The 140095-nt window shown below is 47.1% G+C and overlaps 11 protein-coding genes, 2 long non-coding RNA genes and 1 pseudogene across 15 annotated transcripts in view; 6 read left to right on the forward strand and 8 right to left on the reverse strand.

The window, feature by feature from the left end:
• Window positions 1–20939: 20939 nt before the first annotated feature.
• On the reverse strand, window positions 20940–23137 carry LOC120692690 (peroxidase 5-like). The gene is made up of 3 exons (XM_039976066.1): window positions 22684–23137; window positions 22367–22555; window positions 20940–21935 (listed from the first exon to the last, which is right to left on the reverse strand). The coding sequence occupies exons 1-3, from the start codon at window positions 22900–22902 to the stop codon at window positions 21372–21374; spliced, it is 972 nt and encodes a 323-aa protein (XP_039832000.1). The 5' UTR covers window positions 22903–23137; the 3' UTR covers window positions 20940–21371.
• A 7725-nt stretch (window positions 23138–30862) lies between these two features.
• On the reverse strand, window positions 30863–32643 carry LOC120691988 (protein CURVATURE THYLAKOID 1B, chloroplastic-like). The gene is made up of 6 exons (XM_039975203.1): window positions 32351–32643; window positions 32118–32236; window positions 31905–31991; window positions 31742–31804; window positions 31556–31593; window positions 30863–31119 (listed from the first exon to the last, which is right to left on the reverse strand). Exons 1-6 carry the CDS (start codon window positions 32520–32522, stop codon window positions 31065–31067), a joined length of 534 nt encoding a protein of 177 aa, XP_039831137.1. The 5' UTR covers window positions 32523–32643; the 3' UTR covers window positions 30863–31064.
• A 724-nt stretch (window positions 32644–33367) lies between these two features.
• LOC120691295 (flavanone 3-dioxygenase 2-like) lies at window positions 33368–37561 on the reverse strand. The gene is made up of 3 exons (XM_039974341.1): window positions 37256–37561; window positions 36919–37166; window positions 33368–34240 (listed from the first exon to the last, which is right to left on the reverse strand). Exons 1-3 carry the CDS (start codon window positions 37448–37450, stop codon window positions 33673–33675), a joined length of 1011 nt encoding a protein of 336 aa, XP_039830275.1. The 5' UTR covers window positions 37451–37561; the 3' UTR covers window positions 33368–33672.
• A 6844-nt stretch (window positions 37562–44405) lies between these two features.
• LOC120693180 (MADS-box transcription factor 56-like) lies at window positions 44406–59068 on the reverse strand. 3 transcript variants are annotated; one of them, XM_039976601.1, is made up of 8 exons: window positions 58796–59068; window positions 58435–58668; window positions 46072–46153; window positions 45505–45566; window positions 45319–45418; window positions 45144–45185; window positions 44984–45049; window positions 44406–44841 (listed from the first exon to the last, which is right to left on the reverse strand). In XM_039976601.1, the coding sequence occupies exons 2-8, from the start codon at window positions 58617–58619 to the stop codon at window positions 44671–44673; spliced, it is 708 nt and encodes a 235-aa protein (XP_039832535.1). In that variant the 5' UTR covers window positions 58620–58668; window positions 58796–59068; the 3' UTR covers window positions 44406–44670. The 3 variants fall into 3 exon arrangements, with proteins under 3 accessions (XP_039832535.1, XP_039832536.1, XP_039832534.1); XM_039976602.1 differs by having other exon boundaries at window positions 45008–45049; window positions 58435–58660; window positions 58796–59066; XM_039976600.1 differs by having other exon boundaries at window positions 58435–58660; window positions 58796–59066.
• Window positions 50407–56692, reverse strand: LOC120693181. The gene is made up of 2 exons (XR_005682910.1): window positions 56417–56692; window positions 50407–56334 (listed from the first exon to the last, which is right to left on the reverse strand). It is a non-coding gene; the product is annotated as an uncharacterized LOC120693181 (long non-coding RNA).
• A 12621-nt stretch (window positions 59069–71689) lies between the features above and the next one.
• On the forward strand, window positions 71690–76372 carry LOC120688488 (annotated as a pseudogene).
• A 4966-nt stretch (window positions 76373–81338) lies between these two features.
• On the forward strand, window positions 81339–83751 carry LOC120688489 (SUMO-conjugating enzyme SCE1-like). Its single transcript, XM_039970829.1, has 5 exons — window positions 81339–81549; window positions 81650–81733; window positions 82947–83099; window positions 83175–83288; window positions 83377–83751. The coding sequence occupies exons 1-5, from the start codon at window positions 81481–81483 to the stop codon at window positions 83437–83439; spliced, it is 483 nt and encodes a 160-aa protein (XP_039826763.1). The 5' UTR covers window positions 81339–81480; the 3' UTR covers window positions 83440–83751.
• Window positions 83752–84192: 441 nt separating this feature from the next.
• On the reverse strand, window positions 84193–88698 carry LOC120688487 (putative expansin-A30). The gene is made up of 3 exons (XM_039970828.1): window positions 88520–88698; window positions 87821–88431; window positions 84193–84338 (listed from the first exon to the last, which is right to left on the reverse strand). The coding sequence occupies exons 1-3, from the start codon at window positions 88653–88655 to the stop codon at window positions 84318–84320; spliced, it is 768 nt and encodes a 255-aa protein (XP_039826762.1). The 5' UTR covers window positions 88656–88698; the 3' UTR covers window positions 84193–84317.
• Window positions 88699–89280: 582 nt separating this feature from the next.
• Window positions 89281–91190, reverse strand: LOC120692816. Its single transcript, XM_039976211.1, has 7 exons — window positions 90774–91190; window positions 90619–90640; window positions 90454–90510; window positions 90135–90312; window positions 89909–90033; window positions 89783–89801; window positions 89281–89688 (listed from the first exon to the last, which is right to left on the reverse strand). The coding sequence occupies exons 1-7, from the start codon at window positions 90877–90879 to the stop codon at window positions 89602–89604; spliced, it is 594 nt and encodes a 197-aa protein (XP_039832145.1). The 5' UTR covers window positions 90880–91190; the 3' UTR covers window positions 89281–89601.
• A 9736-nt stretch (window positions 91191–100926) lies between these two features.
• Window positions 100927–102766, forward strand: LOC120693221. Its single transcript, XM_039976633.1, has 3 exons — window positions 100927–101479; window positions 101575–101855; window positions 102434–102766. The coding sequence occupies exons 1-3, from the start codon at window positions 101143–101145 to the stop codon at window positions 102479–102481; spliced, it is 666 nt and encodes a 221-aa protein (XP_039832567.1). The 5' UTR covers window positions 100927–101142; the 3' UTR covers window positions 102482–102766.
• An 11516-nt stretch (window positions 102767–114282) lies between these two features.
• On the forward strand, window positions 114283–119136 carry LOC120689865 (homeobox protein BEL1 homolog). The gene is made up of 5 exons (XM_039972307.1): window positions 114283–114439; window positions 114612–115359; window positions 116159–116559; window positions 117651–117711; window positions 118138–119136. Exons 2-5 carry the CDS (start codon window positions 114706–114708, stop codon window positions 118798–118800), a joined length of 1779 nt encoding a protein of 592 aa, XP_039828241.1. The 5' UTR covers window positions 114283–114439; window positions 114612–114705; the 3' UTR covers window positions 118801–119136.
• Window positions 119137–127131: 7995 nt separating this feature from the next.
• On the forward strand, window positions 127132–129728 carry LOC120687872. Its single transcript, XM_039969951.1, has 2 exons — window positions 127132–129366; window positions 129515–129728. Exons 1-2 carry the CDS (start codon window positions 127858–127860, stop codon window positions 129623–129625), a joined length of 1620 nt encoding a protein of 539 aa, XP_039825885.1. The 5' UTR covers window positions 127132–127857; the 3' UTR covers window positions 129626–129728.
• A 4532-nt stretch (window positions 129729–134260) lies between these two features.
• LOC120691222 overlaps window positions 134261–140095 on the reverse strand; it is a 9063-nt gene continuing 3228 nt past the window's right edge. The window contains exon 2 of the long non-coding RNA XR_005682155.1: window positions 134261–134553. This is a non-coding gene — a long non-coding RNA (uncharacterized LOC120691222). The remainder of the gene's footprint in view (window positions 134554–140095) is intronic.
• Window positions 136777–140095, forward strand: part of LOC120691220 (probable RNA-binding protein 18) — a 3627-nt gene continuing 308 nt past the window's right edge. Inside the window, exons 1-6 of the mRNA XM_039974241.1 lie at window positions 136777–137132; window positions 138966–139106; window positions 139293–139365; window positions 139448–139521; window positions 139620–139746; window positions 139835–140095. The exon at window positions 139835–140095 is cut by the window's right edge and continues 308 nt beyond it. Of these exons, the coding sequence (XP_039830175.1) occupies window positions 139045–139106; window positions 139293–139365; window positions 139448–139521; window positions 139620–139746; window positions 139835–140095 (597 nt within the window). The 5' untranslated portion in view covers window positions 136777–137132; window positions 138966–139044. The remainder of the gene's footprint in view (window positions 137133–138965; window positions 139107–139292; window positions 139366–139447; window positions 139522–139619; window positions 139747–139834) is intronic.

Below are 140095 nucleotides of genomic sequence, written 5' to 3' on the forward strand. Positions count from 1 at the left end.
GGGTCTTGTTATGAAATCTATGACAATATAATCTATTAGAAACATGACAAGCCGTGTTGATTGTCTCGGCCCAAAAACTATCCGAAACATTGTACTCGGAGAGCATTGATCTTGCCATATCAATCAAAGTCTTATTCTTCCTTTCAACAAGACCATTTTGTTCCGGAGTGTACTTGGTTGAGAACTCATGTTTGATGCCTTTTTCATCACACAATTTCTCAACTCTTGTGTTCTTAAACTCACTTCCATTGTCACTCCTCACTTTTTCACCTTGAGTTCAAATTCATTTTCAGCACTTGTTATGAATTTCTTGAATATATCATATGTCTTGGCCTTGCCATAAAGAAAGAAAATCCATGTATATCTTGAATAATCATGCACTAGCACAAGACAATAGCAATTTTCTCCAATACTTCTATATGTTGTAGGACCAAATAAATCCATATGCAATAATTCCAAAAGTCTCTCGGTTGACATAACACTCTTGAATGGATGAGAATTTGCAACTTTCTTTCCGGCTTGACATGCACTACACAACTTATCTTTTTCAAATTTCACATCCTTCAAGCCAACAACTAAATCATGCTTTAAGAGTCAGTTGAGTTGTTTCATGCCAATATGACCAAGTCGTCTATGTCATAACCAACCCAAAGATGATTTAGAGAACAACCAAGTAGACAAATTTGCCTCTCTAGTAGCGAAATCCGTAAGATAAACATTCTCATGTCTAAATCCCGTGAAGATATGATCATTTCCATCCAAACTAGTCACTACAACATCATCCTTAGTGAAGCTACACTTATAACCAAAATCACAAAGTTGAGTGACCGACAAAAGATTGAACTTGAGTGAATCAACTAGCAATACTTCTGAAAGAAAATGATCACTTGAGATAGCAATTGTACCAACTCCTTTGACCTTGCCTCGACTATTGTCACCAAAGATAATATCACTATAACCAACAACATTATCATCAAGGGAGGAAAACATCTTTGAATCAACCACCCAATGTCTTCCTCTGGCCTTGTAATTCACCTACAAAAGAGAAGTAACTCTTTTAGGTACCCAAATTTTCTTGGGTCCTTGGATGTTAGTGACCAAGGTTTTAGGCACCCAAATGGTATTTTTTTTAGCACCATATATAGGTAACCCAACATATTTAGCACAAACACTACCTTTAGAATTCTTCATAAGAATATAACTAGAATCAAAGGATATAGATTTTTTGTTTGAGCAATTCTTCTCAACATGGCCCATATTCTTACATTTCTCACAATATGACCATCCATCTCTCTTCACAAATGTGGTCTTATTAGCATAGAAGGCCTTCTTTCATTTCTTTGGAATATATCCAAGACCTTGCCTATTCAAGGTGAACTTTTGGCTTAACCAAAAATGATTGAATTTTCCTCTACTATCGTAGCACTTGCTTAAATCATTGGTCAAACAAATCACTTCTTCAACTTTTCATTCTCCAAGACAAGTGACTCATCACAAGGAGGCATATCACTTGCGCTACATGAGGGGTTAGTGGAGTTAAATACACAACATGATTTGCAAGTTTCACTACTAGCCCTCATGCTCAACTTAGCCTTGTTCTTGTGATCAAGCAAAGTGTTGTGAGCTTCCTCAAGCTTCTCATGAGTTTCCTTAAGATTCTCATGAGAGGTCTTTAGCCCCTCAAAGAAAGCTTGGAGTGAACCATATTTCAACTCCAAGTCCTTCAACTTTGCCTTTTCCTTGATCACAAGTTCAACTGCATTGTTGAGCATATCTACAAGATCATCATATGAAAATTCTTCAAGTTTGTCATCTTGTAATACCTTTGCACCACCTTTTTCCATAAGACAATGTAGTGTAGAGAAGAGTGATGGAGCATCCTTGATGGCGATCCCAACAACTCCCTTGGATGGCTTGTCATCATCATCATCATCATCTTCATCAGAGCTTGCATCGGAATCCCACTCAACAAAGTAGGCTTGACCATTTCTCTTCTTCTTGATGAACTTGTTCTTCTTCCTCTCATCATTTTTCTTGTCTTTATTGTTCTTGTCATTCTTCTTATTTGGGCAATTTATGATGATATGGCCCAATTCACCATATTGAAAACATGTCTTGTCAACAAAAGAATTTTTCCTTGATGATTGTCCTCTCTTGCCATAGCTCTTCTTGCTCATCATTCTATTGTAACTCTTGACAAAGAGAGCCATCTTTTCATCCGATTCTTCTTCTTGGCAACCACTTTCTTCTTCAATTTTGCTATCTTGAGCCTCGAAATCCACAATCTTCTTTTTCTCATCAATTATTCCACCATGAACTTCATCTTGAGATTTCCTGAATATGTCATGAGTAAGCACTTCTCCCAATATTTGTGTGGGAGTAGCGGTCTTCACATTATTTGACCTCACAAGCAAGGTCACAATAGTGTCATATCTCTCCGGAAAACTTCTAAGGAACTTGTGAGAGAAATCCACATCCGACACCTCAAATCCAAGACCCTTGAGCTCATTCACAATATTATTTAGCTGGTTGAACATCTCGGCTACACTCTCATCCTCCTTCATGGCAAATTCACTAAACTTGCCCTTGAGCACATACAACTCGGCCTCCTTCACACTTGATGTGCCCTCATGAATTTCCATGAGTTTCTTCCATATCTCATTTGCATTGGTGAGATTTTTGACTCTATTGAATTCACTTACATCAAGAGCACTAAAGAGTACATTCACCACTTGATCATTTAGCACTTCATTTTCCTCATCTTGAGCGGTCAAATTCTTTTCATCTAGGATGACATAACCATCATTCACAATCCTCCACAATTTTCTACTCATGGCCTTGAGATGAACTGACATCCTAGTTTTTCAATAATCATAATTGTTTCACTAGTCATTGTTCTATTCCAAGATGGTTAAATCCTCAACTAAGAAGTACTTTGCTTTGATGCCATTTGTAGGATCAAGAACACCGACTAGAGGGGGGTGAATAGGCGGTTTAAAACTAAAACCACAAACACTAGAGAAATTTAATTAGTAAAACAAGAGAGCCCTATGTCGTACTGCTACTACCTCTAGTTTGGGTTTGCAACCTAGGATGACAAGATACAATTCAAGCACTAGTAAAGTAAATTGCTCAAAGTAAATGCAATAAACAAGATAACCAAGAGAGATAACCGAGCTTGACACAAGAATTTTTCCCGTGGTGTCGATGACTTGCCGGTCACCCCTAATCCATGTTGAGGTGGATTCCAAGAATCAACCGCTCCTCTATCAAGAACCCTCTTGATCTTGAGCCGGCTTGAATCAAGAAACTGCTCCACACCTCGATTCCACTAGAATTGCTCTTCACCACTCCGGTGAGATGAGCACAAACCTCTCACAACCAATTTCGGGGCTCCTCAACAATCTCCTTGGAGGTTCTCCACGAAATCCACTCCTCCAAGCCGTCTAGGGAGCGGCAACTCCCAAGAGTAACAAGTCAATGACGCTTGCTTGAAGTTTTCCTAGTGCCACAAAGCTCAAACTCTTGATGTAATGCACTAGGATCCTCTCACACTCTCAAGAATGCAATCTCTAAGCAAGAATGTGTGAGAGAGGGGAAGCTCAGCTCTAATGTATCAAGTATGCAGTCCAAATGGCCAAGAGAGCCTCCACAAGGCCGGCCAAAGGGTATATATAGAGATCCGCTCAAAAACTAGCCGTTACACTCTTTTTTGCGTAATCGCGGACCGTCCGTGGTTCAAAAACCAAACTGTCCGCCCTTAAAAACCAGTGAGTCAGAGTGCAATGATTATGTGTCAGAACTAGTCGTTACAGCCCTGGCGGACCGTCCGCACCCTAGAGGCGGACCGTCTGCGGTTATGAATTCCAACCCACCAGAGACAGAAATCGTCTCTGGATGATTTCTCAACTTACCAGCGGACCGTCCGCGCCTCAGGGGTGGACCGTCCACCGTTATCCCTTAAATTCCACTAGAGACACAAAACATCTCTGGTCACTTTTGTCAAATGGCCGGCGGACCGTTCGCGCCCCAGGGGCGGACCGTCCGCCGTTCAAACCAAAGGCCCAACTAGAGAAACAACCTCTCTGGACAAAATTTTCAAGTCACCTGTGGACCGTTCGCCCCAAAGGGCTGGACCGTCCGCAGTTAAGCAGTTTTTCCCACTAGAGCAAATACTTGTCTCTAGACGATTTCATCAGAGTATGGCGGACCGTCCGCCAGGTTAGGCCGGACCGTCCGCGCCCAGCAGTCAGCTCACAAACTTTTGAAACTAAGTTTCCATTTTTAAAATGAAGTTAGCCCTCATGCATGCATCTAGACATTTTGAGCAAAATGGCACTAGAGACCCGTCAAGCACGAGCGCAAAGACCCCTCTTGATAGTACGACTATCTATCCAACAATTCCAGTCATTTTTCATTCGCTAAACACCTTATTACAGGTAAAATTGCAAAAGCCCTACAATATACCTTTGCCTTGAGCCCGAGCTTTGTACATCAACCCCAAACGTTCCATGATCATCCTTTGAACCTCATTCATTCATGGACTATCCTATGCATATAATCTCAAATGCAATTGTTAGTCCATAACTGTTGTCATTAATTACCAAAACTCGAATTAGGGGCCTAGATGCTTTCAGGAGGGGAGTCGGCAACGGTAGAGGCGGGGAGTCCGGCGGCGGGAGAGGAGAGGAGGGCGACGACGTGGGTGGATGGGGAGGGGACGGATAGAAGACCGGGCAAGAGGGGAGTAGGGGAGGGCGGTGGCAGTAGAGGAGGGGAGGAGGGGACGGTGATGGCAGTAGAGGAGGGGAGGGAAGGGCGGCAGTGTGGGTGGAGGGAAGGGGATGTGGCAGGGAGTGAGAGAGGATCGGGATAGTAAGAAAAATAAGAGGGTGACGGATAGGAGAAAATAGAAATAGAGGATAATTTCATCATTACGAACAGGTGATAGTACCTTTTGAATCCATCGCTGCCGGTCCGTATTACAAGCCTGCAGTGATGTCCACTATCACCGTGTCTGTTCCAAAGTGAACCGATGGTGATAGACTATCACTACCAGTTTGGTTCAAATCAGCGGTGATGAGGTGTTTGCGATGATAGGTTCTATAGTAGTGTAGCTTCTAGAAAGCAGGATGTGACATCCGACCCAATTTGTATATGGTCCAGTAGTGGCCCATGAGTGTTGTGTGCATATATTTAGTATCAGATTGCTAGTTGAGCAAGAGTGGAGCCAACTTATAAGCCTTTGGCTTCCAAGCATAGCACCTTCGGGTTAATCCTTTTATGTGAAACGAGGATGAAAGCGTAAGTGAGGTGTTATGTGTAAGCAGGCTCGCCCCTCGGAAGAGCTGGGCTGTGCGACATTGAGGGCGGGGTGTTGCAAATGGTATTAGAGCCGTCCTTCACGGTTGCGCATATGGGCCAGTCTGTGGGCATATGGCGCAGGGCACGTGTGTGCCCGGTTAGGGATACAAGACATGGCATATGGCATTGGCACTGAACGTATAGGTGTGCGCCAAGGGGGAACGTTCCTGGATATTTGCCCAGTGTGGGTGAGTTGGACCAACGAGGACGTCAGGTTCTTGTTCTTTGAGGGCGGTTGTGACATCTGGCCCAATTTGTATATGGCCCAGTAGTGGTCTATGAGTGCTGTGTGTACATATTTAGTACCACATTACTAGTTGAGCAAGAGTGGAGCCAATTTATAAGTCTTTGGCTTCCAACCATAGCATATTGGAGTTAACCCTTTTACGCGAAGCGGGGATGAAAGCGTAAGTGATGTGCTATGTGTATGCGGGCTCGCCCCTCGGAAGGGCAGGACTGTGCAGCGTTGAGGGCGGGGTGTTACACTCGAAGTGTGGAAAAACTGAGTTTCTATGGAAAGCTTAGTTTTATGAGCTTTTCATAACGTTTGGAGCTCAGAAAGCTACACACATCTTTTAGAAGCAAGTGTTGGATTTTTAGAACTTAAAAGTCCGCAATAGCTTTTTCGAAAAATTCAAAAGCTGCAGCTCAAATGAACAGTCCCAAATAAATAGGTACTCGGGATTATAATATATAGTGGAGATGCACGTACCATAGGCATGTGTTTTAAAAAAATAAACCCTAACCAGAATTTTATATTTATAAAGACCCAAATCGAGCGATAGATCAAATGGAGAAAAGATTGGGAGCTGACAAACCTGGACCGAAATCGAGCGCCGCCGCTAGCCGCGTTCACTGTCCTCGTTGGATTGATTGACTGGGGCATGGTTCGTGTATGCGAGGGCACTCGACTTCGGTCGAGGCCGCGTCAGGGCCTTGATGCGCGCGCCATGCTCCGGCAAACAGAACCGCGACGGCTCCTGGCTGCGGTAGGGCTAGGCGGGATGTTGGTTACGGCGGAGCATCGGCCTTGGACTCCTGCAAACGAGATGGGCGGCAGAAAGGAGATGGATGGGAGTCCGGGCGTGACCTACCGGTGAGCTTGATGGACGACAGCGGTGGCGCAATGGATAGGCGGGGACGTCTCGTGCAGTGCGGGGTCACTGGTGTAGACGATCGCGGCGCCGGCGCGGTGAAGATGTTCCGGCGACGCCAGCGTTCTCCGGATACGGCGGTGTTGTTGTCCTTAGTTTCCTCTTCCCCAGCTCCTGCTCCTCTTTTCTCCTTCTATACTAACTCTCGTTCGGAAGCAAATGGGATGAGGCGGTCTTGGTGGATCTGGTGCATGGTTAATAGGAAGTTTTTTATACTAATTACTAAATAAGAGGACCAGCAATTTAGGAACAAATTAGATTTGGGTGCAACAAAAGGCAAGGCTGATAGTTTGTCCCTTGAGATATGTATTTTTTATTTCACATCCATGCCACATATATAATCATACAATATTTATTTCCTTTGATCAGAGAATACACAATTGATTTTCATCTATAATAGTATCCATAATGTAAATATCTTGAATGGAAAGCTACTTAATTTGATTCCATATATAGTGATTTATATGATCTTCTTCTATAGGAAAGCATCATGTGATTATATCCCTACCGTGCAAAGTTATGTGTATATATTTAGAGAGATGCAAGAAAAATTCCACACTGCTGCCATTCTTTCCTCTCCAGAAAGTCATTAGCTTTTCCGACTCACCATGTCTTCTCCTAAGTCGACTACAAGCCCCACTGTCCAATGGTGCGACTTACCTGTGGATCCAAGCAGCAGCATCATCGGCCATATTGATGTGTTGGACGTACTCAACTTCAGACCCTGGGCATCGATCTGCAAGGAAAGTAATATGCATGCAAAAATTACACAATGAAAGTAATTAATCAATTCTAAGTAAATAAGGAAAGTAAATAGAGAAATTTTAGAAAAAAATTATATACATGCTAAGGTTACACAAGTAAAGTAATTAATCAATTCTAAGTGAATACGGAAAGTAAATAGAGAAATTTTAGGAAAAAATAATATGCATGCTGAGGTTACACAATGAAAGTAATAAGTGGGTACAAATATGGGTAAACAAAAGTGCTTGGTGTAAAAAGTATTAACATTTTGGCAGAAATATTTTAGAAACGTCAAAATCATGAATCTCTACATCATCTGTCAAACCTCTCACGCTGATAAGTGGGGCCTCTGTGAGGAGTAAAGTGGGCCTAATCTCGGTGAAAAAGGGTTGTGATTCTTTGATCCTTTATAGTATATAGATTACATGCGTGGTCCCTCACATGGATCGTGATACGCGTCGTTTCACTATTCCATAGGTCCCTCTGTTAGCAAGGTGAGTTCGCTGCAATCATTCAAGACCAAAGGAACGCAGTTTTTTAATCCTTGAACTATTGGGCAAAAGCAGACCACCTGAATTAGATTTCTATTTCACAAAAACGAAATTGAGGTTTGCGAACAGGTGTAACATGTATGCCTGACTCAACACTGGTGCTCATGTTTTCCGCTATTTAGTCTTTTAGTGGTAACGATGTAATTAAGCACCGATTTTTATTATTTGCTTGCTGTGTCTATTGGATATGATGTACATTCGTACGTTGATATGGGTGAACATGTGAATGTCTATGTCTGTATGCTGTGTTTGAAGAAAATAGAGAAAGAAACAGAGGTTTGCAAAGACAAATGTTTTTTCGCAAAAGCACGTGGTGCCCAGAGCTACTAGGCTCATGTACATGTGGGTGAGTCTATCGCGCCAACCTAGAAGGGATTTAGCGTCAAGTCGATGAGCTTCGCGGTGCACCCAAAGCGCCAGGGACCAGTGGCGGATCTACGGGGTATACCAGTAGCGGCTAAAAATTTTAGTCCCGTCACATCATATATTTGGACACCAATTAAGAATAAATGTAGAGTAATTACAAGATCAATTGCATAATGGGGGCTAATTATTAAGATGAATCCATTAAACCTAATTAGACTATAATTTGATAATGTTGTGCTACAGTAAACATGTGTTAATCATAGACTAATTAGACTTAATGAGTTTGTCTCGACAATTAGCCGTGACTTCTGCAATTAGTTTTGCAATTAACCTTAATTTATAGACTATGATTTGATAATGTTGTGCTACAGTAAAGATGTGCTAATCATAAACTAATTAGACTTAATGAGTTTGTCTCGATAATTAGCTGTGACTTCTGCAATTAGTTTTGCAATTAGCCTTTATTTAACCCACCTAATCGGTGTTAAAAGAGATGACTAAAATAAGTCCCTATGTAAAGAAAGAGGAGCACCATCGATTCCGAAGTCTCATTCGTGCTAGCATGGATGAGGTACATACTATCCAGAAGGTGATCTAGAGCACACCATGATGATCATACTTTCTGAGACTTCGGAATTCCTAACCACCACTCGATTTTTATTTTTTTTTTTGGCGGAACTCGATTTTTATTTCTCTCAGTCGATTTTTTACAGGCAGTGGATCTATCGGCGATCGGTGGCTTTTGTTGCTATGTTTCTTTCTTCCTGGATTTCTTACTGGGCCGTTTCCGTGCTGGTCTGTGATGTTGTTGTCGAATTCAGCCTGCCATCAGCTGGTGCCCCGGCGGCTATCTAGTCACGGACTCACAGGCTGGACGCTGCGCTTTTTTCTTTTTTATATTTAAAAAAATCAAAATTTCAAAAATATATGTCCGTTTTGAAATATTTCAAAACTACCCCCGGTCGCCCCCCATAGGGCGACAGACCCTAAGTGTATTTTTTTTCTTCAAATTTGCAACGAGATCCCTGGCCAAAAAAAAATGCAAGGGGGCCTGTCGCCCCCCCAACGGGCGACAGGGCCTGTCGCCCACCACAGGGGCGACAGGGTCCTCCCCCTCTATATAAGCCATGGCCGACATTCTCTTGTCATTTGAGTCTAAAAATTCAGAAAAAAAAGAGGGGTGAGGAGAAGAAAAGCGGCGAAGTTCTGCCGAATTTCGCACTTGTGATCTACCGGTAACTTCCGTATGAATCTGTTGATATTGTATAACAATTTTATTTAAGGGTTTTTTGGATCCGTACCATTACAATTTTCAAAGTTTGGAGAAACGACATTACTATTTGTCTATTTCGAAACATACCATTACAATTTTTCGCTTCTCGCAAAAATGACACAAAATACGTATGGAGACAACCTGGGCCCAGCTGCATGTGTATATGAATACGTATATTGCAATGAAGGCCCTCTCTCCTATCACTGACTCGCGGGCCCCACATGTCATCTTCTTCTTCCTCCTCTCGCCATCTTTCCATTGCTGAGCGCCCGTTGCCAGCGGTGCCGGCGACGGCGACCCGCGCACCCGAACACCCGCAGCTTGCTAGGCTCGCGGCGGCGCTGTCGCTGCAGGCCACGTGCCCTGCGGGGCTCGCGGCGGTGGCCGTGCGGCGGCCCGCGCGCCCGCGCGCTCGTGGGGTTCGCGGAGGTGGCGGCGGCGCGGCCTACAGGCGGGCTCGTGGCGGCCTTGGCCAGCGGTGCCGGCGGCGGGGCGTGAGCTCGCCGGTGGCCTGCACAGCTCCCGGCGGCCATTGCCAGCGGTGCCGGTGGCGGCGACCCGCGCACCCGCGCGCTCGCGGGGTTCGCGGAGGTGGCGGCGGCGCGGCCTACAGGCAGGCTCGCGGCGGCGGGGCGCGCGCTCGCCGGCGGCTTGCACGCCTCGCGGCGGCGGCGGCGCGGCCTGCAGGCGAGCTCGCGGCGGTGTCCCCGCGGTGCTTTTCTTGATCCAGCCGGGCGTGTCCATCACCTCGCCGGAGTACAGGCACTGCCTGCTGCTCGATCTGGTTCTTGATCACTTCCTGTCCATCAACAAGCACATGCCTAGGGTGCTCGTCAACACGTTCAGAGCCAGAGCCAGACATGCTCCGTGCTGTGGCCGCAGTTCGAGGTCGCCGCCGTCGAGCCCGTGGTGCAGATGGTGCGGCGGAAGAGAGGGGAGCGGAGCTCGACGTGCTGCTGCTCGCCCGCCTGGTCACGTGCTGCTGCTGCTCACCATCGACGGTGGCGGATGCGGCTCAGCAATGGGAAGATAGCAAGAGGAGGAAGAAGATGATGACATGTGGGGCCCACGAGTCAGTGATAGGAGAGAGGCCCTTCATTGCAATATATGTATTCATATACACCTACAGCTAGGCCCAGGTTGTCTCCAAACGTATTCCGTGTCATTTTTGCGAGAAGCGAAAAATTGTAATAGTATGTTTCGAAATAGACGAATCGTAATGGCGTTTCTCCAAACTTTGAAAATTGTAATGGTATGATCCAAAAAAACCCTTTATTTAATTAGCGGATTAGCTGAATTAGATTTGATGCTTTAGAACACTCGTTTAGTATTACAATTTGAGTACTATTACAGACTTGTTTTTAGATTAATTATGCATTAGAATAGAATTATGACAGTACCTTATTGATATTGCAGCATAAGACAATAGAATTATAACAGTACCTATATTTTCACGCATCGATTTGGTATACGATATGTGCATTATTTAAATTATTGTTCGTCATTTGGCGCACCACACTATAGCGCTAATGTCTTCGTCAGGATCAACCTACATTTCGTGGAGCAAGTGTGAAGCCACCGTACCTGAAGGAATTGATGTGCCAATGTGCTTCTGCGGTTCGTTATGCAAGTTCATGCAATCTGAGGTTTTAGGAGATGACTACGCATGAGGTTCTTTATGTGTGAGAACTACGAATATGATCCACCTAAGCAATACGGCAAAGACCGGGCCAAGGTAGTAGGACAACATACGCTATTTTTCTTTGTGACCAAACATTGAGTTATGATTCTAACTTTTGTTGCACAAAGTCTGCTCTGTCTCTTTGTGATTTTATGCAGTGGTTCGACACCGTGCAGTCGCAGCAGGCAAAAGATTTTGTGGAACAACAAGCAAGATGGGCTGTAGAACGTTGGCGCCGAATGAAGCACGAGGAACAGCAAGAGGAGAAGCGCAAGAAAGAGCAAGAAGAGATCTGCAAGAGGATGGAGGAGGTGGATCGTAAGGCGGCGGCCGAACGTGAAGCTGACAGGGAGAGAAAGCGAGAGAGGGCACGCCGTGCGAAGGAAGCCGGCCCCGAAGCAATTAGGAAGGGCAAATATCCTCGGTGCACTCAGTAGAGTAGTACCATATAATCCCGGCATTTTACATTCCATAAGGCATGGTAGGTTTAGATGCAACAAGAAATTACCTTGTCGCGTGCACATGCCACTGCAATTAGTTGTTTATGTTTTCAGTTGAGAGCTTGACTCTGTGTGTTGTAACTTTTACCATTAATTTGCAGTTGTAGCCGGGAATCTATGAAATCTTTGAACTTTTCCTTAATATTTTCGGAGCTTTTCATGTCACTAGAATACTAAAAACCACACATTTAATTAATATAATGATAAGAAATAAGAACTAACAAATGCATTATATAATGTGAACCATCAAGTTTACATCATAATACAACGATAATGAAACACACATCACACATGCAGTGGCATGGCAGAACCCGTTGCAAACTACGGTAAACAGATTGTGGACTAACCTAACATGCCTTAGGTAATTTAAAAAAACACAACAAACACAACGATGCAGCATGTCACTAGCACTAGGGAAGTCCTAGTAACTGTACCCCCACGTAGCAAACTGCGTTGAGCCTTCTCCGCTGTATCCACCTATTGCAGGTGGTGCAGGCGGTGGTGCCGGAGGCGCAGGGCCCTTCTTCTTGTGACTAAGGCAGTTGCAGTAAGGAATAGTGCATGGTTCATCCTGTGAACCGGCAGCATTGCTGGTATCATCATCTTCGTCGACTTTGTTTCCCTCGCTCACTTTCTCATAATGGTTCACTTTGCATTCCAGATCAAAGATCTTTATCTGGAGGTACTCGATGAACTTTTGAAAATGATGTAACCAAACAACCAAAGTAGGTACGCCTCCAGCGATCTAGTCACACTGTACTCGTCGGCATCCGCAGCCAACAGGGCAGGCTACATAAACAATTAATATTAATGATTTCAACTGACAATGCAACATGTGAATTGTAACAATTAAATTTAAATATACAATGAATACGTACTGTAAATTGTAGGAACCAGGTCTTCGAAGGACCTGCTGCTCGCGGGTGCGGGTTGATCGGACCTGCTTCTTCCACGCGGTCAACCAGGGCAAAACGGGCCTCCAGGTCATCCTTCCACGAGGCCGCCACCACACGCGGCCCTACAGCCTCCCCGACGATAGGGAGACCGAGGAGGTAGGCCACATCCTGCAGCGTAGGAGTCATCTCCCCACACGGGAGGTGGAACGTGTGTGTCTCCGGCCTCGCCGTCAGGAGGGGTCGGTCGAGCTGAATAGGCCCACCCTCGACAAGACGGCCCAGAGTCAGTAGACCGGCCTCACGTAACCTGCAATAAACAAAATTGTCGAAACAAAGGAATACCGACGAATACATAAATGATAAACAATAATATTTCATTACATACCTGTCACACCAATCGTGGTGTATAGAGATCGCCTCCCCGGGTGGACGAGGACGTAGCACCTCTAGGGCTCGGTGCTCAACTGCTGCAAAGTAAGACCTGTGGCTCGAGTCGGTAACTGGGTCTAGCAAGGAGTCCGTCTTCATACCTGCATTCAAAAATATATGAGAACACATAGGTACATATATGTTTCATACAAACTGGACGCGTAATATTTATACATTACAGATAGGTTCGATACAAACTTCACGCACGATTATGGCATATTACAGATATGTTTGATACAAACTCCACGCACGATATTTATACATTACAGATATGTTCCAATCAAACTAGACGCACGATTACTACATATTACAGATATGTTCGATACAATTGTGGATCATGACACCGAATGCCTTCCACGAGCAATTCTCGCCGATGGTCGTCTGAACGTAGGAGGTGCTCCATCTCTGGAATTTCCGGAAGGACCGACGTCAGCAGCATCGTGAAGTACATTCTGAGGACACTTCTTGTAGTTGTGACCCAATGCTCCACATTGGCTGCAACGATTTTCTGCCTTGCTTGCTTCGGACTCGTCCATACCATTCCGAATACGACGCGTCTAACGGCGGCCTTTGCCTTTCTTAGTGGCTGGATCAGGAATAAACATCTTATTCTCATTATCCTGAATGAAAGGCCCCACTATTCCAATCCCGTATACCTCATGTCCCCAGGTGGATACAGCTGCTTCCTTGCTGAAGTAAGGTGAAACAAATACTCCTGGCTGCAACCCAGACTCTGCACATGCCGCAATGAGATGCGAGCATGGCAAATGCAATAACTTAGGCTTCATGCAGGTGCAGAAGGCTTTGCCATCTACTGTAATCAAACTCTCCTGTACCACCCTATCTCTACGGATACCACGACCAGTTCTATCCTTGCATAGAACCTCAAATCTATGCTCCATTGTACCTGTCGATATGACGCGGTGCAGTTTGGCCTTTTCAATCTTCTCTTGCATATATTGTGTCACTCTTGTAAAAAACTGAATTTGGGAGTTGCTGATGTTTATGCTTGCAGCCATGTAACGCTCTCTGAAATACTTCATGCACCCATACATGATGAACTCAACAATTCCCACAAGAGCAAAGGCACGACAAGAACGCATAACCATATTGAAACACTCCGCATGGTTCGTTGTCTGAATACCAAACCGTATTCCGTTGGTATCATAAAGGAATGACCATTTCTCCTTAGGTGCACCTCGAATCCAGTGTGAAAATGGCTTCTCCATTGAATCCCTAGCCTCTGCAACCTGACTCGTGCCTGTTCCTGATGCCCTTACCTTCACTAGCTCTGCAGTCAACTGATCAAGCATCTGCCATAATGCATTGAATTTTCTCTGTTGATTTTGGGTGCACAACCTCTTAAACATGTTCTTAAGATCCTTGTTTTTGAAGTGGTCATACAAGTTTGCACCCATATGGCTAATGCACCACCTGTTTTGGACATCGGGCCACTATGGAGCCGTTGTCGCAGTTCCACGTTGCAATTTCAGTATTGATTGCAGCAGGCCTGCATGCCTATCACTAATAAGGCTCACATCTGGACATGTAGCAACAACATGAACCTTCACTCGTTCAAGGAACCAATACCAACTATCTAAGTTCTCAATCTCAACAAATGCAAATGCGAGCTGAACTATTTGGTTGTTGCAATCTACCCCGATTGCGGTGAGTATCTGACATTTATACCTTCCAGTCAGAAATGTGCCATCAATGCAGATCACCGGAAGACAATACTGAAATGCTCTAACACAAGCACCTATGCAAAAGAAGGCTCGTTGCATAATTCTTTGCCCCTTAGTCACGGCTGGTACGAGGTATGTGTCATAAAAGCTTCCAGGATTTCTAGCAGCAACCTGGGATAACATACGAGGTAGGTTATCATATGATGCCTCGTATGTGCCGAACCGCATCTCGAACACCCTTTGTTTAGCCCGTCATGCCTTCAAATAACTAATGGTGTACTGGTAAGTCTGCTCAATGTATCGAACAATCACTTTTGGCTCATAATTTAGGTTGTCCATAATCAACCCATATATTTGCTTTGCAACAATGTCGCATGATATATTGCGATGCGAGGGAAGAATTTCTGACAGCAAACAAGTGTGCTTTGTCACAATGGAACATTTCCAATTCGACTTCCATTTTCCCTTGAATGCATGTACTCGCCATGGGCATCCATCATTCACACATTTCACCCCATATTCTTTACAGCCAGACTTTACGACTCTAAATTCTCGTTTCAATGATATTGCCCATAGTCTCACAGCATCTTTTATGGCTTCAATATTTGGATATGTTGCACCTTGCACTACCTCATTCCCTCTGTACTCCCACTCCTGATTTCGTACGTCTTCTGCGACATGACTGCCAAAATCATGCTCCTTCCACTCTTTTGGCAATGAGTACTGCTCGTCATCAGATGAGCCCTCATATTCTTCCATCTCTATTGTGGTTTGGTCTTCTGCCTCCATCTCGTCCACAATGCTATGTATCCTCTCTCCCTCATCAGCAAGGCTCTGTGGTCCCATGTTTTGGTTCTCTGTCTCTTCTGACTCATTTTGCTCAACATAATTGGTCTCTCTTCGAATACTCGGAGTTGCTTGATCTGCACCATGTTGGAATTCATTTTGTGTCTTCTCCCGGATTTGAACAAGAATGGCCAGAGGCCACCCACGCTCTAGAGCTGCTTGCATGTACTTCTGCCAGTCATCAATGCTGTGTATCATCATCAATTTCCATAAATCACTTTCTACCTCCCAATTAACAAAAGACTGGACGGTGATCACATGTGTCAACGGATCAACACGGAACCCATGCTGCAGCCACTTACATATGGAACCAAAACTCCTTTCCAGAGGTTTATCTATGGCGCTAGATGTGCACTTAAAGGCAGAAAGATCTACTCCATTTGGCCCATACAAAACATTGTAGTCACCATAAAATACTTGAAACTGCATCTTGCTCGACATATCTGTATATCACAGAATACTTATCGAGTTATACTCTTTACTTCACTACCTTATTCAATAATCCGTAAAAACTAAGTATGAAATTCAACTACAATGTATAAGTATTCATAACTACGTGATGACACTCAAATTCTATACTGCATATGCCAAATTCTATTCTAAATCATAATTAATTTATAAACACGTCTCTAATAGTACTGCAATTGTAATAATAAATATGTAGTACAAATTTTCTAAACTAATTTACTACTACGTAACTAAAAACTAAAGTATCATTAAACTCCTACTTAAATGGTTCTACTTTAGCACTAATTAAATTAAATTACTCTACAATACGAATGGAAAAATACATAAACTAAATGTACTAACCTGCAGATCACAAGTGCTGAATCTAGCAGGGCTTCGCCGCTTCACTTCTCCTCACCCCTCTTTTTTTTTCTAGATTTTTGGTGGAATTTTCAAGCTCAAATGAGGAGGGAATGGGGGGTCGAATGCTTATATAGGGGAGGGTACCCCGGTCGTCCGAGGGGGGCGACAGCCCCCCCCCCCTCGCCCGCGGGGGGGGCGACAGGCCCCCCTGCCGCGCCTGTGGGCGGGGCTCAGTGGTCGCCCGAGGGTGGGGCGACAGCCCCCCCTGTCGCCCGTTGGGGGGCGACAGGCCCCCTTGCATTTTTTTTTTGTCAGGGACCTCGTTGCAAATTTGAAGAAAAAAATTACACTTAGTGCCTGTCGCCCTATGGGGGGACGACCGGGGGTAGTTTTGAAATATTTCAAAACAGTTATATATTTTTGAAATTTTGATTTTTTTTTTAATATAAAAAAGAAAAAAGCGCCTGGACGCTGGAGAACGAAAAGGCCGCCAGACCAATAATGTTACGTTCTGGTTGCAACCTGTCCAACTTGGTGGCCCATCAACCTGGAAGCCCATATGCCTTTTGAAAGAAGAGTGCGAAAAATACGCCTACGTCTGGAAGGCCCAGTAATATTCAGTTTGTTCAAGGAGCCCACCCAAATGGTGTAAGCTTGACTGAGAAGATTAGGCCATTTTCGAGCTACGAGCGTGTGCATATTTGCAATGCTGCTTCCCTGGTTCATCTGATCTGTTTTTTAGAACTGTTACTTTCAATAAAATTCATTCAAAAAATTCTGTTTCAAACTCGAAGCACATCTGCTGGTGATTCGAGGTAATTCTTCTTTTGTTACTGAACATTTAGCCCTTTTTATTAAGCACCGTTTGGTCCACGAGCAGTTTTCTGCCAGTTACGTCTTCTCAGAAGAGACACACCTCGATTGGGGAAGGGGGGAAGCAAAAAATAATACAGGTGAATCCTCCAAAGAATACAGAGGTCTTGCACAGCCATTCACGCACATACAGGTTGCAACCAAGCTATGCTAGCTACCTGGTGACAGTTAAAATTGGCACCAACTGGTCTGACCGGTCGAGGTACTGTGGCATGTCCGCCAGTTAGGTCCGACCGGTCTGACCAGTCTAGGTAGAGTCTGAGTACAACTAGGATTTTTCATAGATTTAGATCTGTAAACAGGATTTCTTGCGGGATAAGTCCACCCCACCCTATAAATATAAAGAGTCACGTCCGATTAGGGAATCCAATCGAAAAAACCAATGCAAACTCTACTTTTTATCCTCTTCTCCAAACCCTAGCTTTTCCAACCCTCTCTGCTGTTCTTCCTTCGTCTCCGCGACGTTTGAAGGCGTTCTAGGTGGTCTGCCGATCCTAGAACAACCCTACGTGCGCCTACCCTGACGGGGTCCCTCTCGGGTTCGCGTTCGTCGGCCGTCGCCGATTCTCACCGGTGACCGGTCTGACCGGTTCCTTAGACCGGTCTGACCGCTCCACGCAGGGAGAGCTGCATCGAGCTCTTTCTCGCGCGGCACGATCTAGTGCGTTCGTGTGTTGACCGAGATTTGCGTCAACATACTTTTTGGCGACTCCGCTGGGGAAGAAAGATCTTGGTTAGCAAACCCGATCTAATCTAGCCTAAAGAAAATAGGCTCCAACGCAGAAATCGACAAGGAGAATATCATCCCTTCGACATACTAGCATCTTCCGGAAGACGTCCGTCTGCTACTGGAGGAGCGCAATGAAGAAGATCTACAAGCGGCGCTTGCGAGCATCAAGGTCGATCGACGCGGCAAGGTCACCAAGATCAAAGAGATCGACTTCGCTTCCATCTCCACGGATACATCTACTGAGGTAACACCTGCTGCAACTGCTCCACCTTTTGGTGTTACTATGGAACAAATTCAGAAATTGCTAGTTGAGCGTGATGTTTATTGGGTTAATTGGCTTAGCTCTAAGGAAAGGGAATCGGCTGGTAAGAAACCAGAATCAGCCGATGAACCTCCATCTGTTTCTACTTCTGAATTTGATGTTCATCAACCATCGGCAGCATCTCCTATGAGTCAACCTCAATATGGGATGCCGATGAATTATTTCAGTGGTCAAACTGTTACACCCACATACACTGATCCTATTATGAGTATTCCTGGTTCGGCCAACATTAGCCGAACAAACGAGATTGTTCAGTACACACCACCAGAAATCTCCAGGAATTCAGTGCCACACACCGGTCCTATCTCCGACGAGATGTTCGACCGATATGTGCAGCGTTGGCAAAAACCGGCAGAGACCGGTCAAACCGGTATATCAGTCCGGTCAGACCGGTTCCCCCCCCAACCGGTCCGACCGATCCATCCAGTTAGTTTGTTCTAAACCAGCGTGAGGTATCTACATCCACACAGCTAAATTCTTCGAGTAATTTCGATAAAATGCTTACTGATTATAAGAATGATTTGGCTAATCTGCTTAGAGAAAGTTTTGGAATGGATGTTAGAAGTAAAACCCGCACATACCAAAAGTCGTATCCTACTTCGTTTGATTCGGTTGCATACCCTACTAGTTTTAAGTTGCCTGAGTTTATTAAATAACAATTCAGTGGGGAAGATACTAGGAGTGCTTTTGAGCATATTAGTCAGTATCTTGCCCAATTAGGAGAAGCTGGTTCAATAAACGAGTTGAAAGTGTGTTTATTTTCTTTATCTCTAACTAGAACCGCTTTCTCATGGTTTTCACCTTTGGCACCTAATTCTATTGGCTCATGGGAACAATTAGAGCAGAAGTTCCATGAGTACTTTTTCTGTGGGCATGATGAGCTTAAATTGTCTCACTTGACATCGATTAGACAATCGCGTGATGAATCTATCAATGATTATATAAGACGATTCCGCGATAAAAAAACTGATGCTTTAGTGTGAATATTGCAGAAAAGGATTTAGCTGATTTGGTTTTAAATGGCTTGCGCTCTCATATTAAAGAAAGATTAGAGGGCTATGATTTCTTTACTGTTACTCAGGTGCATCAAAAAGCTTTGGCTGTAGAAAGCCGAAATAAAGAGTCTCAAGAATCTCATAGGCATCATCATTCTAGTGTGCATGCTTTAGAATGCAATTCAAATTGTCCGGACGATGAGTCTAATGATGTGTATGCTGCTGAGTTTGTGTGGCCATCTCAAGCTAAACCATTTAGCTGTTCTGCTCTTAAGCCGATTCAGAAAAATCGGCAAGATGAACGATTTACTTTTGATGTATCTAAGTGCGAGATGATATTTGATGAGTTATATAGGATTGGATATGTCAAGATGTCACATACTCTACCGCCGCTTGAAGAGTTGAAGCGGCGAGCATATTGCAAATTTCATAATACTTTTTCACATGCTACTAATGATTGCAATGTGTTACGTAGACAAATTCAATCGGCCATTAATGCAGGACGATTGGTTATTCCTAATATGCAAGTTGATCAGAATCATTTCCCAGTGCATGTGTTGGAATTGAATAATCCTAAAGTACTAGTTCGGCCGAGTCAAGCCGAATCAACCAAGGGGAAGAATGTAGTTATTGGTAATGAAAGACCTGAAAAAAAGCTGACACAGAAGATCCCTCAAGGCAAAAAACACTCGGGGGGCAAGACAAGAAGAAAAAGGCCGACAACAAGTCGACTGGTCTGACCGGCCACAACGGCGGTCTGACCGGTTCGACCGGTCTGACCGGTCGTGGGACCGGTCGAACCGGTGCGCCCAGTAAATCTGGGAGTTCCTCCAAAATCAAGACAAGGCCGAGTTTTAAGGAACTCTTGGCCAAATATGAGAAGAAAGGGAGTGCTCAGAGATAGAAGGGGCCACCAAGCGAAGTCAAGGATACGGGATCATCGTCAAGACATCAAGAGCAATCGAGTCAAGGTAATTATACTTCATCTAGTGGACCGATTGCTCCATGGTATTACTGATATCTTTACTTTTATACACCTATAGATTATAGTAGGATGCATATGCAATCATATTATATTCAATATCCTCCTACGTATCCAAATCATGCATTACTACAAAGATCGATTGTTGCTAGCAATAATTCGGTCAAGCAAGATGTTGATTGCAGCAAAGAGAATGAGAAGAGCAAGGAGCAAGATTCAAAGTATTTATAGCTGAGGAGGTGTTCCTCAGGCTTGTCTCATACTCAGAAGCGAAGGCTGCAATGTATGCCCAAGAAGGAGGCAATGGAACAATAAGTGGAGGCCGTGCTAAAGACGTCAGCGACAATGAAGAAGGTGTGGCGGCCCAAACAAGTTGTTTCAACATCGACTTGAGCAAAACATGGCCGATAATTATTTATCGGCTTTAGTAAAAAAATGGCCGATGTAGTGTTAATCATCGCCCTTAGACAATTTTGGCTCAGAAGAATGTTTTTTTGGCAAGCAAGCTTTACTAAAAAACATGGGGACATATGTTGACAGCCAAAATTGGCACCAACCGGTCTGACCGAGCGGTCTGACCGGCCAAGGCACTGTGGCCTGTCCGGCAGGGACTGACCAGTCTGACCGGTAGGTCCGACCGATGTGGCCGGTCCAGGTAGAGTCCAAGTACAACTAGGGTTTTTCATAGATTTAGATCTGTAAACAGGATTTTTTACGAGATAAGTCCACCCCACCCTATAAATATAAAGGGTCACGGCCGATTAGCTAATCCAATCGAACAAAATCAATACAAACTCTATTTTTTATCTTCTTCTCCAAACCCTAATTTTTCCAACCCCCTCTGTTGTTCTTCTTTTGTCTCCGCGACGTTTGAAGGTGTTCTAGGTGTCCTGCCGATCCTATAACAACCTTACGTGCGTCTACCCTGACAGGGTCCCTCCCAGGTTCGCGTTTGTCAGCCGTCGCCGATTCTCACCGGCGACCGGTCTGACCGGTTCCTTAGACCGGTCTGACCGCTCCACACAGGGAGAGCTGCATCAAGTTCTTTCTCGCACCGCACGATCTAGTGCGTTCGTGTGTTGACCGAGATTTGCGTCAACACAACCATGTCCGGTCGTCCAAACCAATCAATGAATCTACAATTCCACACGGCCGGAAACGAGCGAGCGATCAGGCGACCCTGCAGATGGCCCTGATCTTGCCGCTGCTGCCGGTGAGCACGCCGACGGAGCCCATCTTCACCATGGCGGCGGCGAAGTCGCTCTGGAACGTGGCCGGGTCGTTGGCGTAGGTGACGACCTGCACGGCGGTGTTCCTGTCGCTGAGCAGCGCCTGGTCCGAGGCGAGCAGGCCGCGGTTGGCCATGACGCCCTTGTAGAAGCCCTCGTCGAAGGCGTTGGGGGAGACGTAGTCCATGGCCACCAGCGGGTCCCCGCCCTGCGGGCACTGCCGCGCCAGCTGCGCCACGTACGCCGGGTCCATGGTCGGGTCCTGCCCCGCCGTGGTGCCCGACTGCGACAGCCGGCTGCTGAAGGAGCTGCAGTGCGAGGACCCGATGGTGTGCGCGCCGGAGAGGACGACCATGTCCCGCTGCGTCAGGCCCTTGGCGCCGAACATCTGCGTCAGCTGCGCCACGTTCGCCGTCGGCGGCGGCAGGTTGCCGTTCGTGTCCGACGCGCGCGACACGGCGCCGTCCCGCCGCCCCGCCGGCACCTGGTACGCGTTCCCGCCGGCCTGCACGGGCAACAATGGCGTACGTGAGTGGGATGAATTCGTGAGGAAGGACGCGGCAATGGCGTGCGTGAGCGTGACGCGGTTGGACCCATGCCCATGCCCATGCGATGCGAGCATCGAGTTCTTTCTGGCGTGCAAGCTGCAGCCTGCGCCCTGCCCATGCGGCATCATTTGGTGGGGGCAATGTGCCTCAGAAAAGCCGGGGACAAGGGTCAGATAACCTTTTTTTTCTACTGATGACTAATCCTGCGTGCTAGCCCAGCCTTGGATTCGGATTTCATATGATCATGTCTGGTTTAAAAAAGCTGGGCGACCAACAGTCCACCGTCCACTGACCGTCGACGACCAAAGGAGACACAATTGAAAAAAAAATAAAGATGCAGCTTTGGAGTGTAAGAGCGAGATTAAATTAGTGGGTTCACTGAGCTCACCAGCGCGACGCTGTCCCTGGCGGCGAAGGCGAGGATGTCCGCGCAGGAGACGACGCCGGGGCAGGCCTTCTCGACGCGCCCCTTAATGGCGTCGATGACGTCGAAGCCCCGCAGGCTGGTGTTGGGCCCGGCGTCCTTCTCCGCCGTGTTGCCGCTGGTCGTGTCGATCAGCACCGACGCGTCGCACCCCTGAGAGCACGCGCGAAATCCGCGACGGTTAGCTCAGTTCATCAGCGGAGCATCCGCAGCAGATGCGGTGCTGTCCCTCCCACTGCATCTCTGCAATCGGAAGAAATATTGGGGATGTGGGCACTGACCCTGACGAAGCAGTCGTGGAAGTGGAGGCGGAGCAGGCCGGCGGCGAGGCCCGGCTTGGCGCCCACCGCCCTGCTCACCTCCTGCTGCACGATGATCTCCGCCGCCGGGCACGAGCTGTCGTAGAAGCCCACCCGCAGCTGCGCGCGGAGCCCCGCCGCCGCCAGCAGCACCGCCACCGCCGCCACCTGCAAGTACAGCGCCACCCTCTGCACCGTCATGGCCGCCGCTATCTCTATCAGCAGCCACTCGTTATCGCCTGCTCTTTATGGCACTAGCCGCTACCTGCGCTTTTATACTCGCACCGCAGCTGGGAGCAGCAGGGAGGGCGCACCAATCAGTAGCTATATGCTTCTTGGTTAAGGAAGGCAAAGGCATTAACAATGTGGGAGCCTAGAAGAGGGTTTTGGGGGCCTCGCCTCGAGCGGGGCGACAGGGCCGGAGCAACAGTAGAGTGTGCCATATGCCGGGCATGTGCAGAGGGGATAGGTTGGTAGAGTGCAGAGCTGTGGCGCCGCCGACTGCCCGCCAATTGGGGCCGGGGGGCGGGCTTTTCTTCCATGATTGGAGGCGATGGAAAGGTGAGAGACAACGAGATCTGCACGGCTCCAATCTGTTTTACCTGGGGTACATGGAGCAGCGGACAGATGGACACGGTAGAGCGCGGAGCTCTGAACCCGCGAGGTGTTTGGCAGGGCCGCCATTTGTGATGAACTCGTGGTCGCAGTCTTGAGTTTTTCTCCGGGCGCTGTTGTCGTGGATCTCCTAGTTGAGTACGTGGTGATACAGGCCGATGTTGACATTGATGGACTGTGATGTTTGGCCTATTTTTACGTCAGGATGTGCTGACACACTGAAGACTGAAGTGTGACTTGTGTCTCGTTCAGTTACTGTTGGTGCGACCTCTAATCTGAATCTGAACTAGTAGTCTTATTGTTCTAATCAAGTGAGGATTATCAATTTATCATCATCATTAGTCTGAATCCAACGAGCTGGTCCAGTTGATCTTATATAAGACGTGGAATGGTCCAGTTAGCACCTTTCCTCTGTTTACGGTTTTGCGATGTGTTTGTTTTCTGAATGGAGCGAAGCATCAGATACTCCAGGAATAGCAAAGCCTCTGATTCCTGGCAACTGTTCTCCTTGCACTGTAGCTGCGAATGCCTCACAGCTTGAAGGTATCCGGGGAGGATAGGACCTCCAGGACATGCATGATTGACCCTCTTGTCCTGGTTCATGAACGCTGGCTTGCTTGCTACTAATCCGAAATGATCTCTCTCACTCTCATGACGCCCACATCCAAAGCAAGATGCTGCCGCTCCCATTGCTCGGAATGGGCAACGGGGCTGGAAAGGCAAGGTTTGGCTGGCAGTTTAAGGTGTGTTTAGTTGGTGAAAAAATTTGGAATTTAACACTGTGGCATATTTCGTTGTTACTTTACAAATAATGTCCAATCATGGACTAATTAGGCTTTAAAGATTCGTCTCGTGGTAATCAGTTAAACTGTGTAATTAATTATTTTATTTAACTGCATTTAATACTTCATGCATGTGTCCAAAGATTCGATGTGACAGATACTGTGTGAATTTTTTTGGAAACTAAATGGTGTCTTATTTCAAAGAAAAGAAGGGTTTGGCTGGCAAGGCGGCGATAAGTCAAGGAAGATTCCTCGCCACATTGCTGCCGAGCTGGAGCTTGTTTTAACCGCTTGGGACGTCCGTGAGTTCAGACTTCAGACTAGCTCCGGAGTGATTTTCGTACACGAAAATCGTCAGGTTTTGTCTGCTGATGCAGAAAGATAGTGCAGTTATCGAGTCAAGTGGGAGTAAACTTTTGCTTCAGAACAGGTGCTGATCCAGGATTAACGGCTAAACTAGCTACTGGCACTGGGTGCCAGGGCTAGTGGCGTCTGAACTCTGAACAGGCTCACTGAAGAACTGAACTGAGATGCAGCTGCAGCTGCACATGGAGATCGTGTTTGGTGGAGCTCAAGCCGTGACAACTGACAAGATCCGCTGGTGCTGCGGACTCCTGTCGTCGTCTGGGGTTTGACCCCTAGGTGAAGGCAGGGGTAAGGGGAATCAATCGTTGCGAGAACATTGATCAGAGGGATCTGATCCATTGCAAATTTGCAATGAACAAGTCGTACTGAGTATTTATAATATGTACTCCAGTCCAGTTACCTACCCTTTGCAATAGAAGAAATCAAGAAATGGCACCACTTGCGGCGCGGCGAATCCACTGTCAGATTCAGCCACACATACAAGCAGCTGCAGCAAAGAGTGCAAGACCCAGAGATCCCTGCCTGGCTGGTCCAAAAGCAGTGTGCAGTGTGAACCGCGCCTGCTCGAATTATTGGCTGCCTAGCTAAGCTTGCAGCCTTGCTGTGTCCATGGGGTCCTGTGACCTTAGATCCATCGCCATCATCCCTCTTTTCTTCTTTCGAACTGATTACCAATAACCTTCTAAAAAAACTCTCCTTCCAGAACACCTCGCAACCTGGCATCGGCTTTGCACGCGGAGGCATCGAAAGCCTCGAGGCCGGGCCCTGGATTACCGGATGGACGGACAGCCTGCTCGCGCGCGCGGCGAACCTCGCACATGGCAAAAGCGCCAAACGCGCGTACGGGTGATCTGGTCCGTCGGCCAAAGCGGCTGCCTGGCTTCCCAGGAGCATCACCGGGTGTCGCTGGCTTTGGGAATCCACTAGGGCTGAGCGCCTATTCTTGTTCACACGGACACGGTTACCCTCCGCCGCCGCCAAACTGTATGCAAATAGTGAGAAGACAGGGAGACATCCGTGTGAAGCGAACGGGCCTAATGTGGGCTTGGGTACGTCCGTTCTTGGCGGTTTTTTATTTTTTATTTTCGTTTTTTACAAAAATATATTTTCGTTTTCGAAATTTACAGAAATATACCCCGGCCGCCCCGCTGCCGGGCGGCCGGGACCTGGTCGCCCCGCAGCGGGGCGGCAGGGGCTTTTATGCAAAAAATTTTGCGAAAATATTTGTGCGTAGGTCCATGAGGGCCGATCGCCCGGCAGCGGGGCGGCCGGCCCTGGCCGCCCGGTTGCAGGGCGACCGGCTCTCCCACCTTTATATAAGGGTTGGCTGGTCCCCCACACCTCATTTGCATCACTAAAATTCCAGAAACCAAGAAAAAAGGAGGGAGGGAGAGAGGCGAAGCCCTGCCGGATTTTCGAGCCGGCGACTGCAGGTAACCAAAATTCTTCTACGCTTTACTAATAGATTATGTTGTAATTATTTTTGTTGAAACAGTAGATTAGCAATCAATTTAATATCATGATTGTGTGTCCAGATATGTCGAGCAAGCTTCTTTTTCAAATTCATTATGGTGACTACTATATTTCTCATGATGCGTATGGAATAGATCTATCAGCTTTTGAACGAAGAGAGTGCGGAATAGATAAACCCTTAGAGATGAGTTTTGGTTCCATACGTAAATGCCTTTACGAGAGAAAATCCACGAACATGACGCATTACCATATTATAACACTCTGCATGGTTGGTTATCTCGATCACATATCGACGACCACCAGTGTCGTGTAGAATTGACCACTTCTCCTTAGGTGCATCCTTAATCCACTGTGTGAAAGGTCCGCCGCTGGAACGTCTCCGGCTAGAGGTTGAGGCCTGTTCCTTTAGTAGCTCGGCGCACATGTTATCTAGCACCTGCCACAATGCACCAAACTTCCGCTGCTGATTCTGAGTGCACAACCTCTTGAACAAATTCATAAGTTCATTATTCTTGAAGCGCTCATAAAAGTTTGCACCCATATGCCTTATGCACCACCTACTCACAACATCTGGCCATAGAGGAGGTTGTTCTCGACTTTCTTCATGTAGTTGCCATATTGCTGCTAGAAGACCTGCATGTCTGTCACTGATGAGGCAAACATCAGGCCTTCCAGCAACAACGTGAATCTTCACACGTTCAAGGAACCAGTACCAGCTCTCTGTGTTCTCATTCTCAACAAAAGAAAAGGCGATGGGAACCACCTGCTTGTTGCAATCAACTCCAATCGCTGTCAGTATTGTCCCCTTATATCTTCCTGTCAAGAATGTGCCGTCAATACATAGAACAGGAAGACAATACATAAATGCCCTCACACATGCACTAAGGCAGAAGAAAGCACGAAGCAGAAACACAGGTCCCTCATATAAACTCGGTACAATGTAGGTATCAGTCGCGCTTCCAAGATTTCTCTGCACAATTGCTGACAGCATGTGAGGCAGATTATCATATGATGCCTCATATGTGCCGAATCTCATCTCAAACACCTTTTGTTTTACCCGCCAAGCCTTTGCATAACTGATTTTGTATTGAAAACGGTTGTCGATGTCCCTAATTATCAATTTTGGCTCATAATCAATTTTGTCCAGAATCACCCCATTCATCTTCTTGGCCACGAAAGTGGATGTGATGTTACGGTGAGTTTACACAACAGCAGTTAATCTACATGTATGTGGTGTAACAATTGAACACTCCCAGTGTGTCTTGTACTTGCCCTTGTAGGCATGTACTCGCCATGTACAATCGCCATTGACACACTTCACCTCATATTCTTTGCTGCTAGACTTCACAACTCTGAATTCCTTCCTCAACGATATAGCTCAAAGCTTCACAGCATCTTTCACAGCTTCAATGCTAGGATACTTTGCCCCCTGCACAACCTCATTCTCTCTGTATCCGTACTCATTACTCCTAATATCCTGTATCACTGGATTTCCAAAACTCTTGTCTCGCCATTCACCTAGCAACGGGTAGTCCTCATCGTCTGATGAGTCCCCACATTCTTCCATCATTCGAGGCTCTTGGTCTTCATTCTGTACAGCTTCCACTATTCTAGGTATCCGCTCCCCCTCATCAGCTAAACCTTGCGGCTCAGGTTGAATGACATGCACGTTCTGATCTTCTTTTTCTCCTACCTGATTAGTTATACCTTGCGGCTCAGGTTCTGTGACATGCATGTTCTGATCTTCATTTTCTTGTTCCACTACTTGGTTCATATGAGATGATGTACTTGTTGACCCGTCACCGAAATGGGCTGTCTTCTGGTGAATCTGAATTAGCATTGCAAGAGGCCACCCGCGGTCAAGAGCTGCTTGCATGTAAGTCCGCCATTCTTCGGTGTTTGCTATAAGCATCAATTCTAGGGGTGGGCATTCGGTTCTTCGGTTCGGTTCGGTTCGGTTCCTCGGTTTTCGAAGAAATTCGGTTCCTAGAAAATAGGAACCGATCGGTTCCAAGAAATTTCAGGAACCGAGTATTTCGGTTCTCGGTTCTTTCGGTTGGGTTTCGGTTCTAACCGAACTAACCGAATTTTTTTACCGAAAGCTAAGATAACAAGAAAAATATACATGTTCTATAGCAAATTTAGACAATACTTCCTCTACTTTAGAGAATAATAATTGAGAAGAGAACAATAACAATATAGTAAGAGAAATACATGGCAATTGAAGTATGATACATCACATGTAAACTAAATATACTCTTACAAAATGCAAAGTTTATGTAATTCGGTTCTTTCGGTTAATTCGGTTACCCGAGGGTAGGAACCGAATTTTTTTCGGTTATTTCGGTTCTTCAATATCTGGAACCGAACAAGGAACCGAATTTTTCGATTCCGGTTATTTTGGTTTCGGTTCGTGTTTTTTCGGTTCGGTTCTTCGGTTTCTGTTAAATTTGCCCACCCCTAATCAACTCCCAGAAATCCCCTTTAGTTCCCCAATTTGTCACAGTCTGAACGGTTAGGAAATGAGTCTTTGGATTCACATTGAATATCTCGTGAAGCCATTTGCGTATGGAACCAAAACTCCTCTCTAAGGTTTTATATATTCCGCACTCTCTTCGTTCAAAAGCTGATAGATCTACTCCATACGCATCATGAGAAATATAGTAGTCACCATAATGAACTTGAAAACGAAGCTTGTCGACATATCTGGACACACAATCATGATATTAAATTGATTACTAATCTACTGTTTCAACAAAAATAATTACAACATAATCTATTAGTAAAGCGTAGAAGAATTTTGGTTACCTGCAGTCGCCGGCTCGAAAATCCGGCAGGGCTTCGCCTCTCTCCCTCCCTCCCTCTTTTTTCTTGGTTTCTGAAATTTTAGTGATGCAAATGAGGGGTGGGGGACCAACTAACCCTTATATAAGGGTGGGAGAGCCGGTCGCCCTGCAGCCGGTCGGCCAGGGCCGGCCGCCCCGCTGCCGGGCGACCGGTCCCCAAGGACCTGCGCACAAATATTTGCGCAAAAGTTTTTGCACAAAAGCCCCTGCCGCCCCGCAGCGGGGCGACTAGGTCCCGGTCGCCCGGCAGCAGGACGGCCGGAGTATATTCCTGTAAATTTCGAAAACGAAAATATATTTTTGTAAAAAACGAAAATAAAAATAAAAAAATAAAAAAACCGCTCCACCTACGTGGGCCAGTTTTATTCGGGCACAACGTGGTTTGGGCCATGGACATCTTTTGGCCCAGATAGGTTGCAGAGGGTATACACCCGAATTGTGAAATGAAAATACATGCCCAAAAATAGCAATGACTGGAACATACCCAAAATAGTAAGGATAGAAGAAAAGAATTAAGAAACATTCGCAAAATAGTAAGGAGAGAAGAAAAGATTTAAGGAAACATGCCCAAAATGAATTATAAAATACTCCCTCCATTCATAGATGATAGTCTTACTTTAAAATCTGAGATTTTCACATTTGATAGTCTTATTTGAACCCATCCATGACTTGCCTCTTGCAACCAAAATCATTGGTTAAATTTGAGACGGCCATTAAGCACTTATACCTGGGAAATAACTATTTTGTACGTGGACCACGAAAGTTACCTCATCAGTACTAGTTTAAGTATTAAAGGTTGCTTGTTTCAAATGAGATAAAATAATAAAAATATGATAGGATAAGTAGGATTGATAAGCAATACGTTTACCTTGGTCATTTTGCCCATCCTAAACAAGATTATCATTTGTGAATGGAGGGACTATAAATGATTTAGTCCGATATTACGAATGATTCATATAGAGCTCCTAAAATTCGTATAGGGTTCCTACACCATCATCATGTCCATAGCCTACTTCGAAATGGCTAAACCTCTAAAACTTGAAAAATTATATGTCGTGATCGTACGCTGTGCGATCGCCATCAGCCAAAGAACACGAAGCAACCTATGAGATTCTAGCTGCACTTGTACAGATTTTAGATTCGACTGTTCTACATGCATGAAAATGGACTTCTTCCTTGACTCGGTAGTGGCATCATTGCTCTCGCTTTTATCCAATCCCCACCGCAGCAGGGGCGAAGCTATATGCACCGCAGTGGGTGCATATGCCCCCCTCCAAATAAATTTTTAATTATACTTTTCTAATATCAGCCCCATATGCACCCCCATCTTCCCAATGCTCTGCACCCCCCTTGATTCAGCCAGCAGATAAAGTAAAGAATAAGAAGTGAACTGATATTTTAGATAGTCTTCTCCATGACATGCTCCATGTTGACTGAAGCTCACATTATTGAATCAACTGATCTTTGTGTAATGTGAGTCTATGACCCCTTTACAACATCACCTAGGTGATCTGACAGAAATCAAAGATAACTTCTTTTGCGTACTCTCTCCGTTCAAAATTGTAAGTCATTCCAACTTTTATTTGGAGAGTCAAACTATCTTTGTATTTGACCAAAATTATAGAAAATGTTATACAATATTATAGCACCAAATAGATATACAATGAAAGTATATTTGATGAAGAAGCTAATTGTATTTATTTGGTATCGTAAATGTTACTCCCTTTGTCCCATTATTAGTCGTTTTGCCTTTTCTAGATACATAGATTTTGCCTCGTACACAATACATATCTAGATGCATATCAAATATTACGCACCTAGAAAAGCTAAGCGACAAATAGTTTGGTACGTAGGGAGTAGTACTTTATTATATAAACTTGATCAAACTTGAAATGTTTTGACTCTCCAAGAAGAAAGTTGGAATGACTTACGACCTTAAAAGGAGGCAGTATATATTAGAGATTTACAGCTGAGATTATTCAGCACCGGCAAATTCAAAGAAGTAAACTTGGCCAACAAGAGAAAGAAAAAGAAGTAAACTTACCAATTAGGAGAAACAAAAGGAAGTAAAATCGACCATTATAGGAGAAAGGAATGACTTAAAAGGATTACATGTTATTTACGATTAACATCCAAATTATTTATCCGTACATTGAGTAAGGATCAAATTAGATGCTATCCAGAAATATATTACAGAGAACAACTGAACAGCAGCAGACTAGTATACATGCCCCTCTCAAGATGAGCTTCCTTAATTTGGATGAGCTTGCATTATATTCTGTTAGCCGCTGATTATATCCTCGTAGAACTCCATGACCTTTGCAAAGAAAGCATCCCTGCAATCCATTTCATTTGTTTGAGCATACTAGGAAGGTTTTCAGTTTAGCGAAACGACTTGTAAGTTAAAGCTGAGCTTTGCTACAGACAGGTTATGCTTTTTTTCGAGAATTCGCAGGAGAGCTGTGTATTATTGTATTGAGAAGAAAATAGAATAGAATTTCTTACAACACGGGCCATAAGGGAGCGTGCACACATCTCAACAAGCAAGAATAAGACTATACAACACTAAATTACAACCGAAGGATATGTTATGCTTGTTTAGCCATTTTATCCCATGGTTGTCATGATTACTCTGGGAGCTGGGAATGTTCAGGATTTGGCTATACATATTGCTTACTGGCGACACATTACTTAGCTGACATGCATGCTCTATCTCGTGCATGTGCGGAATTCAGTAGGCTGGATAAAATAGCTGCTGGACTGTTTCATTACCTGTCAGGCTTGAATAGCAGGTAGCGGTACGCAAACCACTGCATGAGAAAAGGCAGTTCAAAAAAGGTGAAAAATTCATCAGATAAACGATAGTAGTAATGAAAAGGTACGCAAATGAGAAACTCTGAACACTTTAGGCCTCATGCAAAATATCATCTGAAGTTTTGACTCGGATGCGGTCCTTACCCCACTGTATCCAATTCCAACAACCTCCATCAGGCGTGGAACTATGGGGAGCCTGTCAATCGCCTGTATGGTGGCATCAAAGTTACCGTGAGTTAGTTTGGGGTTAATCTAACCGTACAGAAAAGCTTCAGAAACTTCCTTAACAAAAGTGACGGTTCAGTACCGATACTACTCCACCGGCGCTCCACATGACGAGCGTGACAGTGACGGCGAGTGTGGTCATGGCGAACTTGTTCTCGATCCCGTCCCACTGCACGAGCATCGAGCCGGCAAAGACATGGCATCATCAGGTTGCTTCAAGCAGCCGACGAAGTACGAACAACTAGGACGACAGATTGAAACAAAGACGCGTCATGCCGCTCACGTGCATACGCACCTCCTGTTTCAAGGCGTTGAGGAACTCGGTGAGCTCCTCGTTGGCGACCGTCGGCGCCGCCGCCGGCTCCCCGGCGGTCCCCGCGGCCACGGCCACCACGTTCCTCTCCAGCCGCTTGCCTGGAAATCAGAGACGACGCACGCGCCCGGCCCGGACTAACTAGTCAGAAACAGTGCGTGCCACCAAATGCTACTCGCGCGCACGGGCGCCACATCGATCGTTGCCACACTCACAGGATGCGGCGCGGGTCTGTCCCTGCGCCGCGAGACCGAGGCTCGGCAGCGCGGGCAGGTCGAGCCCGACGGAGCGCGCGGCGACGGCCTTGCCATTGCCGCCCTCGCCCTTGCCGATGGCCGGCGCCGCGGGGCTCGCCGCGCCCGTGGCGGCTCGGGCGGTCGGGGCCATGGCGTCGTCGCAAGGAGAGCGCGGCGAGAGCTGCGCTCGAGCTAGCTGACCGGTGCCACTCGGGGCCCGACGTCGCGGCGGTTAAGGCTAAATGGCTAATAACGTGGGGGCGCGGCGGCTGCTGGGGGTCGCGCTGATAAAAAGTGGGGCAGGCGCCAGACGGGGCGCCAGCGCCACACGTTCCCCGGGGAGAACGATAAGGTGGGGTTGGGTGTTTCGTGGCCGTCCGCCGGGGAGGGAATCGAACGGTGCCTCCCGTATGCGGTGCAGGGATCACCGGCGTCCGGATTAGCGAAGCTGCTGATTCGATCGGCCATGGATTAGTGCTCTGTGGGGAACACGACACTTCTTCTTGGGACCGGCCGCCTGCCCGGCACGTGTGGCAGTCTCCGCCGGGCTTCGCCGCCGTGCCGGCGGCCGGTGCCTGACCAATCGCGCGGCCGCCGCGTGTGAAGTCGCTTCTCCTCTAGCGCCTAGGCCCTAGTGGCTGTCGTCGCTGTCGACCTGTCGTCTTTGTCCGCGGCCGCACAGTTGTCGCCGGTGGCAGCAGATGCTCGAGTCGTGCGGCCGTTTTTGTGGTGCGGTGGTGCCGACGGCGGCAACGGAATAACTGGAAAAGAACGCGTGGGCCGCTGATCTGTGCGGGGGAGCGGGAGACTGGGTGGGCTTCTATTGGGCCGTTGTTGGGAGCCCCCTGTATTCTTTGAGCCCAGCCAAAATAGGTCCGAGAAAAAAAAACACGATTTGAATAGGCAGTTGGGCTGGTTCATGCATGTTTGTCGAGAGAAAATAGCTGAAAGTGAAATGTTCTTTTTTTGAGCTGAGAACTTGCCTGGGCAAGCATCTGAAAGTAAAGTTTAAATTTCATGGATTCTGTTCTTCAAAATGGTCCTGGAACGTACATGTATTTGGTAACCGCACATACAGAACTAGTACAAGTATATTCTGTGAATTTTCCTACACTCCTTCAGTCCTTTGGACATTTTAGTATGAACCTTGTCCGAAATCGAGCGATTGTAACTACCAAAACTCCTTTTTTTTTGTAAACCGTTTGCAACGACAAACAGCAGAAAAGTCGACCTTATTTGCAGAACGCTGAAGACGAACAACCAAACTTTTCCGAAGAAGAGGGGCTTCGAGCCGCCGCCGGCTAGGTCCTGAAGAGCTCCAGGCAGTGCTCCTGGTCCAAGTTCCTGCTCCAGAACTTCTTGTAGTACTCGTCGTACGTGTAGCTCCTGTACACGGCGGGGGTCTCGTCGGTGACGAGCTTCCGCGCGGGGCCCAGCACGACGCCGCTGCACGGGCAGAGGAACGACGCCACCGACAGGCGCTCCCGGTCGGAGTTCACGACCGCGCGGTGCCACACGCTCCGGTACTGCCCGTTGCTCAGCGCCTGGAGCTGGTCGCCGATGTTGACGACCAGCGCGCCGGGCCGCGGGTTGACGGCGACCCACCTGCCGGCGTGGAGCACCTGCAGGCCGGCGACGTCCTGGTCCATGAGCAGGATGGTGAGCGCGTTGGGGTCGGTGTGGGCGGGGAGCCCGTAGGTGAGCTCCGGCTCCGGGCACGGCGGGTAGAAGTTGACGGCCATGTGCTGCTCCTGCTCCCCCAGCGTCTGCTCCATGTAGCTCGCCTCCAGGCCCAGGCTCTCCGAGATCGCCGCGTACAGCCTGAACCCCAGCGCCCGGACCTCCCTGCAGTAGCTGCTAATGGTCTCCCTGCACGAACGACAACGCACATCAATGTCGATCAGAAATACAACTCCTACTTCATATATAACTTCTTTATAATTTAATCAAAGAACGTTATTAATATTTAGCAAAGATATATAATTGTCACATTATCATAGTAATCTACTACCAAGAATAGCACGTCACTGATGATTGCATCAATGTCATGACTGTGGCCTGATGCTGATTTGTTGAGAAAAACACTGCTGACTAGCTAGCTGCCAAACCAGCTGAACAAAACGAATAATGTGCCTGTCGAGAGGAGCAGATCGGCAGACACAGCTACATGTCTAGATTCCTCATGTGAACATGACATGTAGTAGCTCTCACGATGTTTCTACACGTGGCTACTATACTTTCTTTGTGTCTGGGCCTCTTTCACCGTGCTGTCCACATCGGCGTGTGAGCTACCTAATAGGCACATGGTGTGGAGTGATCAAATGCAAAAGGCGAAAACACTGGTCAGCCTGATGTGCATCGCCGGGGCCATGGATCACGTTGCTCGGTCGGTCTCGCTAGATAGATAGATATCCTGCTCACCTGCTGATGTGTTAGACCCCATCGTTGCAACCATGTGTGTGAAAGGGAAAGGGATGATCCGTATCTATCCTGACAGGTTTTATTTAGCTGGCTGGTTGTCTACTTGCACTTGAAAGCGGCGCCCTGATTCAGGCGATCAAAAGTTGTTTGTTCCTATGCTGTGCGCCACAACCTGGATGACGGCCTGATCTGCGATGTGTGTGTATAATTATATATCCATCCAGAAAAGAAGGCGTGCGCAATGCCGGGAGTTTCATGAATAGTCTAACACTTAAACCCCAGGAGTTTTATTTTTTTAGATAAGGAAAAACCGGCCTCAACTATCACATCGTGATAGCTTGCAGCCATTCCCCAGGAGTTTCATGAACAGTCTAAGACCTTGTTCCATTACAAAGGATTTATTCAAGGTTAGGAATAATAGGTATAATAAGAAACTCATAATGGGTACAACAAGATACCAGGATTTTTATACCGGAACGGAAACTAATTGTAACAAAATAGACTCAGGTTAGGTGTGAAATTTTTTTTCCGAACAAACAAGAGGTGTGGAATCAATTCCGATCTCTTGCTGAACCTATATTTTACTTCAATTAGTTCCCGATCCGAAATACATTATGAATCTCGATTACTTGTTGCATATATTATGAGTTTCGTGTATTATTTCTAGCTGGGAATGAATCGTATAACCGAACAAGAGCTTTCCTAAACCTCTGGTTTCGCCACCACAAAAGCAAGTTGCATTGATTCATGTCTATGCATTACTCATTCCGTTTTTAAAATATCAGTACTGATGTTCACCACCGGCGACACGGGATACGGGACCTCTCCCGCGACACCACGACAAGGCCACCAACCACCTCCTGGGTTCCTTGCGGTCAACAGAGCCGGAGGTGGAGCCCGACTGCCCAACAACCCCAAGGAAGATGATGGTGAGGGGCAGTTCTGCCGGACTACGGTGTGGTGTGGACGGTGCAGTACGGATCTGCCGTAGGCGGATCCAACAATCTCGGGGCCAGTTGGGATGATCTTGTGTCCGGATCGAGCACCCTCACTCGAAGTTCTAATCACCCGATGTTTAGTCAGGGTGGTAGGGGATGCTCATACTGTATGACATCGGGGATGAGCGGGGTGCCGTCAGTGAAGGCTAGTGAATGGGGGCTGGCTAGGATTGAATGGTTTCGGACAGCGGCACTCACTGTGATGTGGCCAGCATGACTTGAACCTGACACTAGCATTGACAACTTGCAGCATTGCCTGCAGCACGGAGGAGAAAAAAGATATTCCCTCCATCCTAAATTATAAGTCATTCCAAGAATTTTGGAGAATTAAAGTTTCTCAGATTTGATCAAATTTATATAATGATGTCCTCAACCTTTCTATTTCTTCATATAATTTTTTGTTAAAATTAAAATACTTTGACTCTCCAAGATTCTTGGAATGACTTATAATTTGAAACGGAGGGAGTAGCTCATTGTTAATGTGGACTTCTCCACCTCTTGATGCCTTAGAAAACGGTCCGGAGGATGTGTTGTTTCATGTTTGTATCTACCCAAGACTTGGTAGGAACTCCACCGTTCTAAATTGTTTGTCGTTTTGATTTTTCTAGATACATTAATTTTATTATGCACATATATAAGAGCATGATATATATTTAGATACTCATTTATGGGTAATGCACATATATAAGCATTTTTTAGATAATTAATTTTACTATGCACTGTATAAACATTACCTATAAAATTATACATTTAGAAAAGTCATAACAACTAATAATTTATCCTGCAGCTAGTTAATTCTAGTTGGCCAACTGCATTTATGGGTATGTAAGTCTTAATTATTATTTCAAAAGGTATTCTTTCTTAATTCCGTGAGCTACTACAACTGGCCACTGGGCCCACACTCGTCAGCTTCGCTTCATCGTTTCCTTTTCCTGTAATCAAGTGTTTCCTATTTCAGCTACTACGCATTTCAAATGCTCCGTGATGAGCCCCTTTTGCGTTAGCTTTACCTCTGCTCGTTTCAACAAGGACTGCTAGGACCTTTTACAAAAAAGGAAAAGCAAGGACTACTAGGAAGTGATTGAATAGAGTGTGATTAATCAATGAGAGGCAAAACAGTTAACGTACTTGAAGTCGGGCGGGTTGGACGGCCAATCGGGCACGAACTGGTCGAGGGGGTGGCAGTGCAGCCGGAGGTAGTCACGCCAGTTGTGCACCGTCTCCTTGCGCACGTTGAAGCTGGTGGACAGCCGAATCTTCCTGGTGGGGTCGTCGGAGTAGAGCTTGGCCTTCTCCTCCGCGGGCAGCCGGAAGAACTCGCGCGCCACGGCCATCACCTCCGCGATCAGCCCGTCGTCTATCCCGTGGTTCAGGACCTGCAAGCCAAACCTCATGAAACGCACGCTCGACGCTTCGCCGGTGGCGAGGCGATTTTTTATTTTGATTTGTTATATAATCACGGTACCTGGAAGAAGCCGTGCGAGCGGCAGGCGGCGCCGATGGCGGCGACGGCGGCGGCGCGATCGGGGCACGCCAGGTCGACGACGGGGATGGGCGCGCCGGAGACGACCTCGGCGAGGCGCGGGCGCTGCGCCTCCGGCCGGACGTAGTTCCCCGGCATGGTGCGGTGCGCGGCCGTCGAGAGGAGGTGCTCCGCCATGCGCCGCGCCGCGCCGGGCGGCGTGCTCACCGCGAGCCCACGGAGCTCTTGCGTGCGCGCGCGAAGCGGGGTGGAGCCGGCGGGCTGCTCGCCTTCGACATGGCTCTCCTGGAGGCGGGTCGCCACGCGCCTCTTATAGCGGACGAATGCCCTGCGGTGGGGGGCGGGGCCCGGCCGTCAGCCGCGGTGACGAGCGAGGGGACGCTGACCCCAGCGGTCGTTGGTCGGAGGCGTCTCGCGTCATCGCCGTGGCGGCCAGTGACATCACCGCGCCGTGGGCCGTTGCCGTGGCGGGCAAGTGGCCCTCGCCGCTCGCCGGCAGGCGGCAGCTGGGCGGAGCCCCTGCACGCTACTAGTATCTTTGTACCTGCCGAGATCAGTGACCCAGCACCGGCCACCAGCACCATGTGGAGCGTGGACGGTGGCTAACTGGTTGTGGTGCTCCCTTGCCGGATGCCCGGATCGCAGGATCCAAGAGCCAGATGACAGAGTGCCAGAGCAGATGCCTCGGGAGGATGTCTGGTCGTCGACGATCGATGCGGTGGTGGCCGGTTTTGGACAAAGCGTAGTGCAGGAGCTCGAGTCAGATCCACATCCACGTGATGCTCTGCCGTCGAAGTCGTACTGTTACACGGGGCAGGGGCTGCCCGAAGCAGATCTGCATTGCCGGGGAATGGCATGTCTAATTCCGAATTTCGCAGATTTCGACTGGTTGATTTTTGGCTGATTCAATAGTATTATGAGAGAGAATAAACTGAAATAAACCGTAATCAGACAACTCGAATTTGATTTTTAGGTCTCAAAAGACCGAGATCGAAGAACAATGTCTGTGTCATAATCATGTTTCCTCGCTAATTCGATATGTATGTGGAGAGAGTCGAGAAGTATCCGTTGATTCCAATTCCATGCTCTGAAAGTTCAACCAGACCGTAGGTAGAGTTCTGCTATGCTTTTGGAGGACCAAAGGAACATGTTCATCATTTCCCTTTGCACCAGGGAGTAGCAACTCGATCCATGTGGCGAACTACAACCACACAATATGCTCTCTGTTTGATTTCTTTCTTGCCTTTCTGACGCATCGAAACAGATGGATGCAGGCCGGGAGTCGTGATCTGTATTATAGATCAGACATTCAGACACAAGATGATGTCTGGGTGGAATATGGGAGGATAGGAATAAGAAAGACACAAGAGTGCTGGTTAGGATGATGCGGACAGCAGCAACATCAGACCTGATGATGACAAGCTCGCTTTCAACGCTAAGAGTAGAAATGTAGAATGGCGATAGGTAGACCGTGTACGCCAACGAGCATGGATGAGAAAATGAGTATCACAGGAGTGGACAAGACGAACTATTGGCTGTTTAGGTCAAATCAGATGGTTCCTAAGGTGTGACCGAGCAAACTCTATTATAAGTTAGCATTTGCCTTTGGTTTCATATTAAGCGACGATTGGGTGTCCATGTCAACAAATCCGGACACTCATCTCGGAAATTTAGCTCCACTGAAGGCAGGAAGGTAGGAGAGAAAATGTAGGCTATACTCAGATCATCTTCAGCAAATTACTCATACCTCTTTCTAATACTAAATTTTAGTGATTCCAATAGATTACCAATTTTATCCCCGATACCAAAATTTTTTGTGTGATCACCAACACACACCTCCCTCTTGCTCAAATATAGGGGATTCCTCCCTCCACCCTATCCTTTGAGTAATCTGCTGCAATGCTGACTACCAAAAACGTAAAAGATATTATTGGTGATGGAAAGAAAAAATATATAAGATAGGAGAGATAAATAATCTGATGTTCTCTTATTCAGTTATTCCATCTGCACAGGAAAACCCGCATAGCTTTAGCAAGTCCAGTAACATCAAGTGACCTACTATTTTTTTTTAATATACGATGTTTAATAGCTCTTCTTCTAGTAGTGCTCGCAACACATGCAATATATTTAAATGACAAAATAGCCAATCTCGCCCTTCAACTTCTGCGCAAAAGCCAACTTGGTCCCCCAACTCTCGTGAAGTCCAAATTAGTCCCTTAATTTCTATGAACTGGATCAACTTGGTCCCCAAACCGAGCTGGACAGCCACATCAGTGTTCCACGTCGTCCGTCGTGCTCATCTTATTCGTCCTTCCACTGGGTCACGTGCCGCGAGGTGGGCCCACATGCGTCCTGCGCTAGAGAGCAATACACTGGCTCTTAGCTCTCGAGGCCAAGGTTCACCAAACCGGTGGGAACCGGTCCGGTTTGGTCCGGTATCCAACCGGTCAAAATTCAAAATTTATATTTAAATTCAAAAAATGAAAAATTCCCAAAAAAATTCCTAAAAATACTTCAAGGTGCAATGAATCTAATAATGTCAATTTTCTCAAAAATTCGTTCATTTAGTATAGTTTGCGGGGATTTAAAGTTAAATCAAAAAAGAAAAAAAATGGGCTGGCCCATTATAGCCCACCGGTCAAACCGGCCGGTAAACCGGTAAAACCGGCCGGTAAACCGGTTGCACGGGAGCTTTTGAATTTGAATTTGAATTCAAACCGGTCAAACCGACCGGTAAACCGGTAAAACCAGCCGGTAAACCGGTTAAACCGGCCGGTAAACCGGTCGGAACCGGTTGCACGGGATTTTTTGAATTTATTTGAATTTAGATTTGAATTCAACCGGTTTCCACCGGTTACCGGTCAAACCGGTCCGGTAAATCGCTACCGGAGGGCGGCGGTTTGACCGGATCGGTCGGTTCGGTTAACCCTGCTCGAGGCACCTGAAAGGGCTAGAACGCCAATTGCGCTTCTTTGCAGGCGGCTGGGGACCGCGACGGTGCTAGTGGAGTGCATTGAGGAGTGGTGCCACGTGCGTGGCGCGGCGAACGCGACGATGGTGACGACGACGTCCAACAAAGCATGATGCTATTCACGGGCCGGTTCGGGTACGCCGTTTCGGTGGCCGGAGTTCCTGAGCTACCTCATGCACGCCTGGCCATCCCGAGCGGGACTGTGTACTCCAGATCATGCCACCGCTGGCGGCCACGGCCTACGCGCGCTTGCTCCCGCTGCAGGCCTTGGAGTTCCTCCCCGCCGACATGTCGACGCTCCTCGCCCACAAGCTCACGCTGGGCACCAGGACCGTCCCTCCCGCCATCGTTACCGTTCTCAGCATCTGGGACTCCACCAGATCCATCTGTTGACCCCTGCGTTCCCGCCGGCTGTGAGGATTCAGGCGAGGGGGAGAAAGACCTACACCATCTGCGTGACGAGGCGAACTCAACTGAGGTGATGTTCACGAAGAGGGATGGCCAGAGCATGGCCGACGGATCGGCTTTGCTTGTTTCGGTCTGATCTGGCAGAAGGAAGAAGAAGACGAGGAAGGTGGATGACGTGGAACTCCGACGCAGCTGTCCAGCTCGGCTTTGAGACTAAGTTGATTCCGTTCATAAAAGTTGAGGGACTAATTTGGATTTCTCGAAAGTTGGAGGATCAAGTTAACCCGCATGTAAAAGTTGGAGGACACGATTGAGTATTATGCCTAGATAAATACAAGGGAGTACTTAGGTCTTGTTTAGATGCGTAAAAGTGAAGATGTAAAGTATTGTAGCACTTTCGTTTGTATTTAATAATTATTGTTCCGTTATGGGTTAATTAGGTTCAAAAAATTCGTCTCGCAAATTATAGACAAATTATATAATTAGTCATTTTATTTAGCTACATTAATACTTCATGCATATGTTCAAAGATTCGATGTGATGTAAAATTTTGTAAAATTTTAAAATTTTGAAGGGAACTAAACATGGAGTTAACAAAACATAGAAAAAATAAGTATCACGGGCGCGCTCGCCCACGGAGAGCTACGTACAGAGAATCTGTTGAGCGGTATGTCTGACGCCATTCGCGACGCTGCATGTGCGTCTAACGATGACGTGCTGCTGCAACGGCAGCGCAAGATTCGCGCCGGCCGGCCGTGTTTGGTTCGCCGTGTAAAAGTTTTCGCGAAATTTTTTTATCATTAATTTAGATTTAGAGTATTAAATAAAGTCTAATTACAAAACCACATTCACAACCCTCGTATAAAACGTGAGACAAATCTAATGAGGTATTTAACCGCGTGATTAGATAATAGTTAATGTAGCATCACTGTAGCAAATGATCAATTAATTACCATCATTAGATTCGTTTCGAAAAATTATATTCATCCCTAAAAAAATTTTGCAAATAGATTTCATTTAATACTCTATACATGTGAGATTTTCTTCATGAGAAATGTGCGCGTAAAAATTAATGTAAAAACCAAACACAACCTAGTTTAAACATGATGAGTTGTCAGTTGTACACAGCACGCGACAAGAAGAGAGTTCAGCGCATGCGGCCTGAAACCCCATTTCCTTTTGCAGCACAGGACACAAACCTTTGTCATCAGGCGCCCCAGCTTCCTCGATCTCTTGCTGATTCCAAGCGTAAAGTCTGTGCATAGTCCACGGCATGGGCAGCTCGAAATGATGAACCGGCGGCCCTGGTCCAAAGTTAGTCCGTTCGTCCCAACTGTACAGTCTGGTGGTTCTCTCGCTCAAGGGCCCGTCTAGTTCCAAAAATCAAAATTTCAAAAAAATTTCCGGCACCTGCATAGAGACTTAAATCTAGATGAAATAAAAAACGCATTGCGACTGCAGCCTGTAAATCGCGAAACGAATCTAATGAATATAATTAGGCCGTAATCAGACGCTAAATTGCTACATTAATGCTACAGTAAGCAACCTCTAATGGCGAATTGATTAGGTTCATTACATTCGTCTCGCGATTTACAGACGAGTTCTGTAATTTATTTTGTGATTAATTTATATTTAGTACTTCAAACATAAAAAAATGCATTTTCAAAAAAAGAGCGCAACTAAACACGGCCAAGACTTCCAAGTGTACATGAACCTGTCAGCAATCAGAAGCCCCGCGCCGGCGCACCGACCCACGCCGCCGTTCCAGGGACGTTCCGCGACTCTTCCCTCCGGCCCCGTCGGCGTCGCCGCCCCCGACCGCCGGACGCGGAGCCGTAGCTGCCGTTTACCCGTTCCGCGCACGGGCGCTGTCAGTCGCCGCCGGGCGGCGTACGGCGGCGACGCGCGCTGTCGTCCGAGAGAATCCGCCAGTGGATGGGCGGCTCCGGTTGAACGGGTCGCGAGAGGATTCGGGGCAAGTGGGCGGCCGGGGACGCGAGCAGCGGCGGTGGACCGCGTGCCGGCACCACGACGACGACCGGCGACGTCGGCGCTGATGATCTCTTTGGCAGCAGGCAATGTCCGGGAGTGCGAGGGTCCCTGACACGAACGTGTACATGGTCGCTGCCTGTAGCCGTCGCCAATCTCACAGGAAGGCTCCATGGCGATGGAAGTACAGTAAAAACTGCAACTGGAGCCTTGAATTCTAGCGCCGAGTTGACTTAAACTGGACCAGTGGGTATCAGGGAGTCTGGTTCCTGCACATGCTTCTGTTACACGAGATTTTGGCGTGTCGTGACTCGTGAGCGTGGAACGACCTCGATCGCTGGGACACCACTGGTGTCGTCGTCGTCGCGCTATGCGTGCTGGATGTGACAATTCGCCGCGCGAGTCACGCGCTGCTAACGAGTAAACCCGGCCACATGACAAGCAGGATCAACAACTCTGTCAAGATCAACCATGGAGGAGAGGAAAAATCCAAACCACCGGCCAGGCTGTGCTGGAAAAAAACAATGGCGGCGTGGAGTGGGTACCAGGGGCTGTTTGGATGCGGTAGCCACGTCGGTTGTTTCGATGCTAATTAATAATAAAATTAATTATATAATTTGGGCTAATTCATGAGACAATCTACTAAGTTTAATTAATTATAGATTAATTATGTTCAATAGATGTGTCTCGCGAATTAGCTCTAGACTTCTATAATTAGTTTATATTTTTTTGTGGATACTACAATTAGTTTCATGTTCTCCCCAATTGACATCCAAACATCCGATATGATCCAAACAATCCCTCTTTCCTGTGTCAGAGATTTTGACACCGAGGTATCAGGATCGGTTTGTACAGTAATGTGTCATGGAAGTGTCATTAGTATTAAATATGCTGATATGACATAAGAGATAAAAGAGAAATGTCATGAGATGTGGGAGAAGTGTCGTGGTGATGATACTATTTCGGCTCGATTATCTAGTTTACAGTCTTAGTAATTGTACTATAATATTTTCCATTAAGACTGGTCTAATGCAGTGGGCAGTATTTTTAGTGTAGGCGGCTCTGGGCAGCTCCAGCGAGCGGCGCTGGTTCGTCTCGTGCCGCTTGCTTCGAGGACTTGACCTTGACGGAGGGCGAGTCAAACAAAATTAGTGCGACATGATTGAACCTTTTGTATGCATATACATGCTCCTTGCATGATTGCAATTTTTATTTGCCGGGGGCGTCAGCAGTAACACCTCTGCTTGCATCACTTGGGTCCTGTGACTGCGAGAGCCTGATGCGATGCCGTGAGGCTCATCAGACGTCTTCAGATTGTTTTTTTTTTTTGAGAGGATCAGACGTCTTCAGATGTTGCGTTGGGCTCCTGAGTACAGCCTCAGCCTGGGCTAAACCCAACTGAGGCCTTGCTCTCAAGGCCAGATGGAACCATATTCTTCTTCTTCTTCTCTCCGAGCCTATTTTAGCCCATAACTTCTTCTTTCCCCTGTCATTTTGGGCCACACCAAACCCCAGCCACAGCCCACAGCCTCGTTGTCGCCCTCGAGAGAGGACTCCACGCAACCGCTAATAAATATCCCAGTGAAAAAGAAAAAAGGGGTACATGTGTGCGCAATTGCAGCACATCAGCACTAGGACGTGTCGCGCGTCTCGTGAACCCTAGAGACTTCGACAATTTTAAATATAATAAAGGAAGCTAGCAGTGCAGCTTGATGTCGACGACCATGGTCCAGCCAGCCACACGTAAGCACCATGCGTGTGGAATTTCAGATGAAGAGACCACAATCTGGGTAAACGCTGCATGGATTTTCAGGTCTCAGGAGGGTTGTTCCATCCATCCATCTTTGCAATACACATACAGCTTGATTTTTTTAGACAACTTGTAGGGGAAAAAACCTCGGAGTTGATCGATGTGACTGGGGGTGCTTGCAGTGACCTTTGCTTATTCCTATAGGCATGGATGGGCTCAGGAAGAACCACCAGGCGTGGCCGGCAGCTGCGGCATCCGGGCATCGGATGTGTATGTACTTCACCCCGAACCCGAATCCCGGTTGGCGGAGCGCTCCCTGCCGGGTAACCCAATGTAGAGCTCCGTCTCGACGTCCACGTCGTCGTTGCAAGGCGCCGGCAGATTCCGCGGCCACGGGGGAAGGCAGCGGGTCACGGCGGGAGCCACCGGCGGCGGCTGAACGTCGCGTTGCTGCGGCGACAAGAGCACACACGGTGATAAACTCGATAAGCTTATAGTTACCTAGGTACGTGATGGCTGAGATTGGTTTGCTTGCGCATAGGACATAAGATATCAGAAATTAATTTACACTTCGCAAATGTTTTACTGATACCGGTAAGTGCTTGGTTGCAGTCACCTTTTCGCGTAATTCTTTGTTGTCTTTGAGCAGGGTCCTCTCCTGGTAACGGTAGAGGAAAGAAATGACAGGGGGAGTCAGGAAGTGGTTACTGTGTGGAGTAGTAGTTTCAGGATACTCTGGGCCAATGCATTACCTTCTCCTTCAGCTTGGCTATCTGCTGCTCCAGCAGTTGGGTCTGTCACCAGGAAAAAGGTAGGATGCATATCAACTTTAATTTAGAATCGTAAATTCATTATCAAAGTAGGCTTCTCTGCATTTTTAAATAAAAAAGGTAATGAAGGAATTGTATGTAGTACTAGCTAGCTAACCTTCTTTCCTCTAATGACGTGGAGACTCTTCTCCAGTTTGACCTCCAAACTATGCAGTTCTTCAATAGAGCAATCTTCTAAATTTTCACCCAAAAACTTCCTGCGACTCATGTAATGAAAGTGACGCTAAACATTTTGCTGTATGAAGAATATTGTGGATCTTCAGTAGAATGTATGACTTCTTACCTCTTGGACTTTTCAAGGGCTTCAAGTCTATTTGCCAAGCTTAAGGCATCTGCTTTTACTTGCTGCAGTTTAGATCAATGAAGTGTACCATCAGATACATGCTATGAGGAGAGTAAGTCCCCAAATATTTACTGCAAGTCATGTTTTATATATATGAAAAACACTGGACTAGCCTCTAAAATATATTTATCTACATATGTTTCTAAGTGATGCTGTTAATGTACTTCCATGTCTTGGAGGTAATTTATCGGGGAAGAATATTGGCATTTTTTCAGTTAAGTGTGTCAACATCTTTATTGGATACAAAAAGCTCATATAGATTTAATTTCTGCTTATCCGTATTAATTGAAGATGCAGTAGTCAAAGATGGGTTCAGTAAATAAATCAGCCACATGCAAACTAATAGAATCTGAAACGAGCAAATTGAGTACATTCTAAATAAAAAACAACTCAAATAGAAAAGTTAAAAAAATAACCATCTATTGAAATGGGATAGCAGTAGGTGTAACTCGTGCCTTTTCTTGATCAAACCTGGAAGGTCATACATATTATACTGTAGAACTTCACCTGTATATCCTGTTGTTGTATAGCCTTGTTACTGAGATTTTCTCTTGTATATGACTTATAGCGGTCGATTGTTTTCTGGAGGCTGCATATATAATAAGCAACTGTAAGTCAGAAAACAAACTACTTAAAAAAACCTAAACATAATACTTAATTAATTGATAACTGATATTAATTATTCAGTGCCTTATGTCGAGTGACAGAACATGCACATCGAGAAATCATTCAATCAGCAGAGTAGATATCATGAAATGAGCTGAGTAGCTTAATCATCAATTGGCGTAGCTTTTTGGACATATGACACCAACAAAAGATATTAAAAATTTTTAAGATCTGCCTTGAACAGTTGATGCATCTTAGTATTCGTTGGCGAACTCAAAAGCCAAACTCCCATGATATGCTAATACCCAGAATAAACAAGACCATTATGGATTCCGTTTTGACAGTGGATACAATTTAGCAAACAAATGAACCATGTCAACAGTGATATGTTGTTACATTTGTAGTGATAATCAGGAGGAAAAACCTATGAATTTAAATATGTGAGAATATGAACCTTGATACAGTATAACTATCTATTTAGCTGCAAAAAAATTATAAATTATCAAATCATTATTGGATCGGCACCGAAGTTAACCTGAGAAGGAGAAAATAGTGTGATAGTACTGCTTGGTTGGGGTTTAAGGAAAAAAATTGTATGAGCATTGACTGAGGACATTCGACAAGATCTAGTAGAAATATATTGTTTTTGGAGACTGGTAAAGTTAAATAAGAATAATTCTAAGGTCAGTTTGGACGACAAGGCAATCATAATCCTGTTCTGAGAAAATGTCCATTTTTTGTTACACATATACCCTACTGTGCTGATATTCAGTAGAGTAGTGCTAATAAGCTACAGGTTGTTTTCCATTTTGAGTGATTTATTAGTGAGAGCAATCAGGAGTCTGCTTTCTGAAGGATTAACTGAAGAATATTGCTCGTGGATACAAATTGGTAATGGCACAGGTTAAACACATGAAATTGAAGGGTGCAATGACTTGTAATGTTGATGAATGAATCCTTATATTCAAGAATAAGTATCACTTGACAAAATCGCCTTGATGTTTTCAGGGGCAGACAAACTGTTTCTTCTATTCAATTTCCTGTGGCACAATTCAAACGTTCAGAATGCCCCAATTAGAATTCAAAGTTCAGACAATGAATTCTTTTGTTGCTAAAATAATTATAGGTTTGAAAGGAAGAAGTTCAAAGTTATCTTACTATTACTAATTGAAGGCTCCTCTGAAGCTTCCACATGAAGCCACCTAGGATCCTAGGTGGACACTCTAAAAAAAATAGAGAAATCCTATAAATTCTGACAAAAATCAGAAACATCCAATCATCAATCCAACAACTCTAATTATAATAACCACCGGATCTGTTATCTTTTTCTAATAAATTACCCACATCTGCCATTATGAAAATAGACTAAAGTAACCCCCTAAATATGTATCTGAATTACCCATCTCTGCCAATGTTCGACAAGGCGTTGATCCGCGCTCGCCTAGGCGCGCTTATGCGCTAGGCGGCGGGGTACCGCCTCGCCTAGGGGGTAGGCGGTACCCCAGGCGGCGGCGGCTCATCGGCGAGGAAAGGAGGGGGGAAAGGAGGGCCGGCAAGCTGTCCCTGGTGCGCCGCCGTGCAGATCCGCCCAGGAAAGGACGCGTGGGGGATGCGGGAACGACGGGCGTTGGCGAGGGAGGAGAGCTGCGGCTGATGGGGAGGCGATGTCGGGCGGCGGCGGCGGAAGCAGGGGCGAGAGCGGAGGAGACGATGTCGGGGCGGGGGCAGGGGCGAGAGCGGAGGAGACGATGTCCGAGGCTTGTATGTCTTGCGAGACCATCCAATCGAGTTTGTGGAGTGGCCGTTGGTGCTTGTGAGAGGGAGGAGAGGCCTAATCAGCATTAGTATATACAGTCAACTCTGAAGTGGTGCCACGATGAAGAAGACCATAATTGAGAGTGCCACAAAGATACTGTATGACTCGCTTGACAGCAGACAAGTGGGGCTCTCGCGAATCATGCATATGTAGACAGATCTGCTGGACAGCATAGGAAATATCAGGCCGGGTGAATGTGAGGTAATGGAGAGCACCCGCAAGACTCTTGTAATGAGTGGGATCACTGACAGGAGGACCGATATCAGCCGGAACTTTGGCATGAGTGTCAACAGGAGTGCTACATGGTTTGCACTCGCTCATCTCAGCTCGCTCAACAATGTCCAGAATATACTGACGCTGAGATAGGAACAAGCCATCCTGGTGCTGATGCACTGAAATTCCTAAGAAGTGATGAAGAGGGCCCAGATCCTTCATAGAGAATTCCAGTTGTAAAGCATCAATGGTTCGACGGAGAAGTGCACTGGTGGAGGCTGTAAGCACAATATCATCAACGTAAAGTAACAAGTAGACAATATTTTGACCTTGCTTGTAGATGAACAGGGACGTGTCAGACTTGGACTTAGTGAATCCCAAAGTCAACAGATGCGATGCAAAGCGACTGTACTAGCCCTGGGCGCCTATTTCAAGCCATAAAGAGACTTGTTGAGGCGACAGACGAAGTCAGGATGAGTTGAATCCACAAAACTTGATGGCTGGGAGTAGTACACTATCTCAGACAGGGTCCCATGAAGAAAAGCATTCTTGACGTCGAGCCGATGAACAGGCCAATTCTGAGAGAGCCAAAGGGAGTACTATCCGGACTGTGGCGGACTTGACGACAGGACTGAAGGTCTCATCATAATCAACACCTAGTCGTTGGGTGAATCCGTGAAGAACCCAACGGGCCGTGTATCTATCCAGACTACCATCTGCAAGGAACTTATACCGAAAAATCTATTTGCCCGTGACCACATTTGCTCCAAGGGGACGAGCACCAAGTCCCAGGTGTCGTTGGAGAAAAGAGCAGAGTACTCTTCCTCCATGGTGGCGCGCCAGTGTGGATCAGGTAGGGCATTGTGAAAAGTCTTCGGAATTGGAGAGAGCTGCGCACTGCGAAGACCAATGAACGGCTGCCGAAAACAGAGCTTGCTGCGGGTGGTCATGGAATGTTTATTGACCACTGGCGGTATGGGCTTCACGCGGGTAGGAAGGACTGTAGGTGGAGGAGGTGGATTGACCGAGCTAGGGGGGTGGCGGTATGGACTGTAGGAGGACGCGGGTGATCGGACCGTGAATGGCGCGCCGCCGATAAACCTACGATGGAAGCTTGGTTGCAACCACGCGTGGTACGGAGGGCGTCAGGCCGCGCGTGGCGCAGGCGAAGATAACGTCGTCGTGGCCGCACGTGGCATGAGCGGAGGTGATCCCGAGGCCGCGCATGGCACGGGGAGGTTGGCGTTGGCATGCATGGCACTGAAATCGGAGCCATGGCCCCGCATGGCGCGAGCAATGGTGATGACGAACCCGAGCCGGCCGCGGCAGATGCCACGGCTGCGCGGGCAAGGATGTCGTCGTGGGCACCCAGGGGTCAGCCGGAAGCTGATCCGCGGTAGGATGCGGCAAGTAATCCGAGGGTGCGCCGGGGCCACACGAGGACCTAGGCGCTACTGAACCTACAAAGCGAGGGATAGGAAGCCTGATAGGGCAGACCTTTGTCACAAACACAGCACGAAACTGAAATTCATTAGCGTGAGTTGGAGGGGAGTGCCTTGCAAAGGGGAAGGAAGACTCATCAAGACGTGAGATGTGAATTTTGTTAGAATCAAGGTCGAGACACCAGTAACCTTTGTGGTTGGCGGAGTACCCCAGGAAGACGCAACGAGCAGGAGGAGACAACTTGTGGGGTGATGTGGCTGAAAGGTTCGGGTAGCATGCGCAGCCGAAAACTCACAGGTGCGTGTAATCTAGGAGGCTGCCAAGGAGAGCAAGGTGGGGGTGCCGAACGCTAGTGTCTTGGTGGGGAGTCGATCAAGGAGATGGGTAGCGGCATGAAGAGCTTCAACCCAGTACCAAAGTGGGAGGGACGCCTGAAGAAGCAAGCAGCGGATGATGTTATTCGATGAGCGAATTATATGTTCCGCCTTGCCATTTTGAGAGGGAGTGTAGGGGCATGACATTCGTAAGAGGACGCGATGGGTGAGGAAGAAGGTCCGGGTGGATGAGTTGTCAAACTCTTTTCCATTGTCGCACTAGACGCTCTTAACGGTGCAGCCGAACTGGGTGGACATGTAGGAGAAAAAGTTAGCCAAAGTAGTAAAAGTCTCGGATTTGAGGGAAAGTGGGAAAATCCACAAATAATGTGAGCAATCATCTAAAATAACGAGATAATACTTGTAACCAGACACACTAGCAACAGGAGATGTCCACATATCACAATGAATTAAATCTAAATTTTTAAGGGCACGAGACGTAGAACTAGCAAAGGGCAAATGAGTGTGGCGACCCAGCTGACATGCATGACAGACAGACTCGAAAACGCCCCTGTTACATAAGATGCTAGACGAGCTGGCAAGCTTGGAAAGCGCCCCATGACCGGGGTGGCCGAGCCGACGATGCCACAAGTCGGTAGGAGCAGCAGGTGCAGTGGCGACAAAGGCAGAAGATGGTGGCTGGTTAGGCTCCGGAAGGTGCATATAGTAGAGGGGACCCGAGCTATTGCACCTGGCGATCACATTCCTGGAATGAAGTGATTATCAGTGGTGAACTATCTGAAGGAAATAAGGCTCTTAATAATAATAGGGGCAACAAGAATATTATTAAGGTATAAAGGACCGAGCAGAACAGAATGACCAACTGATGAGACTGGGAGAACAGACCCATTGCCAACAACGATAGATGAAGGATAAGATGAACGTGATGGGCGGAACAAGGAAATGTTACCGGTGTCTAGCGTCATGTGATTTGAAGCACCTGAGTCCATGACCCAATCAGTCGTGCCTGGCTGATTGAGAGTCAAGGAGCCGCCCCCAGGACTCCAGGAGAGCGTGGCCGGGGCCGGATGCTGCTGCTGCACTGGAGGCGGAGCAGGTAGCTGCAGCTGCTGTGGAGCAGGTAGCTACATCTGTTGCGAGTGTAGCTGCTGCTGTAGTTGCGTTGGAGGGTTGACGGGGAAGCTGGGGTAGCCGGAGTACATCAGGGGAGCACCGTAGGGAGCAGCAGCAGCAAGGAGTGCCTGCTGTTGGGCGTTGTACCCAGAGGGAGGCACCTGCTGCGGCTGAGATCGCTGCTGCTGGGAGCCGGCTCCACCTTTCTGCTGCTGTCCATTGGGACCAGGCCACATGGTGATGATGCCGGTCAATGGATTGTAGAAGGACGGCCACGGAGTGCCGCCCTTGTTGCCGCCCTTGCGCCGATTCCTGGACTTGCCACTGTTGCCGGAAGGGGCGCCCTGAGCACCGGCGGGAGCAGCCGGCTGAGAGGGAGGCGCAGGTTTAGGCGTCGCGGAGGCTAGTGCCGTGGAGGGTGTGGAGGATGGCCGTGTCTTGGTGATGGTGAGCTCTTCAAGGAGGAGATCATTCCGAACCTCGTCGAACGTGGGGAACGGCCGAGAGCGCTTCAGGAGGGCTGCCATGTGGCTGTACTGCTCGTTGAGGCCACGTAGGATGTTCAGGACAAGGGTCCAGTCTTGGATGACCTCACCAAGGTCACCCAGATCGTCGGCCATGCCCTTCATCTTTCGGCAGTAACCGGTGATGGAAAGATCGCCTTGCTCGAAGAGGCGGAACTCAGCATCGAGGCGAAGAGCCCGGGTCTCGTGGTTCCCCTGGAACTACTGCTCGATGCGCAGCCAGGTGAGCCACGCCGTGTCATCGCGAATGCGGACGGTCTCCATCAGTTCGGCCGACAAGGTGCCAAACAGCCAGGAGCACACAACGGCGTCCATGCGGCGCCATGCCGGGGCAGTGAAGATGTTGTCGAGGAGGACGTGATCGTCAAGAGAGTAGCGCTCTGATGCAAGGAGCATGAGGTCATGCTAGAGATTTTAGTGGGAGGACAAGGGATCCAAAACAACTAGCATGAGGGCATGGATGTTTTGAACCGAGGCCGCCTGGGCGTGGAGGTTGGCAATAGTGGCGGCCTCGAAAAGAGCATCTGGATCGGCGCCGCCGGCATCACGGTCGGCCTTGGGAGGGTTGACAAGGAGCCTGGCGACGGCGGCCGAGCGCTCGGCCTCGAGGGCAGCAGTGTGCTCACGCTCGAGAGCAGCGATGGCCTCCCGGACGCGAGCCGGTGCGTCTGCAGCGGCCTTCTCCGCAGCTTCGGTGGCGGTAGAAAGGGCCTGGCGCTCCTCAGCGGCCTTCTTCTCCGCAGCTTCATGAGCCTCACGATCCTTGGCAGTCTCCGCGTCCTTGGCATGAACGGCGGCAGCAGGATCTAGTGGGTCGGTGGGCTTGGGCGGTGGAGGCGCCATGGCGGCGGCGGCAGGTGGGGTAAGAGGAAGCTAGGTCACATATTGTGACGGTCTATGATACCATGATAGAGAAAATAATCACGCAGAATATGTGGATAGCATTGCAAAAGGGATAGGCAATTACATATATCGGCTAAGCCACGTGACAACCTTCCTAGCTTATAGCAACAGAACGAGGATGGAATCACGGGAAGCTAGGCATGAGGTCCTGAGATCACGGCACAATGGCCTGCCAAGGAGGCGTGTTGGATCCGGAAACTAGCCCCACAGTTAGGAGATGATCGGGTTCACATAAGCTAAAACAGGAATAAACCTATTTCCTAACACATATGAAATAATTTCTTCATTAATAATGAATTAATATAATCATACTTAATTTTTTATATCATTTGTAATATTAGAGTTAACATTTTTAGTCATTTATCATATGGATAGCATTTAAATAGTTTAATTGGTGCACATCATTAAGTAATTAGTGATGGAGATAAATTTAAGATGGTTTCACTAGGTTTTTTTTGCGGATATGGACATGATCCATATTCCACATTTATTTCGAATATGGATATGAAATAGGATAAAAAAATTAAAAATCATATTTGGATACATAAATTATAGTATCCATATTAAAAATAGATACAAATATGAATATCCATATTGGCGTCTTTAGCGACTACGTGTATGGAAAATTCGGATTTGTAGACATCCATATCCATCCCTTGACCAGACAATCTAGTAGGTCCAATGAACCATTAGTGGGTTCAGCAAACCATTAGGTGGGTGCAATGATAGTCCCAAATTCCCAATGGCTAGTTTTATGACACTTGGAACTCAGACTAGTATGACACCATACATTTCAACGAGCGGAGTTTCTCTATAATCCAAGCACGACAAATAATCTTGGATTGGGCTGACATATACCCCATCCGTCAGGCCTTTCTAAGATGTGGTGCTCTAAGGGGTTGTAGCTACACAAAACTTAGGTTCATTGCCAACTATGTGAGATGATAAAATTCGTCCTTGTTTATCTAAATAGCTAGACGAAGATAGGTCTTGCAGGACTCTCTATGCAATGGACAAATGCTTTGGGAGTGACTATTAGAGTATATTTGAGGTATCTCTATAATATGTAAGTTAGGATTGTATCCGGACTCTACCATACCGTAGGAGAGGCTTGCCCTCAAGTCATGTAACCCAATATATACCAGCCTAGAACTCAATGCAATACAATCAATCCACACATTATACACAATCCTATTATTCTACAGTGACAAGAGTGTCATGCGCTAGAGTAGCAAAATATTACACTCGTAGACTTGACCTTGGTAGTAGAGATAGCTTAAGAACTAGCAGAGAGCTATCCAATATCTAGAGAAAGATTTTGCAGCGAATTTGTGTTCTCTCTACCCTTTATATTGTCACTTGTTACACAATTTCCCTTCCATATTATAAGGTTTGTATTACTCAAACCTGGTCATAACTTTGTTGTGATACAGTAGAAATGGTAGAAAAAACTAGCACGTGCTGGTGGCAATTTATTTAAACTGTTAATTGTATTGAGCAAATTAGTTTTGGGAATCTCTAATTTTTCATGCCTCTATTAGCGCATCTTAGAACATCACAGTCCCTAATGCTATATGCTTTCACCTCTATATTAATTATCAAGTAAGGTTTTACTGACCCTTGGCATTCAGACATCCTAAATACTTTTACACTCTATGAAGGCTATGCTAGTTGTAGTGGTGATATAATGTTGTTTCAAATAAGCTTAAGTTACCCTTATATAATATATTTTGATCTGGACACTAACATAGAAGATATATTCCATCTATGATCATCGAGATATCCATGATGTCGTATAGTTGGAGTTCCCAAAAAAAAAAGATGTCGTATAGTTGGAAAATGATACAACATTGTTTTTCTAATTGTGTTGTGAATTTTCATTTATTATGATTGTTTTTTCTAATTGTGTTGTGAATAATTGTGTTGTGATTTTTCTTTTATTATGATTGTTTTTTTCTAATTGTGTTGTGAATTTTCTTTTATTATGAATCTTTATTTTGAAACTCATATAAGAAAATGTAAATGCGCGGATATGAGCATCTCCCTTGAATCTTGAAGCATGTATGCATTATGAATGCAAACGTTTTGCTTAAAATATCTATCACCAAATTATCATGCACGTCAGGTAAAAATTTTGGAATTATCAATAGTACTTCACCTCATACTGCAAAACTCATAGTATTTAAAAACTATGAATGGAACAATAAGTATTCTTGTAAGGAAAATAGTGTTATTATCACATGCTTGATTCAAGCAAAATTTTGCAATTCTCTATTTTCAATATGTTATATTTTGATAGATCAAACATGATTGGATTGTTTTTGACGTGGACATTGTCTAAACGAAAATCTCAACTAGTATACAAGATAGCTCGACCTAAAGAGTAACCTTGCAGACTACATGACTCTAATGATCTATGACTTTAGGCAAACTGTGCTCTTAGACACTTTAGAGTGTGAAGTTTACCACAGAGACACGAATTTTTAGTGTTTGGTGCTAAACACACTCTAGAAATGTAGTCATTTGCTAGAACAAACCAATCTCAACTACCCCCAGACCAGAAGATCACGAAGCCGCAAAATGGAGGTGCCACCAGAGATGCTTAATGCTCTCGAATATAATGTTGGTTTGCTGTGTGGTTAGTGTCCCTTGATGCCGAAATGCAGAAGGTAGAGGATAGACATGGCATGTCACATGTAGGTGCAAGGTCAAAAGAGGTATATAATTCCAGATTTTAATATTCTAATGAGCAAGATTTGTTCTACCTCTGCTCAAAATATAGCTAGTTTTGTCTTTTCAAAGTTTGTCCCTGAATATAGATATTTATGAGCTCCTAGCAATTTTTCAGATTCTTATTAATCATCAAGGAAACGAGGAAACTGAAACAGAACTGGACTTAACAATAATTGACTTGAAAAATTCATATACATAGTTCGATTATCTTTGTAACCTCCAAATCCATCAGTGACAAATAAAAGGAAAGCATGACTGTGGTGATCTGATCTGAAGCAATATATGGTAACTCCAGAAGTGACATATGCTCAGAATATGTACAGTACTGTTTATTGGAGAAAAGCAAAGGAAATAAATGCCCCCGATCATGGTAAAAATAAAAATCTTGAAATGATAGAAAGGGAGTACGTACGCATGCACCAGGTTTTATGTTTTCCCGTGAATGGTACTATTTTTAACTTTTATAAGAACAGATTGCCGGACTGATTTGTGATGTGGAGAAATGTTTTGTGTATTTAAAGTAGGTTGGAACTTGGCTGGGCCATGCGTACCAATTTCAGCATAGCATGAAGATTTACTATTAAATGAAACACCTATCAACCACACCTTGCATAAATAATTTATAGTGTAACCAACCAAATACAGGCCGTGCTCAAAGAGAGATGCAATCCATTCGTAAGGATCTAATTAAACAGGTGATATGCCGTCGTTTCAGATAAAATAAAGCTTCTATGAGGTCTGTCAGGTTATCATGTTAAGCACAAGACCTTATTAAGCCTAAACAAATGAGGATTAAGATGGAATACTCTCCAGGTTAAAAAGGAGAATCAAATTGAAAACTCGCCAGAAGGGAAGACATTCAGGCCACCTGACCTATTTGTCATGCAATCAAAAGTAGAAATCTTGCTGAAACTACAATATCGCATGTATTTCTTTTACCATCGGATGGATCCAATAAACCCAGACGAAGAAGCGCACGGCACCGATGAAACGAGAAACCCAGACCAAGAAACGGAGTACTACGAACTGTAGCCAACGTCACGGCCGAATGACCGGAAGGCACAAGCCCATACCTCGAATGCAGCTGACGTGATTAGAGAAAACACGAAAGAAAAGTCAATCGGTGTACCACTATTCCAAAAAGAGATTGTTTCCAAAATACAAACCAAGCAATAATGTGAGTCACGTGATAATGTTTCTCGAGTAAAATGCACCGTGGTCACCTGAACTTGCAGCGCTGTGTCAAATAGATCCATGAACTTAGAAACCGGACATCTAGCCCCTCGAGCTTGCGAAACCGTTCACCCTAGGTCCAGCCCGGTTTTGCATGGCACTGTGCGGCCAGGATTGCTACAGTAACCCCGGGATTGCTACAGTACCCTGTTTTGTTTTTTCCTTTTCTAATTTATTTCAGTTGAATCTTTGAAAAATCATAACTCTTCGATACGACATCGTATAAAGATGATTTTTATATGAAAATTATAGCCCTCGACAAGATCTACAACTTTCTAGTTTTGAGTTTTTTCATTTGATGAAGTTAAGTTGCCCAAAAAAATTATACAAAAATACAGCACCATAATAATTACGTACTTCTGCTTGTCGCACTAGAAAATTAATATATTTTTATGTTTGTTGTCAAATAAAGACACTTGTATACTAACATTTTAGTACTCTAAAAGATCTAGATTCTTATAGTTTTAAATTTTTATATTTGAAGTTGTTAAGATGTCGATAAAACAGTATAATACAGCATATTACGTACGCGAAAGACGTTGAGGCTTTATACTATTTTATCCACATCTTAACAACTTTAAATGTAAAAACTCAAAACTACAAAAATCTAGATCGTTAAAAGTATTAAAATTTTGGTATACAAAGTGTCTTCATTTGACAACAAACAAAAAATATATTAATTTTCTAATAATTATGGTGCTGTAATTTTATATAATATTTTTGAGCACCTTAACATCGTCAAATGAAAAAAATTCAAAACTAGAAAGTTGTAGATCTCATCGAGGGCTATAATTTCATATAAAAATCATGTTCATCCGATGTCGTATCGAAGAGTTATGATTTTTCAAAGATTCAGCCGAAATAAATTAGAAAAAGGAAAACAAAACGTGGCAACTGTAGCAAATCCGGGATTACTGTAGCAATCCCGGCCGCAAAATCCCGGCCGCACAGTGCCATACAAGCCATGCAAAACCGGGCTGGACCTGGGATGAACGGATTCGCAAGTTCGAGTGGCTAGATGTCTAGTTTTTAAATTCATGTATCTATTTGACACAGCGCAGCAAGTTCAGATGGCCACGGTGCATTTTAATCATGTTTCTCCGTTTGTAGCCATGGGGCATTCCTTCCACGCGATTACTGAGCACGCCTGCCTCTTTTTCCCACTTACTCTCGCTCCTATTGGCCGGGCATTAATTCTGGAGCAGCCGCATTGCATCAGATTGCCCCCGTGTACGATGTTGTCCTGGTTTCTTCAGACTTTAATCGCTTCCTCCTGCCTGTGTCCAGTCCGATATCGAATGGGAGGAAAGATGGAGATAGGAGGGAGTCTGCAAGTGGTGGGAGACGAGGAGAGCGGGGAGAAGGGAAAAGAGAGAGAGAAAAATATACGGGGTGTTTTAGTTGGTGAAAAAATTTGAGCTTAGCTATTCTAACACATTTTATTATTATTTGACAATTAATATTTAATTATGAATTAATTATTATTATTAAATTTATCTCGTATCAATCAGTTAGATTATGTAATTAATTATTTTTTTCAACTGTATTTAATGCTCATACATGTGTCCGAAAATTCGATGTGATAGATACTGTACAATTTTTTTTGAAACTAACCGCAGCCATAGAAGCAAAAGGGTAAAGAATGCGTGATGCGCGTCGAGGCCGTACAGATATTTTTGGAGAAGGTGGAGCAGCATGCCGCTACAGGAGTTCACGGTCGCGGCTTCCAATAATAGCAACCGCATCGTTTACAGAAGTGCCCCCGTAAGAAATTAAACATCGAATTCCAAAATCACAAGCCGAAAACCCCCCCTCGAAATTCCATCTCGAGTCGAAGCAGCACCGCGACGAGCTAGCAGTCGACGGATGGAACGGGGTTTCTACGGATTCGTCGGTGCAGGAGTATGCAGGAGGGATGGCAGGGGGGCGGGGTGGGGGACGCGGCGCGCACCTGGAGGCGCTGGCGAACTCGTAGAGCTTGCCGCGCGGGGAGAAGACGATGAGGCCGACCTCGGCGTCGCAGAGCACGGAGAGCTCGAACGCCTTCTTGAGCAGCCCGTTGCGGCGCTTGGAGAAGGTCACCTGCCGGCTCGTCGCGTTCTCTATCCGCTTCATCTCCGTCTTCCCCCGCACCATCCTGGCCGGCCGATCCCTCCGCCGCTCCCCGACCAATTAAGCTGCAGCCGAACGCGAACCGGGTCGCCAGCAGCAGCAGTAAGCGGAGGAATTTGAAAACGGAGCTGATCAGAGACCACGAGAGGGGCGAGACCGCGAGACTTTGGCAGATCTCAGAGGGGAAGGACGGTGCTCACCAAAAATGGCAAAGCGAAGGAGGCAGTCGATCGGTCGGCGGTGGTGGGCCGCTCGCTCGCCACGCCGCCCCGGCTTTCCTCTCTAGCGCTTGCCCGCCCGCCCGCGCACGCGTGCGTGAAACTGTAGCCGCGGTAGCCGGTAGGGTTGGGTGGATTTATCGGGGCAGGGTGGGGATGCTGCGTGGCCCGGAGGAGGACGTGGTGGAGGAGGCGGCGGCCGTTTCGTGGTGGACGGGGGCAAGGCGACCGCCAGGCGGGTGGTAAAAAAACGAGGACGCGGGAGAGAGAGAGAGAGAGAGAGAGAGAGAGAGAGGCCAAATACAGAAGGCGATGGCGCGGGGGGATTACCCTCCTGCGCAAAACCGATCGGGGCCCGGCCACGGGGGTCGCCAATCGCCATTGACCGTCGCCGTCGGTGCGTGGAAATTGACGCGCTGGCCCGGGGGCTACCTCTCGACTCGGCTTTCGCTGTCTGCTTGTAGGTAGGATGAAAATGGACGGGAACGGATCGGAAAACCTTCAATTATTTCTGTTTCTATTTTTAATTACGGAAAATGGGAATGGGAATGGAATAGTCGGGGATGAGAGCGGAAACGGGATATAATGATTATGGAAACGGGCGGGAACCGAAAAATTAACCGGAATGCATTATTATTTAATCACCACTCATTTTACATGAATATAACACTAGACACTCCTATACCTAAGCTATTTTTCAAAAATATGATCAATATTTCTTGTTTTCTACGTGAAAAATATATGTATGTATTGATGTTGAGCAATATGTACTGATGTCGATAAACATGAGAGGATATATGGTGTGTCTATTTATTTTTTTCCCGGATTTTATAGATACGAGAAAAATACAAGATTATCTCGGCTAAAAATAGAATCCCGCAAATAAGGACGGAATACACCCTCTTGCGCTTTCCATCTCATTTTTGTATTTTTTCGTAAATACAAAAACAGACGGAATAAATATAGAAATATGAGCGGGACGGGACGGAATTTTTTCCAGTCTGTTTTCATCCTTACTTCTCGCGGCCGCGCCCCAGCATCCGCCCGGGAAGAGAGAGAGAGAGCGATGCCTAGGCGACTGGCTGCCTACGCGGTAAATAATTTGTCCGTTGCCACTATTAACAAATCAATGGCAATCACTTTACCATCAGTTCATCAGTTACTCAGACACTAACCCGTGTACTCCGTGTAGTTACAGAAAGTCCTTTTGAATTTGTCTCATTTTAAATATTTTAAACTTTAACTATAAATAAAAATTTTTAGATTAAGTTTGAAAATATGAAAACGATGTAAGTAGATTCATCTTCAAATATACTTCCTCTATATTGGTAAAGGAAGTCGTTTTGGACAAAATTTAAGTCAAACATTGGAAATATAAATCACCAATAACTTTTAAGTTGTTGAGTTTACAAATGTGAAAATTATATGAATAAATTGGTCTTGTAAAATATTTTCATAAAAATTTACGTATATCACTTTTCTATAAATATTTTTTAAAAAAAATATCGGTCAAAGTTGTGTTTTGGAGACCGTGTCGCTGTCTTAAATGACTTGCTTTACCAATACGGAGGGAGTAGTTTCATAAAATTATATATTGACTATATTTTATAAATTTTTATATAGCAAAAAGATTTGTTAAGGAGTGGCTAACACGTGTTAAGTACTCATACTTTAATCTCTAATGATTTGTTTGATAAAGGAAATGGAGGTATGTTATACATCTTCAAAATCAAGTAAATATTTTTATGAGAATTTGAATACAAGCCACCCATACTAAAGCCTTGTTTAGATGCACCGTGTAAAGTTTTTGAAAGGAAATATTTTCATATTTGAAGTATTAAACATAGACTAATTACAGAACTCGTCTGTAAACTACAAGATGAATTTATTAAGACTAATTAATCTATTATTTGCACATATTTACTGTAGCAATTTTGTGTCTAATCAATGTCCTAATTAGGCTCGTTATATTTGTCTCGTCATTTGCAAGCAAACTATGCAATTAGTATATTATTTCGTCTAGATTTAATACTTCATGCATGTGCCGCACATATTTGATATGATAGTTTTGGAATTTTGAATTTTTCATCTAAACATAACCTAATTTAAATGCTCTTTGCGAGACAGGAAGGAAAATGGTAAACCGCCGAAATGCCGTGTGCCCGTCTCCGTCGCCGTCAACGGTCAACCTATCCGCCTCACTGAACTCCCGGCGACCGCGGACGCACCGTAGCGGCACAAAAAGAACACGCTGACACGTGAGTCCACAATAATCTGGGACCCACTGTCATCCTCTCCTCCCTAATCTAAAATCTGTCCGGGAAAGTGGAGATGCATTATCTAACCTGGGACACGTGCAGCCAGACTTCTACGCCAGCGGACCTTGCTGCAAATCCCAGGAAACGCGGGGCCCGCGGGCGCGTACGAGGGTGGGGGTGCCCTGCGTCTGCCGGCGGAGCCGGTCGGTGTCCCGGGCCCGCCCGTCGTACGGACGAGGCCTCTCCGAGGGCGACACGTCGGCGGGAACGGCGCGCCTCGCCCTTCGTGCCGCGCGCTGGGTGCGGGGCGGGGCCGCGGGGGACGAGGGGGGACCCCGAGCCTTTTCACGTGCCGGCACGGTACGAGGGAGTGACACCTAGCCAATAGAAAATTTTCTATAATTGGTAGTTGTACGCTTGTTCTTATCGGCTGCAGCGTTTTAACGCTCGGTGATGGTGGGTTTTTTTAGAGAGAGGGGATATATGGTTGTGAGGTGGTGGGCCGGTGGTGCAGATTTGGTTTAGTGTAGTATGAAAAGTAGGTTGGTGGGATAATCGTGGTCCACATAGGTTGCGTGTTGGATACGTGTGTTTTTTATTGGACAATCGGTTCTTGGGTTTTATTTTTATAATAGATATTTTTGTATATTTGAAAAAATCGTATACTTTATTTTGCAAGATTATACGTTAATATTACTAAAAGTTATTTTTTTTATTTTAAATGTATTCAAAAATTACGAATCTATATACATATATGTGTTGTATTTCAAAATTGGATATTTACATACAGTACAATTCCAAGTATGTGACATAATATATATCGATCATACGCTGATATGCCCCTCATCAAGAGAATCGGGACGTGTTTGGTCCCTCTCTTAGCTTTGTGTTCTAGGCATTAGATTTTTGCTTGCCCATGGAAATTATGCACTTATTTTTTTCCCCATTTGGTTCCCTTTGTTTGGCACTGCAAATCGAAGCTACAATGATTCCCTTTCACACAGAAGCAATAACAAAACAGTAAAGGTATATAGGTTGCAGCCTGGAGGTTTTAATTGATCTTGATTATTACTCCCTTTATCGCAAACTATTAGTTGTTTTAGCTTTTTTATGTGCATAGTTTTTGTTGTGCATCTAGACATATATTATGTCTAAGTGAATAGTAAAATCTATGTATCTAGGAAAGTCAAAATGATAAATAATTTGAGATGGGGGAATAGTTTCTAACGGGATAATTCTGTTATTTTCTATACTGGACATAGTATCACACTTATATTAGAATAGTTATATATGACTAACAAATTCTAAATGTAAGTTGCTTGGCCAGTACATCATAATAAGGTGCCTCATGTCGTGGCAATAAGCTTCTGCAATGCAACTTGAGGTCTATAGAGGTGCAAGGCATAGCAATTCAGGAAAAAGCCGCACGGTCGTGCTAGCATTGCACTACTTTCATTGTCAAAATCATGTGTACCCGTATCTGAGCTCATTTGCTTTACGATTTAATTACAAACAAGTGGGAACCAAAATGCCAAGCTCAGCTACAAGCATCAGAAAAAGGGCACCTAAGCCATGGCTTGTCGTCATTACATTTCATAAAGTAATGTTTATAAATTCTCTTTAACGTAGCGTCCCTACTTACTTTGTTGGTTTGGGCAAGCTGCCTAATTGTGGAATGGGCTACTTTTGGATTCTAGGGTGATAATAATCGGTAAGCAAAGGAGACAGGAGCTAGTACCCCAAACATAATAGATGACACACTAGCCACAAAAGCAAATGCGGCTAATCCTTAAAATAAAGGCAGACAAAGCAAACCGGCCCCGGCGAGTAAATATTCTGGGACTTTTGCCTCTTCTTAGTGTCTTTGCGTGATGGTAAGCCACTTTGCTACACTGTCTCTGCCAGGGGGTTTTTTACCCTTTGTCACATGCCAACTGTTCTTTTTTTTTCCTCTGTATGTGTGGATGAACAAGCTAGTTTGCATGGTATTGTTCGCAACAGCTTAAAACGTGATAAGCCATATATGTCATTGATGTGCCAACTTAATTACTCTCCACCATGGCTAGCTTCAAAATAAAATTTTACTAGGTTGGGATAGTTTTCGACCGCTGTGAACCTATTAGTGTACTTGGCGTATGATCTTGAGATCCCCGTGCATAAAAATGTACAGATGCGTCACTTGTAAGTTTATATAGGATTCAATTAATATATAATACTAAATTAAAAATATCTGGTCATATGTGTGTTATGCTATAGTAACAGGTCGATTCGTAGTTGACAAACAATGGCGCAACATGTCATCGCTCTTAGTACATAATAATTAAAGTGCTGCTGTTCACCAGATCACTCATAGATCTTTACATCTTTAAGACTAGTAGATACATCCTACTGCCAAATGGTTATAAGATAAATATCACTAACATATAAACTTATAATCATCAAAACCTACTTATGAGTGGTACAAAACGAGACATGAAAGTGGCCACGCACCCAACAACGTACCATCAACCTCACTGCTCCGATCCTAAACATTGCATGTTGGGTTTTCCCGTTGCTAGGTCCTGAGCTTGTGCGTGGGAGCATGTAAAAACGTCTGAGGATATCGTCTTTTGATATATGTACCTGGCATCTTAGAATAGGTATGAGTGGTTTTGTGGTCCACGCAATTATGGTAGCTCTCATTATTTATCAGTAATTAAAGTGTTTTTCCTTGTACCTGTGAGTGGGTAGCACCCTACCTTTTGAAGTATCTGTCGAGGTTTGCTAGATCGGAGGTGAGCAAGTGATTGGTATTTTCGCTGTAACTTGTGGTGGCCTCCCAGTTTGATGGTTTGAACGCAAGCTGAAACTACGCATTTGAGGCGGCTATGCCTAGCTTCAAAAGAAAATTACTAGGTTGGGGATCGTTTCGACCTTTGTCAATCTAGAAGTGTACTTGTTGCATATTTAATATGATCTTGAGATCCCCGTGCATAAAAATATACAGATACATCAATTGTAAATTTATCTAAGGTTATATTAATATACAACAATAAATTAGTAATATCCAGTCGTATGTGTATTATAGTAGAGTAACAGATCGATTCATAGTTATCAAATAATGAACACCATGAGTCGTTACTCCTAGTACAAAATTTAAAAGCGATTGTTCACCAGATCGCGCATTGATTCTGGCACATTTATAAGTAGTAGATCTTAGGCGCCAGATAATTATAAGATAACCGCCATTGACACGTGAGCTCATAGTTATCCATATGACCATAGCTATTTGTCCGCGGGACAACACGGGACATGAAAGTGGCCACAATACTACCATCAACCTCACAGCCCCTAAACGTTGTTGGGTTTTCCGATCCGTTGGCTAGGTTGCTGAGCTTGTGCGTGGGAGCATGTAAAAACCTCTGGGTATATCTTGTTTTGAGATTTGTACCTGGTGAGTGTGAGTGGTTTTGTGGTCCATGCAATTATGGTAAGTCTCGTTGTTTATCCATTAATTAAAGTGTTAGTTTTTTCTTGGGTACCCGACTGAGAGCCCGTTTAGTTTCCAAAAAATTGAGTGCTACAGTAACTAACAACGTTTAACCACTAATTAGGAGTATTAAATGTGGATAACTAACAAAACCCATTCCACAACCCCGGGTGAAATTGCGAGACGAATCTTTTAAGCCTAATTGGACCATGATTGGACAATGTCGTGCTACAGTAACCAACCTCTAATGATAGATTAATTCGTCTTAATAGACTCGTCTCATGATTTACCGTCCATCCATGTAATTAGTTTTATAATTAGTCTATATTTAATACTTCTAATTAGTGATGAAATATTGTCTAGAACTTTTCACCCAAACATTTCTGGGAACTAAACTCCCCCTGAACTGGACAGCTCGTACCTTTTGAAGCCCCTGCCGGGGTACGTGAGCAGTGATTGGTCTTTTCGCTGCTGTAACATGTGGTAACTGCCGCCTGGTGACCCACTTTGATGGTTTGAACGCTAGGAAACTGCTGCATTTTGAGGCGACTGTCTGAGTGACCGTCCTGCTGGCATTGTGCAGCGGTAAAAGGTTAGCCAGCCTATCTTTCTCGGATGGATTCAGCAGGAGTACTAGCTGCTGCAGTAGTTATGAAGAGCAGGGATGGCACTTGGGCTTTCTAGGCTGTGAGAAATTTACGATTTCCATTATTAAAATTGGACTTAGCGGGGATACTATTCCGTAAATTGAGTTTCGCCAGCCCACTATAATGTCTTTTCAACATTTATCAATTTATTTATTTTTTTCACTTATCTTTACGTTTAAACCGTCTAAACTACCTTTGCCCTTTCGATTGAACTGCCGGACTTGATATGAATGAGCCCAACATGACTACCTTTTGTCTTTCTACGTCGCCGCCCCTCCTCTCGCCTTGCTATTGTCGCCATGGCCCGCGGTGGCAGACTGGCAGCAGCCTTGGTCACTGACGTGAACTTGACCGCCCCTCCAGGGGGTTCTCCTTCACGCTGGTGGCGAACGTGTCGTACCGCTAGAATAGCTCCTATTACACTACTACAATAACTATTAACCGAGGCAAACAAAAACAGTTAACTAACACGTTTTTGGCAACCACTTAGAGGTGTTTAGAAAAAATCGTGGTAAATTATTTTTTTGTAAAAGTGTTTGCCAGCCCACCACCACCGCGTCCTTTCTAGTTCCGAGGCAATTTTCCCTCGTGGGTCACTGGTATTTGACCTGTTCGACCACACCATGTGCGCCAGTGCAGCCGCCGCCACTCGTCGTCAGGGAAAGCAACGAATTGAAGTGTGAGGAATGTGAGTACTCTACCCTGCCTGTGATGAGTAAATTGTCAACCGTGCGGTGTGATCGTGCGCTTGATCTTTGGATTGCAGGTACACGGGCGTCGAGTGTCGACGGGGAGCTGCGGTGGAGGTGCTGTGGCCGATGGACCGTGCGGTGGACGGCGGTGAAGGGCAGCCGGGACCGGAGCTCGGACCGGGCGGTAGCTGTGGCGTCCACTCCTGTATCGAGGGCGCAAGCGGCGACGGAAGGCGGGTTTCTTAGTTTGCGCCACAAAATCAAGGAGGCGGACGGCGGTTGAAGACGCCAAGTCGTGGAGGCACGGGCGTCGGTCTCGGGACTGACGGAGGCGACGGGCGTTGATGGCGTCTAGGGCCTCGCTGCGGGCGAGGAGGTGACGGGCGTCGGGCGGCGTCTAGGGCCGTCAGGAGGCCGAGGTGGGAATGGCGTCTAGGGTCACGGCGTGGAGGCGGGAATCTTCCCGCGCGTGAGTTTTTGGCGGTTTTCTCAAAACCGGCCACCTACCCAGGTTTCGCGGACCCTCCAAAACCGTGGACCGGATCTTCGTCGACGTGGCGGCATCGCAGCAAAGACTTCGAGTCGAAGAAAGAAGTTTCGCCGTCGATCGAGGCTGTACAGCGGGGTGCTGCTGACCTGACCGGTCTAACCGGTCCCCTGGACCGGTCTGGCCGCAGCAGCCGGGTATAAATAACCCCCACCAGCCCGTGGCTAGTTGAGTCTCTTGAGCCTTTTATTTTCTCTTCGTTTTTCCTTCTCCCTGCCCCTGCTCTAGGTTAGGGCCAAGGTCTCCAACGCAAAGGGAGGTTAGATTATAGCTAATCTCTTCGATTTTGAGGGTGGATGATGGTGTGGTTGGCTCTAGCCTTTGTATAGGTGAATTCCTCAGTGAATTATGAATGAATTTGTGTTGAGATTCACCCGTGTGTGCTGAGCTTTTCATCCTCCCCTTCCCTTTGTGTTTTGGACTTGATTCTTCCTCCTTTGAGGTGTTTTGTGTTTGGAGGAGTCAAGTTCTTCGATTCGTGATTTGATGGACTCGTTGTGATGATTCTAATCTATCTAGCCTAGTGCCAAACCCGCAGGAATCGCGAGTTCTCACGGATTGAGATTTTTGGGTTCTTGAGAAAACCTCAATTCTCTTTGATCTTCCCGTAATTTCTCACGATCTGTTAATATTTTGTGAAAGATCTTTTGGGGATATGTTCATGGGGTAGATGCGAAGCTATCCTCCAAGTTTCGTTGGATTTGGACTTTGTTTGCTCGAGATTTGACATTTGGAGCTTTGTTGGCGGGCTGTCTGGGAGCGACCGGTCTGAGTAACCGGTCTGACCGGTCTGGAATTTGATTTCTCAGCCCGACCGGTCTGACCGGTCTGTGTAACCGGTCTGACCGGTCTCTGCAGTCCAGTTCTGCGTTTCGACTCGCTTTGCTTCCGCGCTGCAACCTGGGTCTTCTGCTTCGAGATAGCTTGTCCATAGCTATTCTCGTTGACCTAAGTTCGAGGGCTTGCGGTGATTTTGGGACATAGGCCGACCTTTCAGATTTCGGAAGAAATTTTGATCGGCTCCCATTCACCCCCCCTTGGTCGCCAGTTTCGGTCCCTCAATTGGTATCAGAGCTTGGTTGAGGTTTTCAATATCTTAACCGGTTCGAAAACCACTTGGCGACCATGTCGAGTCTTGGTAAGATCCCGGTGTTTTCCGGCGAGGACTATGCCCACAAAATTTGGACGTGTCTTGAGAACTACCACGAGGGTACACCTCAGGTGAAGGCCAGACTGTTCGAGACTCACCGGCGTGAATACGAGAACTTCACACAGGAGCCGGGTGAGAGCATTGACTTGATGTTCATTCGTTTTCAGTCGATTTTGAACAAAATCAATGCGAACAGATCTGCTGGTGCCCTTGAGTACACGGAGCACGAGAAGGCTTTCAAGTTACTTTACGCACTTGACCGCTCTGTGTGGGATCTCAAGGTGAACACGATCATTGAGTCTGCAGGCTATGAGACTCTGATCGTGAACGAGCTTTTCAGCAAGCTCAAGGCCACAGAGGTGGATAACCTGACACGAGCCAATCTCAATGGTGCCCCTCCTTCCAAGAGCATCGCTCTTGTGACTGGCCCAGGTGGTGGATCGAGCTCTAACGCTAACTCTGCTCTTGGCTTTTCTCTTGCCTCTTTGCCTTCTGTTTCAGATGAGCAGCTGGAGACGCTGGGCGACGACGACTTGTGCCTCCTGATTAGCAAGTTCCAGTGCGTCTACCACAACAAAGCAGAGGAAGAAGAACCCCGGGTGCTATAACTGCGGCGATCTGAACCACTTCGTCGCCGATTGCCCCAAGAAGTCCGGCGGTGGCCAGAACAACTCCTTCGACTACTACCGCCACCGCGACGAGGGAGGCTCCAACAAGGAGCGTCGGCGCCACAAGCACCGCAGTCGTGACCGGGGAGGACGCTTCGACAAGGAGTCACTCAAGAAGCGCTTCCAGTACAAGGCCAAGAAGCGGGAGAAGGCCTTCCTGGCGCAGCTCAGCGACCTCGACAAGAGCTCCGACACCGACCGCTCTTCTTCACCGACCTCCGACGACGATGACAAGAAGAAGAAGAAGAAGCGGGACAAGGAAGCCACCGGCTTCATCGGCCTTTGCTTGGCGGCCGGTCGGCGCAAAAGCTTCTGCACCATGGCGGGCGAAGCCGATGGTGCTCGTGCGTCTTCAGGTGGACATGCTACACCGACGCACTCCGGCTCTTCTCCCGGATCCGAGAGCGATTCAGAGGTAAACTCCACGATCGCCCGAATCGAGGTGGTGAGGTTCGGCGGCGGCCGGCTCCGGGCGTGCCAAGCTCCGTGGCGGCAGCCTGATCCTCCGTCCTTCTCATCTCCTCCCCTTCCTCTTTGCCTTTCCTCTCCTTCCACGCTAGCTCCTCGCGGCTCCGTGCGTGGATCTGCGTCGGCCGGCCCTCCACCCCCCCTCATCCGGGCACCACGTGCTCCGAGCTCCGGGCGAGCGGGCGGCTCGGAGGAGCAGGGCGCGGCAGGTGCGGCGTTGTGGGGAAAGGAGCGGACGCCAAATCCATGCCCCGCGTCAGGCTTCCTCTCTCTCCAAGGACACGTGTCACTCGGGGAGCGCCCGATTACTCTCAGCTCTCCCTCTCCACGGTGTATAGTAATAAGAGTATGAGGCCTGTTGGGCTCCGCTCCCTGCAAAATAGTGTGGAGTCGGAGCAGATGGAGCCGGGTTTTATGACTTCACCTGCTCCATCTTTTCTTAGATAAAGCCACTGCTTCATCTTCTCACATGTTATAGTATGAAGCCATTTCACTTTTAGAGTGTTTGGTAGAGCTCTAGCAGAAGCCACCGAGGGAGCTGGAGCTAGAGCCTTGCCACACAGGAATTAGACGTCTAGTTGGCTACCACGTTTTGGTAAACTTATTTTCTAGCTTGCATTGGCAGTTGATTGTTTCATTGTTGTACTCGTTAATTATGTCATCAAATTATTTCGGTGAGAAGATGATAATTGTCAGGTACACCTTAGACAAGCTTTGACATGGATGCTATGCAAATGAACCAAATAGAAAATGCACCACATTTAACCAGTGCGTAGCGTACCATATGCTCGTTAATTAGGAGTCGTTTCCTTACGAGTCTGTACCATTTAGCTGCCAACAAATTCAGATTACATTTGCTCCTAGGAAAGGAGCATGCATCAGTACCTAAAAATAAATATTGTCACTAAATAGAGCTATCAAGCAACTAGTATATCAGCTTACATCTACTCATAGTACACTAATATTGATACCCACGAACCATATGCAAAAAATACATACTCCAGCTCAGGAATAACACAGGCCTTTTAAGGGGTGTAAAAGTGGCCATTGCTGTCATGCCAACCCATGTTTATGGAAACATGATGTGTCCTTGCTGAACCTGCCTTCCGAAACAGGGCCTACAAATTTTTGCCCTTGGCCCCCATTTCATGTCCCTCTCCGTCCCTTCTTCCTTTTTCTTGTGACACGCACGGATGACTATTGTTTGCAGCCTCAGCAAAAAGGAATGGTGCACGATGGCCGTCGGAGCGGCCGAGAGCGGGCATGTGACTGTTAGTCAAATGTGGAGCGCCTCGATTTAGCCATGGAAGCTTTCTGGAAGGAATGGAAAGGTTCCTTGTGGAACTCCTGCTCGGGTTCGTCGTTCCGCCGGCCCACCTCGCCAGAGAAACACCTCCTCACCACGGCAGGAGGAATCTCCGGCGGCAAAAGCTATCATTATCTAGGCGCTTAAAGCGGGAAATACAATTAACTTTAAACGATCATTGTTGCTACACATGTAATCGTCCATGTAATGAGTTAAAATTTACTTTTTACCAGAACGGATTAATGCGGTGCATATGGTTCACAAGCATGATAGTACCATGCTGAATTGACCTGACAAGTGACGGCAGTGATTATCCTGTATTCTAGCTGGAGTTCTTCTCTGTACCAGCAGACAATTCAACCTAGGACAGACTGCGTATCTGTCAAGCTGATAGCTTTGTTTCTGGGCCATATTAATTTTAATATCGCCGTCCATTATTGCATCCTTTCCCTTTCACCGGCCGATAACGTTTGTTTTTACAAAGTACTGTAAAATAGGACACATTTATGCTGTTCTTCAGATTTCCAGCAAAAAGGAATGGTGCACGATGGCCTTTGGCCGTGTTTGGTTAGTTTTCATGAATTTTTTTTTCATCTTTGACCACTAATTTAAAGTATTAAATGAAGTCTAATTACAAAATCACCTCCAGAACCCCCTTAAATCGCGAGACGAATCTAATGAGACATTTGACGCGTGATTTGAGGATAATTACTATAGCATCACTGTAGCAAATCATCAATTAATTACCGTCATTAGATTCGTCTCAAAAAGTTACGCACATCCCTGAAAAGATTTTACAAATAGACTTTATTTAGTACTTCGTGGATGCGACATTCTCTTCTCGAAAAACGTGCGCGAAAAATTTACCGTGTAGCCAAACACGGCCAAAGTAGCTTTCCTTTCCGCAGCTACCAGCGAGCACAGTGCTTTCAGTAAATCAACTCATCTGAATGACTGGCTGCAAACATCAGAGCATCAAACAAACAGGACCGGAGGGATGATGCGGTCACCGTGCTCGGAAGTCGCAGCAAAATAACAGTCCTGCTGCTAGCTTGTAGGTTTGCCTGAACACGGGACTCGGAATCACTGAACTTTGTTCTTTGTGCATGACTGAGTAGGTCGTCCTCCTGCCCCAACCGAAGTGCAGGCAGCAGACCCAGCTGCGAACATTTGCTTGGTTTATGAATACTACTAGTAGTTTCTTACTGCATGCGAAACTCCGACCAGTGCATCTGCGAACGAAGCACAAGTGCCATTGAGCTACCGTATCCGGATAGCTTTCAAGCAGTACTTCGGAAATACTAGAAAAGGGAAAAGGCCCGTCTGTAAGTTCACAGATCTTACCCTACGATTCGCGGCCAATTCCCAGGCCTGAGAAGCAGGCCACGTCGCCAACTTTTCCCGGCCGTCCGATCGGGCGCGCGAGCGGTCCGGATCTCGCGTTTTCCAGCCATTTTTCATAAAACTCCTCGAACTTTCTCGAAATACAACCCGCCGTCCACTCCCCTCTCTCAAATTTGTTTTCGAATAAGCCCCTAAAGTTTTCTGAAATCAACCCGCAGTCCACGCCACACCTTCTGCCGGCCACCGCTGCGCACCCCACGACCCGGCCGCCGCCCGCCGCCGGCCAAACGCCTCGAGGCCTCGCCCGCCCCCAGCCCGAGCTCACTGGAGAGAGAGAGGAGGGACAGCGGGAGCAGAGGAGCGTAGGCCAGCACGGCATCGCGCGTAGCCCTCGGCCGCGGCGAACGGCGCCGCGCGCCCCACAAGCCGAGTCGAGCTGCCGGCGTGCGCCACCTCGGCCGCCGGCGGATCCGCCGCGCCCGCCGCACGCATCCGTGCTCATGGCCGCCGCCACGCCTTCGTGGTCCCGCTCGGGACCGCCGCCGCACTGCGCCCCCGCTCGAGGCCGCCGCCGCGCCCCTGCTCGGCAGAGGCCTCGCCCCCTGCCAGCCAGAGCTCCGGCCGCGCCCAGGGGAGAGAGAGAAGGAGAGGGAGAGAGTGGGGAGGGACTGAGCCAGGAGAGGGCGCACGGCAACACGGCGCCGCGGGCAGCCCTCGCCCGTGCAGGCCGGCCGCCGCGCGCGGCGGCGGCGGCGGCGGGGCCACCTGCGGCTCCACGCCCGCCACCGACCCCCATCTCTCCTGGCCAAACAAATCCCGCGCCTCCCCGGCACCACTCGCCACCACCGCACCGCAGCAGCACAGCACGGCCCCCGCGCCAGAGAAACTATCCACGGCGGGCCCGCGCGCGCAGCGAGCGAGCGAGCGAGCTGCTGCTCCGACGATACGATGATGGCCCTGCAGGTCGCCGGCTGCGCCCTGCCGCCCCTCCTCGCGCGGCGGCGGCGCCGCGCGTTCCGCTCGCCCCGCGCGGTGGCGTCGGACGCCGCGCCGGCGGCGGCGAGGGAGGAGGACGGCAAGGTCGCGCTGGGCGGGTCCGGCGTCGCGGTCACCAAGCTCGGCATCGGGGCCTGGTCCTGGGGCGACACCACCTACTGGAACGAGTTCCAGTGGGAGGGTACGTGCTCTCTCCTCCTCGCCACTTCTTGATTCTCATTCAGGATTAATCTGCAGTCCCATTTCTATTCAGATTGCTAGCCATTTCTGCTCTGTTCCACTCTGTTATAAGATCCCAAGGCGTCAGGTGATATACTCATTCAGGATAAAAGTTGGACCGAGCATTAGTAGATCGATGTTTTCAATTGGTTTATGCCGTCGCCAGGTTCATATGGCATCATCGCTATTCAGAGCTTGACATCGTAATTCTGACATTAGCACCACCATGCATGAACTTCATGAGTCCTTGCCTCTGGGCCAACGAGTCTTGCATCATAATGGGGAAAAGAAACCCCATTCGTTTTTGTCATGGTTGCTACTACTGCCGTGAAATTCGATAAAGATTATGACAGAAAAATAAAAGACCCCTAAAAAAAAAGAAAAATAAAAGAAGTGTGTGTTATTGATGTTAGGATACTGACCAATAACCTCGCTCATAGTTCACTCACTTGGAGGTCAAGAAGTGTGATCCAGGATCCTGTACTTGAATTCCTGATTTCTAGCATATGGTCGCCGTTGGTTGCCCTGAAATTATGGTCATCCTTTTTACATTCACATGAGGTGCCTGTTACTTTGACCATTAGAAACCGTATAAGGCGTTTATCGGATTTTAGCTCTGCAATGAGTCCTATCCAGTATATGCTCTGGGAGACTTTATCTCCACTATCATATATTTTGCCCGGCGCTTTTGCTCTCTGTAACTAACTCTCATATATTTTGCCTCCAACTGTAACCAACCTATATAAAATATCTGACTGAGTCTGAAATGGTTAATGAAATTGACTAACCTTCCACTGTCAGAACTGTTGCACGCCTCTCGTTGTAAAACATGGGAATTGTTATCCTTGGACTTTTTTTTTAACGGCAAACTTCAACACGATGATAAAGTCTCTGAAAAATGGCAGATAGGAAACTGAAGGCAGCAAAAGGAGCATTTGATGCGAGCATCGATTGTGGAATAACTTTCTTTGATACTGCTGAAGTATACGGAGCTGGGGTAAGAACCAAAATGGTTCACGTTTTGTCATCCAACCAGTACATACCCTAAATTTAAACTTTAAACTATATCTGTTCTGAAACCATCTCTTTCCATCAGATTCATTAAGGAAAGGCAACAAAAGGAACAAGTCGAAGTGGCCATCGCAACAAAGTTTGCAGCTCTTCCATGGAGGTTTGGCCGTGGAAGTGTCATCTGTGCACTGAAGGCCTCATTGGATCGCCTTGGCGTGTCTTCAGTTGAGCTCTACCAACTTCATTGGTTGGCTCATCATCCTTTCAATCGACTTTGTTTTCCTCCCCTGTTGACTCCATTGACTAACTTAGCCACTCTTCGCATTTCCTTTTCAGGCCAGGGATATGGGGCAATGAAGGTATCCACAACGAGGCTTACCACATAAATATGTAACCCTCTTTAGGACGTCAATCTCACTGTTCTTACATGGTTTAGGTTACCTGGATGGCCTTGGAGATGCTGTTGAGCAAGGTCTTGTGAAAGCTGTTGGAGTCTCAAACTACAGCGGTTGTTGTCTGACTTTCGTATTTTTATGATACGATTCAACCCGAGCGCCGCTGGCTGCGGTGACGGCCGCACGGTGAGCCGTTATTTTAGTTGGGCGCCGCCGAGGCCTCCGCGTCGCCACTACAGCCTGGCATGCCGACGGCCTCGTAGCCTGAAGGCAGCTAGCACGCTGGATGCCTGTGCTGCCCGCTCCGCCGCGCCGCCGCTGGAGTTCGGCGCTGCCTGCCAAAGAGTACCAGCTACGAACTAAGCAGGGACCGCCTCGCGCGATCAGAGAGGAGATGGGAAACCGCGGCTGCCTGCGGAGCTGTGCGATGCCGCCGTCATTGCTGCCTGTGCACGACGGCCGGCGCTCCGTCGCCCCCAACTGCGTGCATGGGCCTGCGCACTGCTGCCTTGCATTTTATTAAGACCTTTTTCCAACACTCGGCCATCTCCTTCCCTCCATCATGGTTGTGCCATGCCTGGCCGAAGCAGCAGCGAGCAGCGGCCATACCTGGCCCATGGGAGTGACGGGGCTACTCCATGCCCCCTTGATCCCCAACTTCACAGTCTTGACTAAGATTTGTCCATTTTCTGATTCTAACTGCAGCTCACATCAAGCCATAATTGCTGCCTGCAAGGTGCTCGACAAAATGCTCCAGTGACGACATGATGTTTGGAGCTCTGTTGGCAAAGGAGAAATTCTTTGGCAAAGTTGAAGATGTGGCCTATGAACTCGGATCCCAGTACCAGTACAACAGACGCATAATGTCCCAATAATGGTCCTCTTCTCTGCTAGATTGGAACATCAAACCTTGCAGTATCATGTACTCTCCAAGGTATAATGATTAATTGGACTCCTGCAAGTTTTCTATGGCATTTTTGTTGTCAAATATTTGTCGTGTACCGTGCTGCTATTATAAAGGATCACATTATTGTTTGCAATTCTTTGTAATTGTGTCGCATTCGGTTACTTAGAATCATTCTGTATTTCAGCTATTTATGTGGCAAACTAAACTAAGTACATTTTCCAAGGAAAGAACTAAGTTAGGTACTTTTGTTTAGTTGCACTTAGAATCCTTCATATTTCATTCCTCACACTATTTATGATAGTTATTGCGTTATGCACTTTTGTTTAGATGAAGATGCCTTAGTTGGTGTGGACTGCATACTGAACTGTGACATCACCTCAAAGTTACCTTCTAATTCATCAGAAAATTCTTGCCTTGAGCTATCTATTGTAGTAATCAAACCATTCTATATGTGCTTTTCCTTTATATAAGATTTTCTAATATTTGTTTACTTCATGCTGGTAATGATGATAGGGCTCAAAGGATGACCGATTTTCAGTCAATGAAAAATCTTTCAAAGGCAATTGACTTTGCTAAGAGGAATTTGCTCGCTGGAAATAAAATTATACTTGTATGCTGTCAAAATGGTAAGTTAACAGAGTCCACCCCCGCCCCCCTCCCCCAAAAAAAAAGGGTTGTCTCATCTGACTTTCTTGCACTACGGATCAGAATGGCATATGCTTTCTTGCATTTGTTTGTTCAATTAATTGAGCTCTAATTTGTTGTTTTGGTCCCCTTCAGGAGAAGATATAATTATTTGTGTTTCCTTGGCAATAGTGACATTGTTGTTCGATGATAACGGTAAGTCTAACCTTGATTACAAAGATTGCAGCAGATATGATTTTGCTTCTCTTGCAAAAATGGTACAACAAAGATTTTAGTCTCTTGTTAATTTGCATTCATACAAAAAATTATTAATTCCTGCGTATGCAATTTAGTATGTCATGCGTGGTTACATCATGAATTAATTGTTTCTTCCGAGGATGCTTTGACTGTGTCCATTCTTTCATGAAAAGAGACATCGCAAGATTGGAGATGACGAAGAGGCTGGTATATATTCATTTGCAAATTTGCAGTAAATGCACAGCCATCTAGAGGAAACTTGAAACAGGTCTATGATTCATTGCTTGTATGCATGGAGTTTCTATTGGTTTGAACTTTAGAGTTGGTCTTTCACGCCATTTTATGAGATATGGTTATACTGAGAAACAATAGTTCGATCATGAAAGTTCCACTTTGTAAGGTCGATTTCACATTTGAATTTGATGGGTGATGGATACAAGTAGAATATGCCATAAAAATGGCAATGATCAATCATATGTAGATCATGCTATTTATCTTATTAATTATATTGGACGTATGTCACCAAGATATATCGTGGACATATTTGTCAAGATACAAGCATTCAGGAGATATTTCTACAATTGAAATTAGTTTACAAAACTTGATTTGTCTCATTTTCGTATATGGTATCAACATTTTTTCCTTGCAATGAATCCTATCACAAATATAATATTTCTGTATTTCAACCATTTGATCTATTCCATCATACATATGGTTAACATTTCTGAAACACTCTGCTTGAAGTAGGATTTTGTGGTCTACTCTGAATGATGACACCATGAAGAATCATGCTTTGTGAATACTCCTAAATATACCAAGTATGGTTGTAACACCTGAAGTTGCCCTATCAGAAATCATGCAATCAGTAAACATAAAAGATTACAAATGATGAGAGCAGTCTGAAAATCTGAAACAATAAATATTATATGCACGAATTAAAGTTCGCATCAACTACAAACATACGTGCAAAATATAGTCCACATACTGGTCATACGCGGCAATGCCGCGACCATTTCTAGTTGATACTTATGTGCGGAAGAATCACAGGTGCATGGTGCCACCGTGAAAGAAACGACTACAGAAAGAAATGCGTCCCAGAAACCTTTTTTCTTTTTGTTCTTAGTGGAAGGAACGGTGAGCAGAAATTACAGTTATAGCTTCACCGCCCCTATGATGGCGACTTGGAGAAATGAAAACAATGGAGCGTCACTTGAGAGATAGGGATTCACGTACGCACTATCAAAATAGGAGGCAAGGGTTTTGTCCACGCACAATTTTGCTCTTGTGGACAATTTTGCTCTTGCTGTAAGTTTTGTTTCTGTCTAGGCAAATAGTGTTTAGATTTTTATGGGTAAAAATTTTGAAATGGAATCTTGCTATTTCAGATAACTAAATAAAATCTATTTGCAAAACTTTTTGCACTAATGGATTATAAATCGCAAGACGAATCTAATGAGTCTAATTAATTCATGATTAATCCATAATTAGCGGATTGTTACTTTAGTATCACTGTTACAAATCATAAATTAAGTAGGCTAATTAGATTCATCTCACGATTTACAACTTATCCGTGCAAATAGTTTTGTAAATAGTTTTGTAAACACTGCCCGTGCTAGAGATTCCTATCTGTCGCTGACTCGACGTTTACTCGCCGCCACGTCTGCTCAGCTCAGCTCTGCTCCAGCCTGCAACCTCGCTCGTCAGCCCTGTTTGTTTTCATCAGTTTTTTTAGCCCCTTCATATCAAAAGGAATTTTACCATTTAGAAATATTAAATAAAATTTATTTATAAAACTTTTTTGACAGATGGGTGCTAATTTGTGAGACGAATCTAATGAGTCTAATTAATCCATAATTTGCTACAGTGAGCTACAATAACCATCTGCTAAATACGGACTAATATACCTCGTGTCTCGCAATTTAGCCCCAGAGTTCTACAATTAGTTTTATAATTAGATTTTATTTAATATTAATAAATATCAAGATTCTCTTAAATAAAACATAATCTAAAGTTTAGCCTCTAGAACCAAACATACCCGTCGTCTCACCTGTGCTCGTGCCCGCACAGGTTGGCTCCGCTAGAGAGGCCATCGGTGGATTTGTGAATCGTGATGCCCCTGCGGCCCTGCCTCCTCTAGTCTACGGAGTACGGAGGCGGTCTCTTGCAGGCTTCTGCCCGGCGCCCCGGCAAGGCAACGGGTGGCGCGGCCGGGTGGCGCGAGGGGGAGAAGGGCGTTCCTATGTCCGGAAGATCGTTAAGCACCTTGTCGCACAGCCCAACCCGGCCCATCTGCTAAGTAACACACAGCCCATAACGAATAAAGAAACAGCGGGAGAGAGGAGGTGGCATTGCGATGGCCTGAACTGCTGAACAAAAGTAGCACTGCAGCATTCGACTCAGAAGCTAATATCTAATAGACTAGTCTAGTATTTTCTAGTTTTACTTAACTCTTTTAATGGAGTCAACATTATTGACTAATGGAGTCAACATTATTGACAAATGGATTCAACATTCTAAGAAAACTAATTCAACAGTTTGAAAAAATTAATTCAACATTTTTCTAAAAAATGTTGAAACAGTATGTTACAAATGTTAAAAATCATAAATTAAATTGTTGAACTAGTATATTAAAATATTGAACTGTTAGATAAAAGATTAAAAATAGCATATTGGATCTTATTTTCTTGCATTAATTTCAACGAATATTACGGTCCAAACAGATTTTTAATCGGGTGTATGGTTGGAGAGAAAAGATCCATTGAAGTTTCGAATATGTGTAACTTTCCATCCTCTCCCTACACTTGCTGGCATGGCATCCCACCACTGCTAGTCTGTTCCAATCAACACGCCGCTGTGTGCACGGCCCACGCGCCCACGTGCTAGGCTATTCGGATATAATCAGAGCCACTGCACCAATCTCAAACAGTAGAAGATATATGGATTAAAAATCTAGTGGAAGATGGATAGTGGAAGATGGATAGAATTTCTGGGGGAGAAGCGGGCTTATTGGGCCGTGGAGTGTGTTTTTGGGCCGTTGGCCCCTAATTGTTGTTGTCATAGTGACTTCGGCCCACACTAACCTCGGTGACGCAATGAAACAATGATTTCGGTCGCCTACGGTACAAGAGAGTTGTGCTACAGTAATTAAGCAAACAGAACGTCACAGCAAGCCCCTGTCAATTGTCATCGTGATTTTGTACATGCTGATGTCGCAACGAAAGACAACCTATACAAGCCCGGCTCTTGATTGGCGTAGCATCAAGCAAGGAAGTAAAGGTCTCGGCGTTACCCTTGCAGCCATATGCCATGTAGCTCAATCTACCGCTCGCGCTTCGATACATCGAGAGAGATGAATTTGTTTGCTTTCATTCATGCCACCTGCATAGTATTTGTTTGTATATGAACTCGGTTTGATCAAATTAATTATTTCTACGAATTTTCCAAACTCACGTGCTCACAATTTTGACAAGGATTGATCGACATAGTGGCTGTACTAACACAATTTCCCTGACTAGATTTTGGCACTTCCTCCCTTGGATTATATTATTGGTTTGGCTACAACCCAGACATGCCGTGTTTGGTTAGGGTATGTTTTGTTTGTGAAAAAGTTTGGATTTTGGTACTGTAGCACATTTCGTTGTTACTTGACAAATAATGTCCAATCATGGACTGATTAGACTTAAAAGATTCATCTCATGCTAATCAGTTAAACACTTAAACTGTGTAAAAAGTTGTTTTTTTTCAACTGCATTTAATGCTTTATGTATGTGTCCGAAGGTTCGATGTGACGGATACTGTGAAAACTTTTTTGGAAACTAAACGGGGATGGTGGAAAAATTTGGTGAATCTTTTTGCACCTTTCATCACTAATTAGTAGTACTAAATAAAGTCTAATTACAAAACCACCTCCAGAATTTTTGGGTAAATTCATGAGACGAATATAACAAGACCTTTAACCACATGATTAGATGATGGTACCGTAGTATTACTGTAGCAAATCATAAATTAATCAGGTTCATTAGATTCGTCGCGCAAAACTGCACCTATATGTGAAAATATTTTACAAATAAACTTCATTTAATACTCGATGCATGCGAGATTTTATTTTCGCGAAATTTTTTCAGAGGTAACCAAACGCGGCAAAGCATGGGGAAAGAAGGTGATGTCTGGGTTTTGGCTACAACCCAGACATCACACCCTACAAATCACCACCTCAAGCATTCCCGCTGCACACTGTCGTTATCTCGGCCCCTCCGCTTGCTAGCCGCTGCATGTTGCCGTCACCACCGCAAGAGGGATGACCACAAATCCAGACGCCATCGTATCAAATCACCACGCTAGCGTTGAGGGATCCGTCCTGCAAGGTGCCCGGATGAGAGGGAGGGGTGTCCCTGTCGCACTAGAGCAGCAGCCATAAAGGACTTGTCCATAAATTTTCAATAATCATTTTATCTTACTTTTACGAATTTAAATATGTTGACCTAACGAAGACCATGTTCATGGATAACGAAGGCCATAAGGGAATCTTATGTCTGTCTAGAATTTTCCTCTACACATTTCTCTTGTGATTAATTAGGGCCCTGTTTAATTTCTAAAAATTTTCCTAAAGTACTCCTCACATCGAATCTTCGGACACATGCATGGAGCATTAAATACAGTTGAAAAAAATAATTAATTACACAATTCAACTGTAAATGACTTGATAAATCTTTTAAGCCTAATTAGTCCATAATTGGATATTAATTGTCAAATAATAACGAAAGTGCTACAGTACCCAAACCCAAAAATTTTCACAAACTAAACACAACCTAGATCATCAAATTAAAGTTGGCTCACAATTGGGCCTATTTAGTTCCCAACATTTTTCCCGCGTTACAAAAACTTTGAATGTTTGACCACTAATTAGGAGTAGTAAATGTGGATAACTGACAAAACCCATTCCATAATCCCAGACAAAATCACGAGACGAATCTAATGAATCTAATTATCCAATGATTAGATAATGTCGTTCTACAGTAAACAATCTCCAATGATAGATTAATTAGGTTTAATAGATCCGCCTCACGATTTTCCGTCCATCCGTGTAATTAGTTTTATAATTAATCTATATTTAATACTCTTAATTAGTGTTGTAAACACTTCTAAAAAATTTTGTCCAAAATATTTGGCGAACTAAACATGCCCAAGCGTCTAGAATCACTCCAAGAGCAGGAAATTCCGGGCCAATTCTGCTTGCTGCCTGCTTGGATCGAAGAGGGACAAATACGTCTGTGTCCTCCGCAAAAGGCCACCGAATGAGGAACAACACACAAGGAAATGCACGCGAATTTGACGAGAAAAATGCACGCGAATTTTTTTTTTTTTTTTGAGAAACAACGCACGCGAATCTGATGCTCCGTCCGCAAACACTTTTTCAGCTCCTGCCTGCGCTCGCACTGCGTCAGGGACCCTCTGACATGTGGGGCCAGTGACCCGCCTGCAATAATCAGTTGCTACAAGTCAATCGTCAACACCAAGAACATTTAAATAATAAAAAGGATAAAGAAAATAATTGGATGAATTTTTTTTTTGCATAATAAAAGGGGAAGTGAAGAGGCGGTTCGTCGTCCAAGACTCCCAAGTCGCCCCCACCCACACCCAAACCAGAACAAACCCTTGCGAGGGAGCGAGGAGAGCTGCTCGCCGCCGCCGCCACTGCCGCAGCCGCCATGTCGGCAGGGATCGCGCGCGGCCGCCTCGCCGAGGAGCGCAAGGCCTGGCGCAAGAACCACCCCCACGTCCGTGCCTGCCTCTCTGGGGCCCCCTCTCCCCTTCCTACCGCGGCTCGCGCCGCCGCCCCGATTCGAGCCTCGATCTGATCCTCTTCCTGTCTCGCAGGGGTTCGTGGCGAGGCCGGAGACGCTGGCCGACGGGTCGGCGAACCTCATGACCTGGAACTGCACCATCCCCGGCAAGCAGGGGGTAAGACTGACCACAGCGGATCGAGCATCCTCTCCCCCATCCCTATTCCCTACCCCACCTCCCACTCTGTCTACAGTGCTTGCTACAGTATGATTCCGTCCTAGTTCGATTCGATTAGATTTGATCCGGCGCGATTCGCAGGAGGAATAAATTAGGTTGTGTAGGTATTCATGCGAGGACGGCAATTTAGGGAAACGGCTCTGTCCTGTGCGAAATCGCTGTTGGATGGAGTGGTGCTGAGCTGAGATGTGTGCCCCCTTTTTGCAGTTTTGTTTATGATGAATATTATTTTATTTTATGTTGTGAACACATGGTCTGTGGTATTTTATCATTTCTTGATTGTACTGCTTATTGATTTGTTAATTCACTTGCCTTGGATTGTACCAGATTCTTTGTTTTATTGCAATTTATCTAAGACACTTACTAGGACTTTCAGAGGTGTGCTTCGCACATAAGGATAGGCAGCTTTTCTCAAGCTATTTGGCTTAGGCGTTCAAATATTATCCGGTAGTACCAGATTGTAACATTAGAACTGATTCTGCATGGCTAGACATCTGGCAGAGGCAGAGCTGCTCGATGCTTCACCAACATCAACATCAACAAAGCCTTTTAATCCCAAGCAAGTTGGGGTAGGCTAGAGTTGAAACCCAACAAAGACCATTATTCATGGTTTTGGCACGTGAATCGCGGCTCGATGCTTCACCAATGCTGAAAAATTAGAAGACAATGTTGACTATGTTTTCCTTTTCTTCTGGTGTTTACTGACTGTGTTTGCACCAGTATGTTTTAGGTATTAAGATAATGTGCCACCACCGCCGGTATTTCATCACATTAGCATACTGTTTCTTAATGTGTATGTGTTTTTTTTTTTGAAAAACTTGTTGTAGTGTTTAAAAGCTCTGAGAATCTTTCCATATCGTGTTCCTGGCAAAATGTTTGTTTGTTTCTATTTTCTTGCCTGTATGTCCCTAAACTGTTTGAAAACAAGCTTCAAAACATTGATCTACAGTTATTATACTTTGTTAAGTCCTTTTCTTTCGCTGATCACTTCCTGGCATTCTGGAATTTGACCAGGTCCAATGTAAACTTATGTATCCTTGTGCACTCTAACCTCCCATTTCATTTCTATTCTTTTTCCATTGCTTTCCTTTCTGTGATGAGATTTTGTCTCCAGTACTGTTTGGGTTTTAACTAGCATTTCACTTCCATGCAGACTGATTGGGAAGGTGGTTACTACCCTCTTACCCTTCATTTCAGTGAGGACTACCCTAGCAAACCTCCAAAGTGCAAGTTTCCACAGGGTTTTTTCCACCCAAATGTCTATCCTTCAGGGACAGTCTGCCTCTCAATTCTCAACGAGGATAGCGTAAGTTTAGCTGCTCCAGGATTAAACTGCATCTAAGTTTGTTCCAAATTTCCTGTTCTCACTGTATAATTTCAGGGTTGGAGACCTGCTATCACTGTTAAGCAGATTCTAGTTGGAATACAGGACTTGCTCGATCAGCCTAATCCAGCTGATCCTGCTCAAACTGATGGATACCACCTTTTCATCCAGGTAAGAAAGAAACAACGAACAAGATTGTTCTATTCATTATTGTTCTTTTCTCACAAGATTAACCAGTTTTTTCCCACAAATACTTCAGGATCCAACAGAATATAAGAGACGTGTTCGTCTGCAGGCCAAGCAGTATCCTGCTCTGGTGTGAGGATGTTGGATGCTTAAGATCCATGACCCATCCTGCACATCCGCATAGTAGCTGCGACATCTTCAGTTATGCATCTGAATATGGCTTTGACAAGATATAAGTTCTCTGGAGTATTGCCAGTGCAATCTTGAAACTTTTATGATCTGTAGATCGGGCATTGGCTTGAAACAGAATTGTTTCCTTAACTGCTGCAATTGCTGGAGTGAATGACATTTTGGTGACGATCACCATTATCTGTAATCCCACTTCAAGATAATTTGAATCTTTGCGTGCTTATTAAAGAAATCTCTGTGCTTGAGAAATGGTATATACCTTTCGGCGTTTGTGCTCTGTTTGATGTTCCCATTTCCAACATTAGTTCAAGCAGTTCCCTTAACTGATGCTGCCATACGTCCCCGGTTCCATCGAACTTCACCGTTCTTGTTGAAGATTGTCGACTGGACTAAGCTGTGGGACTTACAGGACGACACATTGTTTGTTGGAGTCTGGGATTTCTCACGAGCATGCTGTCGACACATAAATAGATTAAATCGGATTATTCGTTGCTGAGTTCGAGACTGTCTATGATCATTCGATTTTGTTGCAATTTTTGCCTCTAGAAATTTCGGCCATCGTGAGCAATGACTCAGGTCTTGAAATTACCGCAGCCATCAAAAAAAGAATTAAGCAAGGTTTACATCGATAATGGTCGCGTCAAACCCACTGCTCCTCATGGACGGGGGCAACGCTCGACACGTCCCAACTCTGACTGAACTCTGAACTACGGAAATAGAGGAAAACACTGGAACATCATAGCATGGCTGAGCGTTCTCGGCATCACAGCTCCTGCAAACTTCTGCTACGGAATGAGAACGACGCGCTCCTCCGGCCCCTCAGCCTCAGGAGAAGTTGACGCGGGCCTGTGTAACACCCTGGGTGTTAAATCACCTTGTAGTAGGGCTAAGCACACAATTAACTTCATCATTAGCATTGATTAGGCATACATAAAATTACTGATTAAAATTTTTCTAGCATTTTAACCCACATGAAAGTTAAAGTCTATTTAATAAATTTTGGAGTGGGTTCACTGTGCGAGATATTTTGATCTACTCTCTCATCAAAATGCAAAAATATCTCCCTGAACCTCTCTCGATCTTTCTTTCTCTCTCCGTCCAACAGGCGCACAGGCGCCTAGCTGCCTGCTTGCCTGCGCTGCCGCGCATGCGCCCCGCACCGCCCCCGCGCAGCGCCGCCGGGCACGCCTGCTCGCACCGCCGCGTAGCCGCTCGCCACGCTCCAGCGCGCATGCCAGCACAGCCGCGTGCTTGCCGTGCCTGCGACGCGCCGCCATGGGAGCAGAGCTCCGCCCGTCGGTCCGATTCGACGGGACCGAACCCTTGTGGTTCGATTCCTCCGTCGTGGGGCACTACGTCGACCTCTCCGACCACCTGGCCCTCGGCCTCGTCACACAGAGTCGTCCCTCCACCATTGACGCCACCGAGCCGAGCTCGAGCTCCTGTCGCCGGGCCGCCGGCCATCCCCCGCCCGATTCGAGCAAAGGTGAGCCGCTCCCCCTCCTGTGCGCCGCCCCCTGTTCCTGCGCGCCGCCCCGGCCACCACCTCGCCGGCTGGTGCTCCTGAGGGGTGCCCTGCTCTGCGTGTGTATTCGTGGACCGAGTAGATGGGAAGACAAGGAAGTTCGAGGGCTTATTTGCAAACCTTGTGACCCATATGAATAGTAAAAACAGTGTTATCTAGAATAGAAAGGACAACGGGGGCTTAGATGCAAAAGCACCATCCCACGCTGGGCTCTGGCCTGTTGGACCGGCCTGCCTCGTTTCATGGGCCTGGCTGCGCGTTGTTGGGCCTAACTGGGCCAGATCAAGCCCGTGCGCCCTTTATTTTTTTTCTGTTTAAGGCTGATAACTTATAGAATTTGTATTAAATCAAATGAAAATCGTAAAAATGCAAATCAAATTTTGTGGGACTCCATGTAAATATATATATACAGTGAACCCATAAAACACACCACTAAATTAAAACTTATTTAAATTAATAATTAAAACACAGTTTGTTTAATTAAATAAAATAGTTCGTGTGCTTAGAAAATTTTGTGGTATGATATTCATAGCTGTGGTAAAAGTTTAGAATTATTGGTGCATGTATGCATGAGTTCATGATTTAATGTTGATGCTTTAGTGTTTATTCTATTAAAATAATTCTTGTGGATAAAAATTATGCTACTTAGTCCAAATATTATGAAACCAATTGTGTTAGCTTACAGTTATCATTTATACTTTAGATCTGAAACTTGTATAGGTGGAATATAAAGTTTTCATACTATTTTTGATCTATTGCTTGTTTGTTGTCTTATTCTTGTAATTTTTATAATATATAGCAAAAAAAAATGATAAGATATTGGAACCACTTCTGTTGGTTTAGGTTTTCTGTATAGGATTTTTGAAACATGATATCCATGTGCCTCTGGATGATTTACATGCCTCTGGTGAATTAATGTGTTTTGTAGTAATTTATCTTGCTTAAAGTACATCTCATTAATGGTAATTACTTTTGATATAAATCCAACTCTTATAATCTTATTCTGTTGTCCTTTATCATGGAAAAAAAAGGGGAATACATGATTGTTCGGAGTCTGTGAATTTAATCTTACAATTCTTTGTGCACTTAATAATGAGTGTTGCATTCATATCATTAATGCATTGTGCATTTGCATACATGTAGATTTTGGTACATGCGAGCTCGTGACCGTGGAACAGGCGTAACCATGAAGCCCTGCGAGAGCTAGTAAAGCAAGCCCGGGAAGGAATTCGGGAAGACCCGGCCCAATGGTCGGAAGGGCCCAAGGCCTTGCTAGTATTAACACTAACTTAGTGTTACCCTCAGGCAAACCCCGGTGCACATCCTATTATTTGAAATTATGACACCTATATATGTATTTATTACTGGTGCATTACGTTTCAGGAGTTGATTGGAACCCTAGTTGCATGATTCCTAGGTTTCCCTGAATTATACTAGCATGTATAGGACGATAGAAATGCTATGCTTAATACTTCTCGATAGAAGTCGAGTGACTTCCTGTCACTCGCGAGCTATAGGGCAAAAGTCGAGTAATTTCCGGTTACTCGCGAGATTTATAGTTATCTTTATATTCCAGTATATGAGATATGGAATGCAATATGGAATGAATGGAAATTTGAGACCGGACGGGGGAATGATGATGTTTAGGTATGGCAGCAGGACAGGGTTCCTGGTTGTCTTAGCCCCGCCTGTGTCGATCAAGGACCGGTCGTTGTGGCAGTGCTGATCGGGGATTGAACTGTACTAACCTCATGCCGGGAGTAGGAGGTAGTCGAAACCGGTAAGCCGAGTACTGTCTTGCTTCGAAAGTACAGGAACCCGCACCCAACTCCTGGGGCGAGTCGAGTAGTCGCGGAGAATTGGGATGCAGATGTTTACTTTTGGTGGTCTCACGTTGAGCTCGGCTGACCATATGTCGTTGGGCTGGTTCCTGTAGTTCGAGGCGGGGAGGGGAATGGTTGGTTTGTATTGTCCGACGGGGCAAATACGTGCCGTGTTGGTTAGGTCCACCTTGCAAGGTTAAATCGGATCGATTCGCCGTGTCTCGCGGTTATGAGGGCCTTGGTCTCTTTGTCACACCGTAGCAAAAATGTAGAATGTGAGTTAGGTATGTTTATATAAAATATTGATCTCATTGAATTATTTTGCTTGCATCACCATGATTGCTAAAGTAGGTCTATGCAAATATTAGATGAGAGTTAATTTATATAGAACCTGGAGCTAAAATAATGAAAGTAAGGAATTACTTTAGTTGCTTTTTTCTGCAAAATAAACCACCAGCCAAATGCCTTGCATGTCTAGATATGTGGGCTAAGTTATATCCACTGGTCGGGTAAGTCTTGCTGAGTATTAGTTACTCAGGGTTTGTTGTTTACCCTGTTTCAGGTATAAAAGCTAACCAGGATTCACATCAGTGGGCTCGATGTGACGTCCTCACGTGTTCATAGTTATCGTTTTGTTTTATTGGTTCTCAATCAAATTTCCTTCTCTCAGATCATATTCTCTTCCGCTGCTGTCATTTATTTTATGTAAATTCTAAATTTAAAGTTGTTTTGTAAATATTTATGTTATTATCTATTTTGTGAAAATATATTATGCTGGTACCGTCTGTGCTCGCCGTCGCGCGAGACTTCTGGTGTGTTTCGGTCGGCCTGTGGGTTGGAAACAGGCTGTCAGGTTACACTTAATTAAGCTAATGTGCCTGGCTGTCAGGTTACACTTAATTAAGCTAATGCGCCTGATGTGTTTAGATGATGGCCATTACGCTTAATTAAGCCGTTTAACTTGGCGGTTCTGTCACAGCCTGGTACGTGAGCCCGAGGCACCAGTTGGCCGGCGCGACGTTGGCGGCGACGACGGTCTGCCGGGTGGTGTAGGAGGTGACCTTGAAGCTGAGCGCCCGGCCGCCGAGCTGCGCGAACGCCTGGAACGACGCGCCCCAGTTGTGGCTCATGCGCACCCACGCGCCGCCGCGCCCGCTCCTCACGGACACCTCCGCGACGTCGCCGGCGCCGGCCACGTTCATCACGTACGCCAGCAGCCAGTAGGGGTTCCCCTGGAGCGCGAACCGGAGGCCACCGCGCCTCACGCAGGGCACCCGCCGGTACATGACGGGCACGATGCCGGCGCGCCACTGCGCCACCCGCATGAAGGCCGGCTTGGAGAGGTCGAAGTGGGCGCGCGGCGGGTTGCACCAGCCGCCGTTGTTGGAGTCCTGCGCCCAGTTGGGCGGGCACAGGTTGGTCGCCGTCACCGTGATCGCCGGCGAGCCCCGGTAGCACCAGGAGGAGCCCACGCACCGGATCTGGTAGCACGTCCCGCACCCGAACCCGTCCTTGAACAGCGTCGTGCTCAGCGCCGCCGTGTCCGTGACGTACCCCGTCGCGTACAGGTTGCCGTACCCGCACGCCCCACCTGCGGCCAAAACAATCCCGGCACCCGTAAGGAGAATGCCAAAGAGGAAACGACGCCGCGGAACGCATCGTAACAAGCAGCAACGTACCCATGGTCTCGGCGGCGGTCTCGTCGCCGTAGAACGTGGCGTGCGCCGGAGTCCACTGCATCGCCGTGAACCTCGCGTTCGCCGCGCAGGCCAACGCGACGGCGAGGGCCAAGATGGCCGTGGATGGAAAAGCCATGGTTCCGGTTTGTGTTATGCTCGTGCTGTTCTTTCTTCTTACTTGATCAGCTGACCTCTGCAGACAATGCAAGGGCCAAGGTCGAGTGAAGTGTATTTATAGCTTGCGTCGGATCAATCGGACGGAGAGGTTGTTGGTGATGATTGGGACGAACACATCGTTCACGACTTGGCACGACGGCGTGCGCGCACGCCGGCGAGCCCTGCACATTGGTACGGCTTGCAAGACATACGTGCGGGCAAGAAACCGAGCTGTACTCTGCTATTCTATCCCTTTTTTGCCGGTACGGCAGATTGGATATTGGAAGTGTGTCTTCTCATCAAATATTTAAACTTGTTTCGTCCTTTTAGATTGGGGAGAATGTTTTCCCTTGTATTTGGTTGACATTTGGTTCAATTCGGAATCTGTTCTTTTAAGATGCCAGGGACGAATAAAATCCATTTTATCCAAGAAGTATTGGCGAGAATGTGGCGTAGTAATTTAGTTGCAAGACATTATTATATTGAACTAAACTGAATAAGACGGATTCCATCCCAATGCTTTAGTACCAACCGAACATGAAGAATGAAGGTCAATGGTGTGCACCTGCTTCGCATTCGCAGCAGCACTGAAAGGAACTAGGAAAGGCGAGCAATCAAAGCAATTTTTATCGTGGAGAACTGCAAATGCAGTCTCATTGCCTCATCTTATTGCTATGAAGTACCGTATGTGTCAGGAACAGAAAAGACGAGGATCAATGTTCAGAAATCACAACTCAAAAACTCGCTTGGAACACGAAAATCACCCAAACAAACAGGAGACTGAATCCATATCTATTTTGTCTCTCTATTCCTTCTCCTGAAAATTTCATCCTCCTCCTGACAAGATGGTTCGTAGCTACTTATATCCGTATCTGTCTTGAGGCTGCTGCACCTGCTGATGGAAGCGCGACATGTCACTCGCACCTTTACCAGCGTGACATCTCCTGCATCGGAGGTGCAGACATGGTGTTGAACGTGCCGTCCCTCTTGTCCATCTCCACCTTGTGCTGCGTCTGAAGATGAATCGCAATGCCATTATAAAAGACTCCCTTTAAGTGCGAGGGAACGGGATTGCCTGAACTGACATGAAAGTGAATGTGCAATTACCTGCATACACGAGCAGACCCTGCATATAACAAAGAACAGAACCGCACAAGGTCAGCACGACGGTGTCAATCTGGAGACGCAAAGACGGACTAGAAGTTAGGAAAAGTGGCAGAGTGAGAGGCTTACGTCCAGTAGACCAGGTTAGACATGCAGGAGATGACGTGCGCGACGTCGGAGAGCTCGCTGTTGCCGACGATGCAGGCGACGAGGGAGCAGATGCAGGCGAGCTGCTGCAGGAAGAACATGAAGGCCTGCAGCGACGAGGAATTAACAGATGCGATTACCAATCCAGGTGAGGTGATCATCAAACTAATTAGCAGCGCGGCGGCGGATGGAGGCTGGGATCACGCACGATGATGCAGTTGTCGCACTGCGTCGTCTGGATGTTGAACTCGTCCTGCAGCAGGAACCGGGTGGACGCCACCGAGTTGCCGAAGCAGCAGAACACCTCGGTGGCGAGGCAGACTTCGGGGCACTGGCTCTCGCCGCACTTGCCGCTGCACGGCATGTACCCGGCGCAGCACACGTATCTGAAACGGGCGCAGGGAGGACATGGGGAGGGTTAGCAGCTGAACCCTGTTCCGCGAATTGGCTCCACGTCTGCTCCATGACGGAACAAGAAAAAAAAAGGGGGGGGGGGGGGGGGGGGATAGAATAGCAGGTTTTGGTACCTTGACATGTCATTGTAGAGCGCGCGCCTGCGCAGCATGTAGGAAACGCAGGGGCCGCTGGACACGAGGGGGGAAAAACCGAGTCAGAGATGCTGCAAGTTTCAGAGTGCCGAGCAACAAACCAAGAAGCAGGAATTCAGAAAATCGGAAGAAGGGCACACTCACCACCACAGCGACAGGCAGCACCCTGCAGGAGGAAAGGAAGAGAACTCCTCATCAGTTCATCAGTCACATGAAACAGAGCAAGCAGAACAAGATCACGCAAAAAGGAAACCAAGGGGAAAAGAAACAGGTATGATCCGCAGGACGCCGGTACGCACATGGGAGGTCCGCGGCGACGGCGTTGGTGAGGTCGGTGTGCCAGACGTTGCGGTAGCCCTGCCGCAGCTGCATCTTCTCGACCATGGCCTGCGAGTGCCCCGCCATCCCGCCGGCGTGAACGCTCAACTCCGAGCTCGGAAGCTAGCGAGTCACGACCACGACCGCCGCCGCTCAGGATTCAGGAACGGCTGCCCTGCCTAAGGTGCTTTTAATGGGTGCGCGGCCGCTTTCCTCTCGCCGTAACGTCCCGGGCCCGCCTGGCGGTCATTGGAAGCTTCGATCGGTCCAACGCGACGACCCAAGGAAGGAAGACGATGAACGGGATCCGTGACTTGCCTTGTAGTATTGCAGAAGAAGTTAGCAGGAAAATTCCGCGCGATTGCGCGTCCCGGAGCCGGCATCCAACGCAAAGGAAGGGATTTGGTCGTTGCGACTGGCTAGTGGGGGAATAGTGAATACATCTGTTAGAGAATGAAAATTGTAGGGACAAGAATGTAGTGAATGGAACAAATTTTTTCATTGATCTTAAGATCCCTTTATATAGGGAGATTACAACCTAGCTAAGACTAGGCATTTAGAACATCAGTTTCTCTTTCTAATGGCAGCCATAAAACTGATTCATAGCATAGCAATAAACTCAATTTATATCCTTAACCATAGCTGTTACCATGGTCTTAATAGCTGCTTTGATGAGATCGAATAAAGAGCTTTCGTAACACTCCCTCTTTTGATCGAGTCCTCCTTGAGATCAAATGTTCTTTAATTCCTTTGAAAAACCCTGTGGGAAAAAAATAGGAATAATATATCTGGTGATTACTCTACTATAAACCTGAGGGTTTAATGAGTAATTTATGCCTTGATTATCTAAAAAAACCCGTTGATGAAAAAACGAGATATGGCATTTTTTGTGTGTGAGTCATTGTCTTATCCACGTTCCTCCAATAAAAACCCTATGGGGAAAAATTGAGGAACATGTGTATGAATATGCCACTAAAACCTCTTTAAACCCAGTGGGAAAAATAAGGATAAAATTGGTATGGCATATGTTGATTATTGTCTCATTGTAAATTCATATGGGAAAAACCTTGGAAGGAAAACCCATGACAAAGTTTAGAGAACAATAAATATGATCTGAGGATCATAATTGTAATTATATGTCTTTGATACCTCCTCAAAAACCCCTGTGGGGGGAAACGGGAGATATGACATAGGTTATGTCTTTGATATCCCAAACAAAAACCCATGTGGGGAAAACAAGATATATGACATGAACATGTATTGATATTGCCTTATTAAAAACCTTCTATGAGAAACCTATGTGAGGAAAAACTCATAGAGGAAAAGAGTGCAATATGATGTTTTGAACAGGTTATAGTTTCAAGAGGAGTCTCCCCCTGAACCTTGCAAATCTCAAAGTCATCGCATACCAATCTCAACAACATATTGTGATATGTGGAAATTGGTAGGGTCTTTGTGAATAAATCTCGTGGAGTTATCACTTGATTTACTTCGCAAGATGTTTATCTCCTCACTTTTGTGGGAATAAATATTTCTAGAAGGCAATATAGTGATATTGCTCTTATGTAACCTGTTGACATCCAAGCAACACAAGTTGCATTATCTTAAAGATAATGGCTAGTGATTCTATGGAATCAAATGTGGCCATTCGATGAAGTTATATATGTTCATATAATTCTTTAGAATGAGGAGTGGAAGTAGCCATTAGAGCCAAGTTTGATGACTCCTATGAGAACTTTACCACCATAATATCAGTATGTGATATGTCAATATAGGGGATTAAATAGCCAATATCTTGATACCCCACATGATCATATCTTAATTTAGATAATAATAAATCAAGATCCTTTGTGCCTATAGATATCTATGGATATCTACTTTGACTCCCACCTTTCTGTGGTGTAGAAGTAGCACTATTTTGAGCTATAGTAAGTATCTGCAAATGCAATATAAGGCTTGTTGCGATATGCAAGATACATGAGCACTTTGATGGCACTAAGGTTGCAATCCCAAGGGTCATCATGGATAGTGATCCATATTTAGGGATTGAATGACCATATTGTTGGTAGTATGATTGTCCAATATTATTTAGATATTGGTATACAATATCAATGGAATATTGGAAGACTGATGTGTGCTTAAGTTATGGACTCAAGCATAATTTGGTTTTACCCAAATATTTCATCTCAAATCCGTCTTATATGATGACTACCTATTTTGATATGTGCCATAGGAGATGTATAAAATCCAATGGGATTTTACTTTGGTCACTTAGGTGAAATCATCAATATGGGAGACATCCTTCTGTGGAAGGAACTCACCTAGTCAGTTGTACCACAAGCAACTTGACTATCTCAAGTCACGAGTGACTTGATTTATACACAATGATGTTGCGATTTATGTTTCGATTTAGAATACAAAGTCCATTGGGACTTACAATCCAAATCTATCCAAATCAAGTTTGATCTACCAATTATTGATATAGGAACATAATTTCCACACATACCAATGGGTATGTTATGCTAGGTCTCTGCGTGAAACCATGTGCTACAAGCTCTCACTATTTCACCACCTTATGGATTTGTGAATCCATAGTGCTTCCGTTGAGAAAGCATTGTGAGGAGAAACCATTAACAAAGTAAAAATTTCTCACTTTGAGTGAAAGCAATTCTCCTTAATTGCCACCTTTGATTGACCCAATATGATGAGTGTTGGAACACTCTGCCTAGGACTTGTGGTCTGGATCCAGATAAGGTGCGTGGCAATATTGAGGAGCATGTCGACATTTTGTAGTCTTTTGGATGATTGATTCAATGGAACTAATTTTAGCATGTGGAAATATTGACCTTTTTGAACTTCATGTTATTTCCCATAATAACAGAGTTAGGGCGTTCCAATGACCCAGCGCCTATATTTGTGCACAAGTTGTGCTGGGCTTTTGGATGTTAAACATCCATAGGCTTTGGATAGTAAATATCCATATTTTGTCTATCAACATGAGGTTGATATGCATGTATTGTCTTGGATAATTGTCTCCCCCTAATTCGAGAATGCTTGCAAGAAGCCGCATCCCTATGTGGCCATACTTCTCCCCCTCTCATTTAGATTCTGGAGTTGAGTGGTTTTGTTAGGTATCTCCACTCTTTCTAGCACGTTAGATGGGAATCGGATATGGTGACAATTTGATGACAAGTAAATGCATTTGGCAGAGTATTTGCAATGTGTTGCAAATATAAGATATTCTGAACTGTTGGTTCAGATTCTATGGTACGTGGATTTGAGGATCGAATATCAATAGTGTCATTCTCTTTTTGATTCATGGCATTCTATGTGTGGTAAGTATGTTCTCCTAATGCCTGGAATCTTCCTCAAAGGTGTGTTCAACATACGGGCAATGAATGAATCTCCTATTTGAGATCTGAGATATTATTGAATGACGGATAATGATACCTCATGTCGATCTCAAAATGCCCTTTGATGCATGTTGCGGTGGTGATATTAGTACGTGCAAAACGTTACCAATTCGCAGATGGGCAATATTTGGTTGTTGGCCAAATATCCACATACTAACTGCAACGGGGGGGGGGAGCCGTATGATGCAGTTTGATGGATTTGGATTTATGATGCGTTGTGTAAATCCGCATGTCATCAACTTGATGCTGGCAAATTGCAATTCTACTTTGGGTCATCAAACAACAAACTTGATTCTCTTGATGAGAGATTCAGTTTGGCCATTATGTGTATGAACATGAGATACTTAATCACTGCGTTCGGCTGGTCTCCAGCTCTCCAGCGCTACAGTTTTTCCCTCTCACATCACTCCAGCTCCAGCCTCCAGCCACCAGCCAGGTAACAGTGTTTTTCTCTCACACCACTCCAGCCTCCAGCTCCAGCCTGCCGAACGCAGTGAATGATGTAGTCCCTAAAACAAACAGTTCCATGTAAATGGATTAGACCCCGCATCTAGGATCGTTTGCTTCAAATTGATGAATTTGAGCAATGAGTTTGGTAGATTTGTGGTACCTTATGAGTAAGGCGCACTTTTAGGACAATATTGTAGATGCATAAATGTGCATTACATAGTATCTTTATGGTCCATAAGATGGCAAATGGAGTCGCATGTATGTTCTTAAATTTCTTCAAAAAAATTGGTGGCTCACATTGATGTTATGACCAATAGAATTGATAATAATTTTCTCGTCATTTGTACAATGATCATGGCAAATGTGCCAAATCTTGAATGGATCAAGAGAGAAAATTATTTTGTACGCAACATGTATGAGGTACATATTATGGACATCATACTACATGCAGTAGTATGACATTAGGCTAATAATATTTTCAATGGAAATATGAGGACTTTTGTAAGCATTCGCTTGTGAAAGTCAACTTTAAATTGATCCAAAGAACTCGCTTGCCTCCAATGAGTTAGAGGTATAGTTTAGCCAAATGTTGGATTTGGCATTTATGTGTACATGGATTGTACAATCACATTTTTGTTTGAAAAATGTGAGATTTGTCCCACACATTCACTTTGCTAAGTGAAAAAAATGTTTGCATTCATGAGGATTCATAAGTTGTAAGTTGCCATAGATCGAAGATCCTTGATAAATGAATGAGTAAACAATCATTTATGATTTGGGAAAAATTACATCCTTTGTTGAAATACCAATGAGGGACATGCAAAGGGTAGATGGATCTCACTCCTTTGAATACACAGATTTGTAAAAAATCCAAGTATTGGAGTTGCATAAAAATGCAAATAAATACAAGTATGACAATATCTAGAATGGATTGAGCATTTGGTTGGGGGTTGAGGAATAACTGTTGTTATGCCATATGCCCCTAATGATATCGTTGATATCTTAATGCTCATGTTAGGAAAATTAATTCCATCCAATGCGAGGTTGGATATATCCTAAGCTAGATATATTAGCCATGTCCTACATGAGTTTATCATGTATAAATTTACTCAAAGAGTAAATTGTATAGCAGAAGGGCAAAACTTTTGGGGATTCATGTTGTTTTGGGATCTATTCCTATGGGAATAGATGATGTGAAATATTTGCCAAAACATAGGCTCTGTATGCGACAGAATAGCCCCCCAAATTATGCGCTATATATGCTATTTATTTAAGTAAATGGTTACTTAAATAACTTCATATTCAAGATGTGTCTTGAATTGGCATATGCATAATTTTGTGAAGTCAAGATGAGTCTTGAATCACATATAGTGTTTACCTCATATTGGATAGGTGATAGAAAATCACTACTATCATCACTATGTACAATGATTATTGCCAAGATATAGTCTCAATTTGATATTAGCAATTTAACACACAAAATCGCAAACCAAATTGTGACCTTGTAGTAGGGAGCATAATCTGCAAATATGTGTATGTGCAGTAGATGTCATCCCATTACCTTTGTGTTTATGCCAATAATACGAGTTGATCACACTTTGAAGGTGGTCATATGACATCGACCTTATTGGGTGATTAAACTCGGAGGTAGTCACTATTTTTGTAGAAAACACGGTGTAGACCTCAAATCGTGAGACTATTGTTTTGAAAGTCAACATCCAAATGATGTAAACCTTATGCAATTCATATTTAGATTGGATAATCACATGCAGATAGTCACTATGTGATGGACATAGTGTAGATGTTGCAGTAGTATTGTGATACTAACTTGTGTATGACCAATCTCAAAGATGAATTATGGCAAGCACCTGTAGGTGTAGACCTCTTTTGTAGTTCATATTTAAAATTGGGACGCATATATTGAGGATGAAATCCTATGGTGGTACTGTGATACACCATGCGTGTATGACCAATTTTGTAATGAACAAAAGTTGTCACCGTGAAGGTGAAGGTCCTTTGTTCTAAAATTTGATATTGGATACGCACGTTGAAGATAATCACTATGTGTGACATAGTGTAGATCTCGCAGTAGTACTATGGTACTACCTTGTGGTTGGCCAATATACAAAGTTTCAGAACATTATGCACAATGAAGAGGTAATCACGTAAAACATTTGCATGAAATAATTTAAGCACTAGGAATTTAAAATATAAGTAAATGTGCTTAATTAAAAATGCAAATGTAAATTGCATATAATAAATTAAGCACTTTATTAAAGAAATGCAAAACTAAATTGCATGGAAAATAAATTGCATGAAAAATAAAGTGGAATATGTTGTTATTGGGAATGTCATATGACAACACTTTGAACAATATACTCAACACCTTGGTTACATGTTATTGGGAATTACCATGGGCAAACACTTTGAACAATGTAACAAATTCCTTGAAAGATAGGAACTCATATGCACGAATTTACTGTGGTAAACTCATATGATGGAATTTCTGTTGACATGTAGTCACAAAAATATTTATTTACATGAGGTAAATATGGTACATCATTATTATATTTACATGTGGTAAATATATTACTTTGTAGTTATGTTAAAACCTGAGGGTTAAAACATAATTCTGAAATACATTAATAATCTTTTTGGACCATCGTGTAATTCACAGAAAATAATAAAAATTATTGGGCGGTGGGCCGAAACAATTTCGATTTCAGCCCACAGCCGATTTGGGTCCTGAGGGAGCCAGGCGGGGCAATTGGGCCAGCGCGGCCTGTTGGGCCGGCCCATAGCTGCCGCGCCAAGGCCTGATGGCCCGGCCAGGCAAAGGTTAGGGGTCCGAACCCTAACCCCGCCGCCAGCAGCTATGCGCCGCTGCCGCCGTGCCGCCCGCGCACGTCGAGGCGCCGTCGTGCCCGTCCGCTGCCACAGCCGCGCAGAGGCGCCGTCGCTGGCGCTGATGCGCCGCCGTGCCTCCGCCCTGCGGGTCTGGTGCCGCCGTCCGCTGCGCTGAGGCGCTGGCGCCACGGCCGCGCCGGTGTGCCACCACGCGAGCGCGGAGGCGCCGCCGCCGAGGCGCGTCGCGCCGTCCGGATCCGGCCATGGTATGGCCGGATCTCCCCCCTCCGCCCCCTTCTCACCAACTCCGGGCGCGCCTAGCTCTCCCCCTCGCCGGAGCGAGTGGAGCGAGGCTCAGGGCCGCGCAGAGGTTGGAGTGGAGGGGCCATGGCCGGCTCGGCGATGCCGAGCTCATCGACGACCGCCGGTGCCGGAGGTTGAGGCGGTGGCGCGAGTGTCGGCTCGTCGAAGACCACCTGGGCCGCTATGCTTGAGTTCACCCCGCCATTGTAGAATGGGAGCGAACGGCGAGGTTGTCGGCGGTGGCATTGTAAGGGGTTCCCTTGGCAGCACTGCGAGCTGCGGCAACGCCTCCACCGCGACGTCCACGACGACGACGGTGGTGCAGTGGATGACGGAGGCCATCCAGGAGCAGCTGATGAAGTTGACGTCGAAGTTCGAACGAATTTGGTGAGTGCTTCGGCATCTTACTCTTGTTCGTCGGAGTTCTTGTCGTCTTCTTCTACTCAGTTGGCTAGGGCCAGTGCTGATAATGTGTTAGAGAATGAAAATTATAGGGACAAGAATGTAGTGAATGGAGCAAATTTTCTCATTGATCTCAATGTCCCTTTATATAGGGAGATTACAACCTAGCTAAGACTAGGCATTTAGAACATCAGTTTCTCTTTCTAATGGTAGCTATAAAACTGATTCATAGCATAGCAATAAACTCAATTTATATCCTTAACCATGGCTGTTACCATGGTCTTAATAGCTGCTTTGATGAGATCGAATAAAGAGCTTTCGTAACAACATCATCCTCCTGGTTCCAAGTGGCGGTCAATTGTGTAATGGGCCAGCCACTCGCCCAGCGTGTCGCTCACGCATGCTAGTACGTCGACCACTCTTCGCTGCAGGCTGCAGCCGTGGCCCGCCGGCGTTTCGCTTACTCCAGCCGGAGGCCTGGAGGCTGGAGCAAGAAGTCGGAAGTCCGGGATGGAGAATGTTTTTGTTCCCTGGAGATGGGCTCGCAGATAACAGAGTTGTCATGTCTTGTGTTTGGAACTGAACCTGCCAGGGTTTACATCCCTTCGTTTCTACTATGCTAGAAAACTAGACTCCCTTGCAGCAGATTTTTTTTTTCACAAAAAAACACATGTTTTGTTTGGTTCAACAGCCAAAAACCACGTGGGGCCCAAGCGATCCCAGCGCGTAGCTTTGTGACGATTTGTGGCAAAGAAAGCGCATCATGTGATTGTACTACTCTTTATGTGATACATAACCCAAAAGGTGTAGTTTTTGTGATCATTTGGACAAAACTAGGTGCAGATTTGCCCTTTTCCTCTTTACTGAAATCGACATTTTGTGCTGGAATATATAGAGTTGTCATCTTTTTCCCCTAGTAGTAGGGAGATTTGGATGGGCTGAATCTGAAGCTGATCCAAATGGTTGGCGTATGGTCACATTATGGGCCGCATGGGCTGCCTGCCACACACGCTCGCGTTTCTTCGTTACTTGGATTTGCTCCAGCGGTGTAGCTGATGGGCTGAAGAAACCAAAGACGCGTCAGAAACACAGAGCCTCTGTTGTGCTGTGCCGTCTGTTCGTCGCACAAATCGTCTGCAGATTCACCCAAGGCACACGTCAAATCTTTCAAGAAAAAAAAATAATCGAGATCGAAGCTTGTTCATTATCTGGCGCCGTCCTTGTGGGTTTAAAGTACACACGCATTGGACTACAGGAGTAGGCATTATTATATCTGTACCTGGAGTGCATGCACTATTGCACTAAAACACAAGGTGGGATGAGATTCGCTAGCTTATCCGTTAATGCGCCAGCTCCATTCACTGCGTTCGGCTGGTCTTGTAGCCTCCAGCGCTACAGTAATTTGCTCTCACACCACTTCAGCCACCAGTTCCAGCTCCAGCCAGTCCAACAATATTTTTCTCTCACATCATTCCAGCTCCAGCCTGCCGAACGCATTGATTCTAAATTAGAAATGTTCGTTCTTCCTTGTTAAGCCAGCAAGGCCAAATCTCAACTGCTGGCCTAGGAAGCATCTGCCGAGCTGTACGGTGTATCCGAAGACCCGGAGTGAGGTGTACGTACGGACGGGGACGGCCGCCTATCTAGAACCGCACAGCTGAAACTTGAAAACGTCCCAAGCAGCCTTGCTCGAATAGCTGTCAGCCGATGTATATGTATAGTATAATATATATACTCCCTCCGTTGTCTTTTATTTGACATTGTACTTAAGCTTAAATTTGGACTAACCAATGTCATATAAAACAGGAAAGAGGGTATATATGAGTATATAAAAATATAACAGACACTTGCCTCCTGTTTTCCATTGCTCTTCTTCGGATTGGACGTCTCTCTCTCTCTTGCAGCACGACGACGGCGGCTACGCGACCGGTGGGCACCCCCGCGCCGCGCGGTGTCTCTCGCTCGCTCGCCCGCGCGCGCGCGCCATGTGGTCTCGGCCGGAGCCCCGAGCCCCGGCGTCCGGGATGATTGGCTCCGGCCTTGTCGCAGTGCCGGGCCACGTACCACATGGCCGCCGTGTGTCCGCCCGCCATTGCACCGGCCACGGCCAGCTCGTTCGGTTGCCGGCGTCAGGATGTATCATGACGCCAAGAACAATGATACGAAGGGGACAGACAGACAGGGGTGAGAAGTTTCTCTCTTTATTTTTTGATGATGGTGAAGGGCGACGGGAAAAAAAAGGTTGCAGATTGCTCAACCATCGTTCCTGTAAAACCGTTGGGAATCAGGAGACCGCACTCGGCGCTCTGGATACGTGCGGGCGTTTTTTCTCACCTGCCGAAGGTGCAAAAGGTGTGCTGGATGGAGCGGATCCGGGGACCTGGCGACGACGGGAGGCCTGTTTCGCGTGACGAGACGTGAACAGCAGGAGGAATCCTCGTCATCAGGAATTCTTTCAGGATGGCCAGGACTCTGCCTGCGCGTGTTTTCTACCGGACTTGCAGTTACCCACCCCCACCTGGTTACCCGTTTACCCTCCCGTAAACGAGCCGGGCCGAACGCGCACGTGGCGCGCCCTGATAAGCCAGCACGGCGGTTGCTGCGCGCGCGCGGGACAGGTCAAACCAAACCAACCTCACGACGCCCAACCCCGTCGCGCCACGACACGACACGTCCTGACGTCCCCCGGCCTCAACCGCCCGTCGGCCTCTACGCGGCGAAGCAAACGGGACGAGCTAGCTAGCCGCCCCCGTCCGCATCCGACCCGCCTCCTCGTCGTCGTCTTCTTCTTCTTCTTCTTCCCTTAAAAGCCTCCGCCGGCGCCCGACGCCACTGCCTGCCTGATCACAACTCGCGGAGCCGCCCAACCGATCCCCCACGTGGCTGTTAGTTGGCGACCACCAGCGCTGGCCGGCGAGTTGGCCCCGCGGCGGCGATGGCGGAGAAGAAGCTGCTGCTGCTGCCGGTGGCGGCGGCGCACAAGCACGCGGGCGGCGGCGAGCGGGTGTGGGCGCGCCCGTGGCGGTGGGCCAAGACGGCCTTCTTCCTCGCCGCCATGCTCGCCTCGCTCCTGCTCGTCTGCGCGCCGCCGCTGCTCGTCGTGCTCCTCGACCTCGCGCTCCCGCCGGCGCTGCTCTCGGCCGCCCTCCGCGCCGACGGCGGCTACGCCTCCTTCGCCTCGGCGGCCGTGGCCCAGGCGCGGGCCTTCGACTTCCGGTCCTCGCTCGTCGACCTGCCCGCCGTCTCCGCCGCTCGCGCCCTGCTCATCCTCTGTGAGTATCAATCTGTCCGGCGAATCCGTCTCGATCCGTTCCCCGTAGCTTGAGCCCAACTGACCGAGGCGCTCGACGCTCTCTTCTCGTGACAGGCGCGTACGCGGTGTGCGGCGGAGGCGGCGCGTACCTGTGGGTGGTCGTGGCGTGCGCGGCCGGGTCCGTGTCGTACGTGCTGGCCAAGGCCGCCGCCGTGCTCCCCCGCCGCGCCGCGCTGCAGGCGGGGGCCGCGCGCGCCGCCGTGACCGCGGCGGGACCGGAGGCCATGCTCCTGCTCTCGCTGGCGCTCGCCGCCGCGCACGTCGCCGCGGCGTACCGGACCAGCTGCCGCGAGCGCCGGCGCATGCTCGTGTACAGGATCGACGTCGAGGGCGCCGTGAGTACCCAGCCCAACTCATTCCCCACATCTGCCTTCTTGCTGAAAGCCTGAAACGTCTGCGCAACGCAACAGAATCCAAAAAAAAAAAAAAATCTTTTTTACACACAAAAAAGAGGAAAAAAACCTTCAAAAAAAAGAGAGAGAAAATCGCGCGTAGTTGCAGGGCAGGCTCTCGCCGACTTGAGCCCATGACTGGCATAGTGCCATAGTGGACGCCATGATTCCCACGAATAATCCAGGCATTTTGTTGGGTTCATCGACACCAAATCGCCCCTGCTTTCGGTGACAAAGAAAGATTACGAGGATATCAGATTCTCGTGCATCGTCATTAACGCGTCGCGTAGTTTAGGCGAAAAAGGTTAAGACACATTGCTAGTTGCATCCTGCCAGACTAGACACGGATATCTGCTGCATTTGCAAGCATCTTAAACTATGGTTGCTGCCTTATTCTAACCGGGTCATCCAGATAAACGGACCAGACATTTTAATGATGTTTTTAGCAAGCCATTTTTACATAAGGCGAAAGTTAAGACATTTTTTTTTACTGAACTTCCAGTTGATTTACCTATATGCAGGTGAGACTAAAAGGGGGCCACCAGACACCCAAAGGGCTGAAGGCCTGAAGCTGCGTGTAGCGGCTGTCACTCTGCTCTCATCCTCACCATTAGCATCCGCGACATCGACAGACACGTACGTAGGCGCCCGGAAGATTAGTTCGGTTTAGGCCCAAGCAAAATTTTGGTCGAGTTCCTCTTTGTCATGTGTGTACACTAAGATACGTCTGTCGCTCGTGTAATTGCTGTCACTTTGGTAAGTGAACATACTGTAAATACTGAAACAGCCGTGCTTAAGTACCCCCGGCCTCCTGCGACGCAGACGCAGGAAGAGCTGTTGTGTTGTGTTCAACCCCCGGTTTCTTTTTCTGCTTACTACAGTGTCACATATGATTGTTGCAACTGCAGTATCATTGAAAGTAGAAGTTAACCCATTCAGAAGATCTAATGGTCAGAGAACGCAAAAAAAATCAAGGAAAAGAAAAGAAAAAACACATGCTGGAGTGCTGGACTGTTCCATGGTGTACCAACAAGTTCAGAGAAAATTGGTTTCCATTTAGTAAACGCAATTTAAAAAAAATAAAAAAATAAAAAAACACCTGACGGGAAGGAAAGTTCCATGGTGTACCAACCAATTCAGAGAAACTTGGTTTTCGCTGCAGAATTTTCAGGAGAGACACGGCCCGGGTCAATGGCGTTCCACCGCCTTCTCCTAACATTTCAGACCAAGCTAGGTCAGGACAAACAGTGAAAGAGACTGTCTTCAATTTGTTTTGAAACCTGGAATGTCCGGATTCCGGACGCCAGAGAGAAGTCGTAATCTTTCGGAAGGCTAGTGGTCTGTTGAACTTTACAAGTTTCTGGTTTTCAAACGGAGGGATTCAGGGGGGTCAGTTTGGACGCGCCGGTTCACACCGTGGAAGACACCGTTCAGACGGCGGCAGCGAACCGTAAAGTCTGTGTGAATTGCTGCAGGCCGAAGAAACAGGCCTCCGCCCTCCGTTGACGTGAAGAGTCTTCATCACTGGAGAGACGGAGACCACCAGTACCTGCACACCCCGCAATGACCGGGGATTTTTAGGACGTGCTCCCTACAGCTACAGGGCTGCGAAGACAGCGGGGCGAAGAGGAAGTAGCGCTCGTTTGGCAAGCACGTCGCAACTGCTTGTGCTGCGGTTCTGCTAGTTAGCTTTACTTGCTTGCGCCATTAAAAAGTTCAGAATCACAATGGACATGATCCAGCCAGGCCTCAAGGGATTCAGTGGTGGCATGAAACGGGTCACGCAGCTCCCACCCACTGGCAGCTAGCTTGCTTTTCTCCCCCTTTTATTTTATGAGACTGGCCTGGTGGACAGAACAGGAAGTTATTGAACTGTTTGTTAATGGACCCATAAAGAAGGTCGGCCCAAGCCCAACATTCGCTATCAGAAATATTTGGCCCACTACATGAAACATGGATGGTGATGGATGGATCATGGATGAGCACAGTCCCATGCTTCCATGCATCCTCTAGGATTTGCCTTTAAAATGAGAGGGAGCATCCCACTACTTGATGGGGAATGGGGAATGAACACTTTCACATTTTCACAAAAGGCGGATCATTTAGGACCTGTTTACATCTATAGTCAACACCTTAGATTTTATCACGAAAGTTTGAGATAAAAATCGGATTGTAAAAGCTAGGGGTTGTTTTGGATACATGAATTGTGGTGGGCTGGATTCGTGTGCGTTTTGAAGTTAATTGTTGATCTTTGACGCTGTTTGGATCCACCAACTAATTCATTAGCTGATTAGCTGGATTGAACTAGCTAATTGGATACATGTTATTTAGTTTGATAGAAGATGTTTTTGGCTGCTTATTAGCTGTGGTCCCGTTTGGATCCACTCTAGCTAAAATTAGGTACCTGCTAATTACCTGATGGATCCAATCAGACCCTTAGATGTGGAGTAGAACAACTGCATTTGAGGTAAAACCCCACTAAAAGGTTACAACTGCATTTGTCGGCAGTCCGGACTGTTCACAATGCAAATCACCGGTGCGCGCCCAAACGTCCAAGTGGCTGCACGGCGCCCGGTCAATCGATCACAACTGTTCCCTTGCCCTGGAAAAGGTCACAACTGTTCCCTGACAATGAGATCGCCCCGCTCCTCCGCAAGCACGCAGGGTTCCTGAAAGCCGCGTCTCCGATTCCGACCCCGCCGTCACACGCGCGGCCATTAACCAGCCTCGCTCCGGGCCGAGTCCACTTCGGCCGGCCAGCGACACGCGCGCGCGCGTCGCTGAGGGCCGGGGCCGACACGCGGCTGGCCGGGTTCACGACGTCGCTGCGCTCGATCGATCCGGCCGGCGCCGGTTTTACTCGTGATGAACAGCAGGTTTCATCGTATACCTGCTGGGGGCGCACGCGCCCTCCGGCTACAGATACACCTACTACTTACTAGTCGCGCGCCGGTAGCGCAGGGTCCATGGTGATCGCGCACTCTCGCCATCCCCCAGCGCTGTCCTGTCGGGGCTCCCCTCCCCGGTAGCCGTACGACGACCCATGCGCCCGTGCCTTCCTAGCCCGGCCGGCCCATACCGCCACACTTGGGGGCGTTTAGTTTTCAAAAAAAAAATTACGCAGTAACTGTCATATTTAATTTTCGAGCACATACATGGAGCATTAAATATAATTAAAAAAATAACTAATTATATAATCTAACTGATTCCTACGAGATGAATATAATAATGCTAATTAATTCATGATTGGACATTAATGATTGAACATTAATTGTCAAATAACACCGAAATATGATATAGTAGCTAAATCTAAATTTTTTCACCAACTAAACACCCCTTGAGCGCGTGCCTTACATTGAAGCGTACAGGGGGCGGTACCATCGCTGGCCGTCGCCGTCAGGCTTTATGCAGCTCCCGTCGGTTTTCAGCACGAGAAGCATGTGCTCACAATCCCGGCGCGCAGCTGCTGCTGGCCAGGCCAGCCGGCCAGGGGCTCTCTCTGCAAGGCACGCGCGCTGCGCGCCCAGACGGACAGGGTAGCTACTAGCTAATAGTAGCTTGGCTACTTGCGAGGCAAGTGATCGAGCGCCGACCGGCCACCGGCCATCCGCTTCGACAGCCGCGTCCCAACGCCCGCGCGCGCCCCCGCACCTGCTCCCGGCGGGAGGGGACCTGACCTCCCCGCCGTACGTGCGCGCGCGGCTCTGATGTCTGATCGGTGACGGACACGACAGCGTCGCGGCAACGTCGCCGCCGCCGATCGCCGGCGAGCATCAGAGGACGCCGGCCGTGGGCCGTGGCTATCGACGATCATGTCGGTCAGGCGGTCACTGCAGCAGGCGTGGCTCGGCAAGAGGCACACGAACGTGCTGTACTGTGATGCGCTGTGCCTCGTCAACCTTCTCTTTCATTGGCCGCGCGGCCTGCGGTCCGTCTCGGCTACAGTTACGGATCTCCCGAGCTTACAGGAGAGCAGTAATGGCTTCCCTTCAATTCCCTGTCGACGTGGACGCGCGCGCTGCTGCAGCGCAGTTGGCGGGAGACGCCAGACGCCCTTGCTCCATCGCGGAGCTAGCATTACCAACTGTTGCGTGTTGCCTGCCCGTGGACCGGAACTAAGACACGTCGGCCGGCGTAACAACTAGCCAGCAGAGCTAGCTAGGGTTTCATCGTATGTAGACCGGCTAGCTAACATGTGTTGAAAGTTCTGCCGAGGAAACGATCATCAGCACCCTTATTAGCCTAATAATCGAGGTGCGATATCGACTGACTAGCAAGTTGAAATACGATGGGCGACAGCTTCCAATTGGCGGCGTCATGGTCTCGCCATTATTTTTCGGAAGACTTTTCATCCTCTTGCGATCCAACTGCGCCTTGATTGATTATGCTACTTTTTCTAAACATGATGACGCCCTGATTTTTCTCGAAAGACGACCAGTATGGACTGACTAGCTACAAAGGCTCCTCATCAGGCATCAGACATCAAGCAGCATCACCATTTGTGATGTCCCGGATTCCCTTTCGGAGGATCGAAATTCCCCGGACAAAAAGGTCTCCCAGAAAAACAAAATCCCCAGAGACTTGGAGAGGTAAGCAGCACGCTCTTTGATTAAATTTCCCAGCATCAAGCCAACTTCATTAATCGATGTTGAACGGACAGTAACGTGCAGTGTTTATGCCGGCCCTTATCCAGTACTTCTCAGTCTAGAAACTTTAGATTTTTCATTGCAAGATGATGTCAGTTATTCCGTCAGCAGCATGAAGGGATTTTTTTTTAAACGGAGAGAGCTTATATTAAACTAACAAAGCAAGTTTACAATCATGGTCTAAAGCTGCCAACACGCAGGCCGGAACTCCTTTAGAAATAAAAACAGAAAAGAACTCTCTCCTACAAATATCCCAAATTCATGAACCACTCCTTTAGAAATAAAAACAGAAAAGCACTCTGGTTTTCACTCTGAGACTTTGAAACGCTGAAATATTCATGTCGTGGTGTGCAAACCCACAGTCGGGTATCGTAGTGCACCCGCCTAAACCCAGAGGGTGAGTACTCGGGGGTAGCTAGGATTAGTCCAATCTAGATGCAAGAACACGATGAACACAGCAGGTTTAGAGTGATTCGGGTCGCCGGAGCATAATACCCTACATCCACTGTGTGTTATATTACTTGTGCTCTCAAGAGGTTGAGAACGGAATTGCTCGGAGTGAATCTGAGCTTGTGTTGTGTCTGCCTTTCCTGGCCTTGGCTTGGCTTTACGTACTCCTCCCTTTTATATCTCAAGGGAGGAGTGTACATAGCTGTTAGGTCCCCGACAGATGGGCCCAGCGATGTAGTATAAAATAACATACTGTACAGACATTATGGCGTTACAGGCGTCGGAGATCTCATTCCTGGATTTCCTTGCTTTGCCCGTGGGAATCTTCTGTCCGGCCTAGCCATGCCCTGTCTTGTCGAAATGGCGCCAGGACGTAGCTTGCGGCGTAGCTTGCCGTAGCCTACCGCGTAGCTGAACGGGCCGTGTAGCTTGCGGCGTAGGCGGTATGATGAAAGGGTGCCGTGCTGTCGTATCAATTTAATGCGGCAGACGGGCTCTGCGCAGATGCAGCGCATGCGGTTGCACTGTGTACCTCGGTAATATGTGGTCTACAGTGAGGCCTGACAAAAGCTGCCCCGCGTGCCACCGCGGCAGAGCATGCCTCAACCACCCGCATTGAATGCGGTGGGTGGGCGAGTCTTCCAGCGGAAGACTCGCGCCCGCGCCTGCGCCTGCGGGACACGTGGCGCCCCCGGACCCCGCCCCGGCGGTATATTGGTTCTACGCGTGTGGGAGGTCCGGGCGGACGCGGGGAGGTCCCGGACCCATATGGGGGGTCCGAGCCCTCGGCTGTTGGCGCGGAGCTTCCCCTCCTTAGGGACACGTGGCGTCACCGGACCCGTTCCCAGAACGGGGAACGGGTCCGGGGCCGTTGGCCCGGTGAGGTAAGAGCCGGTCCCCTGGGGCCCGGCTGCTCCGCCCCTTAGGGCGTAGTTATGGATGACTACGCGAGTCCTGCCCGTACTGCAGTATGAGTGAGTATCCCTGTTACAGGGTACCGACAATTCACAACATATTTTTTCTTCTTCTATGATGAAACAACTGGTGGATCGGTCTAGCTTGCTTGCATGAGGTGTGAGTTTGTATGTGAGTTCAGATACTACAACTTGTACTTGAAGAGTTGAGGCCTCAAAAAAACTGGTGGATCGGTTTGGAGTAATATCATTTAAAGCTCGTACCGTAGCCAAAGAGCCTGATTCCAGCCAAATAGAACCCTTGTAAAAACTAAGAGAGTTTTGCGGATGCCCACCAAGGCTGCTAGACATTTAGCTTCTTCAGCTGTGTAGTAGAAGCGGTCACTGGACCAACCTGAAAAGATGACTTCACCCAAGTGATTTCTAGCAATAAAGCCCAGACGAGCATGTCGTGTGTTAGGATCGAAACCAGCATCAATGTTGAGTTTTATCATCCCGAGGGAGGGGCGTCCAAGAAGGTTTTTTTCTTAGACATACTTTAGCCATCCAGCTGGAGTAAGGCTGGCTAAAAGTGATAAGGACTTTTACCTTTTATTGAAGTTGATGGAGAAATCACACCTAGGTTCAAGGAAGCAAGGTAGTTTTCTAGAAAGATTACCGAAGCATAGATGGGGCAATCACCTTTCCCGAACACAACATCATTCCTATGGTGCCAGATTCTCCAGAAGAGAAGCATCATTTTACTCTTGTGTCTTTGTCAACTTTGTTGAGTAGCACAATAATCCAATCAGGACCTGTAGCTGAAAGAAGATTGTCAGGGAGTTTCCATGATTGTTGAAGAGCGTGTCTTAATGCAGTGGCTTTTGTTGGCGTGATGACCATGTTTAGATTCCATGCCACAAATCGAGCATGCCGCATTAGAGATTAAATAGTGGCGTAGTCTGTTGGTTTAGACGCTCAGACCATTTTGGGCTAGTTTTCCAAATAAAAAGTTTTTTTGTGGCACTATGGTTTTCCAGACTGCTTCAAAGGATTTTCTGTCCATTGAGGTGCTGCTACCGCCACAATTTTAACGGGAGAGATCCTCCTCTGCAAGTTCCTAAGCACAAGCTGGAAGGCAATATATTTGGACGAAGAGATCAAAGTCATAGCTCATGCATTGCATGGCGAGAGAGTGGAGGTGCTGATCATCTTCTACATTTTTTTTGGAAAAAGGAAAAATTATTGATTTCAAGAAGGGATATCAAGGTGATACAATGACTTGAATCTTTCCCGACCTATGCCAAATGGCACACAGCCTAAAAAAGTCTAAAACACAAATGGACATACTAATGACTGTCAATCCTAAAACTAGACTGATATCCATGTGCTCGGGTAAAAAACTCCTTGGCCACCGGCTCCAAGAACCAAGATGCCGCCACAAGCACCTCCTAGGAAGTAGCCTGTTGAAAGATAGCCCATGTACGGAGTCAGTGTGTCGAGTATATTACCTGTAAAAAAGAAGAGTGTTCTAAAAAATAGTAGTATTTCCGCAGAGCCAAACAGACTAACACAAGCCTGCCGCTTCTACAAGGACTAAAGATTTGTATAATTTTGGTATTCCATTGAGTCAGCTTCCAAACATATTTGAAATATTGTGAGATTTGGAGAGGCCCCATGCTGAGTACACCGTAGCCCAAACCAATGCGTATGCTGATGCTCATGCAGGTTCTTTTATATTTTTTTTATCTAAGAATGATTAAGAATTGAGTTGAGTTGTGAATAGAATATTTTAGGGTCATGATCCATTTTCACTCTGATATGCAGGTATGAATGACGAAGCATGAGCGCATTGCTGTTGCCAGCTCGCGTAACCGCATATGGATGCGAGGGCGTACACTCACATTAACCCACCTGCCAAAACCAATCAGTGTAAACGATATCAAGGTATAATCGACGACGACGACCTTTGCAAGAACCAAAATAGCAACCAACTAGTTTTGGCCGTATACGTCCGGGTGACTAGATCTTCTCATAGATTAATAAGCTCCAAGGTTTCTTAATGCAATCTTCTTCCCTCTCGCCCCAAGGTTGCAAGCAGGTGCAGGTGCAGTGCAGAGTGCAAAACGTCGAGGTTGACGTGTGAAGCCGATGGAAGAATCAGGGTCCGGTACGATGCCAAATCTCGCGTATGATTGGGCAGAGAAGGTGTTCGTGGAATGGACAAGAAGAAGATCGATCTGGTGATGGCTAGGGAAATGTGAACAAAAACTTTGGTGAAAGTGACACGCTATTAGGGTTTGTTTTACCTACATCGAGTAGGTTAATCAATTTATTTGTCCCAGCATGACGACGTTTCTATATAGTACAGAGCGGTCTCTCTGTTTGGAGGTGTTTTTACTGAGTTTTGACGTGGAGGAACTGAGAGGGAGGTTGTTGATATTTTTGTTGACGACGACTGATATGAAAAAAAAACTCTACCCGAGGATGTGAAACGGCCCCACCGTTTTTTCATTAAGAGGAAGCCTAACCGGCTTAACCGGGTAGAGAAACCCCCCGAACTCTGGCCTATGCCCGTGAGGGCTAAGCCTTGCGGCGAGCACAGCGAGGGGATTTTTTCTCTAAACAGCCTGAAATTTGCTTATGATGAGATTCGAACTCAGGACCTGCTGAGAGCGCGACACTACCTGGCCTAGGCTAGCCAACCGGCCGTCCGACCTTTCGCACGACGACTGATATGATAAACCTGTGTTTGATGCTGGCGTGTCCATACATATATGTTATATATAGATAAATATGCAGAAGATGTCATAATCTGCCGTATTAAAAAATTGTGCTGTGTGCTGAGTCGGTTTCCGAAGCGGCTATTGTATGTCGATGTTGGTAAAGCTGGAAGCAGCCTTGCTAAGGAGATCGATCAGAGGTTTCTTTCCCCGCTTTTTCATTTGCTTTCAGCAGCGCCTACATATACTACCGGACGTTTAGATTCATGCATGTCTCCAACATGAATCGCAAAAGTTAAAAAGGACGGGCATATATATACGAACCAGAAAAGCGACTACACACATGCACTACTTTTCATAAAAAATATTTTCTTTATTTCATAATAAATTGGTAGAATATCTGAAGAAAGAATTCAATTTAATCCCATCTGGAGATAGCAATTTTTCTTTCTAATAATCCTATACGAATAGAGTTATTATATCTAATAGCAATATACTAATTTCCTAAATTGGCACTTGGTTTCCAAGGTAATTAGTAAATAAAATTATCTTCTTTTGAGAATATTTCAGGTACACACAATATTTATTCAGATCCTAAATCAATGGGGGTGTAGTTTGATGAACATGAGGAAAATGGATTACTCTAGTTTTGCGCACATGCTAATTTATAATCCCACACAATGCTTGATTCATTTACATTATAAAAATGCTATTTAGGTGGCAATTTTTGACGATTTCAGTGGTTTTTAAAACTTAAAATCATTTACCAAAAAAATCTATAGAATTGAAATAGGATATAGTCATCAGTCATATCTCCAAAACGTCAATGGCTTGTCACATGAAACCATCTAGAACCAGGATAAAAAAAATTATCAACTCATACATAGGCAAGGTTTTGTAGTAACTGAGGGTTAAGAAGAAATGAACAGTTTGTAGTCGATGTCTAAGATTCTATTTGGAGGAGCTAAAGTTAGAAACTAAACTTTAGCACATATTAGCACTCATATATATACTAAAATTTTGAAACCGAAGTTTTTAAATCTTGACTAAAATTTACCCTACCCCTTAGTAGTACTTCCATTTGGATAAGCTTGTGCTAAAGTTTACCAGTTTCACCCATTAACCATTGGATCCAAACAAAACCTAATATCCTATGTGCTAGACTTACCGGCCTAGCTAGTTTACGGGCGACCGTAAGTTCCCGTCCGTACGGTCGATGTTTCGACCGTTTTTTTCTTTTCTTTTTAGTAACTTTTTTTGTCGTTTTGTGATAAAAATTTTTTGGAAAACTATTCAAGAGAAAAAATTGAGGAGGCAAAAAAAATTGACGAGAAAAATTTAAAAGAAAATATTTCAAGAGACAAACAAAAAAACTGACGAGAAAACTTTTACATTCAAAACAAAAAAAGCTTTGATGAATTTTTTTGCATCATTAAAAAATATTCATCCGAAAATCAAAGGAATTCAAAAAAAATTGTTAAATTTTTTTTGCAAAAAAAACTGGATCTGGCGCGGCGGGTGCTGGGGGCGAGCGCTGCGCCTCCCGCCGACCCACCGCCGGCGCCGGGGGCAAGCGCCGGCCCCGCCACGCCTCCCGCTGGCGACGGCGCCGGGCCTCCCGCCGCTGGCCGCCATGGAGAGATTAAGCGGAGGGGAGAGAGGAAGAGGGAGGGGAAGGAAGCCACGCCCGCGGTCGGATCCAGAGAAAGAAAAACGTGAAGGGGAAAGGAGAGGAGTGGGGAGGAGGAGAGATAGTGGGTTTCGTGCATGTGGATAAAAATCGACCGGTGAAGGAAAAGGTTACGATCGACTGTAATCTCAGCATTGGGTAGACTTACGCGGGTTGTAAAATGATTCTTTCCTGTAAAATAAAAATACCTTAGGACATTGGCGCACGCACTCAACCGGATTGAAGAACGAAGCAACAGAGGGGGGAGAAGCCTGATAGTGACGTGGACGCTCCCACACATTGACGTGGGGCCCGGACGGGGCCCGCCGTTGCCTCCAACTGGCCCGTTTTTTAATGGCTGTTAGTTGGCAGCCGTGGACCACGGGCGTCGTACGTGCTCGATCGTCTCCCGGCCCCACCGTCGGCAACCGGAACGCGAGCTCCCTCCCCCGGACTAGGCTTTACATTTTCATTGATAAACACTTTATCAGTCACCACAGGTAACTATAATTGATTAATAATCGCTGATAAATTGTCAATACCAGCTGATAAGGACGTCCGAATTCAAAAAACAATTATCGATCATTTATCAGTGATTATCGACAAAAACTGACGATAAATCAGTGATGTGTGCTGATAAACATGTTTTCAGAGGAAAATAAGAAAACTAGATATTAATATTTTGCACTTGGGGTCCATACAAATATGAGTACATTAATTAAGCGGATACATGATACTCCATGCAAAGTTTCCTACATATCCATACAAATTAATAAAATGAGAGTCCATACAAATATGATTACATTAATTAAGAGGATACATGATACTCCATACAAAGTTTCCTACATATCCATACAAATTCATGATACTATATGTTAGCTTTGTATTTTGGTACTGAACATGCACTTCACCCAGAGTTGGAACCTTGTCTTGAACAGCAAACCTTAAGAAAGAATACAAAGGCTCCACATCGTCCAACACATACTTCATGTTGTTCCACCAGTCAAGACTAGTGAGGATTTGAAATGCGTACTGGCCCATTTCTGATTTGAAATGCCGAGATTCACGAAATTCGGAGGTCACCATCCATTGCATAAATTGATCTTTTTTCCTCATGATGCTTTCTAGGAACATGTAATTTGTACCAAACCTTGTTGCATTCCACTTCACCAATTCACCCCAATAGCTTTTTTCATCATATGGTGCAAAGAGTTGGAGTTGTATAACCAACTGCAGATCCTCTTTGCACTCTCAATACATGCTTTGCCTAATGAGTTTAGATAAAAATATTTTTTTGACTAATTAAATGGAGGCTATTTTGATGGAGTGATACCATTCTAGGTCATGGAGAAGCTCTAGTTTTTTATAAAATTTTTTCGTTCATTTTTTTTAATTTTTTTAAAATTTTGAATTTTGGACTGATTTATTTTGAAAACTCAACTGAAAACCGATTTCAGTCTGTGTCGGTAACAGTAAAAATCACTGATAATGACCGATTTTTAAAACCCTGCCCCGGACTCGCCGCTGACCATTCGTTCGTTGCCACCGGCCCGTGGTGACGGTGCTGTAGCAGCGAGCACGCCCCGGCGCGTCGCGGCAGAAGCGCTCGTGCCGTCGTGCGTGCGAGCGAGCAGTAGCATCAGCCGCCCGGGGGGAATGGGAATCTACCGGAGCCGAGCGGACCCAACCATCGGAAGCGCGACGCCGCAACCACCACCAGCTAGCCACCCCAGCGACCGGTCGAGAACGAGCCCGCCCAGCTCGCCGCGCACGCCATCGAAACGCTGCCCGCGCCGCCTGAATCGGCCGGCCGGCCGGCCGGCGAGCGCACGGACGCCGGCCGGCCGGCCGCTCCCACGGCGGCCACAGCCCTCGGCATGTCCATCTCTCTCGCTGTGTGTAGTGTGACTAGCTAGTGCTAACACTAGAAGGCTAGCGGCTGGTCCGGCTAGTCCGCGCGCGCGGCGCACTAGCGTAGTTGTCCGGGTCTCCAAGTGGGAGGAGCCACCGCATCTCGGAACGCGCCGAGTATATGAGCACCGGGTCCGCCCGCCACTGTCCCACCGGCCTCCCTAGCTCGCGCGGCTCCTCATCACTTCTCGCCTCGCCCGGAAAGCTATGGCCCTGCGCTCTCCCCGGCGCTGAGGTGCGTCGTCGTCCTCGCCAGCGGCCGACGCTGATGCCCGCGTCTCCTTCGCTCCCCTTCCTCTTTAATTTCCTCGTCCTCGTCCCTGCCGGCGCCCTGCTTGTCTCTAGTCTCTGCTGCTACTGCATCTACTGCTTTCTCTCTGAGCTAACAAGCTTCTTTCGATCCCCAGCGTAACGTGGCCGCCGTACGTCAAGCTGCTGCCTACTATACTGCCAGGTGCCAGCCAGTTCGAGCCGCGGGAGCTAGCTAGCTAGCTGTGGAGGATGGCGCACGATCCGAGCCTGGCGTACGCGGACTACTTCGCGGCGGCGGGCGGCGTGGCCACGCTCGTCCCGGAGGTGGACGCGGCGGGGGAGGACGAGGGCCACCTGTACGGCGGCGTGCACGCGCACCACCACGGGCTCGAAATGTTCGGGGCCAGAGGCCTCGTGCCGGGCGCCACGGTGGCGGCCGCGGCGCACGGCAAGGCCGCAGCCGCGCTCGGGGATTTCGGCCTCGGCGCCGAGCACCAGTACCGCCTGCTGGGCCACAGCCAGCAGGCGCCGCTGACGTCCCTGTCGCTGCACGGGTCCGCCGAGGCCGCGTCGCTGGCTCTGCACCACCACCAGCTTGGCGGCGGCGGCGGCGCGCTCAGGCAGCACCAGCCGGCGGCGTGGCCGCAGCAGCCGCAGCAGGGCGGCGCGTGGCACCTGCGCGGCTCCAGGTTCCTGCGCCCGACGCAGCAGCTGCTGCACGAATTCTGCGGCCTCCCCGTGGAGGCCACCAGCGCGGTGGCTTCCAAGCCGCCGGCGAAGCCGGGGAGCGAGGACCGCGCCGGGGAGGGGTCGTCGTCCTCGGCCCCGTCGGCGCAGATCCAGGCCATGGACGCCGCCGAGCTGCAGAGGCTCAAGGCCAAGCTCTACGCCATGCTCCAAGAGGTCACCCTCTCTAATCGCTCACCACGCCTCGATTAACCGTCACACACAGCACAGGTCCACCAGCAGCGGGATCGGGATCAGGATCAGCTCGCGTCTCAGGATCAGCTCGCGTCTCAGGATCAGGAGCCCTTGCATGTCATGTCCTTGGAAATCTAAAAAACTGCAGCCAAGTCAAGTGCGAGTTCAATTATGGCTTGTCTGAAGGGCCCTGGGCGGCTGGGGCAGGCACGGACAGTTGTTGCCATTCTAGGAGGGCCTCAGCCTCACCTCCTGCCTTTGGAAACCTCCAGCCCTCCATCCTTCACCTCGCCGCAGACGTAGCTACGCACCTGTACAAGGCAACCTGTAGCTCCCGCAGATCAGCAGGGCCATGCCATGAGCCCCATCACCGCGCAGCGGCAGCCCAGACCTCTGCAGAGCTACCACTGCTAGTCTGCTCTCTCTCCTCTTACCCTCGGTCTCTTGCCCATCTCTCCTGCTGCTGCATCTTCGTCTTTACTCCTTGCTTGCTGTTCCTGTGTATGCTGCACACCTGTATATGCACAGTGTGATTCATTGGTAGGTGCAGTGCAAGTGCAGTGCAGTTCCATAGGGTGTGCATCACTGCACCAGTCAAAGCCAAGTACATCAGCACCATCAGGCTACCAGCAGGGAGCTACAGTGCCATCAATCCGGGAAGCTGTTGCAGGAGGCTTCTGGCTACTGTTACATTGCCAATTGGCCATCTGCGATCGAGCTTGGGTTACCTGCATGGCGTCTGATTCGGCTGGTGCTAAATTATTTACCGGCGCGGGTGCAGGTGGAGAGGAGGTACCGGAGGTACCGCGAGCAGATGAGGGCGGTGGCGGGGTCCTTCGAGGCGGTGGCCGGGGAGCGGGCGGCGGCGGCGTACACGAGGCTGGCGTCGCGGACGATATCCAAGCACTTCCGGAGCCTGAGGGACGGGGTGGCGGCGCAGCTGCAGGCGGTGCGCCGGGCGCTCGGCGAGAAGGACCCGGACGGCGGCGCCCCGGGGGCGGCCGGGATGGCCAACAAGGGGGAGACGACGCCCAGGCTGCGGGTGCTCGACCAGTGCCTGAGGCAGCACAGGGCGTACCAGGCCGGCGTTCTCGAGAGCCAGCCGTGGAGACCGCAGCGAGGGCTGCCGGAGCGCGCCGTCTCCATCCTCCGGGCCTGGCTGTTCGAACACTTCCTGCATCCGTAATATCATCTACTCTCCAACTCTTGTTAATTATTCCATTTACTTCGCACTGTTAGTTTTTGCATGCTTTTATGTTGGATTGATGCACAACATATACTCCCAAGCAATGCCTAAATGCTGAAAGACTAATGATTAATTTTTCTACTTGAAAAGAAAAACGAACTCAAAAGTTTAAGATTCATATCCTAACAATCTAAGGATAAGAATCATACATGTGCACAATCTACTTGCAAAAAGAATGTTTGCCGAATAAATGACGATGCTCAACAATCTACTTGCAAAAAGACTGTAACGATATTTTGCCTTGTGTTCTGTATCATCCGGCATCTTTCTCGTTCTTTCCGAACCATATTTATTACTCTCTTCCATTGGATTTGGCCAAATGCTAAAGAACCTTTTTTTTTACTGAATTAACACAAACAAATTACCCTCTTTGTACTTCTTGCTACTATAACACTGTTGATAATGTCACATGCTGTGTCCAAAAAGGAAAATATGTGTTATGTTTTGAAGACAGTAGAAGAGGCTAAAACAACAAGTATTGTGAATCGGAGGGCCTAGCTAGTTAGCACTCTATATGTATATGTATATATGCCACTTGCTTATTAAGTGCAATTCCTAGTGAAAAATAAGATGCCACATTGCATGGTTTTGGTGCTTTGGGAGCGCGCAGTCTATAATCTCCATCTATCAATTATATTGGGTGAATCTAATGCGTTTAGGTTCCCTTATCATTGATCAAGAACTTGCTTGTCAAGTAGCACTCGCCAGTTGCCAATGAGTATTGTTCTCTTCTCCGGTACTGTTACAACGTCGAAATCAAATATATACTACAATTGTCTTGTACGAACATTCCATGTAGCACCCATGAATGAACAACTTATAACATCAATACCTTTAACCATCCTAAAACATGTCTACATATGTTACATGCCCATGGACATTTCTTCTTGCATGCATGTTTTCCAGTAGCTATATCTGCAGCACTCCATACCTATATGAGATGTGCATGGAAGACAAATTAACTTTTTTTAATGAAAGATAGACAAATTAACTAACACCCTAGTTGCTTTGCTATCCTCTCATCCAGGTATCCAAGCGACGTGGATAAGCACATCCTGGCGCGGCAGACGGGCCTATCACGCAGCCAAGTACGTACACTGCCCTTACCTCTAGCCTAGCTAACTCAACCACACCACTGATCCATCATCAGCTCCGCTCCAACAAAATCCGTACAGAAATGTTAAGCAATTCCTGTCTGGCAATCAGCTGCCGATCGCGGTCGCCATCTCCAATCGTTTTGCCTTATTTGCATCGTTAAGCTATAGCTAGCTAGCATACTTATTTGCGTAATGCTGGGTGATCGAGCGCCCCCACAAAGCTAAAACCGATTCCACACGCATCGATCGGCGCCGGCCGTGCCCATCTCGATCGGTCGTCGGGTACCACGTCGGAGTCGAGCGTTGTCGGTGTGTCCTCTCGTGCTCGCGTACGTCGCGAGCACGGAGGAATCTTTATCGATCAGCCGCTAACGTCTCGCGCTCGCGCGCCCACCGCGTGCCGCGCGCTGCCCGCAGGTCTCCAACTGGTTCATCAACGCGAGGGTGAGGCTGTGGAAGCCCATGGTGGAGGAGATGTACGCGGAGGAGATGAAGGGCCCGCAGGAGGGCGCCTGCAGCAACGCTAACGCCGCCGCGAACGACAGCAGCAGCGCGAACCCTAGCGGCGGCTACGGCGGCGCCGAGGACGGCGGCGGCGAGCGGAAGCCGACGCGGGCGCAGCTGCAGGTCCACGACGACGCGGGGTCCCTGGCCTCCGTCGTGAGCATCGGCAGCGGCGGCAGGGGCCCGCAGAACATCGACTTCGGCATGATGGACGGCCACCTCGACCTCGGCGCGTACGGCGACGCCGCCCACGCCGCGGGGGCCGGGCACGGCTTCGGCGGCGGCGTGTCCCTGACGCTGGGGCTGCAGCAGCACGCCGGCGACCCGCACGGCGGCGTGAACGTCGCGTTCGCGGCGGCGCAGTCGTCCGCGGCGGCGCATGAGTTCCTGTTCATGGCGGGCGGCGAGCAGCATCAGCAGCAGCAGATGGTCGCGGGCGGCGGCGTCGTCCACGGTCACCAGGGCCAGTTCGGCGCCGGAATGGACGGCGACGACGCCGTGGCCGCCTCGCACTACCACCACCGGGGCATCAGCGCCGCCACGGGGTTCCAGCTCCTCCACGACCTGGCCGGCTGATGGCATGATGATTTGATTAGCACGAGCGGGCTGCGTGCTTTAATTTGCTTTTGGAGGTTCACGCGGTGGTTGACGGGGATGCGCCAACGGCAGCGAACAGCAGCTAGCGGATGGCATTGGGCATGGGGCGCATGGCGCGAGCGCAGCTTGTGCGCCTCTTGTTTTTTTTTGAGATAGTACCACCTTCAATTAAGAAATATAGTTGGTACAAACTCTATCAGAAGGAGCAAGAAGCCGACATACCGTCCTACAGCTTCATAGATCGAACTTCTAGCTAGTCTATGAGCATCAACATTAGAACTCCGACTTTCGTGAACAAATTGAGCGTCCACAAACCGTGCCGCCCCTACCTTGATCTCCATAACGATATGGCCATAAAGTCCCATACCCTGCCCATATATGTTCTTCACCACATTGACACAGTCCGTGGCAATTCTGATCTTCTGCAGGTCCAGATCGCTTGTGAGAGCAAGTCCCTCCCAGCAAGCCATTGCTTCCGCAACCTCCGGCGAGGTAATTCCCTCAACAACCAGAGCTGATGCGCCAAGAAACATCCATGTTTCATCTCTTGCCACCGCGGACCATGGCTGCAATATCTGAATTCTTGGATAGGGCTGCATCAACATTCACCTTCAACACTCCCCGGGGAGGTGGGATCCAGCGCGGCACCAGAGGCCTGATCCTCTCCCCTTGTCTCTGTTTTACCTCCGTAGGAGTAGTTGTTTCCAGGTCTGATAAGAACCGCTCAATAAAATTATGAGTAGATAATGGGATTTAGAACATCTCCTCATGAATGACTTTCCTTCAAGCGTACCAAATCGCCCACATCATGACTGTCAAATGCACAAGGTCTTCATGTCTTAAGTTTGCCACTGCCTCGTGTAGCCATCCCCTAGCATCCTCATGCTGTGCCTGACTTAGAAATTCCAGCACAGGTTCACCTTGCAAAACCCAGACACACTTGGCCATGTTGCACTCCAGCAAGGAGTGGCGTCAGGAATCCGGCCTTCCACATATGGAGCAGTTGCTGTGCTGTGCCATATTTCTATGATAACGGACATCACCGGTCAGGATCGATTGTTTTGCAAGTCTCCACAAAAAGACTCGAACTTTGAAAGGAACTTTGACACTCCATGAATCTGTCCAATCCTTATGTTTTGCTCTCATATCTGACTGACCTGGGTTGTGATCAATCCAATCAGTCCTTTGCTCTCAGTTAGACACCAACATTCGGTACGCAGAACGAACAGAGAAAACTCCTGATTTCCCATAGTGCCAGGCCCAAAAATCCTCCTGTCTTCGAGTGGATAGAGGTATACTCCTGATTACCTCCCAGTCCATCGGTATGAAGTGGAATTTCAGCTTTTCCAGATCCCAAGACAAACTCACTAGATCGATCAACTCACTGACCACTGCCGGCGGTGTACTGCTCAAGCAGCAGATTGGCCTCATGAGGCCATCTCTTGGTAACCAATTTGTTCTCCACACATCTATGTCCTCACCCGTTCCAATTCTTTTGATCAGGCCCTGCTGTAGAACTCCCTTGCCGTCAATGATAGCTCTCCAAACTCTGGATGGAGATGGACCAAGTTCTGCGTCAAGAAAGTCTGCATTAGGGAAGTAAACTGCCTTCAACACCCTCGCGCTGAGCATGACCGGCTCCTGCAAAATGCGCCAGGCCTATCTCACAAATAGTGCAAGGTTGAAAAGCTCAATATCTCTGAATCCCAATCCTCCTATATATTTTGGTTTTGTCATCTCCTCCCATGCTACCCTAGCATGTCTTCCTCTTCCCCTTCTTACTCCCCCACCAGAAGCCTCGCATCAAACTATCGATATGCTGACACAACCCTCTCGGCAATCTGAAGCAAGACATGGAGAAGGTTGGCACCGCTTGTGCCACAGCCTTGATGAGCACTTCCTTTCCACCAGCTGATAGTGTTTGCTCCATTCACCCCTGGACCTTCTTCCAAACTCTATTTTTGAGATACTTGAAAGCTCCATTTGTAGCAGTACCAACATCAGTGGGCATTCCCAAGTACTTCTCACTTAGAGCTTCACTGTGCACATCCAGGGTCTCCATGATTTCCTCTCTGATGCTGCCACTCACCCCCTTGGCGAAGTGTATAGAAGATTTATCCATGTTGATCCTCTGACCCGAGGCCTGGCAGTATGTGTTCAACACATCCGTCACCATCTCCGCACTCTCTCTGTTTGCCTTGAAGAACAGCAGGCTGTCATCCGCGAATAATAAGTGGCTAACCATCGGGGCCGAGGCAGCCACTTTAATCCCACTGAGGCTCGATGACTGAATTTTGGACTTTAACAGGCACGAAAGGCCCTCCGCTGCTAACAAGAACAAGTAAGGCGAGATTGGGTCTCCCAGACGGATTCCCCTTGTCGGAACAAAACTATCCAGACGATCTCCATTGAATAAGACAGAAAAAGACACCGTAGTGACCGGTCTCATAATCATCTCAACCCATATCCGGTGGAAACCCAACTTAATCATTATAGCCTTTAAATAGCTCCATTCCACACGGTCATATGCTTTCCTCATGTCCAGCTTCAGCGCACAAAATCTGTTATCTCTTGCTCTCTTCTTCTTCATAAAATGCATGCACTCATAAGCTATAATTATATTATCTGTGATAAGTCGGCTTGGAACAAAAGCCGACCGTTCCTCAGAAATAATCTCCGGTAGAACAGACTTCATCCTATTCGCCATCACCTTTGAAGCTATCTTGTATATTACATTGCATAGGCTAATAGGGTGAAACTGACCCAGTTCCTCTGGGCTCTCCACCTTTGGTATTAACACAATGCACGTGCAATTAATCAAAGATGGATCATCCTCACCTCGCAAGACGTGAAGTACCACTTCAGTAACCTCGTCACCACAGAGCTCCCAATGACGCTGAAAGAAATGTGTCGGCAAACCGTCAGGCCCCGGTGCTTTAGCAAGAAACATCTGAAACAACGCCCTCTTTATTTCATCTTTATCAAAAGGGGCCACCAAACTCTTATTCATAGCCGCTGTCACCTTGGCTGGAACCGTATCAAGGACCAGGTTCATATTTACCGTCCCCTCTGACGTGTACAGCGTCCTGTAGAAATCCATTGCCATAACTCCCATCTCCATTTGATTATCAGTGAACTGACCATCCTGATTTTTCAGCTTGGAGATGTAATTTCTTCTGCGTCGCTGACTCGCCCTGAGATGAAAGAAGCGAGTATTCCTATCACCTTCCGTCAGCCATGTGATTCTGGAGCGTTGCTTCCACATCATTTCTTCTTTGTGATTCAACTCCATAATCGCTCCACCACTTTAATTTCTGCATGAGAAGGTCCCCCAGCCCACGTGGTGTCTGATCTCATCCTTTCCAGTTCCTCATTCAAAGCCTTAAGCTCGCGGTGAACGTGGCCAAAAGAATGAGCTCCCCATTCGCTCAGACTACCCGCCAAGCGTGCCACTTTTTCATTTAGCTCCTGCAGAGTATGTGCCTTCCCTCCTCTCTGCCACATTTGAGCCAACATAGCAATAAAATCTTCATGAGATTCCCACATCACCTCGTACCTGAAAATCTTCTTCTTTTTCCTTCGCCGATCACTCTCATCCTGCTCCCATCGGAGCAGTATTGGGCCGTGGTCCGACGCTGCTCCAGTAAGATGTGAAACCCTTGCCTTAGAGAAGCGCGAGCACCAATCCGCCGTGGCTAGAGCTCGATCAAGTCGAACTCGGCAGTACGAGCCCCCTGCAACTCTCTTTTCAAAAGTCCAGCTCCTTCCCTCATAACCGAGGTCATGAAAACTACACACGTCCACCACCTCGCGGAAGCCCGCGATCTGTGCGTGGCTACGCTCTTGCACCCCCTGGTGCTCCTCCCTCAGTAACACTTCATTAAAATCACCCATGCACATCCAGGGAAGATGCGATGAGGCTTTGATAAATTTTAGCATATCCCACGTCTTATGGCGCTCGGCGGTTTGAGCATCACCATAAACACATGTCAATCTCCAAGGCTCCTTCCCATACACTGTCACAATTGCATCGATATGATATTGCGAGTACGGTAAAATTTCCACTCTAGTTTTATTATTACAAAAGATACCAAGGCCACCACTGCGACCTGAACTACTGACAGCAAAGGAATTATCATACCCTAGAGTACCTTTTAACAACTCCACCCATGACTTGTGAATCTGAGTTTCTAAAACACATAGCACGGTCGGGGCATACTTCTTCGCAAGATTGAGAAGCTCACCAACTGTCGCGGCATTGCCCAAGCCGCGGCAGTTCCACCTCAAGCAACTCATTGGTCACAGCGGCACTCCGACACGGAGCCCGCCGATGAAGTAGGACAAGTGCCCTCTTTGATCTCCTTCTGCCTCTTCTTATCTGCCGCCATGATCCCACCCTTGTTCCTACTCCCGCAAATCAAGCCGATACTCCGCCAAGGCCGGGAAACTGAGTCAGATCAGTCCCTTGGTCAGCCCGAGCGGAGGACGACTCAATCGGACGCGAGGAGAAGGACTGGTGTTGGTGGAAAACCTTCGTCAGCACAAATCGCCGCCGAAGTCGCCAAGCCCTAGAAACCTAGGTCATCACCACCGCAGGCAACTGCATCTGCGCACCCTTGTCTTGTGCGCCTCTTGTGTGTAAGGGCGCTTTGGATTTTTGTAGGGGTTTAGATTCCTCTCCCTTCAATTCTTGGCAGGGTGTCTCTGTCTGTCCATATGTGTGTATCTGTGTTTCCCTCTAGTGCTAGCTCGGCCATAGCCATTGCTCGCCGCCGCCGCCGTCTTGCGTGCTCCGTTGCACGATGGCGCGATATGCTTGCGGGCGTCCATTGGTTTTCTTGTTTCTGAGACTGGTATATACCTATGTGTTGCTACAGGTAAAACAAATTTATTCATGAGCATCGACATTTGTCATATTAAGTATTTTTAACCACATATAGCAATAGAGGAATACACTGTACAGTAACAGAAGTACAAAGCATGCATAGTCAACAAAAAAAAAGTCTATTGGGCCATTTGGTTGCCGAGCAACCCGATTTTTCAACCAATGAATTCAAGTGACGACATAAGATCTTTTGGTTCTATTTTTTTTGAAAAGGTTAAATTGTACTAAATGGAACTTTTTACCAACAAGTTTGAAAAAAAATCTGGATTTATAAAATTCCTTATTTATAAAAAGAAAAGGATCCAATGCATAGTCCAGTAAAAGGAGCCAGTTATTTCAAAAAAAAAAGTAAAAGGAACCAATCCTTTTAGAAGGAATTAAGGGTATTCTTATCCCTCTACTGGGCACAAGAATAAAAATTGCACAAACAAATAGATGTTTTCTTTCGAAAAAAACATGTTTTCTTTGCACAAACAGGGCGGCAGAGAAAACCAAATTTACTTGTTGACCAGGTGTCCGTCAGATTTTGGTTGAGCAGTTTGGCTCAAAGGAATGATGTTGTTTTTAACAAATTTCCACCAAAACCTTTTTTTCCGAGTCTTTTACGTGTGTACCATCATAAAAGTTCGTGTTTACCTGTATACCACTAAAAAGTTCGAAGACACCTGTGCAACCCACCCCAGCCACCGGGGTGCCCGCCTGTATCCGGGTGTTTACCGGTGGCTTGGGTGCCGCTACATCCAAGTTGGCATTGAGGTTGCGGCCCTCAATGTTGAGGCGGCACTCTCGCGCCCTCTCCACGGAGATGCGGGCGTCCTCACCCGCATGCCTGCGGTTGAGCTCCGCCCGCAGGTCTTCTGTTCGTGCACCCCTCACAGTGGGGGAGCGCACGGATGCCGACGCACCACCCTAGCGCCGGTGATAGGGTACCAGCTCATTGCCAGGAGGAGGTCGTTGCCCAGTCCTTGCAGAACTAAGGGAGGCCTGAGCCAGATGGAGGAGACGGTCAACATCGTCCCTCCACTGCCTCAGGGCGTCTGGCGAGGCTGCAGCAGCCGGAGGGTTGTGAAGCAACTCCCTAGCCGCCGCCAGCGCTCCGCCGCTAGCAGCTTGTGAGGGGGCCCTTGACGGGCGCCCTGACTCTTGCCGACGTGCAACGCGCGCCGCCGCCGACGGTGGCTGCTCCACGGGCACGGTTGCCCCTGGAGCAGGAAGGCGAGAGGCGTGTGGCGCGGATGACGCCACACCCTCCGTCATCACCACGTCGTCCACCCGAACCATGGAGACGAGGAAAAGATGAACTAAAACCAGCTAAATTCCCCTACCTGGCGCGCCAAATGTCGTGGTGTGGCAAACCACTGCCGGGTGGCGGAATGCACCCGCCTAAGCCCAGAGGGTGAGTACTCGGGGGGTTAGCTAGGACTAGTTCGATCTCGCTGGAAGAACACGATGAACACAGCCGGTTTAGAGTGGTTCGGGCCGCCAGAGCGTAATACCCTACGTTCATTGTGTGTTGTATTGCCTTAGTCTCGAGAGAGTCTTGGCGACTCTGGTGCTGAGTCCAGCGTGAGTCTGTGTCCTTTGTGTGTACAGCGAGTGCCTCCCTTTTATATCTCAAGGGAGGCGCGTATATGGCCGTTGGGTCCCCGACAGGTGGGCCCAAATGATGTAGTATAAAATAATGTACTGTTCATACATTATGGCGCTGCAGGCGAAGGAGATCTCATTCCTAGATTTCCTTGCCTGCCCGCGGGAATCCTTCGTCCAGCATACCCATGCGCTGTCTTGCCGAAACGGTGCCAGGCGTAGATTGCGGCGTAGGCGGCATGATGGAAAAGTGTCGTGCCGTCGTATCCATTTAATGCGGCAGACGGGCTCTGCGCGGCTGCGGCGCAGGCGGCTGCACTGTGTACCTCGGTAATACGCGGTCTACAGTAAGACCTGGCAAACGCTACCCCGCGTGCCACGGCGGCAGAGCACGCCTCAACCACCCGCATTGAATGTGGTGGGTGGACGAGTCTTCCAGCGGAAGACCCGCGCCCGTGCCTGCGGACACGTGGCATCTCCGGACCCCCCCCGGTGGTATGTTGGTTCTACACGCGTGGGGGGTCCGGATGGACGCGGGAGGTCCCGGACCCCTATGGGAGGGGTCCGAGCCCTCGGCTGTTGGCTTGGAGCCTCCCCTCCTCAGGGACACGTGGCATCACCGGACCCGTCCCAGAGCGGGGAGCGGGTCTGGGGCCGTTGGCCCGGTGAGGAAAAGGCCTGGCCCGTGGGGCATGGCTGCTCCGCCCCTCATGGCGTAGTTACGGATGACTACGCGAGTTCTGCCTTGCTGCAGTAAGAGTGGGTATCACTGCTACAGAGTACCGACAACATCAACGAAGCAAAAATCCAAAAGCAAATCTGCCCCTCCCTCCTGAGCCGCACAGATTCAACGCTGGGGGAAAACACAAACCAAATTGCTCATGCGAGCTGGGGGCAAACACAAACCAAATTGCTCATGCGAAATTGTACTACAAGAACAAAACAAATCGATGCAAAAGGTATGTATGTACACACAATAATCCACTGCATAACATGACTGCTTTATCTATGTGATCTGCTTCAAAACTGCATGTCTTGTTCTCTCCCCCGGTTCCTTCCTTTTTAATTTCCTGCTGGATACCTCATAATATTAATTTGATTAGAGAACTTGTAGTAATTGAAAAAATACCGTGGCATGAGAGATAAGTTGCCTAAAGACTTGTATTATTCTAGCTAGTTGTTAACACATTGTTGCCTGAATACAGAGTTGCATATTTGAAATATCAGAAGAATTACCTAGATAAATAAATTGTGTTTGCCATTTTCTTAAACACATTATTGCCTGGATAAATGCACCGAGTTGGCTACTAGAAAAGTACTAAAAATGCTTCTAGTAATTGATAAAATTACCACCTAATGCAAAAGTTCTGAAAATGCTTCTACACTCCGCTCCCGCACGTGCCGTCGTGTGCTCACCCGCGCTCCGCCTGCGCTCGCTCTGCCCTACCCCGCCTGAGCTGCTCCGCACGTGCCGCACTGCGCTGCTGGTGCCATGTTGCTATGCCCCCCACCGTTCCGCCCGCATCCACATCCTGGCACCACCGTGGCCTCGTGTGCCGCGTGCGGTAGGGGAGGAAAAAAAACAAGTCGATGCAAAAGGTATGTATGTACCACACGTGGCACCATCCGCGGCTCCATCCCCCACGCTGCCACATTTGCATCCCCAGGCGCTAGAGTGGCCCCGTGCGCCACGGGGCAAGGGAGGGGCGGTGGGGAGAGGAGGGGACGATGCGGTGGTGTGGAGGATGGGAGGAGGCGAGGAGGCTGCGGCTGCGGCTGGGAGAGGAAGGGCTGCCGCGTCCCCACGTCCACGTGAGGGAGGGGGTGAGCGGCGCCACCGCCGTGCATTGGGCCTAGTGTATGGCCAGCCGATAATAGTCATTACCTTTTAACAAATTTCAACTAAAACTCTTTTTTTCCAATCTGATTCTGACTTGCAGCGAAGTTTGAATGATCAAGAGCAATTGATCCTGGTGTGCCACACCACATTACACTTCTTCACTTTGCATGAATGATAAGATGGTGTAGTGATTTGGGTGCACACGAATTAAAGATCATGTCATTTTTCATTAAACCATTAGGAATATCGTGAGCCATCAGGGACTCAGTTTTCTATAATGTCCCTGGGAAGAATGGACTAGATTTTCTTCAAGTATCTAAAAAATCGTTCATGTAAATGTGGGGATTTTGTATTCTAGAGTATTATTTAGAAAAAGTTCTCTCTCTCTCTCTCTCTCTCTCTCTCTCTCTCTCCAACAGTCTGGAGTATGGGCTGGTCAACAGTAACTAGCTCCGGAGAAGGAAGATCGTCCAAGAAAGGTGATGCGGGGCTCCGGTGAAGGATGGAAGATCCAAGAAAGGTGGTGCGTCCATTGACCAGAGAAATCTAGCTATGCATGCAGACATGCTTGGCCTCCGATCCACAACGAACAAAACGACCAGCCACACAATTAATCATCTCGTTATATTAAAGATGAGCACGGTTAGCATTCTAACCTTTTTTAGAAACTAATCCATCTGCCATTGCGATCCGCTAGGCTTGCTTGATCCACCGGGGCATTGGCATGAGGGGAGGAGCTGGAGAGAAGCTCCACCACAAGGAGGCCAATGTCGCGCACGGCGCCGCAGCCGTGTACGGCGGCGCGGGGAAGGGGGCGGCCAAGTCCTCTTTCCTGTATGGCCTCTTCCTCTACGTCGTCCTGCCGGTGCTGGTCCTGTACTTCGTCGTCATCGCCGCGTCGCAGTTCTACAACCCGCGGTGCTCGCCGGAGGGCAACGTGGTCATGGCGGCGGGCCATTTCATGGTGGCCAATAAGCCCAACGTTTCGTCGTTGAACGCTTCTTCGTCCTCAGCTCCTCGTCCTCCACCGGCGGCGGCCAAGGCGGCGAGGGTGGTAACGGCGGAGGAAGCGCCCACCGGGCTGCGCCACATCGTGTTCGGCATCGGCGCGTCGGCGTCGCTGTGGCAGAGCCGGAAGGAGTACATCAAGCTGTGGTGGCGGCCGGGGAGGATGCGCGGGTTCGTGTGGATGGACCGGCCCGTGCAGGAGTTCTACTCCAAGAGCTCCCGCACGGGGCTCCCGGCGATCATGGTGAGCTCGGACACGTCCAAGTTCCCCTACACCCACGGCGCGGGCAGCCGGTCGGCGCTCCGGATCTCGCGCATCGTCTCCGAGACGTTCCGGCTGGGGCTCCCCGGCGTGCGGTGGTTCGTGATGGGCGACGACGACACGGTGTTCCTGCCGGAGAACCTGGTGCACGTGCTGTCGCAGTTCGACCACCGGCAGCCGTACTACATCGGGTCGCCGTCGGAGAGCCACATCCAGAACCTCATCTTCTCGTACGGCATGGCGTTCGGCGGCGGCGGGTTCGCCATCAGCCGCGCGCTGGCGGAGGAGCTGGCCAAGATGCAGGACGGGTGCCTGCACCGGTACCCCGCGCTGTACGGCAGCGACGACCGCATCCACGCGTGCATGTCGGAGCTGGGCGTGCCGCTGACCCGGCACCCGGGGTTCCACCAGTGCGACCTGTGGGGCGACGTGCTGGGGCTGCTGGGCGCGCACCCGGTGGCGCCGCTGGTGACGCTGCACCACCTCGACTTCTTGGAGCCGGTGTTCCCGTCGACGCCGTCGCGGGCCGGGGCGCTGCGGCGGCTGTTCGACGGGCCGGTGCGGCTGGACTCGGCGGCGGTGGCGCAGCAGTCGGTGTGCTACGACCGGGCGCACCAGTGGACGGTGTCCGTGTCGTGGGGGTTCGCGGTGATGGTGGTGCGCGGGGTGCTGTCGCCGCGGGAGATGGAGACGCCGATGCGCAGCTTCCTCAACTGGTACAAGCGCGCCGACTACACGGCCTACTCCTTCAACACGCGGCCGGTGGCGCGGCAGCCGTGCCAGAAGCCGCACGTCTACTACATGCGGGGGAGCCGGATGGAGCGCCGCCGGAACGTGACGGTGACGGAGTACGAGCGCCACCGGGTGAAGCACCCCGCCTGCCGGTGGCGCATCGCCGACCCCGGCGCGCTGCTCGACCACATCGTCGTGCACAAGAAGCCCGACCCCGACCTCTGGAAGAGGGTACGTGCGTTCCTTGCGTATTTATTTATTATTAATTACCTGTCTGAATTTCATTATGATAAATCGATCGTTGATATTGTTTCTTTAAAAAAAAATTACACGATACAACTCAGACACCATATAACCTACATGTGCTGTGTGTGTGCAGTCGCCGAGGAGGAACTGCTGCAGGGTGCTTTCGTCGCCGAAGAAAGGCAAGGACCGGTCGATGACCATCGACGTCGGCGTGTGCAGGGACGGCGAGTTCGCCAAGGTCTAATTGGTTAGGTCAGCAGGGTCATTATGTATGTGTATATATAGTGTGCATAAATATATCACACACGGAATCCTTCTATTATACTATATATTAATTAACACATTATATTGCTGGGATAGATGGGAGCAGTGTCTTGGCCAGCCTAACGCCTAATTTCTTGTGCATCTGGCTTGCTTGATTTTTGCAGTGGTGGTGTGGATTAGGAGAGGAATTAGCAGCGGCACGAGGGGGCCCAGTCGGAGCTCCAGTGTATCCTCCTGCGGGTACACCGGCCAGTCTCGGCGGACCGGGCTCGTCGTCAGGTCCGCATCGCATGATCAAACCGTGTGCGTGCGTGCCGACGGGTGTGACAAGTGCTCGCTCCATTTTGAGTTAGCTAGTAGTAATCGCTATAGTGTAACGACACTCTGGATGATGCTTAACTACTTGTTGAGTACAGTACGTGTGTTTGGTACGTTTGATGTCATCATCTGCCGGGGACGGTTCAGTTGGTGGTTAGCCGCAAACGAAGGATGATCGATCGACCGTGTCAAAAGGAACAAAAACAGAATCTATACAGAGCTTAATTAGACCATATATACACATCTGTCAGAGCTCCTGGGATACACATCTGTATACCAGGATAATGACACTTGTGCTCTCTGTTCTTAGTCTTTGGAGACAATCGACCACCTGCTGGTATGCTACTCGTTCTCTAAGGAGATTTGGTTTCTTCTCCTACGAAAGCTTGGTTGGCATTCGCCGGCTCCTGGGCCCGAGGTGAACAGATTGGTCGACTGGTGGAGTGATGCCAGAAAAAGAATTTGAAAGGATGATAGACAAGGTCACAAGGTTTCGATTGCTTGTTGGTGTTTGACCTGCTGGATACTTTGGAAGGAAAGGAACATCAAGACTTTTGATCGTAATGGCAGAACTTCGGTTCAGGTTGTAGACGTCTTAGCAGATGAGGCTTTGTGCTGGTTTCAGGCAGGCTTCAGACGCCTAGCACCTATTGTGCTCGCCTTAGGTAGGTCGACAAGTGGCGCCCTATTAAAAATGTAACGCTTTAGAGCAAAAAGGGTTTGTTTCATGTCTCTGAAACAAACCCATGTACTTGTATTTCAAACTCTTCTCTTAATGAAAAACGTGCTCAGGCACGGTCGCGAAAAAAAATCTGGAGAGCTCCTTTTGAATAGCGGATGTCGTGATGTAATATCTATTGGGGCTGGCATCAGGGCGCCAGCTTTGCACCGTGTGGGCAAGGTAGACCTACCACATTATGTATAGTGTGGCTTTTTGAAGTTTTGCTGTGGTCTGGTATTTCGCTAGTTAGTTTACCATGCAGCGTGTGCTAGATGTTGATGTGATTATAATTTGATTCAAAATTATCTATTGGCATTTATTTAAAAGAACCAAATTAAAAGACAATATGAAAGACATATGGCATGTTCATAGAACCAACTTGACATACGCAATGAATCACCCACCACCGAATAACCAAGTGACTTCGAGACGACATCACCACCCTTCTCCCACAGACAACTAAGAGGTACCATGACAACACAAGACATCCAACCCAAATACTACTTGCGTCGCCCCCAGAAGGGCGACTCCGGCGGACCTTCGCCTGACGCCGCCAGAGACCCCCCCCCCCTCCTCCTCCGGCCATCTAGCCGGTGTTAACGAGGAGCGGGGGTCTACCTGCTTCATCAGATCTTTAGATCTGTTTTTTTTAGGTTTCTTTTTCCCTTTCGTCCTCTAGAATAATTAGGCTAGGGCTTGACTTGTCGTTTCGATGTTTTCGATCTGGCTTTCTATTTTGTCCTGAATTTCCTCCATGCTATACGTCGTTTTCTCCGATGGCAGTGTGTTCCTCATAGAGGGATCGAGGTATGTTGGCCTAGTCCTCTTTGAGGGGGATTGGATCTATTTTCTCCTTCGGTGGAATCATCTTTTTGGCCGCTGGTATTACCACTGGCGGTGGTAGATTTGTCCTTCTGGCAGCCCTTGATGATGGCTAATGGCGATGTCGGATCTTATGGTCGGTTCAACCTTCAGAAAATATGGCTGATGTGTTTTTGGCGCCCTTTACTCCCTACAGTGGTTGAGCATTATGCACCTCTTCTGCGGTCTCCACGATTGTGGAGTTTTCTGTTGGTGGAAATTGCGATTTTTGTGGCCGGATCTGGTGAAGTTTCATGGCGATGAAGTTTTCTGAAGCAGTGGACTTCACCGGATGCAAGGAAGATGAAGTACATGGACCTAGTGGCATGCTTCAATGCAATTTTATTTTATGTTCAAGTCTCAGTTGTAAAAGAGGTTCTATTTTAATGAAATATGATCCCTTTCTAAAAAAAAAGACATCCAACCCAAATAATTTGTATATGAAGTTACATACTAAAATCATGCTATTTACCAACCTGGGAAGTGGGAAGCTTTGGAAAAACACTACAACTTCAGCATCCAAAATCCATTGATAGAATAATAGCTCTGAATTTGAGCAAAATCTGATTGACAATTCAACCTGGCAACTTCAAAAGTTCAAATCTACCAACCCATATGCCTATGAATCACGACATTTGGACAGCCGATAGAACACTTTGTTTCCTCCAAAGGTTGATGCAATAACCTGACTTCTTTTAACCACAAAACAACCAATCCAAATAGTTCAATCCAACTCATATCATATTCTTTACCAATCTAAAAAATTAGAAAAATTACAGCAATGTTGTGTTTGATGGAATAATTTCAGCCTCTATGGTGGTAAACATTAACTTGCTCTATTTTTGCCCCAATTTAGGTTGTCAACTTTAAAATCCATATATGGTAATCCCTACGCAAAAAAAAAGAAAGAAAATTTATAATGGAGAGAGCACATCATCATATACATGGCTCATTCAATGAGTTATTAGGACAACAAAAAACCATTATTCAGAGTTATATCCATCCAAAAATTATATTCTTTAATAATCTAGAAATCTTTGTAAAGTGATAAAAGACTTTTGTATTCACTTATAATAAATTTAAGCCTCTAAGATTCTAGAAAATTGAATTGATTTGTAATTGTCCCAAACTCAACAGAGCAAAAACAAGCAAATGAGCGCAATGTTAACTCTTAATTTACTTGATCACAACTTATGAAATTTCATTAGTAGAAACATGATGAAGTTCTACACAAAAAACTTTGCATTGACTAAAACAAATTCAGCCTATAACATATAGAAAAATGATACCTTAATCTAAAACCTTGTATCGATCAATTTGATAAAATTGCATCTTCTTTCAGTTCTCTGGACACACAATTAATCTAAAACCTTGGATCAGTAGGCAACATGCCTCGGGAACCTCACCTCACAAGATCCTTGTGAGCAAACACAAGAGCATGAGGCAATTGTCCTTCAGTAATCTCGCCCCCTCCTCTTCTCCACCTCCTCCACGCTGTCTTATTCATCCTCCATAGTGTCCACTTGGGCGAAAAGGATGGGGACACATAGAAGGAAAAGAGGTGTTGAAACACACCCAAGCTAATTGATAGTGACCATACTTGAAGGAAGGTAATTATTTGACGAGCATGGCAAAAATTAAAACAAGAAGCTGAGGTGAAAATTGCAGACAAGAAATTGAGGGGGGTTACTATTGGTGGATGAGAAATGAGGACACGAGTTGGATGAACAAATGGTCAACAAACGCTCAATATCAAACCCAAATCTTCCATATTCATAAAATTTAGAAAGAAAATGAATAGTGGCTCTTGTTCACTAGCCATTATTACTTAATAACTTCTCCTCTCACTAGTGATTTAACACTTCCATTCATGAGCTATACCTCAAAATGATTTAAATCCACATCAGCAAATAACAACTTCAACTAACTTCCATAAGGTGGAACATATATGATGAGGCTAAGGCTTCCCGCTTCCGTATGTTTTAAAGGTGAACTGATCATGCTATTGTCATTCATATCAGTCATATGTCAACAAAATACCAACAAGAAAAACAACTAAAGTGATCAATAAATATCTGAATTGACTATGTACCATGTCATTTCTAGCTTTATCTGAACAGTAATGTACTAGGAAAAAGTCAAAATAAAAATGTTAGAGCTATACGTCTTGTGCATATAAATTGGGTGATACATGCAGGTGATCCATCACCCATACCATTGGAAAAAAATTGTCTGCTTAAATATTAGGATAATTCACTAACAAATTCTTAGCAAAAAAAAAATGGTAGCCAAGATATTTTTTCTTCATGTGCTTCTTGCTCTTTCGGTGAGTGTTGCCACTATGATCAATATTCAACCGTCCTCGCCAGCTAATATCGCTGCTACCATTAAACAGGCTTACTCCATTACAAATTGTAGGTTGTTTTTATTTTTCAAGATTCATAATTTGGAATTGAAGAAGTGCCACATACTTCCTCTAACCCTTTTTATTGGTCACTCTCGGGGACGTGATCCCCTCATAATAATCACGGTTTCCCTAAATGTTACTCCCTCCGTTCTGAATTGTAGGGCATTCTAGAATTCAAAATTTATTCACAAATATAAAATATTCTAGGTTGAGAGTGGACTTAACTTAATTATGCATCATTTTTAGGTTTTTTCCAACAGAAAGACGTGCATACAACCATGTAGAGGAGGTGCATGGGAAATGAAGTATTTTTAGAAAAGAGAATATATTTCAATATTCCAGCCTCTGCATGAAATTATGCACATAGCTGTATGTTATTATACACAAGTACGTCCCAAGCTCAAAGAAAAGAGTTCCAGTCTCAAACACAAGTCCAAAATCACCGAAAAGCAATTCTATTACTAAAAGACCATCCATTTGAGGCAAAGATCTCCATAGACGTGGTCTCAAGCACACAAAAACCGACAAGAACGTGAGGTCTGTCATCCTCCTTCTGCAGCAACGCCCAAAAATGGATCCAGTGAGTTTCTTGGAAGATAACCTTGAGAGGAGTAACAACTCGAAAGTGGTTAAAAACCATGTCATTTCTACTTAACCAAATTGTCCAACATAAGGCAGATGCTCCAACCAAAATTTTGTACATAAGTTCCTTGTTAATCCCATGCAACTACCCATTAAACATATGAAAGATGCTCACTGGTGGCGAAATATTAAAAGATACTTGTACAATCCTCCAGATAATTCTAGTCATTTGACGGTCAAAGAAAAGATGTTGAATGGTTTATCCAGACTACAAAAACAACACTTTATACTTCCCCTCCATTGTCGACGAGCTAGATTATCTTTGGTTAGAACTGCTTTTTTTGTAAATACCAGATAAAAATCTTAATTTTTAAAGGCAGTTTTAACTTCCAGATCAAATTTTTGTGCGGTGCAGGTAGACGAGCAATCAATATTGTAAATGAAGTATTTAGTGACCAAATAGAGTCATAATACTTAATAATTATATGTAGGAGAGTCTTTTCTACACAGTTATAATTTGTCCTAAAAACTTCTGAATCTCCTATATTTCATAACGGAAGAAGAGTACGCCGAAAGAGTGTCTCTCTCGAACTCGCGGGAAAGTTCAAAATAAATTTTACGCATTTTGCCGAAATTTGGGTACGCCGACTGCCGAAGGATTTGTTTTCTATGGGCCCTGCCCCTGAATCTGGGGATTCAGATCGCCTGCAGTCGCGGTCTTCGACTGCAGCCGGCAGTCACGCCGATCCCACCGTCGGCCAGCAATCCTACGGTGCCTCCCACGATGGCTCTCCTGCCCGCTCGCTCAGCTCGGCTCGCTCGCGATTTTCAGAGATAAAACTCGCCCACGGCTCTGCAGACGGCTTGCTTCCCCTTCACCACCCTCTTCTCCTCCTCCACCACCGGAATCCCCACCAGGCACCGCCACCTCTCCATCCCCTTGGCCTGCCCCGAGGTGCCCAGCGCTCATGGCCGCCGGCGCCGCGCCAGACCTAGAGACACCGCGTTGCGCCCGCCTCGTCCACGGGCCAGCCGGTCATAATCGGGGGCGCCCTCGTCGGCGCGCACGCCGCGCTGCGCTCCACAGATGACCTCTTCCTCACGGAGCAGGAGGCCGCCGGGGATGGGCTGGTTGCCGCCGGCATCAGCGCCGCTGGACCCATCCACGGAGAGCCATCAGCGCCGCTGGACCCATCAGCGCCGCTGCATCGACGGCGTGGCATAGCGTCGGCGTCTTGGAGAGCGAGCTCGAGCTGCCGCTTGAGGAAGGCATTGTTGCTGCTTTCTTCCCTATGAGAACTCTTCTTTTCTTGCAAGAACGGAGCACAACAGAGCAGCTCCCTGCTTCTTGATGCTACCAGAAATAGCTGTGAAATTGAAGCTCTTCTTTCTGTTGGTTTTGATTTTTTGTTGTTTGTAGATTAAAGAACACCACTGAAGATCTTTGCTAGCAGCAGAATTGATTCATGTAATGCTAAAGCTTCAGAAAGCTACGAATGCTGGTGGAATTGAAACAAACTAGACAGCCACGAAGAACTTTGCCCCATGCCGGCTGCCTGCCTGCCTGGTTCTGCTCCGCCTTGCTCCGAGTCAGCGGCCCGGTGTCCGCGCCATGCGCCGCCTCGCACTGCGCCTGCACCAAGCTCCGGCCGTGGAGAGCGGCTAGAGCGTCACGCCGGCCTACTGCCGGAGTGCCGGCCTGCACCAAGCTCCGGCCGTGGAGAGCGGCTAGAGTGTCACGCCGGACTACTGCCGGAGTCCCCGCGGCACCGGCCAAGCTAGCCATCCATCCGTGCCGTAGGCCGCCCTCGACGAGCTCGCCTGAGCTGAGCTCGCTCGCGCTGGATTCTTTGAGGCTGAGCTCCGCCTCGCCCGCGCTCTTGCCCGCTGCATCGAGCAAGCAAAGTTGGTGGTCTCCCTTGCAATCGTGGTGCCCCTGGGCTTGTCTGGCGCGGCGCCGGCGGCCATGAGCGCTGGGCACCTCGGGGCAGGCCAAGGGGATGGAGAGGTGGCGGTGCCTGGTGGGGATTCCGGTGGTGGAGGAGGAGAAGAGGGTGGTGAAGGGAAAGCAAGCCGTCTGCAGAGCCGTGGGCGAGTTTTATCTCTGAAAATCGCGAGCGAGCCGAGCTGAGCGAGCGGGCAAGAGAGCCATCGTGGGAGGCACCGTAGGATTGCTGGCCGACGGTGGGATCGGCGTGACTGCCGGCTGCAGTCGAAGACCGCGACTGCACGCGATCTGAATCCGAATCTGGGCGAGCAAAACGTTCGCAGCACAGAAGTCCTTTCCCCATCGCGAGCTCGTCCCCTCTCGCCGCCGCCACCTGCTCGCGAGCTCGTACCCTCTCATCGCCCCGGCCCCCGCGGATCCCCCACCGGCCGCTCCTCAAGTCCGCGGCAGCCGCTCCCTCTCTCGGCCCAGTGGAGCTGAGATCCGCACGGCCCCGACTCGGTTCATCTCCTCCCTTACTCTTCCTTTCCCTTCTCTCGGACTCTCTCCTCCCTTGCTCTTCCTTCCCTGGAGACGACGACTGGGCGAGCGGCGGCGCCATTTGTCCTGTCTTCGCCCAGCCCTTTGCCGGCGACGAGCGCATCCTCCAGGTATGCCGGCCCCTTCTCTTTCCTTCCGCTGTGCGAGACGGAGCACCCCAAACCCTAACAAAACTATTTGTATTCAGATCTGAATCCAGCTACAATAGATTACCTACTGACTTCGATTTCGTTTGCAAGAATTATCGGGTGTGCATAGTCCTATGCTGGGTTCGCCCAGACCCCAGATGACCGTTTTGCAGATGATTCAATGTTTTGTTAGAGATTCCTAGTGCAACCTGAAGATCAATGTTTTCAAATCATATTATCGAACCTAGTCGTAAGACCACCGATAAGATGATTAGTCGTCGATCAGCTCGATTAGCCGAGTCTAGTTGATCCTAGTCGTAGTCTAGTCGTCCTGTATATTCTATGATCTTTGCTACACATATCGGATCCATATTCCATATAGTATGTTATTTAAAGTATATATTAATATAATGTTGATGGTCAGATACTCAGATGGTCACTAACTTTGTAATGAGTTTTAATTTGTGAATTAGATCAAAAGAGCACTAGACTAGAGCTAAGACAACAACAAGATAGACGAGATACACTGACCTTCAGGAAAAATATTGCTGCAAAATCAAAACTCCAAAGTATCCAAACACAAAAAATCAGATTGGCAAGTTGTTGCTGCAGAAATAACAAATTACCTGCCCAAAAATTGTCCTAGCAAAAAGTTGCTGCACACTAAAACTAGTCGTCCTCACGCTAATCGAACGACTAATCGTGGTTAGTCGACAATTAGTCGGACGACTAGAGTTCTAGTCGAGGTAATCAAGTCAGTGGCCCTTATCGGTAGCGGCTGACCGATAAGAGCGATTAGTCACGACTAATCGCGATTAGTCGGACGACTTAAAAACATTGCTGAAGATTGATGGTTTTCTGTTAACAAGAGACAGCATGTTCCTCAAAACCAAAATTAGTGAATGACACTTCCTCCTCCTACACATAGCTATCCCTTTGCTTTGCTGAATAGTGAAGACCCTCCTGCACATGTGGCCATTGGTGCCCGCTCTAATGCCATTAGCCTCTGTCACAACTGCCTGCTTTGCTTGCCTTGGCCTTTTTTTAGCCACTGTCGCTAGCGGCACTTCCTGACTCATCAGTCATCACAGCTGATGTCGTGCTGCCCACTGAAACCACCAACGTCTTATTATCTTCCTGTGCCTGGTAGCGGCACTGTCACAACCAGTTTCCACTAAATGTCACCCCTGCCTCTGGCCTTCCCTAACCCTGCCCCACTCCCTGTGGGTCATCCATTGTAATCCTAATCGTAAATCTTGAACATAATATACATTTGGCACATGTTCACTGTCCAACTATCTAGCTAGCATTCAGTTGATAGCAATGTTCTTACGGCGTTAAGGCGAGTTGTGGCGAGTCACCACCGCCTAGCCGCCTAGGCGGGCTAAGGCGACGCCTAGGCGGGCTAAAACGCCTAGGCGGGCCAAAACAGAGGAGCGCCTTGTCGCCTAGGCGATGCCTAGGCGACGCCATAAGAACACTGGTTGATAGTAAAAGCCTACATTTTTTTGAAGACCGGTGATGTGTAAGGATAACATTATAACAGTGTTGCAGATACATAATGTATGTTTTTGTTTGTATTTAATATTTTGGATGATTTGGATAGTATGATAGCTTGTAGTTCACATAAAGTTGTCTGTAAAAAAACCTATTGCTATGTTGCATTGCTTATCTCAAAATATATGATTGGACACCTGGTTAGATTCTCTAATGGTATTTCTCACCCATACTTGCTTGAGATTCATCTTCCCACTTGTGGATTAGCACTCATTTTACTTATATCTCTAGTTTGATTTTGTTGCCTTTTCTTTGCAGTGTCACTCTCTCTGGCGATCCCTCGAGTAGGGTTCTTAAACTTTTGATTGAACTGTGAATTGTACGGATTACATGATGCATGCGTGAACTTCTTCAGGCTAAGAGAAGTGGAGAGTTCCAGCTCTGGTTCTTGTGTCTAGGGTGAGTATTTTTTGCCCCCCATATTGTTTGGAGGTTCTGTTTGCACACATGAATGTAGACGTTAAATTTTTGAGGTTTGCAGAGATAAGTTTAATTATGTTAATAGTACAATTTGGATTTCTGCTTGAATCTATTGATGCTATATCTAGTTTATTGTTTGATACTAAACATGTGATTTCATTGTAGCCTTGTGATTTGGTGTGCTCTGTTAAATAATCAACCTTCTCTGAATTGGAAATCGTGGCTGCAACACCCAATGGTATGTTGGCCTGACCGAATCAGAAGATAGCTGGTTATAAAGCTTTGGTGGATTCTAAGTTTCTAACCAGATTGAGTTGCAGGATGTTAAAGGTCTTCAGGGAGATAAGGCGGAGGGTAGGCTCTATATTGGGAATCTGGACTTCAGGATATCAGAGTGGGTTACTTATTTCTTGTGTATCTAGTTGCACTTTGCTTCATGGTTCGCCCTCACCCTTGTGTTCTGCAAACCAACATTGTGATGTTATTTTTCAGGTCCGACATTATCAAGATGTTTTCCCCGTTTGGAAAGATTACAGCTGAGGATTTCTTGTGGCACACACGTGGCCCAAAGCGTGGAGAACCCCGGGGCTATGCTTTTGTACAATACACTACTAAGGAGGTAAGAGTAGTATCCATTTCCTGTGTCAAATGACAATTGGCTATCTTGTTCTCAGTTCTCACCTTTGCCACCTGAAGTAAGCATGCAGGAAGCTCAGTTAGCAAAGGAAAAGATGAATGGCAAGTTAGTCTGTGGACGTCCAATGGTGGTTCACCTGGCTAGTGAAAAAAGCTCTCTGGACTCTAGTCATTCGCATAGAGCACTCAAAGACAAGAAAGTGACAGGTGGTTCAGCAATCAGATCAGCACAAACTGATCGAGCTGCAAAGATAGCTGCCATAAAAAACAAGTTAAAATCCCTGGAGGAAGAAGGATGCAGCACAAAAAGACCAAGACTCACACCAAATGGC

Source organism: Panicum virgatum, chromosome 9N, assembly GCF_016808335.1.
Source record: "Panicum virgatum strain AP13 chromosome 9N, P.virgatum_v5, whole genome shotgun sequence".
In the NCBI taxonomy this organism is placed as follows: Eukaryota; Viridiplantae; Streptophyta; class Magnoliopsida; order Poales; family Poaceae; genus Panicum; species Panicum virgatum.

Bases quoted from the DNA above. Each gene is read 5' to 3' on its own strand.
- LOC120692690 (XM_039976066.1), bottom strand. From the start codon at position 22,902: ATGACGGTGCAGAGGGTGGCGCTGTACTTGCAGGTGGCGGCGGTGGCG. The intron at 22,556-22,683 runs GTCAGTGCCCAC...GCGTGCTCTCAG, and splicing joins TCCACGACTGCTTCGTCAGG to GGGTGCGACGCGTCGGTGCT. The intron at 21,936-22,366 runs GTGAGCTCAGTG...TTGCCCGTGCAG, and splicing joins CCAGGGACAGCGTCGCGCTG to GCCGGCGGGAACGCGTACCA.
- LOC120691988 (XM_039975203.1), bottom strand. From the start codon at position 32,522: ATGGCCCCGACCGCCCGAGCCGCCACGGGCGCGGCGAGCCCCGCGGCG. The intron at 31,805-31,904 runs GTACTGAACCGT...GCCACCATACAG, and splicing joins GCGCCGGTGGAGTAGTATCG to GCGATTGACAGGCTCCCCAT. The intron at 31,594-31,741 runs GTAAGGACCGCA...TTTCTCATGCAG, and splicing joins TTGGAATTGGATACAGTGGG to TGGTTTGCGTACCGCTACCT.
- LOC120691295 (XM_039974341.1), bottom strand. From the start codon at position 37,450: ATGGCGGAGCACCTCCTCTCGACGGCCGCGCACCGCACCATGCCGGGG. The intron at 37,167-37,255 runs GTACCGTGATTA...TTTGGCTTGCAG, and splicing joins GCTCGCACGGCTTCTTCCAG to GTCCTGAACCACGGGATAGA. The intron at 34,241-36,918 runs GTACGTTAACTG...TCGTTCGTGCAG, and splicing joins TCCAACCCGCCCGACTTCAA to GGAGACCATTAGCAGCTACT.
- LOC120693180 (XM_039976601.1), bottom strand. From the start codon at position 58,619: ATGGTGCGGGGGAAGACGGAGATGAAGCGGATAGAGAACGCGACGAGC. The intron at 46,154-58,434 runs GTGCGCGCCGCG...TTATATATGCAG, and splicing joins GAGTTCGCCAGCGCCTCCAG to CCTCCAGAAAACAATCGACC. The intron at 44,842-44,983 runs GTATCAGTAAAA...TTGTCGCCGCAG, and splicing joins CTGCAACCAAGCACTTACCG to CAACGCGACGTTCAGCCGCC.
- LOC120688489 (XM_039970829.1), top strand. From the start codon at position 81,481: ATGTCGGCAGGGATCGCGCGCGGCCGCCTCGCCGAGGAGCGCAAGGCC. The intron at 81,734-82,946 runs GTAAGACTGACC...ACTTCCATGCAG, and splicing joins CCATCCCCGGCAAGCAGGGG to ACTGATTGGGAAGGTGGTTA. The intron at 83,289-83,376 runs GTAAGAAAGAAA...CAAATACTTCAG, and splicing joins GATACCACCTTTTCATCCAG to GATCCAACAGAATATAAGAG.
- LOC120688487 (XM_039970828.1), bottom strand. From the start codon at position 88,655: ATGGCTTTTCCATCCACGGCCATCTTGGCCCTCGCCGTCGCGTTGGCC. The intron at 88,432-88,519 runs GTACGTTGCTGC...TTTTGGCCGCAG, and splicing joins GACCGCCGCCGAGACCATGG to GTGGGGCGTGCGGGTACGGC. The intron at 84,339-87,820 runs GCTGTGACAGAA...GGTGTTACACAG, and splicing joins GCCTCGGGCTCACGTACCAG to GCCCGCGTCAACTTCTCCTG.
- LOC120692816 (XM_039976211.1), bottom strand. From the start codon at position 90,879: ATGGCGGGGCACTCGCAGGCCATGGTCGAGAAGATGCAGCTGCGGCAG. The intron at 90,641-90,773 runs GTGCGTACCGGC...TTCCTCCTGCAG, and splicing joins CGTCGCCGCGGACCTCCCAT to GGTGCTGCCTGTCGCTGTGG. The intron at 90,313-90,453 runs GTACCAAAACCT...CGCCCGTTTCAG, and splicing joins CTCTACAATGACATGTCAAG to ATACGTGTGCTGCGCCGGGT.
- LOC120693221 (XM_039976633.1), top strand. From the start codon at position 101,143: ATGGCGGAGAAGAAGCTGCTGCTGCTGCCGGTGGCGGCGGCGCACAAG. The intron at 101,480-101,574 runs GTGAGTATCAAT...TTCTCGTGACAG, and splicing joins TCGCGCCCTGCTCATCCTCT to GCGCGTACGCGGTGTGCGGC. The intron at 101,856-102,433 runs GTGAGTACCCAG...ACCTATATGCAG, and splicing joins GGATCGACGTCGAGGGCGCC to GTGAGACTAAAAGGGGGCCA.
- LOC120689865 (XM_039972307.1), top strand. From the start codon at position 114,706: ATGGCGCACGATCCGAGCCTGGCGTACGCGGACTACTTCGCGGCGGCG. The intron at 115,360-116,158 runs GTCACCCTCTCT...GCGCGGGTGCAG, and splicing joins TCTACGCCATGCTCCAAGAG to GTGGAGAGGAGGTACCGGAG. The intron at 117,712-118,137 runs GTACGTACACTG...CGCTGCCCGCAG, and splicing joins CGGGCCTATCACGCAGCCAA to GTCTCCAACTGGTTCATCAA.
- LOC120687872 (XM_039969951.1), top strand. From the start codon at position 127,858: ATGAGGGGAGGAGCTGGAGAGAAGCTCCACCACAAGGAGGCCAATGTC. The intron at 129,367-129,514 runs GTACGTGCGTTC...GTGTGTGTGCAG, and splicing joins ACCCCGACCTCTGGAAGAGG to TCGCCGAGGAGGAACTGCTG.